Genomic DNA, 143,705 nt, shown 5'->3' with positions numbered 1-143,705 from the left:
CCAACAAAAACCCAAGCAGCAGAATCCATCTCTATGTCACTCCCTCCACTCATATTTCTTAGAGTCCCTTCATGTTTTCGTCTGCCTTGTGGAAAGCACCACAGAATATGTCATGGCAAGGTCCAGGGAATTATAAAATCAGTGATTCTCTCTAGAAGAATGCAAGGTTTTTGGCTACTTTTTGACTTTGTCAATAAACCATACTATTTCACAGTTCCAGGGGGTGCCTAAAATTTGTTAATTTTAAAAAAATAGTGGTTTTAGTTATGACAGGCTCAACAAATCTCAAGATTTACTATCTGAGGCTATTTTTAATGCCTAGAAGTCAGAAACTAGTTAACAGATTTTCTTGGGACATCTGAAAATTCAGCCTTGATTGAGAGTCTTAGTGCTGGAATTTGATGTAGATAGGCTGCCTCTCCTGCCAGACAAAGAGGCTGACCACCTGCTGCTCATGTAAAATAGACCCCCAACCTCATGATGTCAGAGTGAGTTTTGCCATGCCCTGGACTAGCATTTAATGGATCAAAATATGCAAGTCCATCACCCTCTGCAGCCAAGTCTGGGTATCTTGGGAGAGATACTGGTGGCACTGTTCAGGGAAGAAGGGGGCATAAAGAGGGAGGTAGGGAGAGAGTATGCTTCATCCTCCTCTCCCCCCATCCTATTTGTCAATGAAACATGATGAGACTCACATTACCTGAAAGATAATACTATCCTTTTTACTTTAGCACCTTTCTAGTTCCTCTTTACCTTGGAAAATTTTAAACTTACAAAGAAAGATCTGGAAACTGTTAAGCAATATGCCATTTCACAAGTAGTTTTGCACCTCAGTAGTGATTGTGGGGTAGTGCTGCTGCCCCACTGCCAAAGGGAAAACCAGCTTCCTCCCATAATCCCAGACATGACAGCCATTTACCTCCTTTCCCTTCAGAGAAATTAATACTCTGAATCTGGATAGCATGTGCTAGGAGAGGCAGAGAGGACTGAAAACCCAATATGATTATTGTGCCCATATTAAGGGTTTGAAAGGAAAGTAGCTTTCTGATGAAACTAAATGCTTAAGATTTCCATATGTGGGTTTTTTTGTTCTTTTCCTGCTATTACCCTTTACTGACATATTCTTCCTAACATAAGGCTTACAAAGATGTATGGGCACATGCAGGCACATGTGCACACGCGTGCACACACACACACTCGCACGTGAAGCAGCTAGTGGCTGTGTGGCACTAGCATTGACAGTCTATAATTAGTAAAACTCTAGTCACTGATATGGCCCACATCATAAGATCATTCATTTAGAGCAAAAGTTCCTTCTCTCTTTATTAAAGCTTTCACTGCCTAAGTTGCAAAGGAAATGAAGAAACAAACAACAGAGAAAATCTGCCATAAAAAAATTAAAAGCAGAAAAGAATGATGACACATTTCTTAGATGATATGATAGCATCCACCATGGCATTGTTATTTCCTTTAAAAAGGCTACTTCCTTGAAAAAGGATGAGGAGGGAAGAGATGAAAGCAAAAATTTGTTTGCTTGGCAATTGCATTCAGTGATTGACTCAGAAATCCTCTGGACCAGGGCCCTCTTGTATCAGATGCTATATGGAGGTGTTTCAAGTGCCATATAATATAATCATGTTATATTGTATGAATTATTATAATGAATATTCTGTTACACCGCAGAATTTAATTTAAAATATTAATAATTGCTACAGTGAGGTTCTCAACAATCTGCAACAATCTCATTCACCATACCCATGATGTACCTCCCTCTTGACAATATTTTTGTTTCTTAAAATGTGCAAAAAGATTTATAAGAAATTTCAGGATAAGGTACAAAGAAGTGATTATGTAATCTTATGTCTTATTCAAGAAACCTGTTCTTAGTTCACTGTCACGTATATACGTACACTCCTAAGTGACCTGTTGTGGAACTAAAGTGGTTATTGCAGTATACTTTCCACAATTTAAGAATACACATTTAAAAAAAAACCCAGTGCCAAATAAAAATACACTGCCTAATAGTTTGCTCTTCACTATTCTAGTGACAAGTACACATTGCTTCACCACTTCAGTCCCTGGTGGGAGAACTTGCACAAGTACCCTGGGCCTGTGAGCCTTTAGGAACTGTACTGTGCATTTATGAAGCATTTATACTGTGCTGTAAGAATATATAGTCAACGATAGCCTTCAGCGAACAGGATTTCTTACAGGAAATCAGACTCATTCTAATTCAATATCCTATTGCAAGAAGGGGCCATACATGTTGTTTCACAGAATGATGCAACCGGCCCAGAAACTGGTGATTAAGAGATAATGTGCTCTTGGGGAAAGGCTTTTCCCAAGCTGGTGGATGGGGATGATGCCCTCAAGCCAGAGAGTTCATTCCTCATGCTGACTTTTTGCTTCTAATGCTTGGTACTTTGATGCTGCATTCTCTTATTTTCCCAGATAAATATTCAGTGATTGATCAATCAAACCAGTGGTTTGAGTTGTAAGATTGGAGTAAGATTGGATGAATAAGAGCATGCTAAGTACTGGGGAGAGACACTGATGAAAAAGCACATAAAAAGGGTGAGTGGTGACTTCCTTATGGATTCATTTCCAAACATGTTAATAGACGAGTGATTCTTTTTACTGTTCTCTTTTCCTTTTTCTAATGTAAGTTCTTCTGCATAAATTCTATTTTTAACACTGGGTTATTTTCATACTTGTATATAAAATTCTCTAGTACTGCTGCAACACACAGTTAGGATTTCTTATGTTTTGTGAATATGTGAAGGAAACGAAAATCAATTTGACACCCGTCTGTACAGTACAAAGACTGAGATGGGGTGCAAGCTTGAACTTGCTCAAAGCTGAGTAATGCTAGACTGTTATCTTGTCATTAAGAATTGCTTTGAGTCCCTATCTGTTCAGCAACTCTAATTAATGATCATTTAACTGTACTGTCAGCCCTGTTTAAATCTGAGTGTTGCCAGTTGCTTCCTTCATGCAGGCAGCCAATAGGTGCTGGGGGAGTCGTTCATGCATAGCATTGCCCCAGTGGCGCTGGGCCTATAGCATCCCAGTTTAATAGGGCATTCAGGGCTCATTAGCGAGGAAACACATCAGGAGTGACCGCTCCACTGCCACACGTTGCAACTAATAGCCTCGCCGAACAGAATCGTTTCTGTTTCTGCTCACTTGTTTTTGAATCCTTTCAATGTCAACAAGTGGTCATGTCGGCAGGAGCCCACCATTCTCCCCAACAGTTTTATCCGTTGCTCTCCTGAGCCAGACTTGTGTCCTCCTCCATTGTTCCGTCTACAATGGAGCCTGAGCAATCACAAAGGCTTCACAGCCATTCATCATCAGCTCACGAATTCTGGGGTTGAGATTACCCGCCAAACTTTTGGGCCGTCATTTTGGTATAATGTGTGAATGCCCGTGAAATACAAATAGTTTCTGAAGTTTACACTTTTGTTGTAAATGCACAGAATGGGGGGGGGGGTGGTGGTGAGGGGCTGAATGGAGGGAAAGAAGAGGAAATAAAACCTGACATTGCTCTGGCTAAAACAAGAAAAGATCCTGTGAAGGGGAGATAAGAGACAATGAGAATGCCACTGGAACGAGAGGTGTAGAAAGGAGCAACTGGGGAAATGGAGGTGTGTCCAAAAAAGTGTAATCACACTTTTGGCTCATAGATCTGGAAACGGTCCCCTGGCTTTGTGAGGAGGCACAGGCAGCTCTTGTGCCTCTGGGCTCTGGGAGGCACAGGAACAGGGTGCTCCTGCATGAGCTCCCCAGACCCTGTCTCCTCCTTCCATTCATGGGAATAACCAGCATTTCTTCCTGGTTACTGGAAACATGACTGGCAAAAGGCTCACTAGAAGCGTGCACCTGCTGCTTGCTATTTGTGTCAGGTTAGCATTTAGCCCCTGTTGTGCTAAATGGAGAGTGAATGGATGTTTTACACCTGGAAACCTAGGTTCTGATGATGTAGTGACTTTACCAGGGTCACACAGTAAAGGTCAGAGATGAGAATCAAAGCTAGAGCATGTGTGTTCCAGTTTATTTTGGCGTGCTACTTTCACAACGTTATGCTCTTCCCTACATCTGAAGTGATGGCATTGAATCCTGCCTGTTTGAACGTCATGCAAAACAGACATTCATTTATTGTCTATTGGCTACTCTCTGGATATGCTTAATACACCCAAAGCATCCGCCAAATGCTCCACTTCGGGTGATGCAGAAAGAGTGCACTGTGACCGTAGTGCATAACAGTGCCATCCGATGTTTGCTCGGCACATGGCTTTCCCCTCTTCCTGACCGTGTGCTGTTTCACGGAGCTTACATTGTGTTGATTTTGCCTGAATAAGGACTAATGGCTGAATCCTACTCAAAAAGATTTGATTTTAGGATCATTTGGAAATCCCTGTGGATATCCTACAGTCTCTTCCTGTTCATTTTAGCAAGCCAGGAAGGGGGACAAGGGGACAAAATATGTTCATAAGAAAAATAAAGGTGATTTTTTTTGTCTGTCACTGGAAGATTAAGTTTGTCATAAACCACAATCATAGAAAAAGATGCTTTTCAGTACAAGCACCTGTAAATGACCTCCTATTCCACTGTCCACTGTATATTGACTAGAGAGTTCTCTTTTTGCCTGTTACAGTAATTACAATGAAAAAAAAATTGCTTTACTCTTTTTTTTCCCAACAGGACAGTACCTACTATATGGCCCAGGCTGTTATGAAAGTACCAAGAAGTATTGCATGCCTATCAAGCACATTTCATGTCAAAAGTTTTGGGTGTAGATCTACAGCAGTCTCCACCATCAAAGGTAATGGAAAACACTATGAACATTTTTAGACTGTGTTTTATGTGATCATTGCCATTAAAAAACAGTCACAAACCACTAATTTTGTAAATATTGAGTTTCCTGTTATCATATTAAGACCTGCTGAATCTGTAAGGGACTAATTCTGGAAAGCGGGCTCCGTGTAATTCCTAGTTATCTACTGTTTGTTTCTCTCTTGATTCCGGTATAGTTACACCCAGCCAGTACTGCAGCAGGGCAGGTGTTTCTTCTTGCCTCCTGTGGTGTAGGGCAGGAATACTCAAAGCAAAACAACGCCTGCAGTATACTTCAGTGCAGTTTACAGTTTGGGTATAAATTAATAAGCCTGATTGTTCTTACTTTGAAACCTGTCTGGAATAATCCCACTGATTTAATTCATGTGTTGTATATACAACTGTGAGGAGTCAAACTCTTGCATGAAAATCTTGAGTTCCAGTTGTCCTGGTAATTACCACATATAACTGTTGGGTGAGTCATCACCAGCAGTAAAATATTTATGAAGCACAGTAAAATAAATACCATGAAGTCAAAGTCCCAGCTACAGCAGGCTCCCATACAGGGATTTGTTGAGTGAAGGCCTCACAGCTATGTCCATAAACTGAACCTTGCACCTTCAAAGGCCCAGAGTTATGTGCAGAAACTGTGTAAGACAGAGGAGACAAAGGCAGGCAGGACTGGAAATGACAAAAGCTGAATGGGGAACCATATAGGCTAGAAGCACCCCCTTGCTGCATTTTGCATGTCACTGATCTGGTAGACGGGCACAGGGAACGCTGATTGTCAAGCCTTGCAGAGAAGATAAGCAGGAGAACATCATAACAAGAAATCTTTAGTTGTAATATACATGCATTTCAGCCACCAGGGCTTAAATGGGCATGCCCATGCTCAGCACAACATCTTTAAGGATCCTTGCAAATACTAGCACAGGAACCTCACCTGTCCCAGGGGTTAGTCAGCAGCTTTGTAGAACTTATGTGCAGATGTGTCTTGTGGAGCAATGGAGCAAAATCCTGACTTTGGGAAATCAGACGGGGTTTTGGCCTCAATGTTTTCAGGTACTTGCCCCAGTCACTCCTACCAGAGCCATAATGGTATGCATCTATTCAAGCTTTTCAAGGACAGAATTTTTCTTTTTTCTTTTCTTCCTTTTTTTTTTTTTTTTTTTTTCCCTCTCTAAAGCAGCTTATGAAAGAGGTAACTGCTCCTTTTCACAGTCAAAGCAGGATATTCTGAACTGAATGTTAACTAGACTTGGGGCCAGACTGAAGAAGGGTTTGAACAGTTGTTCAAATCTGGGGTTTTGGCTTCAGGATCATAAGAAATAATATATAGAAAAAATTATATCTGGAAAATGTATAGATAGCAGCCTCTGAAATTTCTTCAGTTTTTCTAAAATTGGGAAGTTTTCCCTAAGAGAAGGGGAATCATGGAATGTAAAAAAAGGCTCTTTTTTTTGTTGTTGTTGCTGAATTTTACAGCAATTTCATGAGATTGTTGATTAGCTGCATGGACTTGAAAGCCTTGGAATTGAAAATGTGCCAGGCTGGGTAGGTAAAGCATTCTGGCGCTCGTCACAAAGCTTCCCTCTGAGTTCCATGTGGCTGGATACCAGATCTCCTTACAGGTCCTGTAGAGACTTAACTGTATGAATCTGCCTAAACATAAACTGCTCATTTGCTTATAATTTTGCACATTGCAATGAGTTTTGGTTATTCTGAAAAAGAAATACAGTGAAAGTTATGTGAATGCCTAAATTTGTGGATTTGGGGCATACATGTGGACAAAGCAATAAACTGAGTGGTGTGCTTGACCCCCAAAGTGGGATTTTCTCATTGAAAAATAATTTTTCTTCACATGTTCCAAAATCACATCTGAACAGAGAATGTTTCACTATATAGAGTTGATGACTAAAAGTTGGGTTTTTTTTAATACAGTTTAGAATGAAAATACAGAAGACACCAAAAATAGCAAGTAGGAAAGTATTCTGAACTATATTGAGCAACAGGCTGGGGACAGGTTTTGTCCCTGTAGTTGATGACATCAGTACCTGATACTGATTTCTAGCATCAGATACCACGCTGGTATTTCAAAATGCCACATTTGCCCCACGCTTTTTTTCTTGTCATCGCCAGATACATTATTCAGTGGTAAGTAAACCAAGCACCTGAGATGTGACGTAGATCTGTAAGAACCTGAGTCCTGTGTTGCTCGATGTCTTACTTCACCTTTCACATTTGCCACAAGTGTTATTTTTAGGCCCAAAAGTTACATCTAGGTTGAGCCAAATAAAAATCTCACATAACTCTACCATTTTGCAAAAGTTCATTTTACTTTTTTGTTGGTATCTCTTCCATGTTTTACATCTGGAGCTCCCAGGTTTAAACAACAATATTTATGAAGACAAGGTAACCTTAGGTATAACAACAATGTAAGACAGCTAGAGAGTGGTGGTAAGAGGGAAAGCTTAGAATTCAAAACCAATCCCAGGGAACTGATAAAAGGGTCAATATGTTGATTAAGCATGAGCCAACCAGGTTTTCATTGCTGCATGCTCCTCTGAACACAGAGGATTGCCTTTGGTGCAGAGCTTTCATGGCCTCAAAAGTGCAATTCCCCTCACACTTTCTAGGGATGTGATGTGATCTTGCTTTTTCTGACTTGGGAGTTATTCTGATTATCCACTAAAAAATTAAGTGAGCAAAACCAAATCAAACCCTCTATTTCTAGTTGCATAGCTGTACGTTTCTTTTTTTTTTTTTTCTTTTTTTTTTTTTTTTTCCAGGGCAAGTAACTTAGAGAATAGCCTTTCCTTGTTGATTGCTCTACCATTCATCGGACAGCATATGGTTTTTGTCTTGGGAATCATCCAACATGTCACAAAGGAAGTGATACTGGACAGTTACTAGGCAGCTTTTGTATACTTTGGGGATAGGGGAAGATGGTATTTTAATAGATTTCCTTGGGGATCTCTTAGAAGGGTAATTTAATTGTTGAAATCAAATTTCGGACCCCTGTCACAAATCATTACCTTATCTTTCATCCATCTATTCCCTTGTTGTTCAAACTAATAAAACATGCACACTGCTCTCCATTCATGTGATTCCCTTCATACGTTTTTAACTGGCAACCCCAGCTAATAATGGGTAGGTGGCCTGTTTCTGATTGAGGATTTTTTGAAGGAATGGATAGTTTCTCTAGCTACCGTATCAACAAGGGTAGGAACACTCACTCGAAATGAAAAGCCATAGATCCACATGAGTGTTGGTGAAATTCAAAATTCTCGGAAAGAGGAGGATGAAACCTGGGTGTCTCCTCAAATATTCACATTCTGATCACTCGCAGGCAAATTCTGGACAAGTGAGCCGTCAGTGAAGTGATCTCAAGATGCTTCTCAGTGGAGCTGTTGTTGCCATGTTATGGTACTGTGTTATCAGTTCTGGCTTTCTCTCAGTAATGCTTTCAGAAGTTAGTTTGCTGAATTTTCTTGCAGCTCTTCAACTGAAGCATCTGAGATGAGGTGCACCCTCTTCTCTCCTTTCTCCTTCTCTGTCTTCTCTCAGCCCAGGGTTCTCTGCCTGCCCTGCATTGGGGAAACAGCTTGTGGTCCCACTGCCTCAGCTGCTCCTCACTAGGTCCAAGCAATTTGCCACCTGCAGAAATACGGTCGGGCAGCACTGCACCCGTTCTGTCCCAGCCTCCCCAGCCTCTACAGCCTCTCTCATTCCCTCAGGAATTTACAACTCCCTGCTGGCAGTTTGAGTGCCACAGTTCTCCTGAGGACAACATGAAGGAGCGAGGATCTTCATTCCAGCAATTTGGACAATAAGGAGATATTGGGGAGGGGATGGACGGCTCTAGCCTAGCAGAAGAAAGTTAGGGCAAGAGAAAGCAAGTAAGCAGCAGAATCAGGGCAGCACATGCTGTGAGCTTAGTGGTATGGTCTCAGAGCATCCTTAACCCTTTGCAAAAGCTCAGGTAACCTTCACATGCTTGAATTTGATCTGAAGGCTGCTTCAGCCTTCTGGTCTCCACTTTAGGAGTTGATGATGGAAACGTGTGTAGGCTGTGTATTTCTTACTGTTCAACCACACTGTTCAGACGTCTCTTATCATGTGGGCATTGAGGGATTTTGGGTTAAGCATTTGTGATTATTTATAGACAGGATTTCTGAAAAGTGCTCAGGCTTGGCCCAGCTCTACTCTTATGGAGATAACGGGAGTTTTAAAAAAAAGGCATCACTGCATCATTAAAGAACCCAAAGTCCTCTTTAAGGCACAGTGCTTCCTTTGCAGGCACTGAACAAGCAGCACCCATCCCTACTGTGAAGTATTTGTTATCTAAAAAAGCAGAAAACAGAATATTGAGGAGCGTTAGATCTAAAACCAAAAATATGTGTGTGCTCAGACCAAGGAGGTAATAGGTAGGAGCTGCACACTATTTGCTCACTCATTTATCGGCCACGATTCTTTGGTCACTTCTTATTTTCCCCTACAACATCCTTTCAAATTCTGTTTCCTTTCACCTTGCGAAATATTCTCTAAGCTGTTGTGAGCTCAGAAAAAATACATTTAGAAACACAAGGCATGGCTTAAATAATAATGCCATTTAGGGGCTGTTTCCACCAAAGTGTGGCTACAATCCCTATCATCTTAGAGTGGAAATCGTTATGCAAGTTAATAGGCAAGCTTCTAAAATAAAGGGATTTTTTCTAGTTACTTCAGGGAAAACAGGATCAAATGTAGTGCCTCATGCTCTCAGGAGCTGATGCCTGCTAAGTGCAGTTCTTGCACGTTTCTTTATTCCCAGTGCTAAGAAAACCCTGGCTTTTTTTTTATGTTTCATAAAAAATGTTTTTCTGGAACAAACCAAAACAAACAGAACCCAACCAGTCTTTTGTTGGTTGCTCCACTTCCCAAAAAGGTCCTGGGCACTTAGTGACACAACATCTGTCTCAGATGCTATTGAAGGCATTCAGCCTCTAAATGCTCTTCCACTGACATTCTTTTATACTGTGGTATTTGACAAACTCATACAACTGGTGTGGAGGAAAGGGGGAAAGCATCTTTTGAATAGAGTGGAAAATATTTAATCTTCTCACCACCTGATTATCAGTCAAAATTCTTAGGAACCCATCCACGCTGTTTCTACTTGTTTTCTACTTTGGAGGAAGCCAAGTATCTATGTGTCTTTTCATTACTATTAAAACTATTGTTCTTCTTACTATTAACAACAGCAAATGGAATAATCCTTGTAGGATTTAAAATTGAAAGCTGGCTGAGGTCTCCAAGCCTCAGTGCCTTTTTACTAAATGCATGTTCAAGATAAGACCCTGGATTTATTTTGCTTAGTTCGAATTATATTTTCACTAATGTTAAAAGAGAAAATGAATGAATACTGTTTCTTCCACAGCAAAGCCTGTGGACGGAAACTACCGTTGGTCTTTTGAGGACTGTCCCTTTAAACCATCTGAGGTTTTTATTTTGTGTATCAAGAAAGACTTTACTGCTTTGAGTAACGTAATCCTGGCTGTGTGTAGAAATGGTGTGTGTATGTGTGGAAGGAGGAAGGACAATTGTTCTTTTTGTTCTTAAAAACCAACGTTCGTTTTTGTAAAGAGATTTTTAGTGTAGCCCTCTGTATTCTTACTCACTATAGAAAAAATTCAGTGAAATAGTATCTATTTCCTCAGATTGCTGTCCTAGATACCATAACACCACACGGGTAGTAGATGTGCTAAATTAGAGGGGATTTTTTATCACCTTTGTGGAAGGGTTTGTTCTTGTATCTTTTATTTTTCTTCATAAAAAGGAAAAAAAGAAAGAAAAAGAAAAACTTCACAGAATAGTAAACCTGAGACACGGATTCGAGTGCCAGACAGTTGAATGAACAGGATAATCGGGGTATTTTTTTTGACAGGTGCGACAGCCTGCCTATGACTGGCATTATAATCATTACCATTTTAATAAGGCTCTAATAGGGGGGCCGATAATTCAATGGGGTGTGAGGATCCTAATTCAACTCCCAATCCCACATGAATGTGCTAGAATTTGTGGGCTTTGTTTTCCTCTTTTGTACCCCTGAATGCAAATAATTACTGGCTATAGATTCAAAAATTCTTAGAACTGGAAGCTAAATTAGCTCTCCTAATACTGCACAAGAATGTCAATACTCAGGGGGAAAAAAAGGAAGTAAGTGGTTTTTGGTTGTTTTTTGTATTACACTTATGGTACTGCAAAGGTTCTGTAGCTTAAGTGGTTTGGTTGGCAGTGTGAATAATACCAGCACTGTTTCTAAAGGACGTGCAGCTCGCTTCCCCCCCACCCCTCCCCGAAGGAAAAGTAAATGCATTTGTCTGAAATGAATTTCTGAAAAATCATACACCATTTTCTACCTGATATTTTTGTTGATGTTGCCTCAGTCTGTTCCAAATGTGTCTGTCCACTCTGTATTGTTTCAGTAGTGGTGTGTGGTAAGTTTAGCATCCACGCTCACACTTTCATAGGAGCCCTTTGAGCCCTATTGTAGAGAGTTTATCCCATTCAGAAGATGATAGAAGACGATTTCAAATATTGCAGCAGTGTCTCACACTGCTGTTTGAGGGTGAGTGCTGAAGGCACTCTCTTCGTGCAGGAGCTGCTCAGCACCTGAAAAGCATTTGTCTCTAAATTTAGGAGCAGACACCAATCTCTGCTAAGGACATTTGTGCTTACATTTGCGCTCACATTTGTGCTCATATTTGTGCTCAAAAGGCATTTGAATAGCTGTTTTAAAACTCAGGAGGCTAAGGGATAAGCAGCCCTTCTTCCTTGCTCCTGCTGACTCTTACCGTGTGCCTGACTCTTGGGACACAGGGCCGAGTGAGTGGGAATGGACCCCTCCTCGCCCCTCTCCCTGTTAACCAGAACAAAAAACAAAGGGCCTTATGCCTTTTTTTTTTACCCCTCAGCAGACCTATGCAATGAGTTTCTCCATTCATTTGTGATCAATAATACATATTATAATTTCTAATTAATGAACAACAGTGCTGCATGGGACAGGACTTTGAAAAATGGAGAGGGATATTTCCATATAACCCCTTGCAGCTGGAATCAGCTTCTCCCGCCCACTATTTCTGATCCCAAATTAGCTGTGGAGTCTTGCCATGATTTCAGTCCTCTTGCTCTTTTTGCACACATGTTGCCTGATGTATAAGGAGTATGAGCAGCACTTGATGTATAAGGGAGTGAAAGATAAGCAAATGCACTTTATACCGTGTAAGAGCGGGAAATAACTAAGGTGAATGAACCAATCTGGGAAAACCAGCCTGAACCTTTGCCCCATACTGAAATGTAGAGTTTTGGAGGTTTGCCAAAATCTGGTTAATCTTTCTCCCTCTCTGTCTTTTAATGGTATTTATGGTTTTGCTACACTTCCTGGTTTCAGCTGGGTCCAAAAACAGGAGACTGAAATATCACTGAAGAGGCTATTCACAGTGTTTCCAGCTGGCTAGGACCATGGAATGAAAGATCTCTCACAATAAGGTCTGTTCTAGAAGGATTTTTGCCCAATTTCAATCCTGATGAGATTCTGATGAGCAGCCAAACTGTTAGAAAATTATCCTAATTAAATTGAAACTTTGAAAATACACCCATCCACAAAATAACTGACATCCCTCACCTGAGGAAGAACACCTCAGAAGAACTGAGAACTCCTTAAGTTTCTCTTTTGTCGCTTTGGGCAGAAGATGTTGTTCTTACTTGACCTTGGAAGGCTCCTCACTGAATTGATATGAACACAGGCTATTTGTGTTCCATTGAGGATAATTTTTTTAATGCATTTCAAGATTTCATGGACATTAAGCCATAAACCTAGATAGTTTCTGTCTTCAGTCAGATGTTGAAACTCATTCTTAATCCCATGGTCAATGTGAGAGTGGGACAAATGAGTATTTTATCTATTCTGATGAGGGCCTGTCACTCCAGACTACGACCTCAACCACTGATCTTACAGGCTGTCTATCTCAGTTGACTAATGACATTTGAATTACCCCAGAGAGCTCTAGGAGAGCACCCTGGAGATTACTCAGGGCTACTGTATGATTTTTTATTTTCATCTGTTACTGAAGGGGTCCCAGGCATCCTCTTCGTCTTCTGAATTTAGTGAGTCAGAGTAGACTTTTTGCCATTTCCACAAAGTCTTTGCTCTTCTACCTTTTGAGTCCTCAGCTCATTTTGTGTACACAGGACTGATAACTGTTTTGTTCATCGGAGGGGGTGTCACCATCCAGAGGTGGAACTGCTACATCATCATTGACTGAAAGGCTCATAAGCATGCTTTAAATGTGCTGTAGCTGCCTGGAAAGAAAAAATGGGTTTGTTTTGGGTTTTATCCATACCTATCACCCTCAAACTCTTGATCAGCAGATTTCATCTGACCATTGGACATCTTGGTTAAACTAGATTAGCTAGTGCCAAACTGCTGTCGTTGTGAGGAAATAACATGTTTTCTCAGGCAGAAAATGGCAGGAATTGGAAATGATTGCTGCCTTTCTGCAAGTATTGTAAAGAATATATGGAGATCCCCTATCCATTGCATATAGTTGGATTTAGGCTAGATGCTGTTACAGAGCAACCCAAAATGCTGGGACAGGCTGTGAAGAGTGAAACCCATAGCTGGAGAGGTTAATCATTCCCTCTATTTTGTCTTACCTTTTGCCGACAACAGGTCTAATTATTGTCCCTGTATAACAGTTTTCCTATTTTGCCTAAAAAGGAGTTTGAGGAATTTGTGAAGAACCGATTGAAGATGTCCTTCTTTTCCTTAGTCCTTATTCAGTTTCTCTGGGAGACAGGGTACTGTCTAGTGGTTTGGGATATGAGTTTGAGAGTGCACAAATCTCTCCCTGCTAACTTGGATCACACAATGTGTTTGACATGCTTCTAGGCACTGACCAATAACTGTATTCTTCTGTCTCAGAGATCACAAGCGGCTCTGCTGGGCTGACTTCTGTCCTGCAATCACTGTCCTTGAGCACTCTCTGTGACTCTTCTTGTAGCTCTTTAGGTTCAGTGTGTCCATGGGGTTATTAGGTGAGATAGTCAGGGGTCAAGGAGTTCTTCTTGTTATCCTCAGTTCTCAGTCTCAGTTTCATTAGCTCCAGTCACTGCTGCTGCAAATTCCACTTTTTGTCAGCTACCAGATTTGAGGGAGGTCCAGGCATGGATGACAATCATTTGGCTGTGTTTGGGCAGAAGTAAAAACAAGCAAAAAAAAAAAATGTTCCAGCTGGGCACAGGTACCAGAAAAATTGACACATATTTTAAAGGTTCACTGAGAGTGTGTGCTAATTTGTGATTCAGTGGGGAAGGTTTTAGGGCACAAGGTAGAAATCCGGTCTGAGTTGCTCTCAGGTGCTCTTAAAGCATGGGCATGCAATGTTTTCACATAAGCTTCCCACCTAAAAACTGGAGCCCATTTCTTTTGCAGGTCAAATTTGCTACTATTGTCATCACTGTAAAATCACTGTGTCTAGCTGTGGGCCCAGAGCTAAGCATGGGTCTAGAACAGCTGTCCAGCCCCAAATAGCTCAGCAGTCTGAGAAAAATAAAACAGCAAGCCAGAGGAACATTTGTCTATCCTGTGGTGATATGAATGTGATGGAGAAAAAACGGTTGTAAACGTAGGTGATTTCTTTATGCTATTGAAAAGAGAGCACCAGGTAATTTATCTTGTTTTATAGCCCTCCATGAGCTCCCTATTGCTTACCTGTTTGAATGAGGTTTCTCCTTGGGTCAGCTTTCAGCCATTGCATTCTTCCTGTGTCATGTCTCAGCCATTGCACCCACCTAAGACATTCAGGCAAATGTTTCTGTGCGTTTAACAAGAGGGGCTGCCAGGCTGGAGTTCCTGAGGAGATACCCAAGCCACCAGGACTCTTCCCCCTTGATACCAGCTGCAATGAACCCAAACCTGCTATGAGACATTGAATGGAGCAAAGCTTGGCCTTCCCTGTTGAAGGTCAAATGGGGAGGGGAAAAGGTGTGTGAAGATGCTGACTTTCCCTAATAAGGCAACTAGGTAATAGCTAATGTTATCTTTTTGATCTTTCCACACATTTAGTGGATAGCAAAATTTCTTGCAGATGGAAGATTAGTTAGTTAGAGTTCTCAAAAAAACATTGAAAGAAAGCAAACACCACCCGAGCGGTAAAGTCTAGTAATGTTATCCAGGCCCAAAGGATTATGGTGAAGCAGTTAAAGATTTTGGTTTTGCCTTTGTCACTGGCTTGCTACCTGGCCCTAGAATTTCACTTCCCTTTGCTGTTGCTTCCCCTCGTGAAAGAAAGATCTAATACTAAGCTGTCTCTGAGCAGATCTGTTCATCAAGGTTCATAAAGTGTTTTGGAGAAGGTGCTGCTGCTAAGAGAGCTGCTGTAAAAGTTTTGACCATTAGTGTTCACTTTGATGTGTCGAAACTAACCATTTTTCCCTAAGGTGCTGGAAGTTTCATTGTGTGAAGAATTTAGATTAATGTTAAATACAGAAGGTTTTAGAAATCGTTCACCTTGAAGACTGGCAAAACTGGCATATTGACAGCAGAAGTGAAAGACATGTTTTATCTCTGTTGTCCTTTGTAATTATGCTGCTGAATAACAGAAGTATTATCACACCAGGGTTAGTGCCAGAGGATTACCCAAAGTTTTTCAAATGGGATGGTAAAGTGGTGCAAACAGGTGCACAGACAAAGAGCAAAAAGAGGGGGGAAAAGTGAGAGAAAGAAAGCTGAGGCCTTCCAGTATCAGCCACATAGCGAAATTAATGGTTTCTCTAAATGAATAGCATGGCTAGATTACTGTTGAGCCTGTAAAATTAGAGGAATGAGTCAGATTCTTCATTTCACTCCTGTTTTAATTTAAGCAAAGGAGTCCAACCTTAATTGTGCTTCACCTCAAAAAAAATAGAAATCTTTTGATTGGAATAATTTTGCAGTGGACAAAGTGACTCATAAGAAGAATATTGTCTCTGAAGTTTGCTTGCCAATAGCTCCCTTTGCAAATTGGATCCTGCTAACCAGCATTTCTCTTTGAATGTCCCGCACGTGTATTCAGAGAGGGAGGCCTTTCTAAATGAAGTTAAAAATGTCTTTACAAGTAAAACAGTCAACATAAGCACATGGCCCTTGTTATTCTTTTTTGATGTTGCCTTTTTAATCTGTCTTTGTGTGTTGATTTATTTGTGTACATTAGAGACATGTGGACATTTCCTAATCTCTTCATCTCAGGAAAATAATTATGTACTTTTGCCCAGTTCCTTGCAAGATTAAAGTAGGAGAAGGTTGTTTCTGTCACTTTTCAATATGAAACGCTGTGTATCAAGAGATGTTTCAGTATTTGCTGTAAATCACCACAAATTTAGCTGTTAAGCCTTAAGGATTTGGATGTGGACATCTAGGGGAATTTGGGGAGGGAGAGAAGGGGGCATTTGGGTCTCCCTCATGGAAGCTCTCTCTCCTCATGGTAGTTTTGGGAACATTTTGTGGTGGGAGGAAGCAGGACCTCAGGGATCTGGGTCACTGGGGAAAGTGGCCCATCTTGCAGATTTCTGCATGTCTTCCATCTGTTGGCTGTCACTGAGAACAGGGGCATATTTTTGCTTGCTGATTGCCCTGCATTTGAGGGAAGCTTCCAGGTAACTATAGACTTGTTACTACCACCTTGCTCCCCACAATGTCAGCAAAAGTTGCAGAAGCTCTGTATGACCAAGTACTGGGGGGGGTGGGACAGGCCTGGGACGACATATTGATGTTTCCCCTGACTAATGCCCTATAGTGGGACTTCTACAATTCCAAGTAAGACCTTGAAGGCAACTTCGGCTTTTCTTTGTAATTAGAGTGTGGTGGTCCCTGAAAAGAGACCTCCTGAGAATACTTGCTGTAGAGAACTGTCAGTATGAAATCTGAAATTGCTGGTCCCTGAATCACGTGGTGTGGGCAAATCATGGGCTTCACGGCTATGCAAATAAACAGCAGCCTAGCGATGCCCCAACCCCTCTGCTCTCCTGTCGGCTCCGTTCTTGTGCATCACTAAAGGCATTGAAATTGCACAAGTCAGTCCTCTCAGCGGGCTCAGTGCCCTGCTGGTTCACAAGAAAAGGGACAGCGGGGAGTTTAGGGGCAACAGAGTACACATGTATGTGCTCGCTCCACATGCACGCCCTGCCTGTCATCCCAGCAAGACCCGTCACCCTTCTGATTGTCATTTTGATCCTACTTCTTCAGCTGACATGCTCCAAGTCCTCCAGCCAGGGTTGTGAAGGATTGACACTTTTCTGTCCCAGAAAGAGTCCTGAGAATAACACATAGTAGACTTTATGGTGAATCAGATTTCATTGCTATCTGAATGTAAAGTGGTGGTGGTGACTAGACGACAGTAACTGAACATTGTTATCTTATTTTTCAGTGTTATTTTTCATTTGGAACAGCTGTACTGGAATAAAATATTTTGGTATTATCAAAACAAACTTTTTTTTTTACTATGATTAGTACAAAATTTGGTAAACTCAGCTTTGTTTGACAGGGTCCGTATTGCTTAACGAGGAAGTATTTAATTTGAAAATGCAGGGTAAGTCCAGTTACATTGTTCTCAGGAGTTTCCAGTAGGTGCACGTTTCATGTACCTGGAGTTCAAGCTCTGCATGAGATTTCGTATCTCCTGCACAATACTGCAGTAGCTGGGATCAGCTGACATGCCTAAGACGAGGCAGACTCTCATTAAATATGGCTGACAGCAAAGCTCACCACATCATTGAGGCATTTCTGCCTTGCTGCTTTGCCTGAAGTTCGATGCGTGGATATAGATATGAATATGGTAAGTTTCTTCTGTATTACTCTTTTTTTTTTTTTTTTTTTTTTTTTCCAGCCCTGTTTCCTGGGAAGCGATGGATGGATAAGCTGGCCCTAGGTCTCTGCATACTAGCTCTCTCTAATTTTTGAGCTTGGCTGCTGGGCAGAAGAGAAGCAGCCAGATGAATGTTTCTTACGGGAAGAAAGTCTGAAACCTGATCTGAGCTGTACTGCTAACAACTGAGGATCTACATGGTGGTGAAGGAGATGCAGATACAGGTCTCCAGCAAGTCTCCTGGGGCAGTGCCTCCTTCCTTCAACCTCTTGTGGGGCGTCATGTCTTATGGGGTTGTTTCACTGAGAAGGATGACAGCAAAATGGAGTTTGTTGTCAGGCTGAGAAGGTCGTTTCTACCTTTTCTGCAATATCTTAAAAAAAAAAAAAAATCATTTTATCTCATTTCGCTTAAGCCAGATTGCCAGGGGTCAAAAATCAGTGTTTTGCATGGATGACCCTAGTTTTCCATCAGCAAGGAGTCTGGCCCACAGAACATGCCTAGGTTTTGGATTAGTGTGTTCATAGGACCGATCAAACAAGCTAGGAGAGTGAAGATCCTGTAGAGAGGTTTTTCCAGAGGCAAAAAACCCCAGCTGCTCAACATTTAATTTGTAATTAAGGCTCAAACACATTGACCACATAATGACCCATTTAGAGCATTAAGAATTTCTCCTAAAAAAACATCACTTGGTCAGGTGAGCTGAGACCTGCCCCTTATGCAGCATGCAAAAAATTTCAGGTAAATTGTGCTTTATGAAAGTGCTGTATGACAGGAATAAGTATGGTGCGCAGAGGACAGTGTTTGTCACATTAGTAGGCACAACTGTGTCCAGAAGTAACGTGAGAGCCCAGGAAAACATGACCAGCGGGGAAACAGATCCTTGGAAAAGAGAAACAGTTTATTTTTGAGAAGCAAGGGAGCAAACAGAATGAGAACAGTGGTGGCTGTCACGCTGGCTTGCGTGGCACAAGAAGTAAGGCGTCCCAGCTGCGGGGAAGAGCGATGGAGGTGTCATTACGTGGTGCTGCCCGGGCAGCCTGCAGTGCATTCGCAATGGGGAACCGTGCAGCTGTGACGTACTGCCGTGCGTGTGAGCCTTGCCGACAGACTGACGGCTCTGATTATCGTTTCTGTGGTCTGCCTGGAACCGCAGCCTGCTCTTTGTTCACCATGTGTGGGGAATGCCTTGCAAACCCGTAGGGGTTTGGTTTTCAAACCTTTGAGTGAAGTAAAGTTTTCATTCTTCCATAGCAAGGGAGGAGGGTTACAAAGGAGACAGGCTGGTTTTAGCTTTGTTTTGTTTTGTGGGTTTTTTTGTTTGTTTGTTGGATTGAGTTTTTTAAATAGTTATTCCTCACTTGAAAGCTTTTTTCTACAGCCATTTGAAAGAATTCTAAGATTTCTTGCCAGTATGTTTGTTTTAAAAGGGACAAAATCTAGAAAAAGCAATGTTCTCATTGTGGTCCTCTTTACTTCTCGCAGCTGGCTGAAGCTGAGGTTTCTGCTCAAGCCTTAGAGGAAGCCAGATGAGAGCTTATCCCACCTGCACACTATCAGCTGTGAGGGTGTCAGATCATGGGCCCGAGGCACTAGCAACTTGGCTGTTGTGTTCGTGTGGGGCTGTGATACCTGGTGCTGGTTACACAGGTAATGTGCGTGCCTGGCTCTCCTGAGAGCTGTGCCAGGCTGTCCCGCAGGGTGCTCAATAGCTCTAGCTGGTGTCTTCCGACGATGGGCATTGTGGCCTGGAGTTTGCAACTGGTAGACGCCCTCCTGAAAATAATAATGTCAGAACAAATGTTCTCCTCTACACAGTGAAGGGAGCAATGAAAGCACAGTGGGGTGGCTGAGGGCCCTGAAAGCAGAAGGACAGAGGAGGCTAGGGGTCCATGGGTTCCAGTAGTGGCTTAATGGGGCAGTCTTTCTCTTAAAGTGGCTGAAACACTGTACTCTCCCAGGCTTCAAAGGCATAAATCGAACGGCAAGTGGGGGTGTTGAGGGAATGCACTCTGGGAGGTCATCCCCCAACCTAGCAAGGTATTCATATTCTCACTGGCAGGTTATATTTTCTTTCCAGAAAAAGTTTTTTGATATAGATAAAAGCACTGCAGACTACCCCTGTTTATTACATTCACACACCATCACACCCCCCCACACCCCCCTATTTATGTGTTCTTACAAATTTGCAGCAGGAGAGCCTGTACATCAGAAATAATGAGTGAAATGCAATTTTCTCTCTTTTTTCTTCTTTTTCTTTTATCCATCCCAAAGAGCACACTGCACCTGCAATGTCAGCTTCATCAACCAGCCTTGTCAGTGACCCTCAGCCTTAATTTGGAGGGACTGAACTCTGCATGGGAGAGAGGTCAGCTCAAGTATTGCCTAAGCTTGTCTCCACTAAGCTATGAGATCCCATGCTCTCTTTTTGAGCTTAATAGTCTCATCAGTTTCAGTCCCCCGCTGGCACACAAGGCTGGCGCTGGTAGGGAAGCAGGGGGATGTTCCCATGTGTACCCATGCGTTCGCTGCCCTTGCTTAGCCATCTCTCAAAGCAAGCTCAGCTTGCTTCTTTGGTTTTGTACGGGTCAATCAGCTTGGCAGCAAGGACAGACAGTGAGTGAAGAAGTATGATCCAGGGTGGTTTTTTTTCTGTTGTCAACACGGTCCTTGATTTTTTTCAGGCTGAGCACAGGATCAGAAGAACATGAAGGCAGCCACTGGGCCTTAAGTTCAGAGGTAACGTCCCCTGAAACTGTCAGCCAGAAATCTGTGCTCATAAATTAACTAGCTGCGATACAGGGCAAGTGGATTTGCTTAAACCAACAGTTTGTTCATTTGCAAAGGTAAAGACTGATGCACACACACATATACACACCCCCTGCACATTTGCAGGTGGGAATTTAGCAGCTGGACTCAAGTCCCTTTGCAACTCTGGCACCTTCGCAATTCTTTAACCTTCTGCTTGTAACTTACTGTCCAGATGCTGTCACAATTTTCAATGGTTCCTAAACACAGAGCTGCATGCTGCAGTGTAGATAAGATATGCTCAAACTAGCTCCAGCCATGGAAGTACACGGGCAGAAAAAAAAGACCTTCCTCCTTAGCTACCTTGTTCTACTGCCTTCAGGCTACCAGACCTCAAATACTGCTGTATCCTTAGCAGGTATCTTTAAAGCGCTCTCTACGTGGTGGGCAATAACAAAGTGGACTTTATCTTATATTAAAAGAGGGCTTTTAATTATTCAGTCAGAGTATGTGACTCTGTCATAAGCTGTCACATTCTGCTGTGCTGCACACTGGAGACAAGAGAAGATGTAAGACCTTATGTGTCACACAGAGACAGAAGGATGGGGAGACAGGAGGACGGGGAGCCCTCCACTGCTTTCCAGGAGTATGGTTTGTACATGAAGGGCTTGCTTATCCTTCCTAAAACCTTGCTAGTATGCCCTTGTCATCCTCCCGCGTGAACTGGTGCAGAATTTGTGGTCAAAATATCATGCTGGAAGTGCTGTAGCCTCTGTCCCTTCACCTTTCCCTCTTGTAGATAGAAGGACAGTCCATGGTTCCTGTTTATATCATTCCTTTCTCTCCTGTCATTGGTCCTTAGAAGCATCTTCCTATAACTTTTCTTTGTGTTCTGCACAATTTGATACTAACACTTTTGCAAAGTATGAAAAAATGTTGGCTTCGTCTCCCACCACACACATTCCTCTATATGTCCAGGAGCATTTTTCTGTTACTTGAAATCTGAGTGGTGAAAGTCGTGTATCCCTTCAGTGGGAGCATGATATTGAGTTTCTGTTGCAGGTGGATACAGAGCTTTTATCCCACCACATCCTGGTGTGGGCAGTTTGCATCACCAAAGAATAAATTACAATAGTCCTGTGGTTGCTTCGTCTGGTGCAGAGGCATCATCTCACCCTTGGCTGCCCTCTGCATTAAAGGGGTGAAAATGGCCATGCCACCCTCTGCCACGTTGGGCTTGAGCTGTGACTCTCACCAAGGTGGCCTCATGAAAAACTGATGTGATTAATGGAAACTGCAAGTTTACAACCAGCCAAAGCTGAGCAGAAACTGCTAAATGAGGATAGTAACCTCTTCATTTTCTAGCAATCATTTCTGTGCAACATTGGCTCCTGTTCACACAGTGCTGGAGCAGTTTTGAGGTGAGCTGAGTGCAGGGGGGAGAAGTGAAGGACACGAGGGAGCTGTGAGAAGGGTGCTACAACACATCTGGCAGCTGGGTATCCTGAATTTCCTAACCTGCCTGCCCCTTGTCCTTTGGATCCATTGCCAACCTGCTGAGGGACTTTAGGGCAATGTGACAAACTAACCCAGCGTGAGTAGAAAGGAAACCAGAACCTCTTAAGGTCTTCTGAGGTAACGTTTTCTTGCAAGAGCCACTGTGGTAGTAGCACTGAGGCTGTGAGGAACCAAAGCTAATTGGCAGCTCTCATTGGTGTGGCTTGAAGGAGCTCATCTGAGAGAGGCTGAAAACTGGGACAACACTGACTCTGTATGAACGACATTTTCAGAGAGAAATGGTGCCCCTAGGGAAAGGGTACTGTGCACTTATACTTCTGAAAATACACCCAGGAATTAAACATGTCTGTGAAGGCACCAAAAAAAAGAGAGGAGTTTTGTACATATCTACAGAGATTTCCAAAAAAGCTGGACAATCATAATTGTTCTTGGTCTGTATATTTTATTTACCTGAATTCATGGAAATATTCTAGGCTCTGGGGAAGAAAAAAAAGTATTATCTGCCACTATCATATATATTCAAACAAACAAAAAGCTATTGTACAGGAGGATGATGATGCCAGGAACTGACATCTTCCTTCTCCATTTATCTCAGCAATGCACTCTTAGTCTGGTGACTGTGATACTGAGTATTGTCAGGTTGGGTTTCCACTAATTAATGAAAAACAGGCTGAAAGCACAAAGGATTAATTTGGCCTATTCAATCTGGTCACAAACATTTTGAGAATCTGTTTAGGTTTTCTGAATGGTGTGAGGTAAACCGAGAGAAACAGCATCTTGTTTTGGCTAGTCAGCCACAAAAGAAACGTGGGTTTACCTAATGGGGTCAAAGCTAAGAGAAGCAGAGCGTTGTTCCCAGGAGCCAGACAAGACTGTTATCTTATGGGGAAGGCTGATACTGGAGCTCTACAGCCTCAGAGCTACTAAATATCCCTGTGGATTTAAGAAGGAAACTTTGCTCTGCCTTCAGTGGGAGTTTTGCACCGCCAGTATCAGGTGCATCTAACAACACCTCCTGTGCTTTCTGTGTAATACTAAGCATCTGAGCCAGGTTCTCAGCTGGTGAAATCAATGTACTTGGCCAGTGAAGAGCCTGGCAATCTATATTCAGGTCCTGCTTGAATAGTATTGAGTGTTTTTGATTAAACTATAATCAGAAACCAGCAAAGAGGTAATTGGCATATGTATTACTGCAAAGCATGCATAAAACAATTCTCCTAGGCTTAGGCTATAAATATGTACCTAGGCTAGTGTACTAGCAATGAGAGACTTCCTTGCTCCAAGTAAAGGTGTACACTGATTTAATTACATGTTATGCCAATCAATGAAAGGTCAAACAGTTGAATCAATATTTTATTGTGCTGTTGTAAACTGCAGTTATAGCATATTAGACCACAAATGGCTGACAAGTTTAAAAGCATGTAACTGAACAGTTATTCAGACTTTGATTATGTGTGCAATTTAGAAAGAGTTAATACCTTCCAATTGAGAGGATTTGTTTCTAATTAATATCAAAGCTGTTTATTTAAATCCTAGGCAGGCAGTATTTAAATACAACAACAGATCACCTGGGAATTCCATCTGAACCACTTTGTAGAAAGCTGTTATGTTGTGCTGAAATAAATCCAGCATGAAGTAACTGTACCCGCTTCATTCAGAGCATAGAGTTGTTCTCTGCATGCTGTTTTCCTTTTTTTCTTTGTCTTTCTGAATATCCTAAAATATTCTTGGCCCCATTCCTGATTAAGGAATGATGTAAGTTACAGCATGGCTGCAGTTCCCTGTACTTTTATTGCCTATGTATCCTCAATCATCAACCAGCACCTCTTGTTTTGAAGAGGTATCATGTATGTACAAAATGAAAGACAAGCCCTGGCAAAAGGAACACACAATGTCAATAAGCCACAGAGGTGCATGGAGGCACATGGTGTGCTGACCCACAACACTTTACACATGTAACAAATACTAGTTTCTAGAGCTTCTAGAAAACATGAAACACTGGCTTAATTTTCTTGATGGAGCACTTCAAATGGACTTGTTAAGATATTTTTAATATTTTTGTGAGGTTTGGAGGGGTTACTTGTAATGAGGATAGTAGCATCAAAAGGTCTTACAGCCCTGTTACCAGAACAGTCACTGATTTTTCTTTATTTTTTTATTTTTTCCCCTTGTTTGAAAGGGTGGTGTGGAATAAATGGTGCTTTCATTTTTTTTTTTTTTTTTTTTTAATTGAAGATACACTAAAAAGCAAGAATCTTTTTGCATAATCTTGAATGAAAGAGTATGAAGAAACTCCACAATTTCATGCGAGTCTGTCTTTCACCAGCAGTATACTCCTCTCATTAATTTCTGCCAGATAGCTTCACTTCCTCCCCTTCATTTTTTCTCCTCGTTTCATCTAACCTCTCCGTTCCTTATCTGTGCACTGTGGTGACAGTGAGACCTGCAGCCCATCCGAGATCATATCAGGATCCATCTGGGCCAAAGAAAATGCTAACACTGGTGAAAGGTGGTATAGGTAACTAGCTAATTGGTAACTACCAACCAATACCTGTGATTCCTAGAGCAGGTTATGAATCTTAGAAAAGTTGGGGGGGGGAAGTTGCTTTTTGTCATCTGATGGTTTGGGCTAGATTTTTTACTGAGATTTTGGCAGGGGTTTTTGAGCGGGTCTGAGTAAGCAGCAATGACCATTTCAGTTACGCTCTCATTTTTAGCATGTCCATACATGATGGACAAGTTTGCCCCTTGCAAACTTAGGGGAGCCAATGCCTTGATTTCGTTTTTGCCTGGCATAGTTGCAAAATTAACCTCAAATAACTTTCCCTGCTCCCTAATTGTGTGCTAATGAGGTGTTTACTGAGTATTTCTTCCTTCACACACCTTTCTCCAACACTCCCAGCTGAGCTTAGGCCCCAGCACGACTCACTCATTCCTACCTGCCCTTAGCCCAGGGATGGCTGCCCTGCAGGTAAGCGAGAGGGGTGTAAAGAGGGGTTTAGCTGGCAGGTCTTTCAATGGCATGTAGCATATCCTTCTGAAAGATAACAAACTGATACGTTAAGCGTGCAGCTGTGTTTCTGCAGGGCTTCCCATAGATGGTTTCCTCAGTGTGTTTTGTGGCACCTCTGTAATGTAGAGCTTTAAAAGTGTCTCAGGAGAGCAAAGCCTGGTATTTCAATCAGTGGGGAGGAGTGGCATTGTGTCAGGATTGAGGAGCAAGGAATGTTGTGGTCCTGGCTCATGAGAATTTTTGCCATGTAGACAGTTGTAATTTACAGGGAATAAATGAATTGATTTAGATAACAGAAGAACAAGGCCAAGCCTCATCTGTGTCTTTTTTTTTTTTTTTTTTTTTCTGCCCTGCATAGAAATAGTTGCACTGCCTCCTAACAAACTTGTTTCTGTACATCTCTGTGTTTTCTTGTCTGTTGTGCCTCTCAGCAGCTGCCTCACACGGTGTATTTTAGAATGGATGTGTCACTAAGCAGGGGAAGGTGATTTCACACAGAAACGATAAATCCCACTGTAAATTGAGGCCCAAGCTCTGTGTGAAAAGCTTTTGGATTTTGACCACTGACTGAAATATAAGCACGGAGTTCATCAGCCTTCAGCTTGCCTGGTCTCTAATAATAAGCTGGGTAGCTGATGGCACGAAGGTTATCGGGAAGTTACATATCATCTTCAGCAGTGCCTGGTGCATTAAATCAGTTTAGGCCATTTCAGGCCTTGGGGTGAATCCAGAAGAGAGTCCCTGTCAACTATCAAATATTGATATATTGACATACCCACCAATGTTACTGTAATTTGAGTCATTTATGAGTCTTTACTTAACAGAGACTTAGAACTATGCTAACTTAGAGCCTGAATTATCTCTGCCTGAAGAGCAGGTGGCCAGTCAATGCTCAGGTGGGGATTATTGCTGCCGACGGTGTTAGAAAGCTTGCTTTGCACCTGCCTCCTCCTCATAACAAGTACACAGATAAAAAGAGTCCGGTTCCCTGGCACTGCCAACCAGCTCCTCCAATCTTTCAAAAACAAATACTCAACCTTGACTGTAAAATAAAATAGAAAATAAGAGTTACCACTACCTTCTATTGACTGTTGGTTGACCTGAGCACTCTCCAACAGCGAACATAAAAGATTAGATATTACTTTCCATACAGGTGTTTAAGCAAATCATTTTTTGTCTTACTGAGAGATTGAGTGGTTCAAAGTTCTGGAAAATGTCTGTGTGCAGCTTTACAAGTGTACTTAGTAAAAGGAAGGCAGTTTATGCCTTCAAAGGTGGTGATTTACAAGGTACTGTCTAGTGTTTCCAAAATCAAGAGCTTTGTTTAAGCTTAGCAGAATGTACTGAAAGGCAATTTCTGACACTGTGTGTGTATTTACAAGGCAAATACAGGGACAGGCTTTTTAGAAATTAATTACTCAAAGTGATCTCACAGAGGAAATAGCCAGCACTACAAGGGATGAGGAATCAGGGTCTTCTCCTTCCCAGAGACTGACATAAGCCAAGCGAAACTCCAACGAACAGTCAGTTCCATGTTGTAAAGTCAGCATGGAGTGGGGGGGATCAGAGTGAACACACAGTTTCTGCTTTGAATCCCAAATTCACTAATGGTCCTTAGAAAAAAAAAAAAAAAGAAAAATTAAAGAAAACAAATATGGAAAAGGAGATGGCATATCTGGCAAGGAAAAATTCCTGAAGCTCAGCAACTGTGTTGAAAAAGGCTCATGAAAATTCTAAGATCAACTTTCAACAAGCACTGGTCATTTCTTTGAGTAAGGACTGTACTATATCCTTCATATCTAAGCCTAACAATGATTTCTGACTTGTTTCTTGAAGGGTTTGTTGTTCCCCAAAATATGGGGTTCCTCAATTTCTCCTTCAGTGCTACTGAAAACAATCTTTTGCAAGAATTACAGGTGGAATATTTATCCCATAGTCATGGGTCTCTATTGGACAGCTAATCACTGCAGGTGAATTGCAGTGCCAGAGGAACCTCGCTTGAACAAATAAGGCTTTCTAAACTGGCAGTGAAGAATTAAGCAAAAACAAAAAAGAAAATTGAGCTTCTGTCCCCAGCATCAAAGAGAAAGGATGTAATTTCTTAATGAGTGGTCAGCCTGCAATAAAAAGCCGACCTTTGCAGCTCTTACCTCAGCAAAGAAAGAGATTAAATCCGTCCCTCTGCTTCTCTTTGTGAGAATGAGTTATTTCAGAGGCTAACTGTCCTAATCTGAAAGCATTTATTTATATAACAGTTGAAAGACAAAGGCTACCTTGACATTTCTACCTGGGCAAAGACAGCTCTTTTCCTTTGAGACAGACAGCTTGTTGGCTGCTGCTTTTGTGATCTATATCCTTATGTCTACTTAAAATCAAGGACAACATCATCCTTTACTTCACTAGTGTGACTACATAGTGTCCTGTGATACAGGGTCTCCCACAAGAAGATGCTGTATTTTAGTTGCTGACTTGTTCCAGGGCATGGCCTTGTGATGGTCAGAATGTGGTGGGAAGCTATCAAACATGTGGTGAACACAAGGTTAGGTCCGTGCTGCTTGTTGGGGGTCCCCATGTGGATGTTCTCAAGGCCTGACAGAACACACACATGGACAGATGTGGGACGGGTCTGGGCCAGATGTGAAGAGCTCCATGCAGCCACCATGTATTCATGTGGGGACAAGGAGAGTGTGCAGCATGCACCACCATCACAGTTAGCATGGCAAACAATTTTCCGTACAATATAAACACAGCAATTTGATCTGGTCCTATTTTCAGGTTCATTTCGGATGGCTCTACCTAAAATTGCATTTCCTGTCTTTCATATAGTCACTTTCTATCTTAGCTTGGGGGACAGTATTCCTACTTCTTTACTGGATATTGATCCTAAAAGGATTCATGTTTTTTTCATGATGGTTTTGAAAATGCTTTTTCTATGATTATTCCTTTTGTGGCCAGTTTCTTGACTAATGATTCGCGCTGGGAGATGATAATCTGTCTTTTAAGGCCTTCATACTTCTTGGTCTCAATATTTTCCTTACGGTGAGCTCTACAAATCACAACTGCCTGTCCACCCTTAAGAGGAAAGGGTCAAGGCCTCTTCTGGAGTTCACTGCAGGATCTGTATTCAGGAATCACAGAACTTCTTCAAAACAGAAGTACATTTACTCAGTGATGACCAACTGTGGGCTTTAGCCCATCCTAACATGGAGCTGAGTTTTACTTTGTATACAGTACCTATACTGTAGGCCACTGTTAGCACAAGTCAGGAATATAACTTTGGTTTTGGTGCTTATGATGTTTTAGTTGCTAGTGATTTATCTAAGTAGGAGTAGAGTGGCTTGAATCACTTAAGGTTTTTTATGCTCTTCAGGCTGTGATATTCAGGATGCTCAGTCCCAGACAGGAGGTTCAAACTGTACCCGAGTGCCCAGCTCACCAGGTTGTATAGGATCTACACTCATTTGTTGGACATGTCAGACTCTCCATCGCTAACCAGCTCTTTACCAGAGCAGAGAGATGCTGACCTCCATGTCTGTTTGTGTATCCGCTCCTTTGCCTGTGGGAGGTGTGTGTTCAATTCTCCTTTCCAACAACACAGAGCAGAGATCTGCCTCTCCAGTTTCTTACATTTCTGCTGAATATCCTAACCCTGTACTAGTCCAAGGTGGCTCTGCATCAGCAAGCAGGGGCTGGAGTCCTGACTGCACCGTACCCCACTGTGCTGCAGCAGAGAGGAGGCGATAAGCTGCTTAAGGGATTGGGCTACGGCAAACTTGCTTCCTCTCTGGGCAAAGGCCAGCTTGGGCTTTGCAAGCACACACTGCATCCCTTGCTGCCTGGCTATGTACTGCCTGCATTCAGCCCCTGTGGGGATGCCATGAATTAGACTCAAATGCTCGGTACTATCCCCAAGTCTGAAAATAAAAATGCAGTAATAAAGTCAGTGCTTATCTGGTACTGTGTTTGTCATGGAGGGCTATTGCAAAGAGATCTAAAAAGTTAGACAGATGATAGGAGAAAATAAAGTATCTCCCTACTTCAAACTGTACTTCAAAAAAAACAACCAAAAAGCAAGAAGGGGGGGGCACAGTGGAGGGTCTTACACTCTGCGTGCTTGGCTGAGCCTCAGACAGGGGAAAGAGATCATGGCTGTATTGTGAAGTAGTTCAGTGAAAAGACACCCTGTTGGCTCTGAACTTGCTAGTCTGAGGCTGTGCATGTTCTGACGGAGTGCTGAGCCCAAGCAAATACTCCTGGCTGAGAGGAAAGGCCTGTGCGTGTGTGTCAGGCTGATAAAGCTGCTGATCCTGCTGCAAGTGTGCCTGCATGGCAGTGTGCTTTTCCACACAGAGGTACAGCCCCTGGGGGCACTGCACTCCCCTGGGTTCTGCCCCTATTTCAAACTGCCTCAGGGAATGAGCAGCTTGCTTGTTATAAAAGGGTGGCTGCAAAGCTTCCTTTCTCCCACCTTGTGCCTGTTTAAACTGTCAGATCTGTTATAGCTGTGAAGGGATTGTAGCTGGCAAATACACACCCTTATTTCCCATATGCATTGCTAATTCAAGAGTTTCTGGAGGTGTTTATGGATGGTAGAACATGACAGAGTGTTGTGAAGGGTCTCATGGCCATTGGACAAAATCCGTGCTCTGCACGGTACGTTCACAGAGGCACAGAACACCCTTTATCTCAGATGTGTTTTAAAAATCCCAGAGGAATGACCAGACACAATATTTGAGAATGAGAATTTAACTGTTTATTTAGTGCCACAGCCATTGTCCTACAAGGCTCGAGGATTGGCTGGGTGAATACTGCTGCATAGCATCCAAAATCTGTTGCTTCTGGTACTAAGAAAGGTGCTGCTGACATAGGAAAGGATGTCTGTGTAGTTGATCGATAGACGTGTTGAGTGAGTCCTTGATGCTGAAGATGTTAGACTAAACATTGCGCCTGAAATCTGTGAATTTACACTACTATCAGTCACTCTCAGTCTGCTGATGCGTCTCTCAGACCTGCCTGCCAGTCATGGACCTAATTCCTACATGTAGGCTCCATGTCATCCTTCTAACACATAGGAATCTGCTTTTCTAACCATCACCAGAAAGCTCAGCTCACTTAATCCTGCTGCTGAAACAGCCTCTTTCATGGACATGTAGCGAGCATTAAGACTTGGTGAACTTCAGCCGTTGTGTCCGGATAACGCCAAGTGTTTTTCCACCGTTACATGTTCAGCAAGAACCACAACCGTATTCACCTGAAATCTAGGAGGATCATCTCAACCAGGCCATCACTTTTGAAGCCTTCACTGCCTATGGAAGAAGCTATTTTGTGCGTTTGTGCTGGGGCATGAGGGGATGCACTATTTTCATGGCTTGTATCACCGTGCTGGACATGAGTTGTTAAAAATATGCACGAGAAAGCGTTACCGTTACAGGGAAAACGCCTATGCCTTTGTTGTCCAGTGGTGCAGTGTGGACATAAAGCTATTCTTGATGGGCTTCGTTGTAAGAATGGTTTCCAGGCAGGCCTATATCCTCCGTGCTTCAGCCAGGTAACACTAAAATTATTCTCTTTGAAACAAAAGGGACTCGGCAGGGAATTTGGCTGGCGCGTGTTACTGGGAAACGGAAGTATTTCCAGCGTGACTTTGCCGCTCGCTCCCAGAAGTGTTTCCGCGCTTTCCAAGCACGGCTGCGCGCACAGCGATGAGCGGGCACTCCGGCGGCGGCGGACCGGACCGGACCGGGCCGGGCCGGGCGGGGGGAGCGGGGCGCTGGTGGCGCTGCGGGCGCTGTCCGTGGTGCTGCCCCGGCGGCGGCGCGGGGGGTGCGGGGGGCGTGCGCGTGTGCGTATGCGGTGCGTGGCGTATTTGCGTGTGCGCCTGTAGCTGTGCTTGCGCGTGGAGGTGTGCGCGCGCGTGGGGGGGGGCGCAAGTCCGTGCGGTGTGCGTTTGTCTGCGCGCGCCTACGTGCGTAGGTGCGTGTGGGGGTGGGCTTGGTGGTGAGCGAGCGTGAGTGGGCGCTTACGTGGGGGTGTGCACACGCATAGGGGCGCACCTGTGCGCGGATGTGTCGTGGTTTAACGCCAGCCGGCAACGGAGCACCGCGCAGCCGCTCGCTCGCTCCTTGCCCCCACTCGCGGCGGGGTGGGGAGGAGAATCAAGAAAAAGTAAAACTTGTCGGTTGAGATAAGAACAGTTTAATAATGGAAATAAAATAAATATATAATAATAATAGTATTAATAGTAATTGTAAGTAAAAGGATTTTTTTTTTAAAAAAAAAAAAAGAGAGAAACAAAACCCAAGGAAAAGTAAGTGACGCACAATGAGATTACTTACCACCCACTGACTGATGCCCAGCCAGTCCTCCAGCAATCAGCCCCTCCCAGCGAACTCCCCCCAGTTTATATACTGAGAATGACGTTCTATGGTATGGAATATCCCCTTAGCTAGTACAGGTCAGCTGCCCTGGCCATGCTCCCTCCCGCCTTCTTGTGCACCTCCTCGCTGGCAGAACATTGGAAACTGAAAAATCCTTAAGACGAGCACTACTTAGCAACAACAGAAACATCAGTGTGTTATCTGCATTATCCTCATACTGAATCAAAAATACAGCACTGTACCAGCTACTAGGAAGAAAATTAATTCTGTCCCAGCCAAAACCAGGACAATGAGCATGCAAGCGTGCACGTGTGCATGCGAGTGCATGAGCACCCACAGAGGTGTGCATGGGTGGGTGCATGTTTGGAGGTGTATTTCTTTATGTGTGTGCAGGGATGCATGTATATGCGTGCAAGTGTGTGGGTGTGCAGGCGTGTATGTGTAGGCTTGTGTACAACTGTGCTTGTGGGCTTGTGGGTGAGTGGTTGTCTGCATGTTTACATGTGTCTGTATGTCTGAAAATATGTGCATTCGTATATATTTGGGTGGGCTTGACTGCATGCACTTGTAGGCAGAGATATGTGCAGGTGTGCATGCTTGTGAGTATATGGTCTCCCATATACATATGAGCACATTTGTATGTACCTGATTACACAGAAGGTTGGTTAAGTAATAGAAGATTTTTCCAGTGAGTAGGCATTTCAATAGCACTTAAAATGCATAATTCATTAGCAGTGGGTTAACATCTTTGTCACACTCAAAAGCATATACTGAAATGACAAAACCGTCTATTGTTAAAATTGCAAACAGCACCAAAAGGACTCATCATCTTTGTTTATCATCATGGCAGCTCTCTGTAGAAGCCAAAACATTCAGCTCTACTATTAATGTTTAAAAGTTTTATCATTACACATAGAGTCTGACTCCCAGTGCAACTCAGAAGTTCCTTACAGGCTTGCAGTTTTCAAACCCTGCACAAGATAGAGAAGTCAGTATGGACCAGAGGAAACTATTGCCTTCATATTCCTCTACTTCCCGTGTTAGAAATACCATACAGAGACTGTTTCAAAATAGATTGAAATATTTCAGAAACCTTTGAGTGATTTTGGTGATCATTTTTTCTCTGCTTGATGCTGGTAGAGAGCAGAACTTGTCCTGTTAGTTGTTGTAGTATTTCAGTCATATAATAGGCAATGCTGGTGTTTATTTTAAAACTTGCTGGAAAAAAACACCCTTTTTGCTATAACCTGCCAAGCTTGATTCATCCCTGTGAAGACAGGCACAGACACCTGTGTCTGTGCAGCCCAGGTGTGGGACTGAATATTTAAACTGTTTCTGGAGTACCAGAGAAACTGGCCAGCAAAGGAAGCCTGGCAAAGGGGTTCAGCAAAAGCCATCTCGCAGCTGGTGTGATGCGTTCCATTTCTTCACCTTTGGGCAGCATTTCTTCTGCTATCCATCAGCTAGAAATCCATTCCTGGATCTATTTGACTAGAGTCGTGGCCTCCTCACTCTGTTGTATGCTGCTGGTGGCAGGCACCTCTTGATGCCCATGATCCCTCATAATTAGGTAACCTGTTACGAGTAACCTTCAGCTTAACAAGTATTTCCCTGGCAGAAGAATATGCCCCAATGGTAAGAATATACTAATTTAGGTCTGAAATTCCATCCCGCCTTAGTGGGAGGGTTCTCCTTGGAGAACTCATAGTTCACGATATTTATTTACAACTTGTCCCAGGTAACAGAGTTACCCAAATGCAATCACAGCTAAGTTGCAGTGGAGAAGCCATACACCTTTTTCTGTGTGTCCCTCCGTGTGTTTTGATAGTATCCTGTGGGGTACCAAGTCCTTTCCCAGGATCTTAGCATAGGGAACGTGACAGAGCCACCAGGGAGCTATTCCGGTCCACAGGATGCCCACAGCAGCTGTTCCAGCTCTGGCCAGATCTGGAGCACCACAGAGGCAGCTGCTGTGGGCTTTGCACTCACTGAGGGTCTGGGGATGTTGTTCCCATTGCCTCGTGCTCTTGGTTTGAACCTTTCAGTGTCTGTATGCTGACCTTTGCGTACTTACCAACCTCTTACTGGGGTGAGAGGGACGAGTAGTTCTTGCCCCTTTGTTTCAGAGAGCAGTTCATTGTCCACTCTGTTTTCTAACACAAAATAAATAAGGAAATCATTTCATCATTATTTGTTAGTTTGGCTGGTTTTTAATAGGGATGTAGGACAGCTGCACAGAGCTCTCAGAGTTCCCTTAGAAAACGTCAGGCCTTAAATACTGAAGTAAAGTCTTGGAGAGGGCAGAGAATGACAACGCACTTTGCTGTGATTGGCAAGACTGGCAAGTGGATATATAATGCGTTGCCTAATTACAAGGAAATCTACCATATGATCAATTATTCTTTAGTTTCACCACTTCACTAATATGTAATTTTGGATTTGTGACACTGTCCAACAGCACATATGACCAAGGCTGGGGATTTGATCTGTCCCAGTGAATAGGAGCTGCTGGGCCCCGTACCTGCACCCCGTATCTCAGAGGGAAGGTGGGGGTTTAACTTTGCTCCCTTCCTCAGCAGATTCATGTTGCTGCGGCTCAAAATAAGTATAGGATGTAAGGGGAATTATACATTACTAAAAAATCCATTCTGATTTACAATTTAATTCAGAACTTTTTTTTTTTTTTGTTAGAAACCAGGAAAAACAAAACAACAACAAAAAAGCCCAGCCCTTCTAGGACCCCTGAATGCAGGAAAGGTATTAATTTTAGCTGCTTATTTGGCCCACTGCCTGGAAGCTTCACACACTAATATTTTCTTCTCCACCACCCCCAGAATGTAAAATGGGTGATTATCCTCACTTTACAGATGGAATCTGAAATACAAGGAGGCAAACCATAGGGCCAAATTGTAGGACAAAGCCCCCATCTACTTGGCTTTTCCAGCTTGCCTTTCACTGTAACACACTGTGGTTCATGCAGGCAGGACTCTCAGCTTCCCCTTTTCCCCTTCCAGCTGCAACTTCTGTCAAAGGTTAGTAATTCAGGATATGAAAGGTAAATAACACTTTCCACCAAAGTATCTCTGTTGAGATAAATACCTCTCCATGAATCAGATTGACATTGGGAAAACAGCTGAAGACACAATCTGAAGCCTTGGCCCCACAGGATCGTTAGGAATATTACTGTCCCGACCTAATGAGCTACCACTGATCCTAAACAATGTCTAGGACAAAAGACTAGAGGGGGATTGGCTGCCCTCACCCTGCTGCCAGCAGACTTCTGACAACCCATTAAGGTTATAGTTATTCAGCGCTGTTCAGACAGCCCTTTTTTTATTCTTTTTTTCCCCCTAACAACTCCCAGCTAATGAGCAGACAGCGTTATTTATATTTTGCACAGGGAATGTATGGCTAAATAGGCGTCTGTGCATGGCTCTGGAAATGGAATGAGGTGCAGGGAAGGAGAGGAAGAAACACCAGAGGTCTTTCAGAAATGTCCCCCTCGCCTTCATCCGTTGGGCAGAGACGCTTGGCTGAGGAGCCCTTCTTGCAGGGATGGGTGAGGGTTTGAGGTTGAGACTGTGGCGCGTTGAGCTATCTGAGAGACAGCAGTCTGGCCTGGCTTCTTCCCCAGTTTTGCAGAAACGAGCAGGGGACATGAAGCCAAAACCCAATTTTGGCATGTGTCTTTGGCTCCGGGCGCTCCTCGGACACTGCCCTCGCCGTGTGCCTCCGTCCACTTTTACTATAAAAATTCCCGAAGGCGCCAGTCTCTCCCTCCCTGTGCCTGCCCCCGCCTTTCCCTCGTACTTTACTAAGTGATTGGACTTGCCCTCTTCCTTTTGCGCCTTCCCACCTCCTTCAAGCTCCCTCTTCAGCGACAAGCAGCATCACTAATTGCTTTTTAGGGTCTCTTTTCTGCTCTCTGTTCAAAATTCACGGGACATTCCCTGGCCCCATTATGCTCCTTTCTGAACCTTTTCAGCTTCTTTTACAAACTTAGCACTTTCTGTGCTTCTTTTAGCCTTTGCAAAAAAAGAAAAAAAGTTTGGATTTTTTTTTTTTTTTTTTTGGCAAGAAGGCCCCCTCCCTCTGCAATCCCCCTCCCTGCCAGAAAAGCACACGCACAGGCCCGCCTCCCATTGAATGAGGGGCTTTGTGCGGGGAATTTCCGGAACACAGCCCAGGGCTGGAGGCGCAGTGTGAGTGGAGGGGCTTTGGGCAAGGAGCCTCCCTTAAGCCCACCCCATTACCACGGTCACTGTTTGCCCTGGGCTCTCTAAAAGGACTATTGTTTCCTGTTGCCAGGTATTCCCTAGCAACACTTAAGCCAAGCTGCCTCCTCTATTTATGGCAGAAACTTTTCAATGGTCTCCAAAACACGTGCTTGTCAACTTGGGAGAATACCTTCAAACAGGCACAGAGGGGGAAAAAATAATCCCAAGAGCTTGCTTTAGTTGAAATATGTGTGTTGGGGGTGGTTTTCGATTTCTTGTCATTTACCTTGGACCAGCAACCCAAACAATTGCAATTTGAAAATAAAAAAATCCCTCCCCATCATCCTCTCCCTGTTCCCCGTTCCCTGCGCTACCAAGCCCTTCTACTGGCAGGTGGGTTGGGGGGGATGTTTATTAGATGGATGAGCCTTTGCTACACTTGAAAACTTTTTGCACAAAAGATTGCTTCATTATTTTAAGACAGATTTTGATTTCTTTGTGTGTGCCAGAGCCCTTATAAAAACTACCATACCTCTTGGGCTGTCTGCCAGCAAATAGCCTATTACCAAGAGGGATGTAGGGTTGGAGAGGGGGACAGACAGTTAAATACATGTACAGTGTAGACATAACACCACTTGAAGGTGGTAGGTTGGTTGAAGTAATCACCTGTGGTGGATGGTGGGTTTGAATACAAAAGTGCACAGGTGTGCATTTATTCCAGGAAGGACATATTTTCCTGCTTGCATTTCTGCAGTCAGTCAGCTATAGACAGCCAGTGGTCCAGTCAAGTTCAAAGAGGGAATTAAGCTGCTGCTTCTCCAAAAGGATGCATGCACGTTGTGGTGACCGAATGTAACGATGTGACAGAAAAGATCTTTACAAGTCTCCCTTGACAGAAATAGTCTTTGCTCTTTGTGTGGCATGTCATACAAAGGGTTCTAGCATAAACTGGTGTCTTTACCTACTTTCATCGTATTACTTGCAGATTGTCGCTGCTACTAAGCAGTAGAGTCATTGTCACTGTCACATTCCCACTGTTGGGAAAATCTTATCAGATAACAGGAAAATGTAAGGTAAGGTCAGGGTTTACAAAGACAGCTGAAGCAGTGTGGTACCCAACTCGTAGTGAGTTTCAGTGGTCCGTGAACATCTCTGAGCTGCCCACCCATATACTGATGCTATTAGTGGGTGCATTTCCACTGCCGTGGAGGACAACACAGTGATACAACATCAGCCCCATGTCTGAAGTTTTCCCATCTGCAAACTCATACTGGGTTTCCTGACGTGGCTTTTAAATCTTCAGTACATCAACATGACATCCCGACCTGGGGACTCATTTCATAGTTGTAACCTCCAAGCTGCTGCAGTGGCCCCAAGAGCTGAGCTGCACAAAGCTGTGCAGGAGGTCAACCTGAGGCAGCCACCCATGGTGCGAGCGCCACAGAGGCCTTCAGAGCTGAAGCAGAGCCCCAGGAGTGAAATGGGACTGGTGCTTTCAGATAGCCTCAGGTTTGACTGACAGGGAAACACTGTGCTGCCATTTGCTGCTCTCTTTCCACAGTAGATGGCAAAGATCAGATTTGCTTCTCTTGTTCTGACTGAAAAACTGAAAATATTGCATAGACACTATCCATTCTGCATGTGGTTTTGGGCTGCAACCCTCTTATAAGCTGTGTCAGGCTTGTAGGAAGATTGGGAGCACGTAACAACATAGTAATTCTCTTTTACGACCTAAAATTATGGAAGTTAATCAATGAGAGTGTTGGTATTCCAGAATGAGAGGCATGTTTTGTGATAATACACATTTTCCCAGGCATGTGTGCTAGTGTCTCCACAGAGAAGTAAAATACAGTATACTCATCTGTCTGCAACTGGCCCTGGTACATCTGCATTCTTGTCTGTCATGGAATAGTCCCTGCTTTCAGCTCAGCCTTCAAAACTCAGTTTTGTTTCTGTTTTATAGAAGTACTGTAATTAGAAGATGTTACATTTCCTGTGTTAACATATTCCCCTGCAGAGCTTGACATTAGAGTGAATGTAAATGGTTTCATGAAGTGCAAGATTAGGGCTGTTTAAATAATTGTTGTAATTGAAAATATGTGTATTATTATCTCTCAAGATGTTTTAGATTAAATTAATGAAGTTCACATCTGGAGGAGCAGATATTAACCCTTTATGTGATTCTGATCCCTTAACTAGGTAATCTGAAGCTTAGATTTTTGGTCCAGCCCTCATAACACAACTGTTCTTAGCTTTGAAAAATACTTTGCCTTAACTTTAGCTATTTATTCTATTAATCTCTGGATTACAGTGCTCATTTTAAAGCAAATATGACAAAAACTGGCAGCTTGATCTGTGGAACATCAACCCCATAGTTCCTATTAAAACCAATACAGTAATATCTGATAGAGGTGCCTATCTTGCCCTGCATTTAGTTAGCAAAGAGAATAAAATATGTTAGAAGGCCAAGATTTTAATTTCTGGAACATACACTGCTGTGCTTCTGCATGACCACAGACGGTGTAGAAAAAGGGCATTTGTAAAGTCTCTCCCAGTTTCTTAGCTATTTTAGCCCTATGACACCATCTTACCTATCTTTGGTGTATGAAGGTGCTCAAATAACTGGAAAAGAGGCATGGAAAAAAGGATTCCCTACAGAGGGACTGATCACTCAATACTTTCTATTTATTTACAAGGGTTAACTTCTAGCTCCTGTCTTTGCAGCTGGCTGACGTGCATCCTAAGGTGATTCTGTAGGCTGGGCAAAAATTATGACCCCCAAGTGAATAGAGAGATATCACACTGGGCAAGCTCTTCTGTGGGCAAGCTCTTCTGTGGACAAGCTTCCTTAGAAACAGCTGTGATCATCCCTGTTTGCCTGTCTCAAATTGTATGCTCGTGGCTTCCAAAATAACCCATGAAAACAGTGTTTGCAACTGTCTGGCACTGTTTGCCAAGAGTCAGCATGATTGTTTGTTACACACATTTCAAAGAAATGATCTACTAGCTCAGATATTCACTGTGTGTTAGTTTGGCAAATAGTCATCAATATATATGACAGTGCTTGAAGTAATTCTGGGTGATTCTGGGGCAGATTTTTGAGCTTCTGATGAAATTCATAGTTTTCTCAATGCCTTGTGGGAAATTACACACTCGTCCACATTCTTGAAGCTGCAATACTTTTACCTAAACTCATCAATGTTTAGGAGGTCTGGCTAAGTAATCAAATCTGGCTAAGTAAACTCATCAAAGGAGAGGTCTGTCTTAAGTAATCCTCAGATTCCAAAACATGTTACTATGTGCCTTTCAGCCACTTGTAAAAGTCTCTAATTTCCTTAAAACCTGAATCCCAGCACTTGAACTCTGGCCCTCCAGGAGGGCTGAGCCATCACTCAAGACCAGAGTCTTTCCTCCTGGAGCACCTGGACTACAAAAAGTTGCCAAGAGCGAAGTAGGAGTGATTTTTATTCCTCCAGTATTAATATGCAAGTCATCTTTTGAAAATAAACTGTGTCTACCAGTTAAATTTAATATGTATGCAAACTGATGGTGACCTCAGTGTGACATATCCATATAAACATTGCTTCTGTCTCTTTCATACTGCCAAGTCACCCAGTTTCAATGAGAATGACTAATTTTCTCTATATTTTCTTTATTGTCCATCCTTATGGTGGTTACACACTAAGCAGTACACACAAATGTAAGTACACAAGCATCACCTGGGAACTTACTGAAATGCCTCCTGATGAGAAATCAGAGGAAACAAAGCCTGCCCTGTCCCTGTCAATAATCAATGGTAATATTTGAGCCACACCTCAGCTGAACATTTTCTGAAGGCTGAAACACTAATTGACTTCCCCTTCTCTGCCACGTGATCCTATTTGTGCTCCTTTTTCCGAGCCAGAAAGTGAAATGCCAAAATACTTCAAAAGACCTGGTTCTAGCAGGCTTCCAGTCTGACAGGACCCACGGCAGTGTGCTAAGAAACCTGACGGACAACTCATCTTCTCATTCATATTCCAGTGAAATTTGTAGTCACACATGGTTCGTGTCAAGTATGAAGCTGACTCATTCAGATAACTGGGAATGTAACAAAATTTGCAAAAGAGCTTTTCAAAAACTGACTAGTAGTTCTGAGTGTTCAGGGAGAGATACCTTGAAAGAGCCTGTTTTGCAGAAAGCATTGAAAACATCCTTCAAGAAAATGAAAGTCCTGAAATGTTCCATCTTGCATACCCAGACACCGTGGTCTTCAGACTCACTCATGACCTCTGAAAATCTTGGTCCAGCTCACCTTTAAGCACCAGTTCAAACTAAACACAAGGAACTGAGAGGTGATGACCAGTGTGAAATAAGGTTGACTTCATCACACTGCCTAGCAGGTGGTTGGCTGTCTCACAGAAAACATGTCTGACATTTGAAACAGGTGGCTCCACTAGAAAAGACAAGGACAGAGCTCTCGCGGAGCCTCTATGTCCCTCTCTGTGCTAAATTTTCCGCAGAGGGTGGTGGAGGTCTGTGTCAGTGGGGATCCTTGTCTTGTGCCCATCCAAGTTACTATCCATGTGGACACGGACGTGCAGAGCAGGCTCCACGCACACAGAAAGCAACTAAAGGTGTTTTTAAATTAGCATTCATTGCTTATTGACTTTCTTATCCTTTTCAGAATCACCTGTGGGCTCCCAGACAAAATGTTTCCTCTGAATAGATCTGCTCTTGTCCTTTTTTTGTTGTGTGGAAAGTGCACACTTCTGCTGCTTCCTGACTTTCATGAAGTCAAAGAAGAGGACTCCCAAACAGATTTGGAGATACCATCCACCTGAGAGGACAGGTACTGATTTTCAGAGGCATAGGCAAGGCCGGGAGCTAGAGGTCATGACATCCTGAGAGTGAAATCTGAGAGGTTTAAAGGATCCCTGCTATTGCCTTTGCTTCACTTCCTGAGTCAGAAGGAGTGTTTTTTTCACACAGGCAAATGATCCCACTGCAGCAGCAGGTTTTTGCCTCGCTGAGAGGCAGTACCTTCCAGCTATTGATGACCTCTGGCTGTCCTGTGTAACCTCTGCTTTGGGGCTGATAACCACAGGCTAGCAGAGCACCACTGAAAGGTTGTTGACCCCGATCTAGTCCATCCCTTTGCCCTGAAGGCAGTGTCAGCTGCACAATCATTCCTAGATTAATAGACTCAAATGCACAGCTGCACTATCGTGGCTGTCCAGCAGTGTGCTCACAGCTGATTTTATTTATTTATGTATGCATTTGAGGCAAAGATTAGTTAAAAACCTACAAAATAGTAGGACCTCCACAGCGCATCGCCCTATGTTGGTTCTTAGCATAAGGGTGAAAGCCCCTATACAGAGGGCGTATGCTGCTTTGCTTCTGTGTGTTCATACCCAGCGGTTTCTTACTCCTTTCTCCCCATCAGCAGGAAACTGTGACAGCTCTGAGCCTTCGAGTTACATATTGAATATTTCCTACCTGTATTTAGTATTAAAAGGATTTCTTTAAACAGGTGCTCTCTAACATGTTGGACTCTGAAGCCAGAGCCAGGGGAGGTTGCTGTTGCCTACAGTGGGATCAGGGAAAGGTCTTCTTCCCAAACAGCTTGGAGGCATCTCAGTCTTCACTCTGGACATAGACTGAAGTGTGCTATATTTGCTAAAGCCTGGATGCAGAGAAACATACTTGTGCTTAAATCTGGAACCATAAAGTTTTTCCAAAATCAGGGTCTCAGGGCGTTATGTGTAGGACTAAGAGGTACCTTTCATTATGAGGGTACAGTGTTATGATGAGGATTCATCTTTCATATGGGAGCTCCATCTTTGTTTAAAGATTCCAGGCAGTTTTTTCTTCTTCACCATCATCATCATCATCTGATGTACATGATGGATCTGCTGTATGCCCTTCTAGTTCCTGTCCTCTCAAGCCAGACAAAAAGGAAACTAAAACTGAGTGAATCACTGAAGTCAATGTGACTGCAATGAATTAATACCGGAACACTTTTGGATGTGACTGAATTATTTTGGCTGCATATAGAAAATAATAATAGAAACAGGAACATATATAGATTATTCTGTAATTATTTTTCATAAGATAACTGATGGCCTTCTGAAAGACAGACTCAATCTGTAGCTCTGTCCTCCTTTTTCCTGTTTGTATTCACCTTTTTTGAAAACAACCTCACAAGGAGGAACTACAGATTTTCCAAGATGACTGTCATCAGGACCCATGTTTTGAACAAAAAAAGTTTATAAAGTGGTTATACTACAGACAGTTTTTAACTGGATACAGAGCCCGTTGAAATCTGTAAATAAATCCTCGTAGCCTGTTCCTGTATAGAAACTGAAATGAAGACAAAGCTTTTGCTTCAAAATCTGCTTAGATTTTCAGATTTCATTTGTGGCATGGGTCTCCAAAGATTAACTTTTCTCTTTCAAACTGCATTAATAGCATTAGGCCTCAATTAATCAGATTCAAAATTTGGAAACAAAGAAAGTATTTTGTCTGTATAATCACTAAGAGGCCATATACTAGGATCTTTTCTTACCAGCCTTTTTAATGATTATTTCAGCCCAGAATTTTTTTTTAAAGGAACCGCTGAAATCTAGGCTTTGAATTTTGTAAATGAGCCTGCTGCCCAACGCACTTCTCAGCAAGATAAGGGCAGAATGGCATTTGCAGAAATGCTTAGCTATCTCTCTAACAATCCTGCTTGGTTGTGGGCCCCTTGGTAACAGCTTGGCAAATCTGCAAAAGGAATGCGACTATATAGTTTGTGTGTGGATTGTTGAGTCATTATAGCCTCCAAATTGCACAGCAGATCATTAATCATAGGCCAAGATAGGCAATCACTGCAGAAACCTGATGAAAAGGCTCCAGAATAATGCCTGCTAAATCATGTTTAACATGCAGACCTTGCCTGTGCAGATATGGAAAGGGGGAGGTAAGGAAAAAAATTATTCCCCTTTTAGGAAAGAAAACTTCTACTTATCTTTGATTTGCATTCAGCCCTCCCTCAATAGTCCTTAAGCCTGTTATTTAATTCATTTTGGTGCCAGGTCCCATCACAAAGCGAAAACCCTAACCAGGACCTATGCAGTCTATGACCTCCAAACCCCCTGTCTTTTCTTGTCAGTTCTATGTCATTTGTGCAGTTGAACTCCACCAATTTGAAATGCTGACCTCTTCCATAGACAACCTTATTCTCCTTGAGTGAAAGAAAGGGCCAAGGCCTACAAACCACTCAAGCGAGAGATGGCAAGAAAAGAGAAAAGTGGTTGACTCGTAAATCAATTTCCACAGCCCACCCAAAACCCACACAGACAATAACGACGGTATTTTTTAAAAGTTGTGTTGTTGTGGTTTTCTTAATTGAGCTCATTCTCTTTAGAGAAAGTTTCATGCAAAGTAAAATTGTTTGTTCAGGGTGGAAAATTAGACTAGGTCCCGCTCACAACCCACTTCAAATCAGGGTATATTTATATCAGACCTCCGTTCCCACCTGTCATCCCCGCAGAAAAGGAGCGCAGCCTCACAAACGGGTCTTTGTCCCTGCTGGAAGAGGTGGCAATATCTAAAGAAAGAGAAACATTTGGGGCATAAATGTGTGCTCAGTCCATGCAGTACCAGTATGTGGGAAAAGCATCGGTACCTGGCTTTGTGCCGCACAGCCTGACCACATGGATGTAGGTATGCAGATCTGTCTTTGGGCCTCCACAACCCCCACGTGTGTCCATGGCCTGTACCAAGCCCCTGTTGTGCTGTAAGTGGGGAAGGAACACGCGCACGTGTGGGCTGCGCCGCGCCAAGCACATGCATTGTGCTGTAGAGACATGCGAGCAAGCATCCAGGCACACAAACCAGCTAGAAACCTGTCACCACGCAGTGAAGTGAATTTTTAAAGACCCATATTTCACTCCCTGGGGGTCTGATTCTGCCTATGTTACTCTCTTGGGAAGGTTTCCTACGCCTCAGGTGGTCTCACTGGATAAAGTGACTGTGCCTTTGAAGAGCAGCTGCAGAAATTGCCTGGAGCACATCATGCCCCAGGCCCCCATCCCCACTAGCAGCTTTCTGTTTTTCAGAGTCCTGGATCTGGCTGTGCTGTTTCTTACTGGACAGTCACATCTCTGGGTTTAAGGCTGGGACATCCTTAAGCAGGATTACCCATCTTCCTAATGGGAAAGAGCACCCCTCTCCTGCCAGGCTGGTGTGTCTTAGTCCTGCTCTCCCAGGATCATAATCTTCTGGAGCACAGGGTGACTAATTACTCTCTGTCAGCAGAGGCAGGTCCAATCCTTAGGTTGAACATAACAAATGAATCTTTTAAGATCTCCCATTGATTTGGCTTAGTTTTAAATTCACCCAAAGCTTAGTGCCACTTACAACATATTTCTACATGTCCATGGTACAAAAAATCTCTGGGAGGAATTAAATACAACATCACTTCCTTTGGCTCTGGGCATCCTTTAGCCATGCATTACTGCAGGTTGTATCATCACATGCTCCCCTTTTCTTATTTTTTCCTTCAGCCTCTGGCATTGGCCCTTTCTGGACTACTCAGTGCCTCCCTCCAGATTCCCTTCCTTGAAACTGAATGATGGTACTTTGTGATCTAAAAATCCTTGATACCTCACAAGCAAAATACAGTGTGGTGTGTTGTTATGGAGGTAGGAAAGTTACTTCACCAGAAGAGAAGTAACTACAACAGCAGACTGACTCCAAGGAACCTGGCCCGTTGCATTGGATTTTCTCTAAATTGCTGTGAAAATGCTGATGGGATACAGTCAATGGGAGGGGTTCCTCGTCTGGGAGAGCAGATGCTATGAAGGAATCTGCCTGTGGAGCCTGCTCAGCCGATGTGCCCCCATCATGTCTGTGCCTGCTTGCTGCAGGGCTTACCGGCTCTGAGCCCTTGGGCAGAAAGGGAGATTTGGAGCTGTTTATACCACTTGACCCTCCATCCAGATGACCTTCCATCATCTGGGGCCAGCTGATGCTAAGCAGTAAATTAAATTCAGTGGCATGCTGTCTCACTTCTCAATGGCGTTTCAGTGTGAGAGCTGGAGTCCATAGAGCAGGGCTCATTACATGCTGCTGCAGCAGCTGGAGCTAAGGGGAGTGTCAAGCTCATTACGTTTTATAATATGCCCACCGATGGAGCTAGGTGTGCTGTAGATGGATTTGTTGGAGGCCAGCACTTTTGTCTGAGGGTGAAGCACTGCGTTAATCTGACAGGCAAGACTCCACATTATGCAAAAGGAAGAATTCAACAGGAAACAGATGCATGTGGATAAAAAAAATCAACGTTTTCGCAGCCTGCATCTCTGAGTGCAGCAGCACCTGTAGCAGTAGAAGGGACATATTCTCTCCTTCCTCATCTCTTTTCCTCAGCAAACCAAGGCTTATGGCAAGCAGTTTGCAAAGTTTCACTCCAGTTCATTGAAATCCTTATGTGTTACGAAAGTTTTCAGCAGTAATTCTGTTGGCTTTCTTAGTCAGCTCTGCGTATGTCATTGTCTAGCCCAATAAATCAGGGATTATTTTGCTCCTGTATGTGTAAAGTAATGCACCAAAACCTATATTTGACTATGCTTATTAGTATTCTAGCACACACTTCCATGCAAAGCTAACCTTGCAACACCATTTTGTCTGAAGTGCAGTGCAAAACATTTCAATAATCAATGCGCATTCACCTAATTCGCCATACACCAGAAATAAAATGTCACATGCCTGTGACAGAAAATGGCAAAACTAGGGAAGAAAACTGGCCATGCCCAGGCTCCCTGGATAGATAATGCATATTTTTAATCTGTCCACTAATATCTAGATCTTCTGCAAAAAAGAACCTCAGGTGTATAATTATAATGGAGTCAGAGAAACAGGGTCTGCAGAGAGTCCCTTGCTGGCTACTGTCCATACAGTACAGCAGTGGACAGCCGAACTGGCAAATTCAAGAATCACCCATTTGTCATTGCAGACTGCCTTCCTGGGAGCTTCGTTGCTTAAGGTCTTGAAGGATAATAGGCTGTTTCCGAACTTCTGACCTCATTAGTACTTATTGGTTGTGGCCACTGGGTTACAGATGGTGTACAATGTCTCTGCTAGAGAATAAAGAATAGTTTACAGAGTTAGGAGGAGGTGAACTTAAGGTAATGCACTGATGATGCAAACCTTGTCCTTTCGGTGCCCCTTGATCCACATTTCACACACCCCTGTTAGAAGGAGTAAGCTGTTGTATGGTAGGTGGGAACCTTACACAGGCCCATCACTGAGGTAGCAGATTTTAATTTCCTGTTTTCTTAGATAGGGAGATGGCAAGGATATGTGTGCGTTGTCCCAATTACAGCAGTAACAGCTAGCAGGCATGCATTTAACAGCAGTGTTAATAAGGCACATGCTCCTGGTCGTGTCTCACAGAAGTAGTTGTGCAGCCCTTGCTTCTTTTCATGCTGTGGTGGCATCTGGCACAGCTAGATCCTTGTTTGGGTTATTTAATTGCTTCTTTGCCTGCCTTATGCAAACTACATTTGTAGCTGGGTCTGACGTGGGCTTTTGGGCACTCGGACCCACGACTGCACTGCATTTAGTAAGCACTCTGTCCTGTAGGCAGTATTTCACATAGTCACCCAGTGACTTTATTCAATCCACTGGTCCCCAATGTTATTGTCACTCTGCATCATTTACCAATACAATTTTCACAAACAAAATTAGTCATTGCAGTGTAGGTGTATGGAAGCCGTCCCACTCTGGAAGGATTCATTAAAATTCCCATAATAGTCTCCTTGTCAGCACTCTTGCCTGCTGTCTGGGAAGTATTTCAACAAGTCTGTCCTACTGTTGTGTTAATTAAACATTGTTCTATTTATAAATGCTCCATTGGTCAGTAGCGGTTCCCCACACAGAGAGTGAGAAGGAGTAGTGGTAACTGAAAGTGATGTGCCAAAAAGACGGGATTTGGCCATGCAGAGGAGCCAAGGGGACAACCCAGACTGAGCAGAGTGCCCCTCGTGGACCTGTCATTGTCCTCATCACCTGCTCCTGCAGCCGTGGTGGTCTTCTGACAAGAGACTTTGGAGCAGGGGAGGAAAGAAGGAGGTTTGCTCACTGCTTCTGCCAGCAGCTATTTTATTTCTGTTTGTCTGGACGTCGTAATCCCTTCATGGTGATTGCCATAGGGTGTTGTAAAAGACGAAAATATATCTGGATTCAGAAAGAGACCAGGTAGATGAATGGAGGACAAAGCCATCATCCTCCTATGCTTGTCTCACACTCTCTCCAACCTCCTCTACAAGCCACTCACAGACATACTTCTGTCTTCTGATATATGTGTGAACATGAGGTGAGGAAGTCGTAGGAGCACCAGGCTTCTGCTTGCTGCTATGGGATCATATCCTGGTGCTGGCACTGCCTGGGTCTCGGGGTCATCTGCCCGGTGTTGCTCTTTCTATGTGTTCCCATTTTGCTCATCAGCAGCCCTGCTCTGTGCTCACGTCCTACCCAGCAGCACATGGCATGGCAGTTCGGTAGGGACCCTCTCTCCCCTTCACGATTACTATGACTTTCTGCCATAGCATCTTGTACTGCACCCTGTGATACTGCAGGTCCATGCCATCCCCCTTTCTGCACAGGTAGGGGCAATCGCCAGCATTTTTACCTGTCTGCTACAGGCTTGCTGACCCCAGAGGCAGGAGAAGTTGGCCAACATTCTCACCAGCAGGTCCCTAAGAGGCAGAACCCAAACCTTTTGTGAAGCCCAGGGGAATTTGGGATTCAGGTGGCTAGTATTTGCAATGAGATGCTTCTGAAAGTTCTATTTGTGCTTTCTCCTTGATTTGCTGGTCTCCTTCAACCCCACGCTTGTTCTTGATATACCATGCTGGTGAGGGATGTGAGAGTGCCCGCATGAAGATGCATGCAAATGGGTACTTACTCTGGAAACTGGTGCAAGGCATAACTCTCGAGCTGCTGCAGCCCCAGATATGAGAAGCAGTCCAAAGAAGTGGAGAAGAAGGAAGAAAAAATTTGAGAACAGAAAATGTAAAGTGCTGCCAGGCACATCCGTGGGCATACATCTGTCTAGAACCTTACCTGGGTGCTTGATTCCAACTTCAAATCATTGAGCATGCAAAATTTGTGGGGATGACACATAACATTGGAGTTCATCTGAGCAGCAACACAGCCAGTGAGAGATGGAAGAGATGTAGCTGTGCTTTTTTTTTTTTTTTTTTTGGCAATACCTCAAGTTTGACAGCATATGACACCGTAAGTGTCCCTGCTAGGTCAGGGCCCATAGCTGGGCAGACCAACACTGTGTGCATTACAGTAACCTAAAATTTGCTATGAAATTTAAAACAGGATGAAGCAAGGTTGTTCCATTGCCTGTTCTTCAGCCTTTTAGGTCAGCAGATCCAAATGCAGTCGGTATGACATGGAGGAATACACACAGACATTGCTTAGAAACTTCAGGTAGAAGTCTCAGGTCTTCGAAGAACATCCTTCATCTGAAAGGCTCAAAGGGTTGTTTATTAACTACCAGTGACCCTTTGCTTGTAGACCAACAGTCTGATATTATCCCATTCATTATTTAAAGCTATTGTCATCTCACAGTGACACAGCAGTGGATGTAGGAAGGACTGTAGGTTTTGTGCCAACTGGTTACACCGTTGTTTGCTGGTGTACCCTCAGGGGTGCAAAAGAAAAGGTCTCCAGTACAGTAACATTACATGCTTAAATGTGGCGGACACTTAAGCAGGCAGGCTGGCCTCCTGCCTTGCTCAGGGAAACCTCCATCACCCCCTCGCAGGCCCTTGGCAAAGCAGGGTGGGGAACCTCTCCACGCTGTCGTCTGGGCGCTGTTTGTCCTGAATGTGACGCAGGACTTTGCTCTCCCACAGTGTCAGTCAGGCGCCTTTCAGGAGCACCATGTTCACTTCTCTGAGTGCACATGTGAATTATTATTCACTCAATAAAAATCAAACAGATTCTCTCTCCTATTCAAAGCAAACTGCAATGAGGGATGATTTCCAGTATTATTAGTGCCGATTAATGTCTTCCCTTCACTTGACTGTCTTTATTTCACATACAGGCGGCTTTTTTTCTTTTTCTTTTTTTTTTTTTTTTCATTTAGAAATGTCATCGCCACTCAATTAGCGATGTGTTGTTACCTGAAAGTAAAAGCAAGCCTATCTTAGGCCATATGGCAGGGTTTTAATCTGCACTGTCACGGTATAATCCCAGAGAAATGGTTTCCCTTTTCAGTGAAAACTGCATTTCACACTTTACTAATATGGGGCTTTTCCTTTCCTGTTCCAGAGTAATATAGCCCTGCCGGTGCAGCAAATTAAAATAGCTCACAGCTCTGACCAGCAGCAGGAGAGGAGAGTGAGAAAGAGCAAAGTGGCTGGAGGGGGAGGGAGGAGGACACCATCCCAAAAGGGGAACACGTGCTCTTTCTGTGATCTGCTTCTGTGAAATTGGACCAAATGAATTTGGGCTCCATTTCAGAAGGCAATCCCCACCCCTGTCACAAAGGCTTGGACTGTGCTCCTGGGGCTGGTTATAGGGGTCTTTGTGATTTTTATCTTCCCTTCCCCAGTGTTACTATGAGTTTATAAAAGCAGAAAGCAAGAAAGCAACGTGTTGCTGCAAAGTAGGAGTGACCAGCAGAAAACTTGGGCAACTTGATTGCTGAAGTTGTTTACAGGGTGTAAGAGAGCGTCAAAACACATCGCCTGGTGGATGACATTTTCAAAGCAATTTTGCTCGCAAGAAGCTTCCAGGTAACGTATAGGACAACATACAGATGTTTGCTCCGATGTTTCATTGAAAGTGAAGCTCTTCTGGGAAAAATACGTAACTGTCCTTTTCTGGGGTAGTAGGTGAAGAGTACAAACAGCATTGAATCCTGTTCACAGTGGGATGAAAGGAAACATGGATAGTTTGTCCCCCGAGAAAAATAAGGCAGACTATTAACATGCACTGGCTCTTCCCACAGCACTTTGCACAAGTCTGGATCAGTGACTCCTCTCCGTCTCACCAGCTTTCTTCCATTCTCCGAATGCTGCATAGCCCTAGGCACCCATGAGGAACTACCCATGGTCTCTGTTTAGCGTTTGTGGATCTCAGGCTAAAATAGATTGAGACAGGACCAAATCATGGCCAGCAGTGAGTCCAGATAGCTTCAGTCCAAAAAAAAAAAAAAAAAAAAAAAAAAAAGCAGCTTTCCCTTAGTTGCCCTTCCCTGCATTTTTACCTGACCTCTCCCTCTGCAATTAGTATAGTAAGCACCAGATAGCAAGACAGAGGTAGAAAAGGGGCTTCATGAAACTTCTTCCCTCTCCTACTGGTTGCTTATGTTTGCCCAGGACAAAAGTGTCAGAGCCAGTGAAAGTACCAGTGCTGTGGGGCTCTTCCTTTGCTTACATCTTTCTGGGGACACATCTGACTCCAAAGCCACAGGAGACACCTGCCCTCTCTGAAGGGGGGCAGCAAGCACCATATTGCCTGGATGCACTGTGGTGAGCATGGGATGGAGGGCTGGGGCTCCCATCTCCAAGGTCAGAGCTCCTTTTGCGTATTATAGGTATAAATCCCACAGCAAAGTCTGACTTGTCTTTCTTTCAGATGTCATCTGAGCTGTGTCTCTCTGTCCCTTTACTGATATAAACCCCTAGGACACCTCAGACGAGGTTTGGGGACACCTGTTTTCTTCAGTCGCTTCATATTTTTAAGAAATTTTGTTTTTTTCAACCCACATGTAAATATTACAATACACAGCAGTACTCTCCCCTGCTCTTCCCACCTCCCACCCAGGCAAAAGTCTGGCTATAGAAGCCGCACAGTACTGATCTGGTCCTTATCAGATGTTAAAATATATGTGTATTTGCAATGGGACAACAAGGCAACAATAGGAAAGAAAAAAGGTTTAAGTGATGGTCTGAGGTTTCGCTTACAGCAAGAGAAGGAGCAGAGCTCTCTTGTAATTTAAATGCTTGGGAAAAATTCATGCTTTGGTCAGGAAAGTCAAAGCCTAGATGTTCACTTACAGGCAGTGCAAGGGAGGATTTAAGTAGCTTGGTGTCCTTGTCAATAGGTATTTCACTAGGGGAAAGGATTCAAGCTTGTGGGTAGTGGGTCTGGGCGGTTAAAGCTGTACATTTGAAATAAGTTTTCCTAAAAAAAGTGTAAAGAGCAAGATAGCTCTGGTGCTATACATGAGCACAGCTCCTCTGACATGAGGTGCTTCAGCCCAGCTGAATCTGGGTCAGCCACACTGGATGTCTGCATGGCCACAGAAACGGAAACGTAGAAGTGGGATTTTGGAGGGAGCAGAAAGTGAAAGGTGGTAACGGCTCTGCCATGCCACTCTTTCACCAGGCACCTCGTGCATGCTTTGCAGGACCGAAGCAGGGAAGGGTTGAAGGTGCAGAGAGACAGTGTGAGTGCATGTGATGGTCCTGGGAGAAAATACAATTCTGGAGCATGAAACAGATGAACATCAAGAGAGAACATCCAGCTGCAGGTCCTTTCCCCTTCTTTTTCCAGTTTTTGGATAAACTGCAAAGCCGAGGGGGATTGTTAACTGCCTGGGCCTGTGCGTCTGTCTCCCTCTCTCTACTTCTCTGTCCCTACCTCCCCCCCTCCCTCTCCACTCCCGCAGCTCCGGAGGGTGGAGGTGCGATTCGCTATGCCAGTTTTTTATTTCCAGCACGCTTGACAGGCTGGGCGAGGAAGGCGTTAATGTTTTCTGACAGGCCCCCTCTAATTGTTGGAGCTTTTCTTCTCTGCCTTTTCTGTGAAATTCTGACTTAGGCGAGCAGCATAACAAAATGCTCTGGCATTGAAATGTGCGCTTGCACTACACTGGGCTGGGGGAAACAGCATTATTCATGAAGATTTTCAGCTGTTTTTGTCTTTTAACTAACCTTTGAGTTTGATCAGAGGCTAGCCGGGCTCCCTTTCTCAAAAGGCGGTCTTGGCAACCCGACAATGGAGCCAAACTGTTTTCCCTGTTAAAGAGATAACTATGCCGTTGAGTTGGTACATGGGGGAAATTAATCTTCAGGCGCATACAAATGATAGCTTTACCTCGGTGTGCAATTGCCTGCATGGGATTATTAATAGGACGGGGGTAAGGAGCAGGAGAAATTCAGTCTGGGGCAGGGAACTTTAAAAAAAAAAAAAAAAAATCCCAACCCCAAACCCATCATCCCTTTTGATCGCATAAAGCCTGCGATTGATTCCTCACCACTTGCCTTTTGCAGCAGGAATTAGCCCTGCATTGTGCGGGCTGACACGCTAAAAGCGAGCTCGCTTGGGAGCAAGAAGTTGTTGCGCGCTGGGACGGACCGGGGGTGGCGGCCGGGGGGGAGCGCTTCTCCCCGCTCCCCTTTCCAAAGGCGGGGAAGGGGGTGAGACTCAGAATGCCCCCCCCCCCCCCCCCCCCCCGCCCTCTACACTTCAAGGCGAGCTAATCCCTGAATGCACTGAGTAATACGCGCTGCATTATGGAGCTGCGCGCAGCGGCCAGCCAGGGCGTCCCCCGGCCGGGGCCGCGCCCGCCTCGCCTTGGGCAGGTGCCCGCTCTCCTCGCGTGCTGCCTGTCCCCCTGTGTGTGTGTCCCCCGCCCGCCGTGTGTGTCCCCCCTCTTCCGCCCCGCGGCCGCAGCACGGCCAGGGAAGCGCGGGCGCGGAGCGGGGCGGGCGGCAGCTGCGGCGGGCGCACGCCGCCCCCCAGCCCGGCGGGACCCCGCCGCGCCGCCGCCGCCGGAATAAAGGCCGAGGCGTGACACGCGCGGGGGCAGCGCTGCCCGCTGCCTGCCCGGCCCCCGCCGCCCCCCCGTTGTGCCCCTGCGAGCCCGCACACAAAAGGCAGGACCTGCGCCGCGGGGAGGGGGGGGGGAGAGGGGAAAAAATAAAAAAAAAAAAAAAGGGAAAAGGGCGGGGGGGGGGAACAAACAAACAAGCAAAATTAAAAAAAAAAATAAAAGGGGGAAAAGAGAGGAAAAAAGTTTTTAAAAAGGAGGGGAAAGTGCCCCAGGCTCCCCAGCCCATCCGTGCTTGCGGGGCTAGGTGCGGGCCGGCGCCTTTCTCCGCAAGCAGGGTGGGAGAGGAGGGCTGGGGTCAAGGGGAAGCTCTCCGGGGTGCCTGCGCCCCTTTTCGGGAGCAGGGCCGGGGGCTTTTCCCCTCCGCTCTTACCTGGGGGAGGGGGGCGGTGGGGAGGTTGCGCGGAGCCGGCGCTGGTCCCTCGCGCGGAAAAAAGTTTGGGCAGTGGAGGGGCCTGTGGGGAGGGGGCGGCAGCGGGAGCACCGACGAGGAGCGAGGGGACACCCCGTGCCGCGGGGATGCTCCCCCCCTCTCCCCCCTCTTCAGTTCCCCTCCGCCCCGGCTCCGCGGGCGCGGACCTCGCGGGTCGCCGCGCAGGGCAGGGGCGGGGGCAGCGCTACCCACCTCCGCGGCCCAACGCGGCTGCGGTGGGGGTCTCGCCGTGCTTCCCCGTTACTGCCCGAGGGTCTTGACTTGGGGGAGTGGGGGGCGACATTTATTAACGGGACACTTTTCCAGCATTACGATAAATAAACACACAGGTAAAGAAATTAATAAATCCGTGGCCCAGCAACCTCCATCTGCACATACACCCCTTCTCTTCCCGTTCCCCCCCCCCCCCCCCCAGCCCCGAGTAGCTCTAAAACTTACACTGCGCCCAAAGAAGTCCCTGATTTATGGAGTTTACTAATGCTGACTGAATACTGGCTGTCAGGCAGCGCTGAAAGGCTCTCCGCGCTAATACAAGAAAAGGCTTTGTGTTGCTAAGCGATTAGAGCAGATGTAATGAGATTTACCCCAATCCTGCTTTGCCCTTTCCCTATCTTCAGTAAAATTGTGTGTGTGTGTGTGTGTGTGTGTGTGTTTTCTTTCTTTCTTTCTTTCTTTCGGGAGGGGGCTGAGGGGAAAACGGAGGGAGGAGGTGGTGAATTTCTGAGCCTGCCTTATACATTGTAGCGAACAACAGCGTAACTTTGCCTTTAGTTTAATGAGTCTGGATATTTACTATTCAGAAGTGAGCAAAAAAGAACACCTGTCTACACAAGGAAGAGAAATTTCGCCTTTGTAACAGAATGAAACATTATCCTAATGTTATATTCATAGCTATAAATTACTCGCTACACTTTCTTTGCATACCTTATCTTTACACTTGCAAAAGTGGGTAAATAAAAAAGGAGATGCTGTAAAGGGAGAGCGGATGGAGGCATATAACGGTTATTATTTTCATAACTAAACATTAGTTCCACAAGGGGTTGAAACAATGAGTGTTTGTGCTTAAGTAATGAGGGATTTCGTGACCCCAGCGTGTCTCGTCCCCGTCCGTCCCCCCCCCCCGCGATTAAATAACATATTGATCATTTCAGGGCGTGGGGGGAGGAGGAGAAGGGGCAAATGTGCGTGCACTCTTAAAGCAGTGCAGAAAGGACCATACATTGGTACACACACGCATATATGTCCATGTACGCATAGGTGTGTGTGCGTATGTGTATAGTCCCACATACAGACAGAGAAAAATTTCCGGGGTGCTCCACCAAAGTTTTTCCCTCCTCTTTTTTTAAAAACAGCGCATCTCTCGCAACTCGACCACACATTTGTAGCGGAGCGGGGTAGATTTTTTTTTAGCTCCGTACAACGTACTGGCTCTGCCCGGTCTTTGTTGTTGGTTTTTTGGTTGTTGGTTTGTTTTTGGGTTTTTTTGGTTTTTTTGTTTTTTTTTTTTTTTTTTGTGGTGGTTTTGGGTTTTGGGGTGGTGTGGTTTTGGGTTTTTTGTTGGTTGGTTTTGTTTTTTTTTTTTGTAAGATGCATTTTGCGCTTTGCTTTCCGCTTGGCTTGGTGCACGCAAACTGAATTTGCAAGTGATGCAGGAGCCAGGCGAAAAGGAGAAGGCAAATTCTGGTCACGTCCTTGCTAACTGACAACAAGCAGGCTAGCCAAAAAAAAAAAAAAAAAAAAAAAAAAAAAAGCGGGGGTTGGGGGGGGTAAGTCCAATTTCTTTTTGAGTCTTGGTAATTGGGTACTTTTACAGGCAGATCACGCTATTTGGGTAGAATAACAAGCTTAGAAAGACCACTGTCTCTAAGCCGCCACCCATTTCTACTACTTTATTTATTTATTTAATTGTATCTCTCCTCGCCTCTCGCTCCCCGTCTTCCCCCGACGGTTTGATTTATCCAGCCACTGTCTCCGCAGAGGCAACACAGCAGCCCGTGTTTTCGGTGGCGGCTGCTGTGCCTTCCCCCGTGTTTTTCTGCCCCGTTGGGTCAGAGCCGCGGAGGACAGGGTCACGCCGCCGAAATGCGGGATGGAGCGCCCTCTTTTTCAGGACTTGAGCTTTTGGGGGAATTCTTTAATGTGCAGTGATTTCAGGAAGGACAATGCAATCATTAATCATCCCCTCGCCTTTTGATTTGGATACACATTTGCAACACAGAAGGGCAAGAAAACAATGGCGATACCGCTAGATCTTTGCATATTTATATAGAGATAGATAAAGATATATATGTTACATCCATCAGATACAAACACTTCATATGCTCCGGCATAACATCATTTAACATTTTGTCCTTACATTCATGGTTGTCAATGGCAGAAAGAAAAAATTGCATGCAGCAGGCAGCCGATCATTTTAATTTAAAAAAGTTTTATTACGAAACTAGTTTGTATAAAACAGGGTTATACAGGACCTTTGTAAGTTTGTAATAAAACAGTAAGAAAAGGCAGTGGCATAGGGTTTTTTGTTTGCTTGTTTGTGTATTTTTTTTTTCCCAAAAGGCAGCATATAAAAACAAATGGCTACCATTTTGCGTTTGGACAATAGCTGCATAAACTTTGTTCACTTTGAACATTGTTTAATAACATTATTAATACATTAACAAAGTTTCTATAAAGTAAGACACGTTGGTGCTAAAGTACATCTGGAGGAGATCCAAGTCCTTTACAAAACCACATACAAAAATGGCAGTTGTAAGGTAACGTCGACTACAAGTCTAAACATGAAGAGGTAATAAGCATTACATATTAAAAAAAGTATCAAGATATACACATTTTAAACCATTTGTACAAAACCTCTATAAATCTCTCTCTCTCTTATGTACAAAAATAGCTTAATATATCCCCAAACGGGTTAGGATAGATACAAATAGATTTTCTTATAATAAAAAATTCACAAAAAAGATTGGAAGCATTCTATGTAGGAAACGAGAGGAAAAGCTCGGAGGGAGGGACAGGCGCGGGGAAAAGGGCATACGGGGCTCCAGGGGCTTCTTTGCGTACAGCATATCTTAATTTCAACATCTCCACAAAACCCGGGGATCTAACTTTGTCCACAGAGTGATGAACGCCAGTCTCTGAAGGGGTGCGGAGGGGGGGGGGGGGGGGGGTGTGCCTTTCTGCTGGAGACGGAGCGGGGGGGGGTGGGGGGGGAGAGCTCCTCCGCAGGCCGAGGAGCGCAGCCCCCTTCCCCGCGGCCCGGCCAGGGCCACCGCGGCTCCCCCGCGGGTCACCCACTCCGCTGGGGCGCAGTCCGTGGCGGCGCGACGGAGTGCAAAGGCCGACCGGCCTCCGGGGCTGGGGGCGGCCGCCCCGACCGCCCCCGCGGCGCGCAGCGCTGTGCCCGCCCGCCGGGAGACGTGCCCGCACCGCCCTCCGACGGCGGGGGAGAGGGAAATGCAACAGGTTCTTTATCTGAGTGGATTTTTGTCTGTCTTTCTGTGTGTGATATGTTTGTTTTGTTTTGTTTTTTTTCCCTTTTGGAACTGTCCTGTAACAATAAAAGAGAGAGGAGATCAGAGCCGCGCCGGGACCAGCGCAGCGCCGGGCTGCCGGAGCCGTTCGTAAGTACCGCGGGACGCACCCCGGCTGCTCCCCCTCCCCCAGTGCCTGCATCCCCCCCGCCGCCCCGCGTCTCCCGGCCCCGTCCGCGGCGCCCCGGCCCTCCGCGGGCGCGTACCCACCTTCCGCGGGGGGCGGCGCTGCTCAGAACCAGCTGGTGAAGTCGAGCAGCTCCTGCTCCTCGGGGCTGAGCGGGTCGTAGGAGCCCTCGTCGGAGGAGTAGGAGGAGACGGGGGAGCCCGCCATGGAGTTCATATCGTGGGAGTAGCTGGGCGAGATGGTGGGCGAGAGGACGCCGGCCTGGAAGGCGGCGCTGACGGCGTCGTGCTCGTCGAGGAGCTGCTGGAGGGCGCGGATATACTCGACGGCGGAGCGGAGAGTCTCCACTTTGCTCATCTTCTTGTTGGCGGCGCCGTTGGGGACGTGCTCCCGCAGGGTGGCGAAGCCCAGGTTCACCAGCTTCACCCGGTTGCGCTCCCGCTCGTTGCGCCGCGCCACGGCCGCCGGCTGCTGCTGCGGCAGGCTGTACCCGAAGCCGCTGAAGTTGAGCCGCCGTTTGCAGCGCATCAGCTCCGGCGAGGCTGAGCGCTGCCGCTTGGCGGCCCGCGGCGCCGAGGGCTTACCGCCCGGAGAGGGCTGCCCGCCCGCCGGGCTCAGCTGCGGCGGAGGTGCCCCCGGCGGCGGCCCCGGCGGGGCGGCGGCGGCAGCGGCGGCTACCGCCGCGGCGAAGAAGCACGCCGGCTGCAGGAAGGGCGGCTGCCCGGCGCCGCTGGCCATCCTGGCGGGGCTGCCGCTGGCCATGGGCGTCCTGCGAGGCGGGGGGCGCCCGAGCGGCGGCCGGTCCCCGTCCCCCCACCGCCAAGAAAAAAAAAAAAAAAATCGAAAAAGGGGAAAAAAGAATTAAAAAATTTGCAGCGTTCGCTTAAAAATAAAAATAATTAAAGAAAAAAAAAAGGATAGGAGACGGCGGGCAGGGGGGAAAGGGGCAGCGGCGACCACGGGGAGCGGGCGGCGGAGCCGGGCTGGCGGCGGCTCTGCCCGCCCCCCTCCCTCTCGCCCTCCGTGCGGCGGCCGCGGGGAGGCTCGTGGCGCTCGCGTGTGCGCGGGCTGCTTTGCAAAGCCCCTTTTGCAAAAAAGTGGCTGGGGATTGTGTCTCTTATAAGGGGCGGACGGGGCTCCCCCCCCCCCTACACACACACACACGCGCGCACATACACACACACGCACACACACACACACTCTCCCCCCGCCGCCCCCCCTCCCCCCCCCCCCCCCCCCCGCGCACACGCACGCACACTCTGCACCTTGCGCCTTACACGCTCCCCGGCTTTGCGGGCCGCGGTGCCGCCGCCTTTTCAGCTCGGGGGGGGGGGGGGGGGGGGGGGGGGCGAGGGCGCGCGCGCACACCCCCACCCCCCACCACACCACATACACATGCAGACACCCCCCCCCCCCCGCCGCCGCCGCCGCCGCCCCCGGCGCACACGCGCTGGCCGCCGAGCGGCCCCGCCTCCCCCCCGCCCCCCGGGTGCCCGCTCCCCCGCCCCCCCCCCCTCACCCCCCCACCCCTCGCGGGTTTGTTGTTGCAAGTGCGTGCGCCCGGCGCGTGCCGCGCTCCCGGCCCTGAGCAAACACCCGCGCCGGGGCGCCGCGCGGGGCGGCGGCGGAGGGCGGGCGCGGCTCGACGGGGCGGGAGGCGGCGCGCGTGGGCCGCCGCGGGGGGGGGGGGGGGGGGGGGGGAGTTGGGGTTGGGGGTGTGTGGGGGTGTCACGGCTCCGGGGCTGGGGTGGGGGGTGGGTGTTGCAGGCGACAGGGAAAGGGGGCAGCCCTGCCCGGGGAAGCGGGTGCCCGAGCGCCGTTTGCTGCCGCGCCCTCCCGATCCCCGGGGAGGTGGGGTGCGCGCCAGGGTGCTGCTGCGGCGGCGGGAGGAGGTCGAGGGAGGGGATGGCTCCCGGGGGGGAACCGGGGTGCGGGCAGCTCCGGGAGGTGCGGGGCAGCCTGTGCTCTGGCTGCTGCCGGTGCGCTCGGGGGCTGGGGGAGACCTTAGAGGCACCTGCCCGCGTTTGGACGGGAGAGCCGCGGTGCGGAAAGTATCGGCACGGAGGCGTCCCGCGGCGTGGGCAGGGAGAAGCGCCCTTGCCCGCGCCGGGACGCGGAGTGTGCGTGGGACAGGCAGCCGTGAAACCTCTGCGTGTGCGGGACCGCGAAAGGGCGGGTTTGTCCTTGTCCCTGGGAAGCACCGGGATGCCCGGTGCCGCTTCCTTCGCTCGCCGAGCGCTGCGAGCCTGAGTTTGGCGAGCGCCCGCGACCCGCCCCCCGGGACCGCTCCTCTCGCAGCGGCCGGAGCCGCCTGTGCGCGGCACCGCACAGGCCCGGCGGGCGGCGGGACGGCCCTGGCAGCCTGCGGCAGCGGCGGGCGAAGCGGTGCGGGTGTCGGGGGGAGCGCTGCTCGGAGCAGCAGCGTACACCGCCTGGGGGCAAGTCACCGGGCTTACCCCTTTGAACTGCCGAGGGGCGAGGCTGTCTGGAGGGAAAGAATAACACCCCCCGCTCCTCCTTGGGTGCGTCCAAAGTCACTGTCACCAAAGCACTGTCACTGTCACGGTCGGGGGGGGGAAGGGAAAGTAAAGTCTGGATGTGCTAAGCAAAGCAACCTGATTCAGAGTCAGCTCTCCCCTCGCTGCCAGAGCCCATTTCCCAGGTCATGCAGGCCACTTGCTGTTCGCCGGGGAATACTCCGAGCCTCCGCTGTCTCCCATGGCACCCTGCAAAGTGGGAGCAGGTCACCACCTTTCCAAGTAGGCGATGGCATTTGTCTGTAACTTGGGGGTCAGGATGGGCCTGGCCTATGGAGGGCAAATTCTTCCCTCTGCCAGGTGGAGTCTCGCTTGTGGCCCAGGACCAAAGGTGGAAAAGTGGTGCTGAGCCGCTGAGAGCTTGAGGCTGGCACGCCTTGGTGGGCACACCGGCTCTTGGGGCTGTGGGCAGCCCGGGAGACATGGCCAGGCTTAGTAGCAGGGTGTGCTGGTGGCCCCGCTCCTGGCACAAGCAGCAGTGAGGAACCCCTGCACGGCCTCTCCCTGCCCTCCTGCCTTTTGCATATTGATGTATCTGTGCAAGCTTTAACACATTTTCTGCCTTCAGCTCTGTCTCATCTCCACCTCTCCACCCTGAAAAATCAGGTGTGGATGCTCTCTAATCCCCTTAAAAAAAGCAGAGCCATGCTATGACAGTTGCCATGTGTGAGATTACGGCTCTAGGAAGTCCCTGCCAAGTGGCTTTTCATCCCTGGTGTTCACACCAGACCTAAAGGATGGAAGAAGGGGATCCGCATGGTCCCTGTTCAGGTTTCAGCGGAAAGGAGTGCAAAAATAATCCCTGCTCTGCTGCTAGCCTCAACTACAGCAGCCCAGAGTTGTCGAGATCACATCTCCTCATCTGCCGCTGGATCCCTGACCCTGGCTGGGCAGGGGTGTTTAAACAGTGGTGAGAAGCAGTGTCGCATGGCAGAACCTTAGCGTATGTGTGTCCGCTAATTCGTCTTTCTGTGATTTTTAATGGGGCAGCGTTTAATGCACCTGTGTGATAGAAAAGGTGAAGTAGTTGTGTCTGGTCTAACATGTATCATGTTTATTACAGGGCCCTCTTTGCTGGTCCCTGAGTTTCTTTCTGATTTTTAGCTTACTGTCTCATTGCATGTGACGTGTATTAAATGATTTTGTTCTTTCTTGGGCAGGGCAGCCAGCCCTAAGGAGGATAAAACATTAGTTTTCTGCCTAGGGAGCTCTCCCTCTTCAGTTCCAAGTCTTCTGGATGGTTTGTTCAACATTCCTTGTCTAACATCAGAATTCTCGGCGCTGGAGGTAGTTGTTGCATCATCAGCTCCGCGTTGTGACAGCGCTGGAGTGAGAGAACAGTAACGAAACAGCCCTGTGATTTGCATCCCAGCGCTTTGGGAAGCAGCGGCAGAAATATCAAAAGAATTTCAGCCCTGTAAGCTATATACATATGCAAACCGAATAAGTGTCTCGGAGCAGCCCACGGCCAGAACTGGCGTGGAAACACCATGTAAGGAGACTCGTGCCCTTTTCCCCCGGCATGACAGGATGAGACCGGAGTTTCTGGGTCTCTCCTTCTCGAGTCTCAGAGGGCTCTTAAAAAGGCAAAAGACATGAGTCCCGGAGGTCACCGAGTGTCATTTTGCCTCCGTGGCTGTGTCCCTGCTCGGCTCCGGAGTCCGGGGGGGGGGGGGGGGAGTGTGTGTGGGGGTGAGGAGGGAGGGTAGAGCTTTTTCCTCCCTTCGTCCTGCACATCCCTCGCCATGCGCTGCCGCCAGGAACAAACTCACCCCTCGCGTTGTCCGAGGTAATGCCTATCTCGCCAGCTACCCTGGCTGCACCCTACGCGGGGTAAGTGGGCTGGGGCAGCCAGATTTAGCCATAATAAATACTGTTTCAAGGTCCCCTGCCTCCACCCACTCGCATGCACAGTCCTGCACCTGCACTTTGAAATTCTTAATTCTAACATAATGATAAATAGCCCTTGCCCTTTTCATCGGACTTTTCCCCTCTCTCTTTTTTTTTTTTTTAAATCTTGAACTGTCATTATTTTATAGTGGCTTTTTTGTGTGCCTAAATTGTAGCCAAACTCATGAGGTCTTTTGAAGTCCTTCCTTTTTTTTTTTTTTTTTTTTTTAAAAAAAAACCTTCGGTGTGCCCTCCCCCCCCCCCCCCCCCCCCCCCCTTTCTTTTTTAAAGGCCATTTACGTTATGATTAAATGCTGTCTTGGAAAAGCAGAACGAAAGTCGTTAATCTATATAGATCTTCAAAGAATCGATACATTCGGGACTTCTGTAGGATTTGTTACACTCCATTTTGTTACAGTAGGCAGCTCGTCTGGATTTGGGCACATGTGTTTCTCTCCCTCCCCTCGCCCTCCCCCTCCCTTTTCCAGCTTCCCCCCCAAGAGTGAAAATAAAGTAAAAGGTCTTTCATGGTAAACAAAACCAGCTTATTCTCCACATAGAACACATGAATAGCTGGAAAAAAAACTTACAATAAATGGTGCATTTTTTTCTCTGCTGGGTATAGCATTCAAGATCAGTCCAGTATTCAAGAAGCAGTCCATTTTTTGCTCAGCAAGAGAGTTTAGAAAAGAAGCGTGGGGTCTATTCAAGGATCTTTTCCCCCTTCACAATTGCTGGGCTTTATGAAACCTATCTTCCATGCCTTGTCAGAGTATTTCTGGGGACCAATTAGTGCTTTGTTGCAAGGCTTCTTTGCTGAATCTTTGAGCAGCAAGAAAAAGCTCTCTTGAGTCTCCCCTTATTTTGACTATTTCAGTCATTACTCAGTGTAATAATTAATATGACAACTGGACGCTTAAGTTTGTATAGAAACACCTCGGCTGCAGGAGAGAGCGTGCAGTGGGTGGTAACAAGCTACAGATCAGACCGAGAAGCCACACACACAAGGAAGGGGGGAAAAAAAAGAAAGGGAGAGAGAATAATGAATGAAAAGAAAGAGAGTAAGAATAAAGATAAATAAATAGTTGGCGCAACCCGAAGAAACAGAATACAGACTTGGAAGGAAAAAAAAAAAAAAAAAAAGGCAATTAGGAGGGAGCGACCCCAGAGAAGTAAACTTATTGTGCAACAGTTTCTATGTGAATATAATTTTCAAAACTTTGCTGCTTTCAGAAGGCAGGAAAGCGGTTTTTCTCTGATGGCTGTTACTTCGGGTAAGTAATTTTCAAGGAGCATCTGCCTACACTTTTGCATACTTGATGAACTTTAACATCTCTTTCTAAGCGTCCCTTTACAGAAAGAAGGACTTTGAGCATTAAGCCGTGTTTGTGAGTAATTGTTGCCCATCCTGCCCAGGGTGGAGGGAGGCTTGTTCTCGGGATAGCAAGTTTTACGAGGTTTCTTAGCGTTGTGTCGCCTACACGAGGAATGAAGTCTGTGCCCCACAAAGAATTAAAATGACGTTTGACCAGGGACACTGCTGAATTCTTCTCGAAAGGCGTCTTGGGATGAACACTCATCACTTTGCAGAGATTTCTTGGGCTGCCAATTAGGGCATAATAAATAATTAGAGGTTTTAAGCATATTAGATACAGCTCATGCTAATGAGCTACATCAGGTCTTGTGCTAACCTAAAGTGACAGTTTGCATATAGGGCTGCAAAAAAAAAAAAAAAAAAAAAAGAAAAAAAAAGAGAAGGAAAAAAAAAAAAAAAGAGAGAGAAAAAAAGCAGCAGCCGGGGCAGTCGCTCCCCCCCGCCCCAGCCCCGGCCCGCTCGCCCCTCCGCCGCTCCCGCGGGTCCCGCCGGGCGCTGCCGCCCTCCGGCCCGGGCTGCGCGGCTCCCCCGGCCCTCCGCGCCCGCGGAGCGGGACTCTTCGCCCGCCGGCCCCGTCGGGTGGCCCCATTGTGCGGCCACGCGTCCCGCGTCCATCACAGCCCCGGGGGATAAATCACACCGGGCCTCTCCCCCCTGTCCGTCGTCGTCCGTCGTCCCCCCCCCCCCCCCCCCGCCGCTTTTTGGAGAGCTAAATTTTGGAGGCTGGGGGCGGGAGGGGTGTTTTTCCCTGCGCCTCCGAGGCGGCAGTCCCCCGGCAGGAGGGGCGGGAGGGGGTGTTAGCGTGATGCCTGCCGCAGCCTGGGAGGTGGACCCCCCCCGCCGGCGGCAGGAGGCGGGGACAGCCGGGTGCCCCGTACCCCCCCGCACCCCCCGGTCCCGGCTCCGGGCCTCGCGGCCGCTGCCGTGAGGACACAGTGCCACCTCCTGGCCACCCCGCGCTCCGGAGGGAAGGAAATGGGGAAATCCTCTGGGGAGGGGATGGGGTGCAGCCAAAAAGCGTTTAGCGGCGGGCTGCAGGAGGTTTTGGGGAGCTCGGCTCTGCGAGGAGGGGGGGGGGAATGTGGCTGGGCGGTTTTGCAGTCACGGTGTAGACCGGGGTGCGAGGAGAAGCAGCCTGGCTGGCACCTGACGGAGAGCTGCAGCACCGGAGACCGCTGGTAAATGCACACACAATATCGATAAGGGGGACTGCCCCACCTCCCTGCCTTATAGAGACAAACAAACCCTCTGAGATACACTGAATCCTCATTTTAGGAATTTTTCAAGAGCTTCTGTTTATACTAGAAAAGCCCCCCTCCCGTTGCTCCCTGCTTCTTCAAATCAACTGGGACACCCTGAAGCAGCAGGGCAGGCCTGGAGCTGCAGGCCAAGGATGTTCCCAGTGTCCGTGCATGGGAAGGGACATCCCTGCCCAAATCAGAAAACACACAGCTCCAGGGAAGCCGCCGCTCTCCAAATACTGGCTAAAGGCAGAGGCGGGAAAGAGCAGTCTGAAAAGCAGCCAAAGTCCGCGGCCCTTTGAACTTGCACCACGCCGGCCAGGGCAGGCTGCCAACTTTCAGTGCAAAGAGCCCTCTTAGTTGTGGCTGAGCAGCACAACCAGGAATGGATCTGTGTGGTGGGGGTGGGGGTGTGTGCCCCGAGAAAGTGGGGGTTTCTGAGGGCAAAAAGGTGTTTTTAGATGGAGGCAATGTGGCACATCAGTGCATATCTGCGTATGGTTGAAAGAGGCGGAGTTGCACGATGCTGTAGCAAGAGCCCAGAGCAGGACTAGTCGACCCAAAGCTCAGGTGCTCACCCAGGGGCTCGGGAACCAGACACATGGGGCAAGCTGAAACCCAAGTCAGGGAAATCTGGGTCAGTAATGTCAGTGCAGGGGGACAAACCCATGCGTGGTATGCTGAACTAGTACTTCAAAGAGGACAGGGAAGCTCAGGCAATTTGGACTCTGAAACGGTCCGAGGTAACCAGTACTGATGCAATTGTGTGTTCATATCGTAATGGACACATGCACACACACCCCCCCCCCCCCCCCCCCTTTGTTCCAGAACAAGAGAATTTAGGAACTCCTCTTGGCAAGAAGGAGCTTTGCTTCCCCCAGCCAGTGCCTATTGCTACTAGGCAACCTCTAACAGTCCAGGCTGATTAAGCAGTGAACTGGTGGCAATACACTAGCGATATTATTATGATTATGTAGCAATAAGAGTAAGAGATAAGCCTGCAACATAAATAGAAAAAGCAGGGGGTAGGAGGAGGCCAAATAGGTAATTACAAGGATTTGGCATGAACAGCATTTTGCATACCTAATATTTCACTTTGCCTTGCCATTACTGTCAGGTAGAGTGAACAGAGGATGTAATACATAAGAAAATGAATGGAAGAAAGGAAAAAAAGACTAAACACATGTAAAAGCCACAAAGAAGGAAAAAAGATTGATCAAAAGCTAGTGAAAAGAGAAGGAAAAAAGAAAGAAAAAGGAAGGCACGAACAAATGACAGAAAAAAATACTTTATGACTTTGGATGCCACAGTTATTTTGGCCAGCCTTAGGACATGCATTTAAGCTTTCAAATATCTAGCTGAAAACCATACCAAGTAGTGAAGCATGGTGTGTGGGGAAAGCAAACAAGACCAGTTGCTGGAGGCTGCCCTGCCCTGCACAGGGACTATGCTGTCATGTTCCTCATCTCACTGCTTTTTTTTTTTTTTTTTCCAAAGTGACCTTCCATGTCCCTATCATGGATACATGGATAGGACTGTGTTGGTTGCCGCAAAAACACAGGACACAAAATGCTGCCTCCTGTAGTGAACTGAGCAGTTAAAAAAATGGTAGTTTTCATACTGCTGGCAGTTACCAGGGTTAACGTCCCTTTCTTCTACTGCCCCATTTCTCTTTGCCCCACCCTGCTGCCATGGTGTCAGCAGGGCCCAGCGTGTTATGTGTGTATTGTGTCTGGCTGCCTACCTTGACCTGCCAGCCCATACCACAGGCTTGCTGATCGCTTCAGAAAGTAACTTTTTACCCCTGCGTGCAGCTGCAGGGTGCACAAACAGCTCCTCTGAAAAAGGTATGTATTCACACCCAAAGCACTGTTACTTTCAACATTGTACAGTTGATAATTTTGGTGGGCTGGATTCTTACTCCACATTCACAGGGTTCAACATGGGTTTGAACTGAGATCCCTGAAAGTGACTCCACTCAGTTTTCCTACTATAAGGCTGATTGAATTTAGCAGCTATTGGGTTTTGTAAGTACCAATAATTCATGGTAAGTCTTTGTTAATATTCACCAATCTGAGTTTGCACTGGTGCATACATTAGAGCTTCCCTCAAGGCTAAAATAACTGTAAAGAGATGATTCCCCTGTTCCACAGAATTTATCTTCTTCACAAAAATATAGGAAGATTACCTGCCTTGAGAAAGCTTGTCTTGGTACAGACTTCATCTTTCCCAATAGCAAGATAGATACTTGATCAGTTTGGTTTCTTTTTCACTTGCTTTCTGGTAGACATCTGCATTTCTTCTGCATCCTCCTGCCCTCTAGCTCTGATCTACTCTTCCCTGCTCCTTTTCTTCCTTTACTTTCTCCATATCCAGGCTTATATCCCAGTGTGAGGTTCATGCAGCTAACTCCTGTCTCGTGCTTCCTTTACACTGCATCTCTCTCTCTCCAACGTCGGTGTGTGGAGTGATGCCTCCTGCTCTCTGACCTCTTGGATGCAGCCCAAAATGCCCTACTAAAGGACAAATCCCCCAGCTGCTGCACTGTGCCACAGCCCTCCCTGGCCCCGTGTCTGGCATTCAAAAAGCAGATCCTGGAGAATGTCTGATCTCTGGTCACTTGGAGCGAGCCCTGATGGGAAACCCACCTGAGGCTGAACATGCATGCAGCGGTGGGAATGGATCGGGGGGAGGCTGAAAACGACGCGTTGACATGCAAAAATGAAAACAGTGCCTGATGTTGATCAGGAGGAGGAAGGCTGCTAATTCAAAGCATACCCGCTTGTCCACGTTGGGCACAGATAGAAACAATATGTTGGAGAGCCGCTACGTGCCGGGGTGGGACCCACAGGGGCTGGCCAGTGTGGAGTGGCTTGTCCATGTGCCAAGGGAGGGTGGGTGGGGGCGTGTAGGGAGGACGCCCCCTTGGCACGGTGTCCGGGGGAGGGAGCTGGGGAAGGGGGGGAAGGGGATGGCTTTGCCTCACTTACTCCACTTTAAATACCTTTGCACAGGGCTCTGGCCACTGTTGTAAGGTCAGAAGGCTTCACTTGCAGCAGCAAAGGGGCCTCCCTGTGTGGGCATCGCTGCCTCTGCAATATGGACGCACAGCACTGCAAAATGAATGGTGACCCTTTCCAGGTAAGCGATGGGGTCTGCGTGCCTGCTTTTTGCTGAGGGCCCTGTGGCTACCGCTCTCCTGCCCCCCCCATGCTTGCAAATCTTGTCCCCCTGCTCTCTGCGAGGCAGTGTGACCCAAGACGGGAGGAAGCTACACGCCTGTCTTGATGCTCTGAGGTGTCTGGTTGCCACCGTTCCCCCTTTTGGCAGCTGGCATACTTGTCTGTTGTTATTTGTGCTCACCAAAGTGCAGTGAGAATAAAAATGAACATTGCAGCAATACCCTTGCATGTACTGGGACGAGAAGAAGGAGCAGAAAAGACCAGCAGTTATTTAGGCAAATATTTGGGAACTGACACTCTTTATACTCTGATTTATATGTTAAATTAAGCAATAGCTATAATGAGGTCAGGCTCTGACTGAAAATGTAGATCTTCACCAAGAAGATCTTAAACCTCTGTGATGAAAGCAAGCTGCCTTCTTTTTTTAAAGAAAAGCAGCTGAAGTTACGCGCTCTTCTGGTGGAGATATTTTTTAAATTTTGTGACTCTGATGTCCCCTTTTGTAATGTTTACTGACTTTGAACCCTTTGCTTTGGGAAATACAGGAAAGTCCCAAAGCCTGCGCCTTTTGATTACATGCAATATAGTTACTGTAGAGGCAAGTGAAGTAACCTGAGACCAGCATGGTTAATCATTAGGATGAAATTCTTCATGTATATGTCCCATGCAATGCTGCTGAAGCCAGAGACAACTGCAGAAGATGTACAAAAAACGGCTTCAGTTTCTATGAGCCCTTTTAAGAGCTGAGCAGCCAGGGAAGCCTCATGTCCTACTGCTCTGTGTGCTGAGGCTGAACTCCCACAACAATTCTCTAGGGTCTTACCTTGCTACTTTTCCAGGTTGTAAAATTGTTTGGTCCCAATAACATCTATGGGAGCTGAGCATATAAATGCCTTAAGAAATCTGACTTGGAAACTAGTTCCAGTTTCACAAGTAACTTAGGAATCCTATTTCCTTTGAAATATTTCCCCCTTTTTTCTTTTCCCCACTATTTTGTATATCTAGTAAGTCAGGAATTTATGACACAGAGGTGAAATTGTTTTCTCACTTGAAACTGCAAGAAAATCTTCCTCTGGTTTTAAAAGTGTTGGAATTCATTCTGAAGGGCTTTACCTAATCAGCTCAGAAATGGATTAGAAGGCTGACAGGTCTGTATTACTGACCTCCAATACTGCCACATGTGTCAGAAAGGCAATACCAATCTATGTGCGAAGTGGTTAGTTAAAAATACAGACTTGCATTGTGCTTCGGTAGGCCCATCCTTGCATCTACACATCATCTATCTTTGAGATTGTACTGGGTCCAGGAATGGATGTTCATGTTCATGTTCATCAATTGGTTCTTATTTTACTTTCCAAAAAAAAAAGGAGTTGAAAGAAAATTAGAGCTTAATTTATTCCACACTACATTTATAAATCACATATACGTGTCATATAGGCAATATTTCAAAGACAATGAAACAATTTGTTCAACCCTTAATCATAATGACCATTGTAACAGAACGGTAGAACCACCCAAACTGGCAATTCCCCTCCTCTTGTTGAAAAACAAGAAATTGGAATTAGAATTGAGAATGAATAAACTGTGATCAGCAGTTAAAACTATGCATAGGTGCTATAAAAAGCTCAGCAATAAATGTGAGTGCCTGTGTGTATGTTGATGTATATCACCTCCACTGTATATGTTGATGTATAGTGTCTCCAGTGTGTATTGATGTATATTGCCTCCATATATATTGATAAGAACTGGGTACCAAGAAAACAATAATTTTACTCTTTCCCATTGCAATGAAAGCTGTCATCTCCGCAGACAGACTCAGGCATGAACTAGTGTTTGTACAAAGATCTTCCAGTGAACTGAGTGTGTATGCAAATGTGCAAGAAGCTAAGCAAGTGTCACTCTGTTTGCAGGATTAGTGTGTGCTCCCTACTGCAACGTGTCTTACTTTTAAGCCTCAACATAAATCAATTTACAAGAGTGAGAAAAGTGAGGACAGATTGAAAGTGGCTGATAACAACACGTCAAGGCTAGTGACCAATAAGAATCTATCTGGGTTGAAAAGAAGGTTTTGAAGGCATTTTTGGGTAATCTCATGGTATAAAGAGATCAATTAACATCAGAATTACCTTGCAGGACTTGAATCTTGCTTTATAACCCCTGCAGGTGTCCAAAGAACAAATTCTTCCTTTGTCATGGAGATTCAAGTCAACCTGCCATAGAAGCTGGTCCTCATGGCATGTCTTGGCAAGAGTATTTTAAATACATAACTGCATAGCTTTTAAAACAGTTCCAGTGCAGATGATGAAAACCAAATTCTTGGTCCAGACACTGGTGGGCAGACATGGGTGTAGCACAGTTCTTTTCCTTAAGATCAGTTTCAGTTGTTATGGGGGGAAAACAGAAAGGCAAAGCAATGCACAGACAGTATTTCAGATGACAGTTTTGGTTACACTGTAGTAAAATTTCTGGGCTACTGACGTTTGGTTTGCCTTTTGACAGGCTCCTGTCATCGTTTTCCCTTGTGGTTTCTTGAGGCGTAAATGGGTTTCATTAGCCAGCTGCTGCATCACTCCTGACTGCTTTTCCTCTTGGTCCCCACTATGTAAGAGCTGGGCCAGCTCCCTGGCTGCGTGAGAACCCAGAGACACAGAGATACTGTGGGAAGTGTCACAGTTGGACAGGTGACAATCTTCCCTCTGGTACATACAACCGCTTTTTCTACTACAGTTCCCACTAGAAGTTCCCCATAAAGGTGGAAAACATTTGGATAACCTTTGCAACCTCTGGAAAAAAAGCCAGATAGAAAAATCTGTTGCCTGTCTCTGGCAATGTATTCGCAGGTTAGCAGCAGCCTCAGAGACAGCCTGAATAACTGATCAGCAATAATTTTCTTTACGAAGTAGTTCCTTATAATACTGCCTCAGAAAATGTAGTCCCACCAAGAACTTCATGGCTTCAGAGCAGCTGGAGTTGATTATTGATTTGTCTGCTACAAAGACTGCCATGTCTAAGGCAAATATTTGGGAACTGACACTCTTTATACTCTGATTTATATGTTAAATTACGCAATAGCTATAATGAGGTCAGGCTCTGACTGAAAATGTAGATCTTCACCAAGAAAAATTGAATGGAAACCTTGAGCCAAGTTTTGGCCCAGGACTTGTTACACCGGTACCCATCCGTATTGCAGATGGCTGGTGTGATCTTTGAAATACCAGCAGGGGCAATTTGCCCAAGGCCAGTAGATATTAAAAAGAACCCCAAGAAATAAGGCATTAATGTGTCTTCTGACAGTTTGTAATGGTTGTTTATCAAATGTACTCTGACATCAGAAAAATTAAGTGATTCTGCAAATCTCAGTGGGCACCTACCTGCCATGTCAGGTACCCAGATAATTTTGAAAATCTGACCCCACCTAGGACTCAGTTTCCTGTTTCTGCAGTGGTGAAACAGCTCTTCCCTGCTTAACAGGGATTTTGTGAAAAGAAACACATGTACTGAGACATACTGAGGCATTCTGGTAATGAGAACCATGAAAATAATTAAAATAAACATTCTCCTTGCTTGGGAATACTGGAAATTGCCTTTTGGAATCTGCAGAGCAGAAAATCAATAAGAGAAAGGGAACAAACATAAATGAAAACACATCTTGCCCTAACTGAGTCTTTACTCACTGTGGAATTTAGAGAAGATCTAAAAGTTTGCTACAACAATTTTGCTTTTTTTTTTTTTTTTGGTTGTTGTTATTTTTTAATTTTTAAACCACCTTCCATATCCATCTTATGAAAGCTACCTCTCCTGGGGCTACCTGGAAGGTACAAGCAGAACTGAAGGGAAACATCATGGCCTGCGTCTCTGCACAGAGCTCACCTACATTGCTCTTCTGAATCTTGAGGGTTAATGAAAAGCAAGCCTGAGGGAAGGTCTTTGCACTGTAGCTGAAACCCAAAGCACAATAACACTTCCAGTCATCCCTGAGCTTGATACACTTGAGAGGTGAAGCAAGGCAGAGATTATATTAGACTATTTTCATGGCCTTTTTGACTAACTTGCTCCCACATGGGCTCTAGTTTGAGAGAAGGGATTTGTGTCTCCACCATCACAAACCAGGGCAGCCCCAGAGCTGCTCTACTTCTTTCGGCAGCAACAGTTGCCTTGATTCCTAATTAAAGCAAATTTATACCCTCTTTACACCCTCTTTACATTACTGATGTCATGCAAAAGGGAAACTGAGCAAAGCAAAACTGACTTCTAGGGTGAATATAAAACCTTTTTTTTTTTTTTTTTTTCCCAGGAATCTATGTACATTGAAGAGTCCTCAAATAAAAATGGCGTGATATCTTTGATTTTCTCTCTGAAAGAAGAAGTTGGGGCATTGGCTAAAGTTCTGCGCACATTTGAGGTAAACTTTTTCCTTCAGGAGACCCAAACAGGTCTTTAAATTTTTGCATTGCAGCAACATTTGCTCAGGGTATTTCTGGTTATGTTTGTGATTTCATTTAATTGCCATAATGGGAGAAAGCAGCATGCACTTATTTTCTGGGGTTAAAATCCCTTAAAGTCTTGGAGCAGAAGCAGCCTTTTTAAGCTAAATTTTTATTTCAAACTTCTAAATGAAAACCTCTACTTTTAACTAATATGAGGGTGTAAAAAATGCATTTTCTCAATTTAAGATGGAAATATTCCACTGTAACTGCTTGAGTAAGGGGTAGAAGTGAATTGGGCCATAACCTGAGACTGATATCTGAGTATATATATGTATATGTGCATGGATATGTGTATATATATGTATAGAAAGGCAAATATAACCTGCACATGAGCTGTGTGACTTATATAACCTGTGTGTGAGCTGTGTGACTTGTAGTGCACGTGTTGCATGAATTATTTTTACTGAGGAGAACTACTATCCTCTTAGCGCTTGTCCAGATCAGTAAATCTGATTAAAACAAGCCCATCATCTCCCAGCAGCAGTGCTTCTACAGAGTGTGTAGAGGGTACCTACAAAGCAGCATCAAAATGACAGAGCTTTGTTTATACCAAAGGGACTCAGCAACTCGTACTGAGTGATTTGGAAAGCTTTTGGGAAAATAAGGAGCCGTTTACCTTTCAGGACATTGCGTGCCTATTTATTCTTGCAGAAATATTTCCCAGATGTCACGGATGCTGTTCAACAAGCACAAAGCACTTGCAATTCAGGGTAGTTGTGTTGCAACACACACAGCTGTGTACTCTGTGCTCCCAAGTGAATACAATGTTATACTGGGTTTGCAACTTCTTTCTTTTCAGAACATCATCATGTAATAGTTGTGCCTGAAAGCAGCTTTTCTACAGAACGCTGCAAAAAGTTGTGGCCTGCATATTTTCCATTCGTAAACTGAATTGACTAGGAAATGAAAGGTTTGTGTGATATTAGTGCAAATGAAAAATAATTATGAGTTATAGGACATATTTGTTTCATTAAGATGAAGGGGAATTCATAGCAACAACAGCAGAGCTAGTCTAAATCTGTGAATTGACCACTGTAATACAGTCCTGCAACATGGCGTGCATACCTCTAAGTGAATTAAGGAGGCTGTTGATATTCTCTGGTTAATGCATTGCTGTCTACTAACCAAATTGTTGTCAGCTCTAAAGGAAAATCTGCAGGGGAGGTAGTATAGGAGAGAGAGAAGTAGCCGCTTCTTGGATGTGACCCTTTTTGCCACAAAGCAGGTACCTAAACTAGACGGGCTGAGTCATGGTTTTCCCCAGTGGCCCTGGTGGCAACCAAGGGGATGCAGCTCAGCTAAAGATCTCTGCACTGGTGGCTGGGTCATTTCCCATCCCAACGAAGCCAACTCTTTCTGTGTAAACTTGCAGTGTCCCCAGAACCAAGGCTTGACAAGGGACCTGGCATAGGTGCTCTTATATCAGTTTTGCATGTTGTTGGCAATGTAATAGGGAAATGGACGAGTGGCTGGAGGAAAGTGATTTAGTGGTACAAGCCTGACCTGCAGCTTCAGCTCCTCAGGGCTGTCATTAGTGAATTCATGAGCATTGGGGTGTGTAAACCAGAGCAGCCCTTGAGCTGCTCTAACTCAGTGCAAAGGACCTCATCCTGTACACAGTGGTGTAAGACTCGTGCATGCACGGTGAGATAACCTCTACTCTTTCCCACCTGGGCCATAATGATGGTGCCTCAGAGACACGGACTTTATGCTCAATGACATTTGCAGCAGAGACAGTCAAGGTGGTGATACGCAGGCGAAGGGTGGTGACAAGGAGAAAGGCCTTGAGAGGATATTTTCTTCTTGTACTCCTTCCCTGCTTAATAAAATCAACCATGAGATTCAGGTTAGCTACAGAAATTAGTTCAGACTCTTTGTTGTTGGGCTCCGCTGGGCAGGGAGAGCCCTTGCTTTGTCCCCAGGGTTTCTGTTGCCAGCTCAACGCTGGCCCTGGGAAACACAATGGGTTTGTCTCAGAGGGGCAGCACAGGGAGGAGATGTGAGGGTGGGTGCTCTGGCTGTCATTGCCTCATGCAACCACATGAAGTAGGAAAAAGGAAAACACAAAAGCTGCAAAATATGATCAGACTGTTCCCTGGAGCACATGTGGCACTGCAGCCATTGACACCCACAGAGGGTCAGACCTTGTGCAGCTGCTGGTGCTGATGGTCATATGTGGTGCGTTTGGGGTCCCTCTGATCCTTGTTGAGGCTGGGGCTGCCCAAGCTGCTGGGGTCTCTCTGCGCACTCGCGCGTGGGAATGCAGGCAGAGAGCACAGCTCAACCCTCTCCTCCCAGCTCTCACTTGGGAGTCATTAAGGGCCAGTGCCTCCAGCACTGGCTTTGAGGACTTTGCCTCTTCTCTAGCCAATCTATAAAACTACACTGGAACATGAAGCAGGGAGGAGGAGGGTTAAGTGAGCTGTAAATATGAAAGTCTTAAAAATAAATCCTCTCTCAAGACAGGGAGGAAAGCATGGAAGCAAGATCCAGACTGAGACAACAGGGTATTGAAAGGATATCTAAAGAAAGGAGAGATCTCACAGTGCTATTGGCAGCCAGGCTGTCTTTCTGTAAAGGAGGTGTCTGTGTGGTCCTGGGGAGATTCACCTTCTCTCTAGTTTAAGAGCTGGAGTAAAAATTTCTGTTAACTCTGGGAGGGCTGTTCAGTCACTCTTGTGTTGCTGCCCAGGATGCAGGAACAGCTCCTCACTCCCAGGTTCACATCCTGCCCAAGTCCTTCCTCTTTGGTGGGGTGAAATTTGGCCAGGAATTAGCCCCCACCACAGCTTGATCTCCATGGGGAGCAAGAGCCCAAAGGGAGCTGAGCTATGCTCCAGTCTGGCCCTACACCTGGATAGCAGGAGGTCCAGGACTGCTGGCTCATCAAGAACCATGGCTGGTCCCCAGCCCAGACGTAATCTGTGCTCACCCAGGAGGCAAACCTCCCAGGGAAGGAAGCAATGTCCAACCACCGCCCAGATGAACTGGCTAAACCCCATCGTGGCCCAGGATGGTCTGAAGGTAGTGGAGCCTCTTATCCAGGTTGGTGAATGCACAAGGCCAGTGGCTACAGAGAGAGTGCTCATGGCACAGTATTACATCCTGTAACGGAGACGCCAAGTTTAAGAGAATTTCAATGTGCTTTGGGGAAACATTAATGTTTGTCCTACTTAAACATCCCTCAGGGTTGCTCATGTAGTTGACAGAGTGCTGCATACTCTTGTGTTTGTTTTTTTGCACAACGACCCCAAGCTCTTGTTTTCTGTACAGGTCCCAGTTGCACACAAATATGTGGCTACAGTGACAACTGATGCTTTTCCTATGTAGCTTGAAGGCTTTTTTTTTATGAGGAATCTCCTCTATGTACTCAGCTCCTTATGTCTGCTGGTTTTATGTCTAAAATGTACTTGATTATGTCCTCTTTTTTCTTATGTTTATTCTTGATTCATATTCTCTCTAATGTGTTTCATCGTTGGGCCAGTGCACAATGTCCAAAAAGAGCAAACAGTCTGTGTGGAAGAAGGGCTAGACTCTCAGAAGGGCAGACACATATTTAAGGAAAGACTGTATATCTTTTTAAGCTGAAAGCATAAAAGCAAACCCAGAACATGTCTATGGAAGGATTCAACATTCACTTTGCGTGGGAGGAGAGTCCTTTCTCAGTCTCACACACAAAAATAAGCAGCACTCAGGAATAATCCCCCAAGCACCAGACCTCAGCAGGCTCCTAAGTTCTTCTGACCCCTGGCTCTTGACCCCCCTCTGTTTTGCAAATCCTTGCCTGGCTGTGTGAATCTGCTCCTCCTGGACTGCTCCGTACACAGGGTGTCCTATGCCACTGTTGACAGTACAGGCCCTGCAGTCCTTTCTCCACCTTCCTTGTGGAGAGGCAGCATCCACGGGGATAGACTCACACTCTGACATGTTCTGTAATGTAATAGCAGCTCAGTCACGCCCAGCAATAAGCAAATTATTAAAACTGAATCTACTTTGCTTCCACGCTGCTCTGTTATTTATTAATTAAATTATTTTGTACCTGAAAAGCCTATTTGTCCATAATCTTTATCTGTTCTAGCATACATACAGCTTCCTTCTGGGTTTTGCTTGGACAACACCTCTCTCTTTATTGCGAGCTTGAGGGTGGCCATAAACCCGCCAGCAGAGTCTTTACACCAACTTAATTTTAATAGGAACTGCTTACACTAGGGCACTACTTGCTGCAGCCATACGCCCTTTGTCTGGTTCCTGCTACTGCAGAAAATGGTAGCTAGGAAGCCAAAACTTGAATAAATACCTGTCTCAAAGAGAACATCATACATAAGTAAAACATCATGCTTAAAATCAGGAAGACAGAATAGTCATTGTGGAATTATGTTTCTTTTTTAATTCACTGGGCACATGAAGAAATTACAGAGTATAAGTCCAGGTAAGAAAAAGACAGAAATCTTCTGAGTTTCTTATCAAAACTGAAAAAGCAAAGTAGAACATTTTGGATTAACCCAAGTGGTGCACTTGATGGGAATGTTTATTTTTCTCTGTAGTGATAAAAGCCTATTGAAATTGAGGTCACTTTTTTAAACAACAACAAAGTCCATTCTGAAAGAAAAAAAGTGAAAAAAAAAATTGTTCGCCCTCGAAGAGTGGCATTTCCAAAGTTAAATTAATCATTAAAAATTATCAGAACTAAACATTTAAGTATGTAAAAAGGATTGCCCTGAGTTTTGATTGAAATTTTTGCACATGAATTTGTGAATACATTAATCCCCTCCAAAGTTCTTTTCTTGATGGATTTACAAGTAATAGAGGACATGTCAGTTGTAGTATGTGGCAAACATTGTGTTGGAATATATTACGAGTTTGCTCAACTCATTCTTATAGAGGAGGCTTCTGTCTCCCCTTCACTGACATGACCTTCCCAAACAGAGAGCAGGACTTCAGTACAAGGTCCAGCTGTCGGTGGTGCCACTGACAGCGGGTAGGGCTCTGTCTCAAAAGCAACCCCATTGATTTGTACTGAGTAGTAATCCTGCTCCTGGAGTAAGTTACTGCTCCGTGACAGCACTAGATGAGAGTAACGGGCTACACTAAATGAGACCCTGTGATTTCAGAGCCAGCAAAGATGACTGTGCTCTTTTTCTGTTTAGGAGCTTACTTTGTTCAACAGAGAGTCCAAAGTGACTGTTATCTCTCTGTCCCTCTGGAAGGTATTGGCTCTGCAGTGTTTTGGGTTGTTTCCAAACCAGGAGAAGCAAGCAGTCACTTTGGCCAAGGGGTGTGTTGGAGGTGTCTGCAGTGATAGGTGAATAGGACAGGCTTACCTCTATCAAGGAACTTGTTTTTTCATTATAGTATGCATACACATGGCTACAATCATTTTATTACACCTGAACTCACTGCTCCAAATCCATGTCCTCAGTCTGAGCTCTCCCCTTTCCAGGTCCAGGAGAGCAGTACTCCTTCATCTAGTAAACCAACATGAGTTTAAAAAGAGGAGTGCCCTCTTGCTAGGTGCTTGTGCAGTGCCACATGCTGTCACATATGCTTTTTGGTTTGCCCCGCTCCATGTTGAACTCCTCATACCAAACTTTAGGGTTGGAGCAGAAATGCCTAGTAATGGACACCAGGGGCCGCTCCAGGGCCGGGTGCCCTTTGGAGCTGTTTGCTGGCATGTGCCAGCTCTGGGGCCCTTTGCCTCCATGAGCTTGTCGTGCGACGAAGACCCTAGCACATATGAAGCAGAAGGTGGGGAAGCACTGTCTTCAGCTGAGAAGGAGGCCCTTGGACAGTAAAGCTGAACCACATGGCTGCCCTTGCTTTCACTTTGGGAAACCACGACTGAAGACATCACTATAACTTCCTAACTCCCCTGATCTCCCGTGAAAATTAGGCATTGAGTTTCTAATTGTGCTTCTGAAAGTGTGCTCCTTCAGAAAGGCCTGAACTAGCCTGTGACAAGGGTTAAAAGAACATGTCCTTTTTTTTTTTTTTTTCTTTTTTTTTTTTTTTTTTTTGTAATAGGAAAGTGCAAGTAAATCCTTGTTTTGGAGATTTCACCCAAGTTCTTGCTGAATGTTGATTAGTGGCACCATAGCACTGTTGACAGTTCTTCATCTGGGAACAATGTGGGGTCTCCTGATGAAGCCAAACTTATTTAATGACAACAGTCATGAAACAAGTTGCAGATGGATTTCACAGCTGTACTTAGTTTTACCAATCATATGCAGGAGCATTCAGTAATGTGTGAACAGAAGGGCATATGAACGCCATGGGAAGCAGTAGCCCATAACATTCCCAGAAAGTGTCCATCCCCACTGAAAACTTCCTCATGTAGCTACAAAAACACAGCTTTTCTTTTCCAGTGATCAGGCCATTAAACTCTCTGAGGATGGGACTAAATTCCCTTGGCAGTGACCTCTGCAAGTCTGCTGAAATAGTGTAACATGATGGTTTGATCCTGCCAGCACGGGGCAGCTGCAGCATGGGAGATACTCGGTTGGGATGGCCTAACTGGAATAACCTGGGGAAGGGGCTGGAGCTGCTTCACGGCCTCTGAGGGGCAGCCAAGGCTGAGATCCAGCGTGGTGGGGTAAGCGAGGCAGGGAGATGGGCAGTCTCCTCCTGTGTGCACAACTGCCTCTGTTGTTAACTGACACCTGTATTTCTAACCCCTGTCATTCAAATATCATGACTTACACAAAATGGACTTAGTTCTAACTTGATTTTTGAGCTCTCAGAACATCTTGAGACTTCTTTCTCTAGTGAGGACTGATAGACACAGTTAACTTGAATATTCAAATAAAGAAAGCTGAGACATTTCACTCCCAGGAGTGGAGCTTTTAAGAAAAAAAAAGCAAGAAATTTGGAGTGACTTCTGCCGACTTCAAGAGATCTGGCAATACCATAGCCCTGTGACCTCCATTAGGTGTTACACCTAATGCTACCTTCAGTCTCAAGGCAAAAGCTGTTCTAAATTGATAATACTTGCTAAAAAGTATATTAGAAATGGCCTAGTACACTGCTTTGAAACTCGAGATGAACAGCTACCTCTCCTCCACCAACACAGAAGTAGTCCATCGGGTATGTGGTTGTATGGTATGATGTGTCCATGTAGGAGAGACTCAACCTCTATGTTGGTCATAAAACTGAGGAAAAGCAGGGAAGCACCAACCTGCTGCAAGTTCTTTGCAGCTGCAACAAATGATGGGGCAAATTCAGGAAAGGCTCATCTAGTCTCAGGCCATGGGCTCATCAGATTCCTATCAGCTCTAAAATAGAAAAAGGAGAAGAGACCAATATTAATAGTTCAGGTGTGAATCCAGCCTCAAACATGTGACAGCCCAGATCTTCCAAAACCAGTTAGGTCAGGAGTTAGGTACCATAAGTAGAAAACCAGATCAGAAATCATGAAGTCCCATAAAATACATGCAGAGTTCTTATTAGCTGTCTTTTGAGGGCATATATCGTCAAGACTTCAAGCTCTACTAAAAACACAGAGAGACTGATAACAAAACAAATATCAAAACAAAAACTAAACCAAAATTGTCCCCATTCTCCTTTTTCAGGTAACCGCTTGTCTCCAGAAGTTGAAGCTTTAAATAAAGCATCAACTACTGTGAGAAACCTGATGCAATTGCAATATCTGGTAATACTGAGGATGCAAAAAATTTTTGAACAATGTGAAACTATGAAGATTAAACACTAGATGGAGTAGTTGGACAAGAATGAAATTGAGATTTGTAAAGCAGCTCTAGTAACAGAGCCATTGTAAATATTTTGAAATCAGGGGCTTAGTAGCAAGGCACAGCATATGAGAACATGTTTCTCCAGGAGTGCAGGTTCAGGGATTTGGATGTATACTGCTGAGTTCTTGCTTTGAAAACAGTCACCAGAAGGGTTCTCCCTTCAGCTTCTCTGCTGTGAGGTCGTGAAGCCTCAGCACAAAGAGGTTACGGGTTGGCTCTGCACATTGCTGAGCTGCAGGCACCCCTCAAAGAAACAGCAAATCAGCTTCATACTCTGCAGGAAGCTGCTCTGCTTACCTCAGGTATAAGAAAGGAGGTGAGTCTTTCCATGAGCTCCTTCCTCTCAGGTTTGTTTTTTTTTTTTTTTTTTTTTTTTTTCCCCTTTTTCCTGCTCTCTTAGGTTGTGGCAATACTTTGGGAGGCATTGATGCTCCTGCTGCCTTAACCATGCTTTATGCCCACCCTGCAGCTTGACTTTTCATTCCCAACCTCTGCATCATTCCCTCCATTTTGTGGGCACTGTTTTGAGCAGCTGCTTGCTGAGCCAGGTTGGAGAGTTGGTGCAGAGGAAAAGTCACCTGGCAAAAAAAAAAAAAAAGATACAGTTGAGATCCCTGTGTGACCTCTCAAACAGCTCTTCTATCTCCAGGGGAGGGATGCTGAGGCAGGGGTGAACACTCATGGGCGAGGGAGGGAAGCAGGGGGTAACAGCCAAAGAAGAGAGGTCCATGTTATCACAGCCTCTGCAAGCTGCAGAAAGCCCAGTTAGGGCCCAGGACACCATTCCCCTGTGAATTTGCAGGAGGCAGAATACAACACCCTGACGCATCAGTGCAAGGTAAAAGTAAAGCAGCACTTCAGTGTGCCTGAATCGAGTCTTTGACAGGGGGAAGTTTTACACCCACTCTCCACCTTTGTGAGTGGGCAGAGCAGCTGAACGGCCCCAGGATCTGGGTGCCAGCCCCACATTGCCTCACTGCTCTCCATGGCACAGCCACGGCAAAGGGGCCGGCAGCCTCCTGTGCCTGCTCTCTGTCAAAAGCTCTCCAGCCTCGCGTCATCTGAACGTCCAGCTCCGGCTGTCCCACCTCCCAGCGCCTCACCAAGCGGAGGGTACAATGCTCGGTCTGTTTGTGAAACAGGGCCTTGGAGGCCTAAAACAAATTGTCCTTGGGGCCCAGGGCAGTGGTGGCCATTCTCTCCCCGAGACGGCCCCACGAGGCTCAAGAGCAGCATTTGGCGAATGCGCTTTTGCCTTTTTCAACTTATTGTATTGGTATCTAGCCAAACAATTTAAGTTCATCTGTAGCGTGCAACACTCAGGAAACAGAGGAATGACATGCATGCTGTTTCCTACCAAGTAATAAACTGCCTTTTGTGGTGGAGTGAATGAGGGCTTTGCCGTTGATGGCCAGATGCCCCCCTGTGCTGTGCAAGCGCTGAGAGGAGCAAAGAAAACCTTAAAGGGCTTGAGAAGCTCAAATTAGAGGGAGGTAGTGAAAAAAAGCTTCCCTCTTTCTTCCCTGTAGGTCACAAATAGATCCTCGCAGCGTTTCTTCATGGATGAGATCCTGACCCCACTGCATCAGGGGGTTTGACACTGACACCAGCGGGGCCGTCATTTCACCCCTTGTAGTTTGGGATCTTCTTAAGCCTGAAAGCAGCAAAACAAAAGCTTCTCCAGGGCTGCTGAGCACTATGTGTCAGCTCCTCTGACTCTTCTGCGGGTCATCTTCAGGCCCAAATATCCTGCAGGAATTTTTCTATTCCTCTCAGGGAACAGAAGCCCAAACCTGGCCTCAGTGTGCCGTGGCCATGACTCCAGTGTGAGCCAGGCAGGAAGATCAGGTGGTAAAATCAACACCAACTGAAATACGTTTAAAATGTTTTTCTTGGAAAAAAAAAAAAAAAAGTAATATTTTCATATTCAAACTACAGTGCTGAGGAAAACATTTGAGTTCTGCTAAACTGAGGTAGATTTTCCTGGACTTGTGTTTAAGTGACTGGAAAAATAGGATTTTTAGCTACATGTTGCTTTACACACTGACACAGTGGCATGTCTGAGGTTAGGTACCCACTGGCCATTGGCATCAAGACTGTAGTTGCCAGCGATCCATTTCTTCAGAGCTACGAGGCAGTGCTGTTGGTCAGTGAAGGTATTTGGTGAGACGGATTTTGAGTTCCCGTGCTAATGAAAAAATTTCTTTGCTGTGGGAGTGATCAGACTCTGGAGTAGTTGCCAGGAGCGGTTATGGAGTCTCCATCTGTGCACATACTCATAACTTGACTGGACACAGTACTGAGCAACCTGCTCTAGCAGACTCTGCCTTGAGCAGACCGTTGAACTAGATGATCTCCAGAGGCCCCATCCAAAATCATCAACTCTGCAATTCTGTGATTTTGTGATTCTGTGATTTAAAACATCCGTGGTTTTTTTTGCACAAACCTGGGCGGCCTTTTTAGTGCAGATCCACATTTCCCATTGGATCTCTGCCCAGCACCTGCTCACAGCCCTGGAAACTGTGCAGGTGGCTTTGCAGGTGACTGTGCAGTGGCTTGTCAGGAGCTTATCTTACAGGTTACCCAGCTGCTTGCTTTTCCAGCCTCCTTTCAAGATGCTCAGAAATACAGCATTCACTTTCTCATGAGAGGGTTCTTTACAGGTGGAACGCCTATGTCCTCTGTGATCCTGGGGAAAAGTTCTTGTCCACACAGACAACCTCTCATTATGTACTTGCAGTACTGGAGTCACTATTTACAATGCAAAGCCTCTTTACAACTTGTATCCTGCTTCCACCTTTTTCAACGGTTTATGTAGTGCACAGTCTTTAGGTTGGTGCTCTGCTCAAGGGTGAAACCTGCATCCCTCTCATTCTTCCTTCCTTTCTCTGTTGTGAAAATCCTCAGTCTGGTGGCCACCAGAGGCAAGTCTCTACTTTTGAGTTATTTGGATTGTATAGTGTGCGTTGCTAACTGACACATGAATTTTAGCTAGTCTTTATGTCATATTTCTTCCCCAAAACCTTGTGGGACCAAAATCTTTCTTTTTCATAGGAAAAAGGTATAAACCTGACCCACATTGAGTCCCGACCTTCCCGTCTCAACAAAGATGAGTATGAATTCTTCATTAACTTGGAAGGCAAGAATGTCCCAGCGTTGGACAAGATCATCAAGTCCTTGAGAAATGATATCGGAGCAACAGTCCATGAGCTTTCACGAACAAAGAAGAAGGACACTGGTAAGGATACACTGGCAAGGATAATATTGAAAAGGAATATTGATGTCACATACTCAAGTGGCTTTATCCTGTAGCAAAGTAGTTCCTCTTGAAGCTGTATGGCTACATTTCCCTCCAGCTCTGGAGTCCTCAGTACAAGAAAGTCGTGGACCTGTTGGAGCAAGTCCAGATGAGGGCCACAGAAATGATCAGAGGGCTGGAGTGCTGGAGTACCTCCCCTATGAGGACTGGCTGAGAGAGTTGGGGTTGTTCAACCTGGAGAAGAGAAGGCTCCAGGGAGACCTTATAGTGGCCTTCCAGTGCTTAAAGGGGGCCTGTAGGGAAGGTGGGGACAGTCCTTTAAGCAGGGACTGTTGCGATAGGACAAGGAGTAACGGCTTTAAACTAAGAGGGCAGATTTAGACTAGATAGAAGGAAGAAATTTTTTAGAGTGAGGGTGGTGGAACACTGGAACAGGCTGCCCAGAAATGTGTTAGAAGTCCCATCCCTGGAAACATTCAAGATCAGGTTGGATGGGGGTCTGAGCAGCCTGATCTAGCTAATGATGTCCCTGCCCGTGGCAGGGGGAGTTGGACTAAATGACCTTTAAAAGTCCCTTCCAATCCAAACTATTTTATGATTCTGTGGGTCTATGATTCTGATTCTGCCTTTGAAGAGAAGTAAGGAAAGTTTTTGTGAGTTGTCCATGCTCCTAACTCTCAGAGATTTGCTGGAGTTGAGGCTGCTCAGTACAGTGGTGGCTACCCAGCATCCAGTCTGAGACATACTTAAATGCCTCCTTAGATAACAGATGTGATTTTAATAGGATTTCAGACTTTAAATACTTTAGGTCTGGGTCTTCCTCTTCCTTCCTAGGAACAACATGAAAGGACATTAATACCTTCTTGAGATCAGTGCTGGTAATCCTTTTACCATTTCCTTTGTGTTTTACCCATGACATTACATTTGAAGATGAAAAAGAAGAAGGCAGATACTCTTTGGAGTCAGTTCTCTCCATTCATGAGACGAAGGGACAAAAGCTTGATTAGGTGATTCATGATCATGTCAAATCAAAGAGGTTCTCTTTTGGGGGCTTTTTTATTTCCAGAAGAAAGCTACAGGGCCTAACAGGGCTTGCTATTACTTTTGTTTTTCTCATTATTATTAAGAAGTTTATTATTAACTTTATTAAAAAATAAAGTAATGTAGAAGCATAGGCCAGAGTCGGATAGAGATACAGCTCTAAATATCAGCCAAGAAAGACTTCTGAGTGAAACTCTGACCTCACAGAAGTCAAAACTCCTGTGGTCAGCTGTAGGATTAGGATTTCACTGCATGTTACTGTGTTGATCAAAGGTTTTTTGAGCTAGATTATCCTGTCAGTCCTGCAGAAAGGGACTTGATCCCCTTCTGTCTGAGAGGATAACTTGTGTTTGTTTGTTAGTTTCAGTAATTCAGAAATAGTATGAAGTGGGAGCAATTTATTGCCAAGGAAAGAGAGGAGAATTGGTATTTCTTTTAGCTCATTCTCTTTTTCTTTTCTTTTGATTTTTTTTTTTTTTTCAATTTCAACTTCTCTCATGAGTACTAAGAGTCCAGTCAAGCTGAAATCCCCAAAGAGCCATATTTTGAAAGGTCAAACATGCCCTGCTTAGGGGATGAACTGTGGGTGGCAAATTCTGGGCTGAAGCAGCTACAAGGGCAGAGGAGATGGGAGCAGCCTGAGCTGTAGGAAGTATGGTAAGATGCTACCCTTTATCAGTGATGGCATTAACAAATAACAGGCCTTGTGGTGCCTTGTAGGTCAGCTCGCCTTTCAAACGTATCCTCCTGGCAAATCCAGTCACAGGCCACAGACATGCTTATGTGAAATTTTATTCCTAAAACACAGAACGAGAGCAATATGCTTCCGGGGAGCAAAATCTCGGAAATATGGCTTATGGGGATATTGTCACACTCTTCTCAGTGGGCAGGTAAAGGCTAGGAAGGTTTTCTCCTGGAGGCAGTCCAGGCTCCCATGGGACTGATTCTTTCCCTGCTGCCTAGATATGCTCTCAGCCCTTCCTCGCTAAGGATTCATTTTGCTCGTGTTCATGATCTGAGAGAGAAAAAAACATGTTATTTTGCTCAATTTCCTGTAGGAAGCATACAGTGCCATTCTTGGGGCACTGCTTCATGAAGTCAGAGGAAATTTTCTGTATTCTGTCTGTTCTATATAGTTCAGTGTTAAACACATGTGTACGTGCTTTATTGGGCAAGGGATAAATTAATGGCCTTTTTTTTTTTTTTTTTTTTTTTTTAGTCTTGTTGCTTTAACTGCTTTTAGGGTCCTTTCTCAACTAAACACAAAATGTAGTGTTTTGGTTTCCATTTGACACACTCAAATAGTTACAAATACCAGATTTGGATCAACAGTGTAATCTTAGCTGAGAGCAGCCCAGCAAAATGCTCTAAATCCAAAGGTAGTTTAGAGCTTCAGATGAGATGGACCAAAAGCCCTTTGTAGAGATGGAAAGATTCATTGTGAAAATACAGTGCATTTCTTCATGGCTCTTTTTGGAAACAAGCTGAGTATCTGCAGTCCACTTGGAGCCTATGAATAAAAAGAATTAAATATTATTCTCTTGCAGCATTAGGGAAATCCAGACAATTTATTGCATTTCTGAGACAGGCTGGGAGCTGTGGTTCTGTAGGGGCCTTGTTTGCTAAACCCTGAGGCTGGCCAAAGCATTTGGGACTGTTCAGAAAAGGGCTAAACCTGGGCCTTGAACTGCTATAAATTGCATAGACCTGTCTTTGACCCTCCTCATAATGGTCCGAATGGAGGAGTTCTGCAGAAGTCCTCTCTGCCCCTGCTTTGCTGCCTCTCATATAAATGGCTTATTAGCATTCTGCTAAGGATTTGACCCCATGGTAATTTGGTCACCACTTGGGTGTCCAGCACAATCCCATAAATGCTGCTGTTTCACTTACAGACAAATCAATATTTATTACTGATCAGCCCACGTTTGCTCCTCAGACCTTCACAGAGGCCCAGTGTTGCGACAGCTTGCCCTGGCAATTCATTAATGGCTGTGCAGACAGACAGCGAGTCTGGCAAACGGGCTGGAGGAGGATGTCGCAAACAAAATATGGGATAGATTCAGCCAGGGGGTAATTTGATTTGGTCTTTTAAATAGTTGCTGGGAGGGCTGGGGGCAACGTCCTGGCACACCACAGCTAGGCAGAAAACCCAGTAGCACTTTTGCACCCTGGTCCCTGATGCGAGGGCTGTCAGGACTTGGTGCAGTGTCTATCCTGTGGCTGTGCTCAGGACTTTTGATTCTTGTTTCCATGAGAGCTGAGAAGGCTCAGGACTTTCCAGGACCCAACTTAACATCAGCTATGCTAGTGCAAATAGCACTAAGCATCCTCAGAATTTCCCTTGCACAGCCTGTGAGCTCAGAGCTGCTCTCTCTTAGCTACAGCTGTCTGAAGGCACCTGGGAGGAGGGCAGAGATCTGCTGAAAATAAGGCAGATACCTATAGGGCCTGCATGCCTAGAAGATAAGGTGCTGTTCCTGTGTAGGAGAAAAACAAACCACCTATCTCCATGCCCAGGTCTGTCACCTTATCAGCCCAGGAGTCAGTCTGTCCCAGAGTTTATCATGACCTCTGCACCAGGTACTTTGGGGATCTTGAGAATAAAATGTATGTTATGAAAGTCACTATTACATATCCCTTTTATCCTTTCTTGAAGTTGCAATAGTTTGAAACCTGCCCACCTAGACCATTCTGATTCAGGACAGCAAAACCCTACAGATATCACTGCTGAAATCCACCGCAGACTTCAGCTCCCAGCAATTTTCCTGCACAGCCTGGGCCCTTCAGGCCATGGCACATCCCTGAGAATAGTGGTTATTCACTCTTAACCCTGACAAATCCTTTGCTGTGGGGCTGCCGGACAGCTTTTTTCCCAGTGTCTAATTCAAAAATATCTATCAGTGTGCTCCATGACAAGCTGATAGTGGGCAGTCTGAAGTACAAAAGATTGAAGCGGTTCCCCCACCATCACACAAAGCTCAGTGGCAAAGCCAGGAGATAAGCCTGGTGCCCTGCTGCCTGTATAGAAAACAGGGGCAGGCTGGCTGGATGTGATCACTCTTCACATGGTGTGAGTGGTGACTCCTCTCTAGGACTCAAACACACCTTTTTCTACTCATCGCCTCTGACTAGTTTAACTGAAGGGGTTGGAGGTGCAGGAAGGTTGCTAACAGTAAGGTGAGAGAGTGTTTCTGGAGAAACTAGAGAGCTAGCGCTACGCCCAGCAAATAAAAGAAATTTTGGGAAGATCTTCCTGGGGCTGCTGCTGCCATCTAGTGACTTGTTCAGGTCTGGGTTTTAGGGCCAAGCAGAAGGGTGTGCAGCTCGGAAAGGCAGGGGGCAAAACCCACTTCTGTTGGGCGGGAGAACGGGAGACACAGGCGGGAGCTGTCACCGGGCCGGGTCTCTGCAGCTCGGGGAGCCCGGGGAAGCCCGCGACGTCCCCCGGCTGGCAGCCACCAGCTACCTGCTGTCCCCGGCCTGCCTGAAACAAATCTGAGGGCTCCCAGTGGGAGCGTTGGATGGAGCCAGGCTGGTGGTGGGACAGTAGGTCAGGGGGAGCGAGCACTCTGTGTGGGGCTGAGCTGCGGCCGCCCAAATTGTGCCCTGTAAATCTGCTGTTGTTGCTCTGGCCCCTCTGTGCAGGTGCTTCTCAGAAACCCAGCGCCACAAGTGCCCTCTGTGTTGTTAGGCTCAGCAGAAAGCAAGGCTGAATAGTCCTGGAGACAGAGTGATCCTCTTATCCGGTAGGTGGTCCATCAGGTTTGGGATGAGCCCCATCAGCAAGGCACTGCAGGCAGCTCACGCAGCAGCTGTCAGCTGGGGATCAGGTTCACTTGACACAAACCCCACATCAGATGGGGAGGTATGGCTGAGCGGCAGAGCTCCCAGCTGAGCAGAGAGCCACACAGGGGAATGAGCTGTTTTCCAAGCACTGACTGAGCAAATGACACCCATTCACGCAAGAAAGTCAGTAAATGAGCTGCAGACATTTTATTGATAGAGAGACTGCTGAGAGCCCCTGGGCTTGGACCAGCAGACCTGTGGGTGATATTAGCCTTGAATTTCATCTTGCTGACTTGTACTCAGCGTGGGGAGCATATGGGACATGATTGCATGGTCTGAGCATGGGGTACATCCTCAGATGGAGGTGTCCTTTCCTCAGAAAAAGGATGGTAGAACTGAAAATGGTGCAGAGAGAAGTGATGAGAGTGCTCAAAGATAGCCTATGGTTTCTGTTCTTGAAATACATAGGCAAAGTCTCAGCCAGGAAGATGGATGGTAAATGGAGGATCTGACAGGGAGCTATAAAATCCTAGGTGGCCTGGAGAAGGTGAATAACAACAAATGATAGCTGTATACGGGAACTAATTAACATCAAATGAAATAATCAAGTTTAAAACAAAAGGGACTAATTTTTCATATCACGTGTAAAGAAATTATAGAGCTCGGTGCTGCAGAGTTTCTTGGAGACAGATGTGTACCTGGGCTTGAAGAGCAATTAGTTGTGTTTGTGGGAAGTTCATCATGGGCTATTAAATTCAGGCATGGCTAGAGCCTCTGACTCAGGCAGAAGGGAAGGGAAGGGAAAAAGGCAGCTAGGGTCAAAGGGCCAAAAATGTAAGAATGGTGCAGCAGAAGGGAAAACGAGCAAGCTGAACGCAACAGCACTGACAGCTCCCAAGATGTGCCCAGCTTCCTGTGGTACCTAGTGGAGGTACCTACTAATGCACTTCCCAAAGCGATGATTGGGCAAGGGAGGGGAAACGGCTCATGGTCCATGCGCTCCCTCCATTGAGTTTCCCTGTCTCAGTGTTGCAGAGGGCTGGGGTGGCCAGGTCCAGTGGTGGCTGACAAGGGGTTCTCTGGCTTAGTATGCAACTGGATCCTCCTGAAGGAGATAGAAGAGGGGGCTGCAGCCTGGTACAGCCATTGCACATGTATGCTAGTCCTCTTGCTGTTAAGGGGACATGTGACAGGGTACTTCCTGGACCACTGAGTGAATACACTTGTGGCTCCAGGAAGGAGGTCTGACCTAGGATGACTTCTCCATGTACCTCACGAGCTGCGAAGAGTCTCTCCTTGTAGTGCAATTGCCATGAAGATACTTGCCTTCTGCTTTCCTCTATCTGAACACATAGCATCTAGAAAGCCCTGTGATTCTTCCTTGTCGTTCACCTCATGTCCCTCTGAAAAGGGAGGGCCACACGAGTATTACATGCTGCATAGTCAAGGTGGTTCATTTCATACCCTGGCTGTGCCGTAGGCACTTTATATAGTATGTAAGTTACAAGCCAATAGAGAATTAGGCCCAGAATGTTAATTAAATGAATGCATTATTGCATAATGGCTGCAGTAAAAAAATGTTAGTCTGAGGTATTAGGGTGCCATTTATCATTTTATTTCAGCATCCTAGCTTAAGAGGAGGCCACCAAGTAGGTCCTAGAAAGAGATTTTCAGAAGGTCAAATAATCCTGTATCTTTCTTGTTGTGGGGTTTCTTTGTGTTCCTTTGAAATGGCTGATACTAGCTACCATGAAAGGAAGGATGCTCTGGAAAAAATCCTACGTTTTGGTAAGCCAAGAGACCAGAATAATAAACAGAAAATTATAAACATTACAAGCTAGCTGTGTACCAAGCTCTAGCCATTCCTGATGTTCTGTATTCTTCCAACAGTGCAAAACAGCCACAAATTCAAGACAACTTGTGGGGTTTGTTCTTGCCTCCGACTACAGGGAAAGGCCATTGTTCCTCAAAGAATTTAGCCACTTGCTAAATTTCTTTATATTTATGATGAAAAAATGGAAAGACAAGAAGAAGGCCCCAAACCAAGTAGCGAAGAAGCATATCAGTCTCTATTTCTTTTCTATTTTGCAGTGCCATGGTTCCCAAGAAGTATCCAGGAGCTGGACAGGTTTGCCAATCAGATCCTAAGCTATGGAGCAGAATTGGATGCCGATCATCCTGTAAGAAACAGAGCTTTATTTTTTAACATGTTTCTAGTTTTTGGGACAGATGTTTCTCTCATTTACATTTGCTCTGCTTTAGGACAAACCTAGTAGACTAAATCTGACATGGTATAGGAAGGTATACCCAAGAAGGGTACTGTATTTCTAGGGTTAGAATCAGCCCGATCCCTGGTTATGAAGTAAATCAGACCAAACGTTGCTTCAATTTGAGCAAATACCAGGAGACTTTTAAAAGTCATAGCAGTCATCAGAGCACAAAGTAACCACAAGGACACATCTAGTTTTCCCAGGTGGCTCAGATGCGGTGACTTCAGATTAGTTTTGTGAATCACTAGCAACAAAAACTTCAGAAGCAGCATATCATAGCCCAGAGACAGGAAAACTGTTTTTTTCATCCTTTTATACACACATATGATTGAGCTTAGTACCTTGTTATGTGGTTGTTAAATCTGACATGACTCTTGTATGCTGAGACACAACAAAAGAAAAGGTCCCTGTTTCAAAAAGTTTGTGGTTTAAATTATTGGGTCAGAAAGTTTTGTTCATTGGCTTAGCTGATAAAACAATTTATTCAGTGGTTTTTCAGCTCTTCCAGATACAAGAATACTTTCCGCCTCTATTCCTCTCCAAGCAAACAACAACTTATTTTCATTTGTCAAAACACACTGAGTTCCATGCAGTGCAACAGAAATTGCTGCTATTAGTTTAATTGAGATAGGGTGATTATAAATAAATTACATGCAGTGCAAGAAAAATTGCTGTTATTAGTTTAATTGAGATAGGGTGATTAGTCATTTACTATCTATTGCTTAATTCAAGATGTGTTATGTATCATGTACAATGATTCATGATGTTCAGTGTAGGTCATATGAAAGGCAGAATGAAAGGACATATACTGAGCCAATGGCCCCCTTGTGTGTCATGCAGGAATAGACCAAGATTGTATTTGAAAAAAGAATCAAACAAACAAAAAAAAGATATTAAAAGGAATGAAGCATCTCTGCTCCAGTTCCTAGAATTAGTTAGTGAGCAGTTTATGGCTTAAAAAGGAAACCCAGCTGCTAGGGTAAATAGGTGTGACAGTACACAGAGTGCAGAAAAAGAGAAATTAAAGGAGATTGTGTTTTTAGTAGTTAAGTGATATGAGATTTAATCACAAACACCTTTATGCTAGGTTAATCTTGGACAGTGTGTTTTTTAGGCCATAGGCTGCTGCTTTTTGACTCACAGTCTTAGGTCTCCACTCTACTTCAGCTGCCTCTTGTACTTGGTTGTGTTTTGTGACCCCTCAGTCCAGTCGTGCTGTGCACCACTAAAAGATGCATTCATGAACTGCCGCAGTGCCCAGTGAGTTGTTGTTATTTGCCCTGCAGAAGTGTGTCCTAGCTTGGAAGGACATTTCTCTACTTTAGGTGGTGTAGACACTCCTAAGCCTGAGGAACTTTTAATCTAAATAGCAGGCACATTGGGAGAGGAGAATGTTTATCTTAGATGAAGATTTAGAGATTATATTTCTTATCCCTGATTTTACTGGCAATTAGCTGCAAAGGTCAAGCTCCCAACACAAGGTCAATTAGACATTCTCTGTATTAATTAAATCCCTTCAAATGGTTGAATTTGTAGTGCAAATAGGGCTTTTTGGCCTGCTAAGTGCCTACTGTTCTTCTAAAGTCTTGAAAAGGGACACCTTTAAGTGTAGTTCATGCTGAAAATCCGCCTAAAAAGTCTGACTGAGTTGATGAGTATGTTTCTAATGTGGTTTAGCTCTGCTCCTCTAGATCAGCCCAGATGTGCCAGGAACTGCAACAAGCTTCGTGAGAAACCAGAAGGACATGGTTATCTGAGTGCCGTTAATTCAGTGTATTGGTCTTGCAGGAGAACCTTGTTGGCACTATAAAGAAGCATGTTTCCCTTTTTTGTAGCAAGTGGAAATGAGAAAATGGAAGGACTTGAGGGGTGAGACGTGCTGTGAGGCTGTGGCTTAATGGCTGCTCTGGTGGCCCCGCGGACCGGAAAGGCACAGTGCCCTGAGTGAGTGGAGCAGGGCAGGATGGAGGCAGCTTCCCCACTCACCCTCCTGTATTTCTTCGACTGCACCAGCCATGCCCAAGGGTGCTCAGGAGAGGAAGGCTGTTCACCATCTGCATTTACACAGGGACTGACCATCACTGCTTCTCTTTAGGGGTTCAAAGATCCTGTGTACCGGGCCCGGAGGAAGGAGTTTGCAGATATTGCCTACAACTACAGACAGTGAGTACTCTGCGCGTGGGCAGAAAGGAAGCCCACATGTCCTGCCTTCTCCTAGAGCTCTCACCCTATTTGCAATCCCTGTTTTTCCACAAGCATCCTGCTGCTGTTGGCTTTTCTCTGCCGTGTGTTTAAATCTTCCTGTTCATGCATTTATCCCCAAATCACAGTAAAACAAAAGTAAATTGTTCCAGGCACACGTTCAGAAGAGAATGTCGCCTCGCTTCTTTCCCCACAACACCCCTCTTCCCTGGCTTTGTTGTCTAATTGAGCAGCAGACTGTGTTGCTACTACAAAGACCTGAGCATTGAATAAAGCCACTTCTGGTATTCTCCCCATTAAACCAGGACTGGGGGAGGAGTGCCTATCATTTACATTAAAGCAGGAGCTGCATACACTATTAAAATAATGAATAACTTATGGTTCTGATGCTAATCCAGCACCTGATACTCTACTTTTTATCATTATTATTTTACTGCAATCAGCAATTTGAGCTCTAATTTCCCAAGAAAAATAAATGAATAGAAATGATAAATTCAGTTAGAACAGGCTTGCTTGCTTGCTTTCAGTGATCAGATCTAGAGGAGATAAAATTCTGTTCCCAGAGCTACTCACACGTTTATATCAGTACTGCTCGGCCTGATTCTTGCTGAGACTGGTAAAAATTGTGATTGCAAAGTAGAAAGTAACATATGTTGTACATTTAGGGCTCCACTTTGCACAGGACTGTGATGAAAAGATAGTCCCTGAGCCAAAGAGCTAATAAACTAATCACAAAATGAGAGACAGAATTGGACTGATTGATTGAAAGTGTAAAAAGTAAGGTGAAAAAAGTCAGGAGCCCATTTTATAGCTAGAAAATTTGGATAAGGCTTTGCAGGCAGATGTGGATGGGTCTAATACCCATTTATAGGCATTCCATAGAAGGTTTACCTTTCCTGAATAACGGATAGAAAATTCTGGTCTCTAGTTTGCAGGCTTTCACCAAAACCGACATAGAAATAAAAGAAAAACCATGTTAACTACCCCCTCGTTCCAAGATTCAAACTGAAACCATCTTAGGAAGGTGAAACCGTTATATTCCAAGATGTAAGTAATTAGTATTTAGTCTGTTATCCAGATCCTCAGACACATTGGAAACAGAGCCTATACAGACCTGGACCTGTGTCCCAAAAGCACCTTTTACGTGAAGTCCTTGGACTTTCCAATAAAGTCTTTCAGTAATAGAGCAGTAAGCAGGATGTGACAGCCCATGTCTGGGCTTCTGGGGCTTGTAGAAAGAAGGTATGTGTTTTTTGTAACTCTGAGTGTTGATTCAGGAAGGCCCACATGGATCTGTGCTGTCTTTGCCCTGGGTGCTACACCTGATGGACTTGCCTTTCAGGGTCTATAGTGGGGAGGAGAGGTCAAGGGGGGTCTCCAGCATGGAGGGGCGGGGAGGGGTTGGGGTAGAGATGAAGAGAACGGGTCAGGAGGAGAGAGACAACCAAAGTTATCATGCTTCATGGGAAGTATCTGAAAAGGCAATGTGCATAACTTGTGAAGGTGCTACCCACCTACAAAGGTAAGGTGGGTCTGTGGTTGCTTGTCTTGTACTCTTTTTCCCACCATCAGTTTCATCCTCTTCTATGTCTCTTTTGCACCTATTTTGTCCTCTTTCCTGCTGCTCTTTTGCCTTTTTTCCAGGTACATTTATGCATTGTTTCTGTTGAATGCTTAATTTTCTGATTTCTCTTTTCTTTGCTTTTAGCCTGCCTCTTCCATCTGCCATCCTTTGCTTCTGGCCCTGTTGGCCCCTGAACTTTTTTAATTGAAATCTGCAAGGTTTTAAAGCTATAGATTCCCCTTATAGCCCTGGAAGGTGGTTGAGGATTACTTAGGAATGCTATAGGAACAACAATCCCCCAGCAATCCTCATAATTCAACGTGATGTTTAAAGCTCCACAGATCAAGGAGGGTTGATACAGACAGACAGAAAATGATGGTGCTCCAGAGGAGCTGCCCTGAGGCTCAAGGAAAAAAATGGAGTAGAAGATGGTGGGGTGTCATCAAGAATTTAACAATAGGTCTCTGGGGCTTGGAAAGCTCCAGCATTATTCCAGCAGTGATGATAACCCTATTAAGTTACTTAAAAGCCTTTGATTTTTCAAAGCTGCTGGATTCACCTATGGCCCTATCATTATTGCTAAGGAATTGACTATTCACAGGAGGCCAAACTACATTGCTTGTGATTGTTTAGTTCCTGCTAGCTTCAACATGAACTAAGCACATGGAGGCCTGAGGGTAGGATTTGACTCAAAACTGCTTATTTCAATTATAAAAAGTCAAACTGGCTGGAGACTGCATCTGTTACAGCATAAAGCACAGATCAGAATTTCTCTACACCTCCAAGAAACAGAGTTTTCTGGAGCTGATGGTTTCCCTGTTGTAACAAAAAAATAAATCTAATGTGTATTAGAACAAGAAGTACAACTGCTGCTCCATATCTAGAAATGCAACTAAATTGAAACCAACAGCCAACAAATATTTTTAGAAGAACATCTTGGTAAGACTAGTAAGCACTAATTTATTTTTACCACAATAATAGAAGGAATTGTCTAAAGCCAGTAGAATCCTTCCTAACCTGTGCCTAGGGATAAGTGAGGCTCCTTTTGCACCTGCGTGTCAGACCAAAGGCATCTCCACTCCTGCACTAGCAGCTCCTGGCCAGCCCAAGTAAAGCTCCTGAGTATGATGCTGGTGGCATGGGACATTTTCTCTGTTGCTCCGATGGAGAGTATCCATTTTCTTTCCAGTGGCCAACCTATTCCTCGAGTCACCTACACAGAAGAAGAAAAGAAAACATGGGGCACCGTCTTCAGGGAGCTGAAGAGTCTCTATCCAACTCATGCTTGTTATGAACACAACCATGTGTTCCCACTACTGGAGAAATACTGTGGCTACCGGGAAGACAACATTCCCCAGCTTGAAGATATTTCAAAATTCTTGCAGAGTAAGTTTGAAGCATATAAAAGAACCAAATCAAATGAAAGGCCTCAGCTGTCAATGGGGGTGGTGCTTCCAGAGATGGAAAAGCAGTCCCTGCTTTATCACAGGACCCCTATGGTGCTTGGGTGCATTAGTTAACCTGTGTCCCAGGTCCCTCTGAAACTTCCAAGGATACAATGGTATAGATGCTCAGATACTGTGATGGTGGTATACATGGGTAGAAAATTCCCTGCTCTTTCACAATTAAACTCTGTTTAACATAAGGCAAGCAAAGAAAACATTTAACAAACTTTTTCCACTGTGAGGAGTCCAGATAAAGATAAATCAAACACACCCACTGTTTTTAAGATATCATTTTTTTGTCTCTTCAGCCTGCACTGGGTTTCGCCTGCGTCCTGTTGCAGGCTTGCTCTCCTCTCGGGATTTCTTGGCTGGACTGGCGTTCCGAGTATTCCACTCTACACAGTATATTCGCCATGCGTCCAAACCCATGTACACACCAGAGCCGTAAGTACTTTGGCACAGAAACTGTGTAAAGTTGCAGCGGACTAACAGCAGGGTCAGCCCAACTGATAATAACCATATGGGACTCTGCAGCACTCCTGGGAACAGAGCTAATGGAGAGCAGCCAAGTGACTGCTCTCTTCTGAAAACATTTTGAGAAGATTTCTAGTCTTTTTAACAAGCTTCATCCTCTTCTGCAAGTTCTTATGGGATGGATGAGACAGTTTTGCTACTGAAGGCATGCTTGCGTGGTGGCTGGGACATGAGAGAGCAGTGTACAAAGGCATTTAGCTTAGCTATTAGCACCCAAACACTGGTGTGAAATCTACTGCAGGAATGACTCAACATGTTGCACAGAAGCTTCTGGCAGCAAGATACAGGAAGCTCGGATTGCTGATCCCTTCTCTTTTTCAGTTTTATGCTGTGATGTTTCTCTCTGTCCCTGTCCATTGTCCTTTTCCACTTGCTGTTTTCAAAACAGTTTTCTTCCTCTGCTTCAAATTGTTGCAATTTTTCCTCCCCTTCCTTACCATTTCTTTGCTTCCTACTTCTTCCCACAACCTCCTTTTCCCCTCCATTTTCTATCCCTCATTGTTCTGATTTTCCTCTGTGCTTCTGCTCACCCTATTCTCATCCTGCAGAAAGCCAGGCTGAAATGTCTTCCACAGACCTGGCCCTCCTGGGAGCATCTTAACTCTATCCCATTTCCATCTCACCAAATCACTTCTCCGTCTTTGAAAAATCTAGCAGTCCCTGGGTGATTTCTTCCCCAAACATGCCTGTCCAGCTGCCAACTTCAACTTCTGACGAAAATAGTCCTATCTGAGGAAGAACAGGCTTCCACATTTCAGTGGGAGGTGTTGGGCCTGAACAGGGACTAGAGTTGAGCTCTTGAGGTACATGTTGACACCACGGTGAATTGTCTTAGTAGCATAAGCTTCATCTAAAGATGTTTCTTGTCCTTGAGATTGAAATGTCCATGTTCTCTTTGGGGGGTGCTTTCTTTCTGGGCTTCCCTGAGCTGGGTGGGCAGTTGAATGGATGGTTTTCTTCCATAAGGAAAAACAAATAATATATCTTCCTTCCTCTGAGGGATGTATGATAATAAAAGCACTGAAAACCCTGGAATGTGCAAATATTTCCATCACCAAGAATAATTTTAGAGCAAAATGTTTTCCTGAGAGTCTTGAACATTATTTGCTGGTAGGAGCTAATGCACTGCACTCTTGACTATGTGTTGACTCTAGGGCATTCATCCAGCATTGCTGGACTTTTCCTAAATTAAATTTATTCAGATGTCATGTTTTCCTGCAGTGATATTTGTCATGAGCTGCTAGGACATGTGCCTCTTTTTGCTGATCCGAGTTTTGCTCAGTTTTCCCAGGTAAGTTACTCAGTGGTTATACTATTTGTATAATTGAAGACAACAGAGACTAGGTAACTTAGAGGACAAACCAAGGGCTATGAGGGGTGGGGTGAATTCACCTTTAAGCATACTGTTTAAGAATGGCTGAGGCTGATTTATTTATTGCTTGAAATCTTGACACAAATCACTTAGGTGAACTCATACGCTCAAACTCCAAACGTCTGCTTTGTGTGAGTTGTTTATTTACAGGCAAAACATTTACAAAGCCATCATCTAAAAACCTTTTTTGTAGATATTTATCCTTCTGAGCACAGTTAAATGGATCATGAGTCAGATGAATTATTGCCCCACCATGCAGTCCAAATGGTAGGGAAAGTGGAGATTTTTTTTGTTTTCTGTTGAAGCCACAGAGGAGGCTGAGTAAAGTGAGGGACTGTCTCAGATGCAAGCATGGGAGAAGGCTGGAGAGGAGCTTTCTTATTGATAGTGATAATGTCTCTGGAAGAGAAGCCAAACCTTGGTGAAAGAGTAAACTTTTGTCTGCATATTACCAGAAAGAGAAAGTCAGAAAGAAAGAAAGAAAGAAAGACAGAAGGAAAGAAAAATAAAGACAAGAAGAGAAAGAAAAAGAGAAAGACAAAGAAAGAAAGAAGGACGGAGGAAGGAAGGATGGAAGGAAGGAAGGAAGGGAGGGAGGGAGAGAGGCAGGCAGGCAGGCAGGAAGGAAGGAAGGAAGGAAGGAAGGAAAAGGAAGGAAGGGAGGGAGGAAGGAAGGAAAGGAAGGAAGGGAGGGAGGAAGGGAGGAAGGAAGGCAGGAAGGGAGGGAGGGAGGGAGGAAGGGAGGGAGGGAGGGAAGGAAGGAAATTGGACTTGATGTAACATCCTGCCCAAAAGACAAATGTTGACTTGGTGTAGTCAGTGCTCAGCATTGCCCTCAGGCTCTGCCATTTCCCAGAACAGGGTTTTCCTTCAAGATAAGCCCTACTGCACCTTGGCTTATTAGGATTTGACATGGTAGTGGCTGCTCCCATGCTTTTGGGGGGGGTGTGTGTGATGCCCATATTTTTGCACTGTGTATTCCTCACTGGAGCAAACCAAGAAAGGTACCTGGTTATATATAGTTTTGTGTGGCTGTCTTCTGAATCCAGCTATTGCTTGCCTCCCAGGAAAGTCTCCATTAGCTCCCAAGGTATGAATAAACTCTTTCAAATCATGCCCTGTTATTCAGAAAAAAGAACTCATTCAAGGCCTTGGGAAAACTCCTGCAATCAGGGCCAATTAAAACAAGAGAAATATTTAAGGTGTATGGATGTGGTTGATTTACCTCCTTTTGACCATATAATTCTCTCAGATGTGTGTTGTAGACTTGATCAAATGCCTGTCAAAGGAAGAGGAAAATTTTATTTGACCTCAATGGGCTTTGTACCAGGCACAAAGGATCATGCTTTGTAAATTACATTTGGACAAGACCCTTTGTTAATTTCTGGAGAGATTTCTGGTTTAAAATTGATGTTGCATGATAGGAACATGTCCTGTAAACATTTGTGTGTGGTAGTAAGCGATGGTAACATTTAAAATGTGAGAAATTACGTAAGACGAGACAGGAAGAATGTTTGTAATAAACAGCTTGAAGAATAATGGTTTATTGTTACAGGAAATTGGACTGGCATCTCTGGGAGCTCCGGATGATTTCATCGAGAAACTCGCTACGGTAATTTAATAAGTAGGGGCTCAGTTTTCCAAAGCACCCTGTGTTGTCTTAATTCTGCTGCCACTGAAGTCACTGGTAGAACTCCCATAGAGTTGAATGGGAACAGAGTGAAGTCCATGACTGGAAAACCCCACCCTGAAACAGTTGCATTAAAGGAAAATAGCTTTGGCACCCCTTATTCAAAGTGACAGTTGTGATTAAACACAGAAGCCCAGACAAGATTTCTTCCAGCACAAATATATTGGGCAAGCAGAGATTACATGTTACTACATCCCTACAGGAAATTTCAGGAGGCAGCTTCGGTAGCTCTTCTACCTGCAAGTGTCTCTTCCCTTCCACCCTGCCTGGCAGATAATGTCCTCTGCAGTCAGTGTGGCTCACCTGAATCCTACTGAGACCCAGAGTTGCAAACTTCAAGTAAAAACAAGGGTGTGCCTATGAGATTAGTGTCCCCAGCACCAACTCACCTGGGCAAAGCACTGCACCATCTTTGCTCCTTCTGATAGATGAGGTAGTTCTTCTGAGCCAGAGCAGATATCCCTTCAAAATGACAGACCAAGAATTCAAACTAGGCCACACATCATCTTCCTTCAATATTGCACTGACAGTCCATTCCTGTGTGAAACAGGACACAAACTTCTATCAACTAAGAAACTTTGGGGTTTGCCAGCCAGAATGAAATTTTATTGCTATAGTTTGATTGTCTCTGCTCTGCTGACAAATATAAGCACAGTAAAACACAACTGTGCTTGTCAGGGAACTGAACAGATTTACAGGCATACTAACACTGTGCCCCTTCCAGGAGAAGAATTTCAGTCTGTGGGGACATTTATTGTATTTATACAGTTGATATTTGACACATGGCAACATTTTAAATAGAAATGTAAAGTCTAAATTTATTCAAATCAATGATGTGCACCTACTCTTTTTGATCAAGGAATCATGTTTCTGTCTAATTTTCTTGCTAGGTTTATTGGTTTACGGTGGAGTTTGGACTATGTAAGGAAGGCGATTCACTCAAGGCATACGGTGCAGGGCTGCTTTCTTCATTTGGGGAGCTGCAGGTGTGTTTTATAGAATAAGATTTCAAAGATCATAGAATCATAGAACGATTTGAGTTGGAAGGGACATCAAAGATCATCTAGTTCCAACCCCCCTGCCATGGCAGTGGCACCTCTCACTAGACCAGGTTGCTCAAGTTTCTATCCAACCCGACCTTGAACACTGCCAGGGAGGGGGCAGACACAGCTTCTCTGGGCAACCTGTTCCAGTGTCTCACCACACTCAGGGTGAAGAACTTCTTTCTTATATCTCGTCTAAACCTGCCCTCTTCCAGCTTCCAACCATTACCCCTCATCCTATCACCACATGCCCTTGTAAAAAGTCCCTCCCCAGCCTTCTTGCAGGCCCCCTTTAAGCACTGGAAGGCCGCTATCAGGTCTCCCCGGAGCCTTCTTTTTTCCAGGCTGAACAATGCCAACTGTCTCAGCCTGTCCTCGTAGGAAAGGTGTTCCAACCCTCTTACCATCTTAGTAGCCCTCCTCGGGACTCGCTCCCACAGTTCCCTGTCTTTCTTGCGTTGGGGTCTCCAGAGTTGGACACAGCACTCCAGATGGGGTCTCACTAGAGCAGAGTACAGGGGTAGAATCACCTCCCTTGACCTGCTGGCCACACTTCTTTTGATGCAGCCCAGGATACGGTTGGCTTTTTGGGCTGCAAGTGAACACCGTTGGCTCATGTTCATCCTATATAAGATGTTTATAATCACTCAAATTTCCCTTCTGAATGTCTTCAGACCCTTATTTTGCTTCATACTTTGTGCATAGAAGTAACATGAAATGTCATACTTCACTGAAGAGCTCTGACAAATGTGTCAGTGTATACATATACAGGGAAATCATACTTGCTTCTTTGCTAGTAAGTGATGTCGTTGTATTCCACAGGAGCAATTCTTTCATGTCTGAAATGGGGTGGCATTCAGTATCTCTATATTACTTTCACAGCAAATTCAAGCACTTTTTAACTGAAATAAGTTTCTTACCCTTTTGCTCATAGTATTGTTTATCAAGTAAGCCTGAGATTCAGCCTCTTGTCCTGGAGAAGACTTCTGTGCAGAAGTACCCTGTTACTGAGTTCCAGCCTGTCTACTATGTTGCAGAAAGTTTTAAAGATGCAAAAGAAAAGCTAAGGTAATCCAGTCATTCCACAGAAGACCCAATTTCTTGTCCATTGCCAATACAGTGGACGCCATTGCCACAAAAGAACTTGTGTTGACAGTAATGTTTTGAGAGGCATTAGAAAAAGTTGTGCAGTGCTTAAAGAGACTAAGCAGTTGTTACACTCAAATTCTTGTTATGAGCAATAAAGAGAACATACCTTATGCATGAAGCCAAGAATTTGTGGTTAGTCTAATTAAGAGTTTCATCTGTATAACCAAAATGCAACAAAAATTATTATTAGTCCAATTGCAATGATACTAACACTTAGGGTCATAGCTAGCTGATAAATGCAAAACAAGTCTGTTTAAAAATACTATAGTTAGAAGTTCTTGTACAAAAAATCTGCTAGGATCTACCCCTATTCCTCTGAAGTTATACTCACCCTTACACTTTCATTTGTGTCTTAAGTCAACAGTTTCAGTATGGTGTTGTGGTGGTGGGTGGAGTTGTCAAGTAATCAGCATCTTGAGGTCTTCAGAGAAGGGCTGTGATGTTAACGAATGGAGTTTCTTCTTTTTTTTGTGAGGAGGTGGATGGTAATGCTTTGTTCCTTCCTCCTCAGCTGAAGGTTTACTTAAGGCCATTTTTATGTTTTCTAACATGCTTTACATCTTGCTTTTTCTACATTGGTCTGCAAATCTGTGTTACTTCTCACTTTAATATTTAGGCTATATATTTTTTTCTTTGTCCGTTTTGTTTCCTTTAAAATTGTTTTTTTTTTTTTTTTTTTCCCTAGCTCCTAAATTTGCTTTACTGTGAATGACTGACCAGTGGGGAGTTGTTCATGGGGACCACCAGCATCTTCCTGTGTTCGTGCCTTTAAGGCCTTTGTTTGCAGTCCATGCTGGTACTTCTTCACGCTGCATTACTTTAGGGTCAGACTTAGTTCACTGTGTACAACATAACTACTTGCTATTCCTGTCTATATAAAAATTATTAACGATAGGCATTTTTGCACACACTTATTCAGAATTAAGCAAAAATAAAACAAATTAGGTAATAGCTCATGGTCATTAGACAATTGTTATTACAGCTAAACAAAACTGCAAGCAAGCCTAATAATCCCAATCCTGAGGCCTGTGTGGTTAGCGTAATACAGAGCCTCCAGCTTGTTACCAGCAGTGTGTTTACAAGACTACAGAGCTACACAGTAAATCTTTCAGTCATCTGTGACTCAAGTACAGATTCAGTTCCAGTTCAACCAGACTTTGAAATAACGGTCCAGGCTCAGTTCTGGTTCTTGAAATAGGAATGGCTCAGACCGTTTTTAGGGTTCGGCTTGGGTTCCACCTCATGAAATTTCTATTTCTGTTTAAAAACCCCACCACTGTATTTCTGAATGTTAGCCAAGCCACTGGGGGTTAGCCTTGGTTCGCACTCAACAAATATTTCACTTGGAGATGCCACACAGGGACTTGTCCCAGACCTGCAGTCTCTCCTCTCTGTTATTCACAGATAAACACATACTGAGATCCAAGATACTCTGCTGTCCCAGGTTCCCCAGCTCCAAGGTCTTCCTAGTTACTTCCCCTGCTGCTTCCTCAGTTGTCATAAACCTGCAGCATCTCCTTCTGTCCTTTTCTCTGGGGTAATACCTGAAAAAGATGGCCTTCTCTTCTGGTTTGTGCTATTAATATCCTGCACACAGTTTCTATCTTCTCTGTATACTTCTCTAACTGAGTAGCAAGTTCCTTGAGAAAGTGAAAGATGCTGCTTTATTCTATACAAACTATCTTGAAACTTTTATTTGTTTCAGTGACTAAACTGGAAAAGTTGTTAAATTGAAATAGGGGTCTGGGGGTTGGTCCAGTGCCTGTGTTCATGGCTTGCACATGGACATGTGTGTTTGCGTGTAATAGAAAACCATCCTGAAAAATTATTCTGAGGCTGACCTGAAGTATTTCAGCTTAAGGTATTATTTTTTTATTTAGGATCTTACCTTCAGCTGAGATTTAGGAAGACTGTCTTCTGATGTGTATCTCTCCCCTAAGAAAAAAACTGGATTGATGCCACTAAACACTTTCACCATAGCCAACATATTTTTTTTTCCACTGTCACACCTTGTGGGCTGCTCACCCTGAACTCTATTTGAAACAATGGCCTTAGCTGATAATAATTAGGACTAAACTGAAGGAGAAATGTGGAAGTGGCATCCAGCATATTCCACTGTTCTGGGCATATGGGATTTACCATGCTGAGTCACAGCCTGTATAGTAGGGTTCCATAATCAAACCCTGCGTGCTTTCCTTCCTCTTTCAGCAATAACTTCAGTAATCTGAAGCAGACATGTAAGCCAGTATCCTGCTGGTGTCTACAAGGAGCCTGGAACAATAGCTCTGACTATCTTGTCCCATTCAGAGTCCTCCTTTCCATGGTTCTGTGGTTATGCAAATTAATGTTTTCCCAAGACACCAAAATCTTAATGTTTCTGCCATGGAATTGACTATTTTGCAGCAGGGAAGGCTGCAAATAAGGGGTGGCAAGAATGTTGCTTCAGTCCATTGACTATCTCCTATCTTTGCAACAATGACTTGGAAGCCACTACCAGCCATGCCAGAAGTTAGCAGTCTGCTTGCTCCTTGATATGTCAGGATGACATAGATACTTGACCTTGTTCTCCCAGAAATTGCAGACTTGGATCGGAATTTCTATATTTTGCATTAATGAAAGGTAAGTGAGGTTTTCAAGTTTGGCAAATTCCAATAGCTACATTGTTGGCCTATACCAGGAGCAGTGTTGCCGTGCCAATAGCATAACTAGTTCTGTTTGGAAAAAAACAAAGGTGGTAAGGACAAATTCAGATTCAAGTGTGTTACAGAATGCTGTAGGTCTTAGATCACTCAGCAGGAATTTCAGTTATTTCCTCATGCAGATTTTCTTATTCCCCTCATCAACGAATGCACACACCAAGAAAAGAGCGAGATACTGAGAAAAGGACCTTTTAAAGTTGATTGCTTTTGTATTTTTCCTCAGGAAATTTGCTCAAACAATCCCTCGTCCTTTCTCTGTTCGGTACAATCCCTACACCCAGAGGATTGAAGTCTTGGACAATGCAAAGCAGCTGAAGAACTTAGCTGACACTATCAATAGTAAGGAACTACAGATTCGTTACCTTTAATTCCTCAAAACTCGGATCAGAAATAACAACCACAAAGAAAATTTCATCTGGTTGCATTTAATGCTCTAAGCCTGACAAGATAAAGTAGCACATCTCCTTTCTTGTGCAAAAATTCTTTCCTAATTCTAGCCAAGCTTCAAAATAGCATTTCCACTTGACTGTACTTTGTTGCACCTGAAGTATCCAGTTTTAGTTGAGGTGCTAGGAAAGGCCAGAAGGCCTTGTGATGCATTCATAGGCTTTAGCTGTTCTCAGTAAGGGAGAAAAGGAAAAGCTTGGCTTTAATCACATTTCCTTTTGCCACTCTAGACTTTTTCCTGATACATTTTCCCCCTAACAGTAGCTACCCTGCTGAAAGCCAGCACCCTCGATCTTGTGAGCCATCCTTGTATGGCTGATGAAGTCAAAGGGCTGACTTTGCAGAACTTACTCCAGTAAGACCCTAATAAATGTGTACAATCCAGCACTTCTTTCCTCACTTTATTCTTTCAGGGAATGGATATGGAGGGTAAATATATACAGGAGTGTTAGAAATGGGCTAGCTGTAGAATTAACTGTTCTGATTATTTCCTTTGCAGGTGAGATGGGGATCCTTTGTAATGCCCTCCAAAAGTTAAAGTGAAGATTCTCTGTAACTTGCTCATCACTGGCTACTGACTAGAAGCTGCCTTGTGCAAATGCCAGTCTTCATCTAGCCTCAGTCTATTATCTTCCTGTGTACCACATGAATGCTTATGTTATGTATCTTAATTACTATAGATTAGTAGAGAAATAGACATCTGCAAGTGACGGTTGACTATTTTGGCCTTCAGACACTAATCCATTTTTTCTCACTAATGCATAAAAATGACCTTAGCTCTGGGAATCCGGGGAAAGCCTCCATATCTCTTGTGTCAAAGGTTAGCAGAAGGAGATCTCCACCATGCAGAACTATAGTCTGCTGCAGCTGTGAGGTTGCATTACCACCCTGGGCCCAGGGACAGGATGGCAATGACTAACAGACTAATCCGCCTTGCTTTCTCTCAAAGTCATTTTCCCCTCAGTCCCCCACATTTGTGCAAGGTTCCCATGGAGTCCAAACTCTACACCTTTCAGGGGGTATACATACGCTACTTGACCCTCTGTACTGCTACTTTTACACCCAAGCACTTCTATCCTGAACTACTTTTTTTCCCTAAAAATGTGATGTTGCCCTTGATCCAAAGCACAGAGGCTGGCGGAAAAGACAGCAAGTATGCTACAGCCTCGTTAACAAAGATTTATCGCTGTGTGTACATATACTGTATTTGAACAGGCACCAATCCAAAAAAAGGTTTGTGCAAGTCAAGAACATTGTATGTTGAAGTGTACCATTGATCTGCAGAGCAGAGGCCCTAAGCAAGGCACTGAGGTTGCTTATTCAGAGCATGGAGTCTGTGCCTCAATACAATACTCACAAATAAGCCCCTTCAGAGGAGAGTTACCAAAAGGCAAGTCTATGTGGCTTTTTGCAGTTGGATGTGAGGTCAGTTTGTGCAAGCAAGAAACCATGCAAATATTATAGCAGGGCATCAAGGCCTTGTTAGTCCAGTCTCAGAGCTGTGCTGGCTGTAATGTTGTGTAACATCATGGATCCAGAGCTGATTCAGCTTACGGAAAAGGGAGACTTCTCTTAATAGACATGCTGAACTACTCACTGTGGAAGGCTGATGTGTGAAGGCTACCTTGTGTTGTGTGTATCCTTCTCGGGGAGTGCTTTATTCAGCACTGCTAGGAGGTGTCTCCTAACTTTCTGGACTCACAATCCAGAAGTTGGATACCAACACCCTGGAAATGGAGGAAAAGTGGCTCTTACAATTCAGCTGAAGACAATCAGAGCTGTCCAACTCCTAACTTACTCTATGTGTGGCTAGAGCCCCCAATAAAGCTATGGGAGACTTGGATTAGCTGTGTCTCAGTCTGAGTACATTAAAACCCAAACATGATATCTTTCAAGACAGCTCCTAAGTCATGATACTTTTTGGAGTCTCCTTCCCTCTCCCACTTGAAATTTAATCTCCCTTTTTTTTTGATGAAAACAGTTTTATTCTTCCTGGAGTATAGCTTGACTGAGGTAGCAATTGAAAGCAAGGGTAATTTCACCTTAACCCAATGGCTGACCCATGGAGAGAGAAGAGCTTTCCTGTTCAGGAAGATATTTGTGTATTTTATCCAATAATTTTCACTGAAAGCAGCTAAATGCCCTTTTGGACTGGTCCCCATTATATAATGCTTCCCTGTGGATCCCTAGTTGAAGGAGTAAGGAGATCAGCACTTGTACATTGGAACAGAATGGAGCAAAGCAAAGCAGAACAGTATTTCCAGCTTGAAACAATTCTGAATCATGGTACTGACATGATTCAGGGGTCGCACTTCTGTTAAGAGATCCAAAGATGGAGAGGTATTTGAAAGTCCATGAGTCTCATGCCTACTATTGTACTATTTTTGTATTTATAGTTTGAAAATCAATGGAGCTTTAATGTAAGCGTCATCCTTTAGGAAGATAGAAAGTACAGCTGTTTCCATTATATTTATGGCGAGTAATAACATTAATCTAAGGATACCAGCTGGAACCCTTTTCAATAGACATATACTTATGCAAAATGGTATCATTTTGGTGCTTTGAAGTATGCTTTTTTATCTCTGTATCTTTTTTCTTCTTTTTTTTTTTTTTCTCATGACAATGTCTGTGTAGATCTTTCAGTCCTGCTTGGCATGTATTTCCAGTGTGAAAGTAGCTCGTATTTTTCTCTCTTAATATAATAGGACACATAAAGTAACTGTGTACCACAAAGAGACAATTTCATCCCAAGGGTAAAGTCTTTCAAACTAATCCTCAGACAGCTTTCCAAGCTCTTCTGCTTCTGGCTGTTGTTATGAGTGACAGCAACAGTAAATCAACAGTGATATTGAGAACCCAGGATTCATGGTTGTCTTTTATGGGCAAGTGGAACAGTTAAAGAATATTGATGCCACATGTCTGATTCTGTGTCCCTTAATGCAGGTTTAAATGAGCAGTAACTCCAGACAAAGCAGCATAACATAGCTGTTCAGCAAGACTGAGAGATGAGAAAAAGTTAAATGCTCAGTATTTTAAAAGCAGAGGAAATATACTGAAAGTAGATTTTCTTGCAGAACAAATTAGTTTGTGCATATGTACTTTAAATAGTACAAACAAGCTGCATTTTAAATAGTTCTTCTTAATGGATAACTTCTTATTTGCATCCCTAAAGAAAATTAAAGTTATGTAGCAAAATGTTCTTTGCATTACCTAGACAGTGTAGCTCCTCTTTATAAGGTAACCACACGGGTCAATCAGAATTAAACACACAGGTAGGGGGAATGCCTATTTGAGTTGTGTCCCAACTCAAAAAAGGCTCTCTTGCACTTGTTGACTGTCACTTACCCAGACAAGATCAGAAACTGATACAGAGAAAAGAAAATCTCTTGATGTGTGTAATTACCTAGGAATGCACAGCACAGCCTTGCTTGCTCTACCTTTGCTTACTCTGTACATCTTTGTATGTTACTCTGACTAACCTATCCCAAGTTAATCTTTAAAGTAACCTATCCCACTACGATCAGATTTCTTGATCTCCCTGTCTCCAGCTCTGTTTTAGGTGATCAAGGAAGCCCTTTCATGAAGCCCTTTTCCTTTTCAGTGACCTTGGCCAAGGTCAGTGATGGTAATGGAGGGAGGGCTTCTCGGTACAGGTTACACTGGGTGTCTTAAGATGCCTAGATCTGACAGCAGCCTTGGAGAAGGGACACTTTATTACCCAAAGGATGCAGAAATTATTGAAAGAGCAATTAAGCGCAGGAGGACTCCACAGGAATGCATTCTTTTAAAGCCTTTCTCTTTGCTACTTAAAATCATGCCGGCAGTTGGCAGAGATGACTTTTTTGATGCTCAAATGTAACCATTTAAATTAACCTAAATAAACAGAAATATAAATGCCGTATCCGTCTCAAACGAATTGTACTGTGCACATACAGGGCAGAAACATCCTCAAGGGTAACAGATCAAAACTGGGTAGGTTGTTTGTGGTGATCAGCCATGGCCTTTTAAAGCACCCACTCCAGGGGCTGCATGAGAGGGGGTGAGCCTACTCTTGGGGCAGGACAGCCTGACTTTCTGCAGGAAGAAGCTACCATCCCCCATGGGAAAGGATGACACACTGTGCTCCAGTCTTTGCACAGCCCTTTAAACTGCAGCACGCAGCCTGAGCCCTCTCCTCCTGCACTCCTAGAAGTCCCCAAAAAGGCTGAAAGCAGGACTCTGGGATGTCTCAGCAAAGCTGACTTACATCATGGGTGAGGCCTTCCTGGGTCTGTCCCAAGCATGGATCCAAGGTAGTATTGGAGTGTCCACTGGCTGGACAAGGACATTTCACCACCTGGAAAGCCAGGGCTCTCTGTGCTGGTTCTGCAGTGGGCTGCAAAGCTGTGCTGTAAGCTCTGCCTATGCTGCTTCAACTATCACACTGGCTGATAAGCCCAGCCTGGCTCTGTAGAGAAACCTCAATTCATACACAGAACCATGAGTAGTGCTGTACAGACGTACCGAGATGGGACCCTGACACTAGAGCATAAAGACAGCCATAGGAGCCTGACGTCCCTACTTTACCAGTATTTGTGGCTAGTGCCTTAACCTTGCATCTTGAACCCTAGAGCTTTCACCTACATGTCCACATGTACCTGGAGTAGGAGACCTTGTGCCCTTTGTGGCTTGTGCCATGTCTGTGGCCTGGATGTGGGGACACAGGCACCCGCCCTTCACAAGAAAGGCCCAGCTGTGACTCAGATAGTCAGACTCAGCTCAACTTATTCTGGGCTCAGCCTGGCCACCACTGCTAGGGGAACGTGGGAGTGGGAAGAGCCTTTTTCCCCCTTAAATCCCACTTCATCTCCATCACCCCATTCAGTTTGCAGCTGCAATTCAACCACCTCTGAAGTGCCCCCTTGCTCCCCACCCAGCCCTACCTTGCCCCACCCTACCCTGCCCTGCCCAGCCCTGCCTGCGGGCAGCACAGGGCCCTGCAAAGCCCACAGCACCAGAGGTCTGGATGGGCCGATGTTCCTCAGGATGCTGAGACCTGCCTCCTGGGCACAGTGCTCCAACATTCGCCTTGGGTTTGTCTGTATCAGCCAGGAAACAGAAGGGGAAATGAAGACCTTTCCAGTGCTCTGTCTTTGGCCAAGTGGAAACATGGTACTGTCATGGTCTCAGGTGAAAAAAGTTTGGTTGTACTGTCTTTATCTTCTCCTGGCCAGAGAGGAGGCAAGAGCAGTATAACACCGTTGTTCTCTGTCGGCCTGCAAGATGACTCTCACAGGTGTTCCAGCACACTGTAACTTGGAGTATGAAGATATGAGTGCTTATACCTAGGAACATGTTTGTAGATGTCAAGGGATGCCATGTCTCAGCTCCCCCCTGAGCTTGTCCTGCTGCCTGTGAGAAAGATGTGATTCTGAGCTTTTTGAGAGTCTACTTCACTGGAGATAAAATTGTGAGAGAAATGAGGAACTTAGCCTGGAGGCAGCACTCAGCTCTTGTAGGGCTACGTTAGAACAGGTCTGATACTGCAAGCACAAAAAAGCTCAGGAGTAGGACATGAACTTTGACTCTGGCTCAGGTCTCTCTGAGATTCCCACAATTGTGTCTGTGCAGAGGGAACACCACTCAGATTGGGCTAGGGTTTGGGAGAAGAGCCCTTTTGGTTCTCTGAGGGTATGGTCAATGCAGAGAGGACCCCAGTGAGTTAAGAGAGGGTAGGGAGAAAAGGCAACCTCAGACATTGTGCAGGGCAGTCCAGACTGGGAAATGTAAATGGGGATAAGGCTAATTGCCTCTCCACAAAGGACCCCATCTTCAGGGTTGAACAGCTTGCAAACACCTTCAAATAGAGGAGGGCCATGCTTTGAAGTTACTCGGAGGAGGAGGGTCATCTTGGGCTCTTGCGCAAATCCTACGTAGGCAATTTCCCTTGATGTGCCTGGCATGGCCAACATAAATGTCTCTACATTCAATACAGCAGCAACCAGCTTGCTTCACTACTGTCTGGCAGCTCTGATCTCACCACCTACCTAGATGCACTGCATCTCCAGTCCCACCACATTCCCTGGCCATTGCTCTGGGAGAAGCACTCACATCCTCAGGCAGTTTCCACTCAACACCTGGCAACTGCAATCCACTCCTCTGTCTCCCAATGAAGACTGACTTGGTGGGAATCACAGGCCAAAAGGAAGAGGCCAGCAAGAAGGAGATGCATGGCATGGAGTCATTAAACAGGCAAGGCAGCCTAGACTCCAACAGGGAGGATGGCAGAGCCTCTCTCATCCTGACCCTCACCCTCTGCAACGTGAGGAAGATTGAGCTCTCTAAGGCAGCCAAAGTCTTTGAGGTACAGACCTCACCATTCCCTTCCTCCACTGAGCCATCTCTCCCATACCTATTGCCTTCATCTCTCCCAGTCTGCATCTCCCCCGCTCTCCCCCTTCTCCTGCTCCTTGCCTGACTTATGCCTCCACTTGCCTTCCCCCTTTCTCATTGTCCTTCTTTTGCCACAGCTGCTCAGAGAAGTTGGCTGGCCACTCCAGATGAAGAAGGAGAGTGCTTTAGAGGGAGGGAGCAGCAGGACACAATCGTTTAGAAGAATCATCATTTTATGTAAAAGGGCTGTTTAAAGCAGATACCAATCTGTTACTCCTTTTCTAGCTGTTGTGGTGGTCAGCCATGACTAAACAACAGGCCAGCATCTCAAGCACTCAGATTATGGAGTCGTTAGAAGCCAATGAATTTTTTCTGCATATTTGGCAGGAGATACAGGGAGTATAAGAGCTGTAAACCATACAGGCATTATGTATTCCGGGCACTTAAAGTATCCCTACCAGGTGCTCACACTTATCTGTGAAATTCAAAAGAAAAGTATTATATCTGTTTTTAATCATTTGCAGTCTTTTAATAATTATAGTGTTATTATACATCAATAGATTTGCTTTCATTCTGCCAGGGTTTTAAGAGTTATCCAGCCACTCATTTGTTATTTCTGCACAGGTGAAATGTTACAGTCAAGAGCATCTCATCTTTCATCTCCGCCTATCTCTAATTCTATAGTGTTTACTCTTTACCTCTGTCTATATTTTAGCTCCTTCTAAACTGGGCATTATTAGGCTTCATTGCTTAACGTGCACTTCTTGTTAATACATGTTAGTCACTTTGTAAAGACATTGTAGAAGTGTATCAAGACTTACCTGGATTTTCAGTCTTTGAAGAAGATTCTTCATATGAACATCTGTTTCTTGCAGATGTTTGAAGCTCAGATCCATCACTTTGAAACCAGACGAGCCAAAAAGCCGAAGAACTCTCCTGCTGATCTTGACATTTTTGTTGAATGTGAAGTTTACAGTGCTGACGTTAGTATCCTTATCACCTGCTTAAAGAGAGTAGCAGAGGATGTGAAAACCAGCAGAGAAGACAAAGGTAAGAAACATATGCAATGATTAGTGCTGTTCTGTTTCTTTTTGGAGCAATTTTTTAAGCTTTAGCTTCATAATAGTAATTTAATTTGTCTGGAAAGCAAGTGAGCATGCATGTATTTTTGTTCACCACATGACTGTTTTCGCTGAACCGGGACCATTCCTATCAGTGTGGAAAGAGAGGCATTTCATCATAGCCGGTGGAACTGAGGTCAGAAAAGCATTCCAGCAAAACAGGAAATGAGAAGGATAGAACAGCAAAACAAGAAGCTGACGAGAAACTGGAAACTCCTCAATGACAGGAAGACTGTGTGCTGAGAGCTGAGCTGTGCAGAGAACTGACTGCTTTGAAGCGAACACATACATTTGATGGGAATGCAATGATGTAGCAGAGGGTCTGAATGTTTCATTTGCTTGTAGTGTATTGTATTGATTTTGTTAAAAGAAGCAGTAGCTGTCTGTTCATGGTACCCTGGCTACTGCCATCTGGGTCCACTAGGACTGTCTGGACGCTGATTGCTTCTTCACTGAAAAGAGCTAAATTGAACAAATTGTAAGAAGCTTCCAGAGTGCAAAAGGGAGAGAGGGTCAGCAGCAAATCTGCAGGTACTGGGCAGGTGGGTAGAACCTGACGAGCAAGATGAGCTTCTTGTAGAGAACAGACCCACTGCCAAATCTGGAGTAAGAGAGCATCAGGCATTTTCCCAGGCACACGCAAATCTTGTTTGGAGGTTGTGTAGCTTCAAAGGTTGCACCTTAGGAACAGCATTTCACCTGGAAAAGTGCTGCAAGTGGCTACTCCACTGCCTGTCCTGTATTTGAGTCACCACCCTGACCAGTCACCAGGATGAAAAGTGAGTTTGCCAGAGGTAGAATGGTATTTTTCCTATTTACAGGCAGGTGGGTGATGGGTGAGTACAATAAGCTGTTAGAGACCCTGAAAACTATCCTCAGGATGCCAGAGGTGCCCCTGGCAGATGAGAAGGCTGAGGGTCCAGCTCATATGTTGAGTTCTCTGAATACGGGATTACTGTGAGGTTCCCCACCCTTGACAAAGCCAGGCAGAAATCCCCAGGGCCCTTTTAGCTAATATGGTCCTGTTTGGACACCTTTGGATGTTGCTTGAAATTCACCCTCAGGCTAGTGATGAGAGACAGTCCATGCCAAGCTGTTCTCAGGGACTGTGTCACTGTTATCAGGGAAACTGGAGAGCTGAAGAAGGTTTTGGAGCTGAAGAAGCATTTCTTTAGGATTTCCTTGGGAGTTGAGAGTTTTGTGCTCAGAAGTAACATGTAGTTTCAGGTATGCTGGGACTGGGATCTACAATAAAAGAGGGTGTGTTTATGGTTAAAGTAGAGGAGTATTAGGGACATAATTCTCTTCACATTTTCCTTTTTCTTATGGTTTTGAACAGCAATCGTAAAAGTAATCAGACTTATTTTGGATGTAATGTTACTGGAATTAATATACTTGTCATGCAAACAGCCAGAGTCTTTCTGTCTCTAAGTTAGCTCAAACTTACACACAGCACTCCTTAGTTTGTGAAGAGCCTTTTCTGGGTGTTTCAGACCCCAGAATTCAGTAGTGCTCTAAGCAGTTCATTTGATTTCAAGATGAAAGTGTCAGAGAGTTGGTATTTGTGGCCCACAGAGACACCTTAGGTGTGGGCACCAGCAAGAACTGGGAATTTGGAGATTTTGGCCTTAAAGCTCTTTGTGTTTTTAGTTCTTTTGAGGTGAATTTGGGGGTGCTAAAGTGTCAGAGGACTTTCATCTCAGCTAGACCCTAGGTCGATTTTACGGGTATATCTTACTGAAAGTAGTGGTGCATCTTATTGAAAGAGGCTAGCTGCAGCTTCACTTTCTAATGGGGTTTGCAGATGCCTGTGAGAGCGTATTGGTAACTAGGGGATACCTGAGTCGTATAAACATGCTTACTGCTCAGTAATTATTTTACTGGGAAGGTGCAAATATGTACATTCTGGCTACCCCCACCACCTGAGGCTCCAGCTCCTGGATTAATCTATTTTTTTCCCATATGGAGTTTTTATACTTTTCTTCAGAGTTTTATGTGACCCAGACAGGCCTTCCCAGGCGCTGTGCTGAAGGACAGTAATGAGACTATGCCCTGCCCATAGTAGCTTTAACCCAAATTAATTTGGTACTTGGTTGGGAAAAGAAGCGGTTATCTCTGCCTCTATGAAGCAGAGACAGATGCAGCCAAACTGGCATCTGTCAACACTATCCTTGTTTTATTGGCTGCATCCATTTCTGTGACCAGGCCAAGGGTTCTGCCATGGTCCTTCCTCACCTCTCCTTTAGCCTGTCTGCCCTCTCCCAGGACTCAGCAAGGGATAGGCAAGATGTGTATAGGGCAGTACACGGGAGAACTTGTGGTCAGGTACAGGTTTTGAGGACATATGGCCATAGATGGCAGGACAGGCATCTTACATCCAGAACCATTGGCACAGCCAAAGACAAAGGCTCAGCAAAAAAATCCTGGGGTGATGTAAGACATCTGTCAGACTAGTATCTCTTCCTTCTTGTCACAGAATTGGCCATAACTGCATGAAAGAACTGGAATTTCCCAACATTAGTGTGTATTTCTAGCTTTGTATCTCTGTGAACAGGCTGTGCCTGATTATAATATAATAGGGCTAAAGCTAAATTTGCTATTCAGTACAGAGATACCTGGTCTCTTGTTAAGTACAAGATTAAGGTGACCCCAGACATTTTCTGAGCTGTAACACACAAGTCTGATCACAGCATCAGTCTGACCCCAGAAAGGAGCATCATCTTTGTCTTTTAGTATTTTTTTAATCCGTTAATTATAAATGCTGGCACTTAAAATGAGCCTAATTTATTTTTATTTTAGTCACCAGAAAAAGTCCCCACTTCAGGGGAAAGAAACTGTTTGGAAATTCAGCTAATGCTAGGATAATCTTGCTGGGAAAAAAAAAAAAAAAGAGCCAGAAGGAAAAAACCTGAAGTCAAGATACTTCTTGGCCTGTTCTGTTTCTAGAAATTTCATGTGTTTCTTTTAAAATATTGTTTTCACTTTTAAAGAGATGAACATCTAAGTCTACTTTTTAGACATGATCGAAACATTTTCTTGAATCCAAAATGTAGAAGTGAATTTGTTGTACTGTGTCAAACAGAACATTTCGTTTGGCATGAAAGGAAACAATTTTACCTTTAAAAATTGTTTCTCCTAATTAAAACTAAGAGGTTGTCATTGCAAGTTAGTTTCAGGTAATTTTGCATCCCGTCTGCCAGTTTGATCAGCAAATGAATTCAACTACTGACATACGGGGCAAGTATATAGGAATATTCTTAGATATTGAAGAAAAGAAAGCATGTAATCTTCAGCACAAATTTTATTTTCTCTGACTTCTAAAAATTATTTGATACTATCTCATTTAAATTGCTGCTTTCTTTCCAGTGCCCTGGTTCCCCAGAAAAATCCAAGATCTGGACAAGTGTCACCATCTGATCACTAAGTATGATCCCAGTTTGGACCATGGTCACCCTGTAAGTTTAATGCTATTTAATTTATTTAAAAAGAAACTCTCTGTAGGGAAATTTTTGTTGTAAGGAAAATTTCAAGAGTTAGGAAATACTCATGAAAGGACAGAAAAAATAAAGGGCATGATAAAGGCTGATCTTCCGTGGAATTAGAGACTGCAGAATGAATAACTTAATATTGAGAAAAGCTTACGGTCCCTGATTCACCAAAGTACTTATGATTAACATCAGACTGATGCTGAAGTAGTTTGTATTCAACATATTCTTCCGCATGAGTTTACATTCCATTGTTTAGTTTTAAAAAAATCTCTCGTTTATTATTTCACCCCTGATACATTTGAAGTATGCCCACTTTGTACTAGCTGGTCCACATAAGAGTCAGGTTACCCAGCCTTCTGCTTTTTGTGCTTTCTATGTTTTGACCTTTCGGATATTCCAGATCTGTATTTTTAATTTCACATATGCCAGGAATCTCATTTGAGTGCTGATGTACAAGAGGATGGTAATAAGGACAAGTGGCGAACAGCCACAAAGATCCTCGGATCCCACAGAGGGGAGTATTACGCTTAAACTTGCAAAAATGGTTGAAATAGAAAATAAGATAAACACACAGCAGCACTGGTTAATGGATATGATATCTGAACTGAGATTTAAATGGGACAGGAAAAGTTCAAAAGCTCTAGTGATTTCAGTTGAGGTAAGCATCTAAAGCTCAAATAGTAAGCAAGTTGGAAAGATTGTAATACTCATTTACATCTGACTTTCCGCAAGGTGTTTGGAGCCAGGATTTTGGCAGTATTTATTGATACTACTCTGCAAAACATTGTTAGAATGTTTGTGACAGGCTTTCCATTGGATTCAGGCAGTAGGTCTTGGTTATGAGTGGGCTGCAAAAAGGGCTTTAGTCATAACAGTTTTGTGTGTGTACTCTGAGCCTTGCCATAGGCAGAAACTCTAAGAGAAGAAAGAGGAAAAAGGCACTGTAGAGTCCTGCTCTAGTGATGATAATAGTAAGGCAAAGTACTGGGAACAAACAAACTCTCATTTCTCACCAAAGTTTTCCAACTTTAGTGCAGATGAGATATGAATTAGATACAGACAAAAAAGGACTCCAAAGGGCCATTTGCTGATTGACAAGGTAGGTCATGGAATTGTTGTGAAGTGTTCTGCTAAACATCACATAGAAGTGATGCTTGAAAAGGAAAAGAAGCACAGACTTCACACTGAAAAATGGAAGGAAGATTTAGATGGATGTCAACAGAAAGTACAAGATCTTGTCATTCCCTTTTCTAAATGTCTGAATTCTATTTAGACCCTTTTATTAACCTACACAATGTTGTTATCTATGTGCAATTCTGTGTGATTCAAAAAAACCTGTCCAAGTCTATCTTCTATTTTTGAGAATCACTTAGTAAATTATAATGCTCTAGGAGAACTTCATATCCTCCTTAACCATGACATCTTTCATTCTTTCTCACACCTTTCTGATAGAAACAATCCAAGTATTTCTCATTTTCATGAGCTAGCTCTGAGGCTGTGTCTCATGAGATAAATGAATGCACATCTGAAATTCTTTGAGTTGGACCAGGTTCTCCTCCTACTTTGCGAAACAGGAGGTGTGAGCATTGAAGGGGATGGGAACAAACAGCAATGATGAAGACTTCTACACTGCAGAATGTGGTGTAATGTAGAAATATCTAAACTAGCTTGAAACAAGTTAGCTCAGGCACTGAAAATCATATGTTTGTGGCAGGAGGGAGCACGATGTGGGCTCATTTACTGTGCTGCTAAGCATGGCTCAAAAATCAACAGGTTGGAGGAAAGTACCAAATACACTGATAGTAGCTCAGCAGAGATTTTGCATATATATTTACTATCAAATAGGCAATTTGGGCTGTCCATCTCAACAGCTTCACTTTGTTTTTTACTGCCTCTTTAATGACTAGAAAAGCAATCCAATGACACTGTGACACCAGTCTCTGTGGCACCCTCACACCAGCTGTAGAAGTCCCCCAGGTGGGCTCCTGCTGCTCAGAGGGTGGGTATGGAGCCCTAGGAACAGGAGGGACAAAGCTGAGAGGTCACAGCATCAATGTTAGTCTGGCCCCACGGCTTTTCCATATGTTTTGCATGGACTTGTTACAGCTACTGACAAGCAAGAGTGGCATCTGAATGAACATATTACCCATAACACATGACAAAAATAAACATGCTCTTGGGATCCAGTTCTTTCCTCAGATTCATGCACATAATGCTCATTAACTGGAGTATTTCTGATATTATTGCTACACCGAAAATTATGTGAATAAACCTAAGGGAGAAATTTGGCTTGTAGCATGCAAAGTGATTCCAGCAATTTCTGAATATTTTAGAATAATAAATATTTGTACAGTGATTCTGATCAACGCTGGTTTATGAGTTATATTAGTAACACAGCGCCAGATTTCAGATTTTATTCCTATTATGAATGATGTAAAATTCAAAGGAATTTGATTCCACATCACTATTCATATTTAATAGCTGGAGCAGCCTGCTTGAAGATCAACATATAGTAAACACTGAGGGGTCAAAAAGAAAACTCTGGTATTTAATAGGTACACTGCCCCTTTAAACAGATACCACTGAATCTGTCTTTATCATAACAAGGTAATAAATGGGCAAGGGGGATTGAGCTGAAAGTCTGTACTTTCTACAGATTCAGCGGCAGCTCTAATGACTTCTAACCTGTGAGGACCCCTTCTTCATCCAAAGTGCAGGAGCAGTGTACTTTCTCTGGCAAGGTGGCATGGCACCATCATGTCCATCGCAGCCCTGTATTGCAACCTTCGTCTTACCACAGGAAAGAAATGATCCAGACATTCAGCTCTTCCCCAGTGGACGTGACACCCCTATTTCAATTCCATTTTTAGTGTGATTTGCATTTAAATTTGACTCTAAGTGTAATGGTCTGTGATGTAGTGTTTATGAACAACTTCAAAACCTTCCTACCAAGCCATGTTACTTTCCTTTCTGGTCACAGGCCCCAAATTTTAATCAAAATGTCAGGGATGTAACTGATTGCAGACTGGCTTACCCTGTTCACAAGGCTCAAGATTCATTATCTCAGAGAAAGCAACTTATTTGAGGCCTAGGTTTTCTGAATGCTTCTGGTAGCAAGTTTATTTATGCCCACAAATCTCTCTTAATGTAAAACTTTTTCTAATTATTTTCTAACTCAGGGGTATGCTGACCCGGACTATAAGAAACGGAGGGCATTCTTTGCTGACCTTGCCTTTAATTACAGAGCGTAAGTACAAGGCTGCTGAAGAGAGACTTCAGTGGTTCGCATGCACTTTTAGACACCTTGTGCGCAAGAAATACCAGAGACTAAATCTTTTGTCAGTGTATCAATGGGTATATCTTTCAGAAAACAGAATCCAGTCACAGAAGCTTTTAGTCCACATGAAATAGACTTTTCCCACAACACAGCAAATATACCTTACAATAAAAATCCTAGGATTGCATTCACATCTCCTTCAGTGCTGTATTTTGTCTCAGCAGAGGTGATTTCTCACTATGACTCTCTCATCTGAATTTTGCAGTTCCTTTTAGGACTAGCTCCTGAGCTGAGGCAAATCTTTTTCAAGGAAGTGTAAAGAACAGTGTTTAGGAATATACTTTTGACACAGAAAAACAATTTATTATTTTTGGTTTTTGTTTGACAAAATGTCTCCAGCCATGTACGTTAGCTACCTAAAAACCTCTCAGGTCTCCTGTGGGTGATTGAAAATGTTTCTACCTCTATGTGTAAAACTTCACCAGAATCACATTGCTGTCTGACAGAGTCAATCAGATATATAGGTAGAACTGGTTGTACATTATCAGCCTTATGGTGTCCAAGAACTTGTGAAATCTCCCAAGTCTTGAGAGGCTTCTGTTTGAGTACAGTTTTCTCACTGCCACCATATATCACAGCTAGCACGTGACAAAGCAGGACAAAAGCACATACTGAATTGACTCAGAGCTACTGAAGAAGCAACAAAGAGGAAGGCTGCCCATTTGAGAAGTTAATGATAACAACACAGTGTATGCACAGCTGTCTGCTGATGAGCTTATGAACGCTTCTCTGTGACAATACTCTGCTGATCACATCCTCCAGGGATGGACCCTCCAGGCACACACTGCGTTTTGGTTGTTAGATTGCCTTCAGCAGAGATAAGAGTAAGCCTGAAGGCCTCTTTTTACTCCTGTAAAGCAGACCATGCCTCTCTTTCTTACCATATCCCACTGTTTCCTCTGCGCACTGGAACAGAGGAGAAAATTACAGCCTACTGAGAAAAGAAGTTGTTAAATATGTACTATTTTGCTGTTTCTATCTTCATTACAGCAAATATTCATGGTGCAGGCAAAGAAAATAATACTTGGAAACTGAGCTTGAAACCTGCTTTAGACATGTGCATTAATTCCTCTCTTCATTACAGGGGAGACCCTTTGCCTCGCATAGAGTACACAGCACAGGAGACTGCAACTTGGTGAGTTTGTTACTTATACTCCTACTCCTGGGCCATTCCACTGCAGCCACAGGAAAGACTGGAAATGTGAAACAGTTATAACTTTTTAAATTTTAAAACCATTTTTATCCATCTCAAATTTTATTCCTTGGTTAAGTGTCACCTTTTGGTCTTCTGGTTTGCAGACAGCCATTCTCAGGGCTGATCTTAACTATTCACTTTCTAGAGCAAAATGCATTTTTCTGACCACCTCCCTGCCTGCCAGTGCCATCAAGATATCAGAAGCCAGAGAACATCTGGACCCGATAGTGTAATTTCTTCTAACTGACCTCTGATTAACCATAGCTATAGTGATGACAGAAACATCACCTTTCCAAATCTGTTACCAGGAGAAAACGCCCACTCACAGGATGGAAGTTCACTTAAAGGATGTGGCTAATCCAATATTCATAGGACAGATCAGCCTTGCTTGTTCTCCTGCAAGTATTCATTGCTGTTAACATAAATAGGTATCATCTTGTCAGACTGAAAGTAAAGGAAATTTTGGAGTGTCCTTCCAGGATACATTATTTACACTGTAAAAAAGGCTTTGATGTCATATGAAACGATGGCAAGTTACTTTTACATGGACGCAGCATTTCTTCACTGGGACTTTGTTTCTTCTGAAGATTTGTCACTCAAAAAAACAACCCAACAAAACCCCCCCAAACAAACAAACAAACTTAATTCAATTCGATGTGTGTTTGCAGACTTTATGTGAAGTATGTGGCAGATTTGAAAGAAAACAGAGCTCTTATTTGATATACCTGTGTTTCAACTTTCTCCCTCTAACTTTAACAAATCGCAGTAAGTAGCAATAATTCCACATTTTTACGATAATACAAACATAAATGTGTCCAAATGTCCCAACTAAGTGTGGAGTCCCAGGATTGTGCAAGGTACCACATGTGCACATAATAAGAGAGAGTCTTTATTCAGAAAAGTTTACAATTTAAATGGAAAGGCAGCCTAAAGGTGGGAAAAAGGAAGAATGATGACCACATTTTCTAACTGTGAAACTGAAAATGCTAGAGCTTAAGTGATTTGCCCAAAATTATAGACAAAGTTTATGTCAATGCCAGGAATTAAATCCATACACTAGATGTCTCATGCCAGAACCTCAACCACAGGGCCATCCCATCTTTTTCAGTGATTATTCTGTTTTAAATAAAGTCTACTGTGCCATAGAAATCTTGAGGGGTGTTGCCCACAATCACATAGAAACCTTGTATCCAACTCATCCAGGCAGTCACATTTTTATTAAGCTCAAATAGATTTTTATAGTATCTTTCAATTGTCAAAGATTGACGGTCAGTGTCATGCTCATGATTGCTACCACCAGCCAACAATCTTGGCATGGGATGGTGTGTGGGAATGTCATATTTAAGAAAATTTAATTTTGTGTTCTTTCCTGTTTTTCTCTTTTGTTGCCAACCTCCGTCATTCCAGCCCTTCTCCACCTAGAATTAGTCCCACTGTGGTAACAGAATAGACCTTTAAAGGAGTATCTGCCCATTTCTCCAAACAGCTACTCCCAGTAACACAGGTTGTCTTGTTATGCAAAGCTGTTTCCAAAATTAGACCTCCCAATGGTTATCGCAGCCCCCTGGGGCTGTGCGCTGAGGTCAGCTGCGTTACAGCACAACTTAATTGAGCACTGTGCAATTGAACGGGAAAATTATAGCATAGACTAAATTCCCTTGGTGTTCATTCTGAAGAGTTGTTGGATGCCTTCAGTTTGTAGCAACACGGTTATAAAAATGAAAACTAATCAAGTGAAGAAATATGACTTTCAAAAAACAGAGGGTACAGATGATCTGCGTTTCTGTTTTCAAGCAGGCTTCTTGGAAGGCCCTGAAACTAAGTAGTGATAAAAGATGTGTTATGGGTAAAAGCTGTATGAGAAAAAGGGAGAATCTAGGACAAAATTGTGGGGATGCACCTGTCACATATTCATAATAAAGCTGAATAGTGACACTTTTTTTCTAAAAGAATAAGGAAATGTACGTAAAATAAGGTTATTGCCTTTAAAGTCTTTCAAGTGCCTGGCTCCATCCTTCGTTACGAGGCTCCTTTCTAGAACATTTCATAGACCATGCATTCAGCAGTTTCTCTTTCCATCTCTGGACTGAAGTACCATCAAGTATCAGCTTAATGGTCCTTTGAGTGATAACATCTCTGTATGGTGAGGCACTACACCTATTTGAGACACTACATTAGGGCAAGCTAAATTGTCATCTGGAAATATCTGCTACTCTACTGACTTTGGAGTGAACTTAGATGATTGTCTTAGAGATGCTTAGAGAGGAGGGGCACAGCTTTGGATAATTCATCATTAGTCTCTGAGTCTGCCTGTGTTTCTGTAGTAGTCAATCTTTAGACACACAGATAAAAGAGACCATATGTGCAGAAGTGCAAACAAGCCTGCACTCTCTCTAGACTCTGGTCTGGAGATGTACTGGTGTACTGGTTCAGATCCTATGCAACCCCACTGAAGTCAGTAGTAGTCTACAGGGAAACAAGCCAGGACAACACTTGAACTCTAGTCCTCTTCATTTTTTCCTAATTCTTATATGGAAATGGCCCAGTCTCCTGCGGCTTTTGCAATAGTGACAGCAGCTGCTGTTTCCCTCTGTTCTTTTAATTTTTTTTCCTTCTAAGGTTTTCCTCCTCCCTTCATTCTGGTTCATTACTCCCACACTGTGTAAGACATTCATATAAATGAAGAGAGCCATTACCAGGGACTGGCTATCACCTCCATAGCAACAATAGCATCACAAAAAAAAATACGATACAAAAACAACAAAAGGTCATTTTCCGTACCCAGCATTTCCAAGAATGATCTCAATTTTCATAAAACAATGTTTATAAAATTGTTAACACCCTAGGGCCACGTCTGAACAAAAATAACCTTTTCTATAAGGTTCTTTGCCATCCTATTACTACTTGTTTACTTTGCAACAGCTAAATATATTCCAAACCACAGCTCTAGATCCAAGCACCATCAAGTTTGGGAGAAGCTTGAAGCCTGTGCCCAAATCTGCTTATACGTATTTTTCTTCATCTGGTCTCTTTTTGTATAATGGGCTAAACACTTCAAGAAGTTGGCATGTCTTTTGAATACATAGCTCATGCCAGGCATTTTGAACTGCAAAAGTATGAACCTCTTTGCCTGTCCAGATGTTACTCTTCAGTATCAGAAAACATGCTTTTTTAGGAGAAGGTTTGTAAGAGTCGAATACAGGCTAGACTTCATCATGGAGAAGGAGTCACTGGCATTTCAAGTTGTACCCCAATGCAGAGAGGGAGGGAATACTTGACTTATTCCATCCCTAAGCTGCGCAATATAGATAGGACCACAGCCTCAGCTTTTCTCCCTGGGATTTTGCTGGTACCTCCAACACCCTTATACCTAAGCAAGAAACACTTCTGAATCGGGATTAAAGTCCTGGTTAGAGTTACATTAAAGGAGGGTGTAAGAAGGGATACAATGGTTTTGCTGAGAAAAACCTGCCTTCTGAAGGAAAAGCAAAACAACAACCCCTTATGCTTTGCTACATCCACCCAGGTATCAGCTTCCAAGCACCAGGTGTCCCAAGTTCAGATTTTTAGACCATTGCCTATGCGGGGGGTTCGTGCCTCTCTGTGGATCTGTAGATAGGGCAAAGAAGTACCTCTTTATTGAAGTGGGTCATACTATATGGCTTTTACTTCTCAGGAGAGAAGTCTACAGGAAGCTGAGCAGCCTTTACCCTACTCATGCCTGTACACAGTACCTGGATGCTTTCCAGCAGCTGGAGAAATACTGTGGCTACCAAGAGAATAACATACCTCAACTTCAGGATGTCTCCAGATTTTTAAAAGGTCAGTCATTATGAACCACAGTTTATTCCAGGGTTTCCTGAATGTGTTTGTACACCACATACACAAACAAATCATCTTGTAGGACCCAAGTTGATTAACTGTAGAGTTCCCTTGTGCAAGATGAGCTGTAGCACAGGGCATTAATATCAGGCCTATCTAGGGACCAAGCTGTAGCTAAGTTTGTGTTTGCTTTGAGAGTGGCTGCAGTTGGCATAGCACTAACCAGCTAATTCTGCTACTAGCAGCAGCACAGCCACAGCAGCACTCTGCTCAGCATATCATCCACACACAGGTTTTCTATGGGTTTGGCTGTATTTTATGCTTCTGTAGCCATGCTGCTAGTAAGACCCAAACACAAGTATCTTCATACCTCTCAAATCCACTTTTTTCTCATGCCTGAGCCAGGATGGCAGCATGTGCTAGAGGAAATAATGTTCAGGCAGTCCTGCTAGTCAGTCAGCAGCTGCCTTGAAAAAACACTGCTTCTTTCTGTCTCCATGGCCCCACTTGCCACCCTAAACTCTGGTACATACTGTGTGGCTAACAGGAGAACAGAAAGGCTGTGGTACTAGTCTATAAATGCATGAAGATGTGGCCTCAGATGAAAGGACACAAGATTGCTAGGCTGACCTACCTGCTGTTATCTGAGGGCTGACTAGCAAGAGGCAGGAGAGGAAGGGAGTTTGTAGTATTTTTATGAGGCACAGGCTGCATGGATTCCCAAGGCCAGGTGCTTTGTGTCAACCAGCTGATTTGCTATTGTTATTAAGAATGACTAAAGAAAGGTGGTCCTTAAAGCCTCCTTGCTCCTACACAGTGACAAGGAGATTTGCTAGAGAGAGGAGGACAGCTGATCACTATGATGAAATAAATAATAAAAATTATGGCTTAACGTTAAATAATTTAACTTTAAATACAATCTTTGGGAAATCAGGTGACCTGCTGCCTGTGACAGTAGGTAACGCTAGTAGGCTTGAATAAGCTTTCCGTTGCTGAAGAGTTTTCTAAGATGTTGCCATTTTCAGGGAAGATTATGCTGTTTGATGACAAAGTTTTTATTGCACCTTTTGTGTAAGGGAATAGAGGGTTGACGTATGAAAAGCATCTCTCACAAACACCATTACATCCACCCTTAGGAATATTTTTGTGTGTGCATCATGTATTTTCTCATGTATTTCCCCCCTCTAGTCAACTATCCATCTTACTTCCCTCCTATAGTAACTGGGCTGATAAATATTTTTTTTCATGAAGTAGTTGATCGCATTTTATCTCATTTACACAGTAGCTGACAGCAGGGAGTTCCAGAAATCATGTGATGGTGATTTGATTAGCTCAGATATTCATATTCTTTAAGTGAATCAGGTGATTTCAAAGTGGGAGAATTTAGGACAATGTAAGAATATCCTGTCATAATACTATTTGTATTTCTTATGTTGGTTGACAGGATTTGATTGTCTGGAGTCTGGACCAGCTCACTTCTTTTGCAGGCTCTGATTCTAAATTTTCTCTATACCATACAAATTGTCCTAAGCAAAAAAAAAAAGCAAAAAAAAAAAAGCAGTAGAAATAGTAATTCTGAAAATTCTGCTAATAACAGTAGAGAAGATGTTCACAGAGAGTTTCAACTCATCTACTATAAACATGGGGTGTCTAGTGTAAGCTAGTTGTCTGAATTATTCTGACTGGGAAAGAGAATCAGGTGCTTCAGAGGCATTTTATTTCATCCAGGAATGGGTGTCCAAGGACAATGTAAAGAATGCTCTTGGGAATGCTGGTCCTACCCTCCTTAACGGTAGATAAAACATGGATTAGTTTAGGCTACAGGCTTTGTAAAAAATTACGCACAGTTGGAATGAAGTTTGTTTGAAAGAACTGTTTGCAGCTAGACAAAATTTTACTCCCATTATATGGGGCTTTGAACTGATATCTTACTTATATTTAATGATTCCTTCTAATAAAGTCATTTCACTATGCAGAATATTTTATAGAATAGCATGAAAACACTATTGTACGGTCCTTTTGCAACAAACTCAGACTGAGTCAGAAGTATCTGCAAGGTGTATAGAATCTGTGTTAAAGGCAGCCTCATGCCAAGCAGGCACTGGGTGAGAGGTGTGATTTATAAGAGTTCTTCTGATTTATTACTAATTTGGGTGGCTTTTACCACAAGCATCAGCAAGGCCAGAATTTTTGCTTCTTACAACTCATCAGTCAACTGCATGCTTAGGCTCTTTCCTGTGTTACAAGTGTCAGTGTTCAACCCACCAAACCTTAACCAAACTATAGACTGTGATATATCTTCCAAAATTCCTTGGCATACAATGGATATATTTCAACTACAGCCGATGTGGAGATGCATAGTGCAGTTCCTCCTGTCACTGGTTAGCTCTGGGTGAGCCCCAAACTATCCCATTCTTCCATTTAGAACATAAATCCCAACATGTATCTTTGGTAAATACTGCCTCTAAGGACTGGTCCAGTCATTAGCATACGTGATGGTAAGACTTTGTATAGAACAGGACAGGACAGGATAGGATAGCATAGCACAGACTAGACTAAACTAGACTATTCCAATGGGAAGGGACCTACAACGATCATCTAGTCCAACTGCCTGGCCAATTCAGGGCTGACCAAGTTAAAGCATGTTGTTAAGGCCATTGTCCAAATGCTTCTTAAACACTGACAGGCTTGGGGCATCGCCCACCTCTCTAGGAAGCCTGTTCCAGCATTTGAGCACCTTCTCAGTAAAGAAATGCTTCCTAATGTCCAGCCTAAACCTCCCCTGGTGCAACTTTGAATATAATAACTTATAGGGATGCAGAGAGAGAGGGATCTCCTGGAGAGAAAGCGATCATGTAATAACCAGCCCACACAGCCAGATAAACTTCCATCTTCCAACAATACAAGTTGAACTACAAGGTTTGTCTAGCCCTGCTGGTGAGGCTGGTTTGAACTTAAAGGGAATTTAAATGTTTAGCTATGTGGCTGGTTAACATGGCAAGTGTTTTTCTAAAGGGTTAACTAGACGAACCTAGGCACATCTTTCTTTCTAGGAAAGATGTTTGAATTTAGGCATTCATTGTCCTCCACAGCTGGAAGAAATTACAGCCAGTGAACTCAAGCAAACTCACACTACAGTGCACAGGCCTGTATACGTGAGTTTTTTAGGCCAAGAATTGAGGCTTACAGATCACTTTAGATCGACTACTCAAGACCTTCTCTTCAACTCATTTTGATTTCAGAGATCTTTGGGCAGCAGGTCCAATCAGCCACACCCCCAATTATCTACTGATTGCTGATTTTATTATGCAGTAATGAAATAGAAATTCAGGTTTTCCAGATATTACTTTCAGCAGGTAACTTTTTCCTATGGCTTTTCAAGGCAACTGGCCAAGTTTGTTCCATCAGCAGACTGTCTGTTTGACTGGCCTATATTTAAAAGGGCATCTCAGGGAGCATAAGCTATAATTTTCATTTTCCCTCTGGCTCCTCCAACAGGGATGCTAAAGCAATATAAATTTCCCTGGAGTCTTTCATAGTCCTTCCAAAACTGAGTTACTTAGGGCTTGGTTCTTGTCTGATATATTTTTCAGGTGGTGCAGTTTTCGCTTCACTCAGACTCAGAATTTAGTCCAAAGATGACCAGATTCTGAGATTTTCACATTCCTCTGGATTGGCTTAGTATGGCATCAGAAGCAAGGGAGTACCTTTCTTGTGCCTGCTCCAGGACAGTGCCTATGGAGACATAGCTGATGGTCTGTCTATTCCCTCAGACACCCTGCTTTCTTAATTTGGGACAGGGAGTGTAGAATAGCAAGCTGCTGATTCCGTGGTTGACTCTGGTGCCTTTACTCAGCATATAGACAAAGATAAAGACATAATCTCCGTATTTTTTTTCTGCTGTTATTCAGCTCCGAGGCAGTTCTGTACACATCACCTTTGAATTCAGTGGAGCAGTAGAAGATAACCATGGCAAATGTTAACCACCTAGTCCCTCACATTGTCAGGCAGAAACATTCCTTGCTGGCCATTCTTTTTTTTTGTTCTGTATAGCTTCAGATGTTTTGTCACTTCTAATTCTTCCAGTGAAGTGTTTTTCTTCCCATTTTCTTCTCTCTTTCTCTCTCTTTTTTTTTTTTAAATAAGAAAAGTGCTAATACCCAGACAGAGCAAGACAAGAAATGCTGGAAGAAACATTAAAAACCAAATCAAAACAAATCTTGTAAATGGCTTGGTTTCTGGGTGGGATTTTTTTTGTTTGTTTACATAAAATGAATTAGGTTCCAGGCTTCATGACACAATAGAATATGGATAGAGAAGGGAGAATAAAGCAATTTCTGAATTTTTTTTAAATGTAGTTTTATGCTTTAAAGTAGATGAAATGTCATTTATGGGAGCTGAGAATGCAACACAGATTTTGAATATAGGACTTCAAAAAGATTGTCATTGGCTCTCTTTTAAAGCAGTGATTTTCAATTTTCTTAGCTTTGCAGACCACCAACATATTTCCCGTGGAAACGCAGATTCTGTATTCTGCTGACCATAGGACTGTTAGTAGTCTCTCACAGATCTTTTGTAGTAATGCAGGGTGTCCTGAGGTAACACAGATAGCACAAACTGAAATCATGGTGCAAATGTATTGAAATCTTCTGTCTTATTCTATGGACACATACAAAGCAAAACACCCGTGATCACATCACGGAGGCGCTGTGTAGTTAGTTCTAGACAAACATAACGGCAAAAAAAACCAAACCAACCAGGGGGGAAAAATAGGTGAAAGCATTAATGGAAACTCTTGGTTCAGGGACAAATTCCACCATCCTTATCTCTGACGAGGACCTGTTTGCTCTTTCTCCTGCATGTTCCTATTCTAATGAAGTCCAGGCAGAAAGATAAAATTGAAAGCAAGTTTTGCGAGTGCTGAGCTAGTTTATACATGTGGAGCATGCACTGACAAGGGGAAACGAAGTTGAATAGTATGCTCCTATACTACCTCTGGGGTATGTCGAATTAGGCCCGTTGAGGAACAGAATTCCTCAGACTGGAGCAGACCCATGATCCACCCACTTCTGTCTTCAATAGTGTGGGGTACCAGGTGTTTCAGTGCAGGGAATATGAAAGACTGCAGGAGAGGGCTAAACAGTAACCTAGCATCAGGGAAGAGCCAGGTGCTCTCGGACAAGTGTAGGGGTGGGGTGTGTCCCTTATCTAACTCATGTTTTTCTTTTGCATATACTATATAGGAAACGAGAGAGATAGTCCAAGAATTAATAGACTAGCCAGAACTGAAAATGCAGGTTCTGCCCCCTGCTTGATCATAAGGATCATATGCAACCGCAGACACATCACTGATATGTGGGACTTCGTAGATAATTGTGTGTAAATGTGCTAAAAATGTAAACTGGGGTAGGAAGTACTGCCATACCTCATATTGTTGCTGGGTGAATACGTGTAGGATGGATGGCTAGGTGATTTGCTGCTGCAGTAATTGGACCCATAACAGTACAGGGGCATGTTAATAATGGTAAGCCAGGATGTTCCTATTATGTTTAGGTGGAGGGACCTAATGCAACAGAGCATGAAAGTCCTCCGAGACTGCTTATCTGAAGTAAGTGTGCCATGTAGCTAACCCTAGAAACGCCTAAATTAGGTCTCACTTCCCTTGGCAGAGAGAACAGGTTTCCAGCTGAGACCAGCTGCAGGACTGCTGTCTGCTCGTGACTTCCTTGCTAGCCTGGCATTTCGTGTCTTCCAGAGCACACAGTATATAAGGCATTTCTCTTCTCCTATGCATTCCCCAGAACCGTAAGTTTGATGCTCTGGTACAATCCTGTCCTTCTGAATGTGTTTGGGATGGTTCTCATGGGAACAGCTCTGGACTGTTATCCAGTAGTCCACAGAATGAAACAATTGGAGAAACTGGTAGCTGGAGAGTTAGAAGGGGAAGTCATGCATGAGAGGGTGTGGGTCTCTGTCACTCTTGCAAAGTTGTCTGGGGAAGGAAAAGACTGGAGAATATCTGGTTTAATCTTTTCATCCTGCCTTCAGTTACCATCTGCTGGGGTTTGATTCCCTACTGTGAAGCTCTCCCAGTAAGTGCTGGCTAGACAACAGCAATTACATTTCATGAGAAATTACAAGTTTGCACAGATGCTTTTGTTGTACGCTGGGACAAAACAGGGGCCTCTCAAAGATGTTGTGACATAGGAGACTAGTGCCCATGCCATCCCAAATGAGACAACAGCCAAGGTAGCGGGGGGCAGCCGGCTCCCCATGGCAGAAGGCAATGCTCTGTCACACTACCTGCGGAGCCAGGCCAGGTATGAAGGCAGCTACTGTGGAGCAGCCCTCACACTATCTCGCTTTGGAGGGTCTATAGGCTAAAGTCCTTCACGGGAAGTTCAGGTAGGGCAGGAAAAGAAACATTTATTAAACATGAAGATCACTTGTTTTCCAGAGACTGCTGCCATGAGTTGTTGGGTCATGTTCCCATGCTAGCTGACAAGGAGTTTGCCCAGTTCTCACAGGTAAGAAGCTTGTTTTGCTGACTGTTTAGCCAACTGCTCTGGATAACAGGTCAGACGTGCCTCAAAGGCATGCAGCTGACCGTGCTTGAAACACTATTTTAAGACTTGATTGTGTCTGAGTCAAAACCTCCAAGGGTGGTGGGCTAGCAGTGCCCTGGGAGACATTTAGTCTAAGGGAGTGGTAGGACTGCTCCCTATGGACATCATGTAAAAGGAAGGGCAGGCAGTGCTTGTGGGACTTGTCTGTGGGAGGGCCGTATCAGTCTGCAGAAGGATGCCAGTGGAGCCTTTGTGGTGCTGTGTGTTTGAGTTGTACTGACCACGCTGTTCCCCTGACTTCCTGTCCTACACCACATGAACCTAACCAGCAACAGCCATCAAGCCCCAAGGCTGGTTCTGTCCCTGGATGTACACTTTTATTTCACATGATACTTTAATTGCGTCCATTACCATGTCACTCATTAGAGTTATTTTTCCTTTTACAACTCACCAGATTCTCACAGCATTGCTCACACTGGTGAGGAGGCTTCAAAAAGCAAACAGGGCTTCTTTGTACAATAAGAGGCTACTTAGTACGACCAGTCGGTGTCAGACTCGAGCGAACTCAATGACCTCGTATAATTAAAGACTTCAGGACTACGAATGTGCCTCAAAACCATAGCAGAGGGAAGAAGATAACTTATATTCTGGGCCTATCAATCAGTGGTCAGTGTGGAAACTGGAAATAAGAGTAGAGGGGTTACATGATGTAGGTCCCCATCAGAATATCTTAAAAAGAAAGCCAGTTCGTCTCATATAATAGGGTTTCCAGTTGTATCGACTTGGATATATGCCAGTTTCCATTTTGGTCATAAATAGATGAGTAGTACTTAAAATATCCTAGCGGTCTATAATTCATTCTGGAAGAAACCTCTTCAGTTCAGTTCAATACTAGAACCGAAGACACATTAGAAATAAAAGATTACAGCAATTTCAAAACTTTCAGCTTTCCTCTTTTCCCATCTATAACACAGACTATACAACGTGGGGTCACATGAAATGAATGTTCACTTTTTTTTTTTTTCCCACAAAGTATTTTCACAGTTGAAAGTCACCCCATGAAAATTCTTTTTGGTTTTATTCAATATGAGAGGACAAATGGTGAAAATGCCCTAATTTTGCTTGTTTGCTGCATGACATGGCTCCCGGGATAGCTAAGAAGAGACATCTACAGATTCCTATTGTGAGAATAACAATTAACAGGGAGCACAGATGAAAGTAAACAGACTCCTCCCTGCATGGATCTGACCCACTCATAAGGGTTGTCAGAAAGAGAGTGAGAGACAAAAAGGTAATGGCAAAGATAAAACCCACCTTACTGTCCTTCCTTCTCATACCGCCCTATAAATTTCTGTGAGGGATAGCCCAGCATTAAGCCAAGAGATGGTTAACTTTACACAGAGAACACTGAGGATTAAACGCTCATCTAATGTGGCTCCCAGTGGTATGTAGCTGGGGGCCAGGGAGAGGTAGGCATCCTGGAAACCATGGAAGGTCATTTTGGGTGACACAAACAATGAATAGTTCATGCTATTCATGCTAGAAATGATGTGGTCCTCCCCCTTCCCCTCTTTCTCTCCCTTGGGCTGAATAATCACACTAGTGTAACACTGCCTGCTTGCTTACTTGCTTTAGGATATTGGACTGGCTTCTCTTGGATCATCTGAAGCTGAGATTGAGAAACTGGCCACAGTAAGTACAGATGGCAGTTTAATATTGGAGGGAAAACCCAAACGATTCACTGCATGTCCCTTACTGTGCAAAGAAGGCTCTTCTCCAGTGTCTCAGATTAAATAGGAGCATCAGCAGGGTTGTCTCTTCTCCTCATCCACAGGTTAGGGAGGTGCTGGAGCAGTGACAGGAGTCCCTTTGGGAGAGCCCAGAAGCATGTGATTCCACCTGAGGAAAAGCTTGTACTTTTTGCTTTGATAAGAATATATTGCTGAAGCTGAGTTTCTACAATTTCAGCCACAGAAGGGTCCCAACTCGCTTTCCAGATTCTCCTAATAGACTGGGTATCCAATGTGCTTTCTGCATTTCTCCCACATAAGGTGCAGGGAGCTATCAGAATTTGATTAATCTTGTATGCATTAATCTCAAAAAATAGGTGAGCACCTAAAAGCAGTTTGAGAGCAGGTACTGTCATTTGGTTCTGAGTCACTAGGTTGTACATATCTGCCAAAACAACTCATGCAGCCCCTCGTTGCTGTCTTAACCTGCTCTGAAAGTGGGCCGGAGGCCAGATGATTTTTTTTTTTTTAATAACGACAGCCATTTCCCAGTCTTGGTGATTTTTTCAGGGGGGGAGAGGAGCCTTGTGAGGATGATTCAGGAAAGGGGGTGGATGGGAGGAGACTGTCACTCCTGAAATTCCTCACCCAGCCCACAGCCCCACTTATGGTGAAGTGGAACAAGGCACTGTATGAAAGAGATTATGGCTCACCTGAAATCTATCTGCATATATCTTTCCTTGGGTCAGGACTAGGTAAGATTAGAGTTTGGAGAGCAAAAGCTGAATTTTTCATAGCATCATCCAGGTCCTGGGCTGGTGATGTGAGTGGATTATGTGGAAAGAGGCAGTGACACATCCACATTTCCTCTGCAATTTCCCCTCTCTGAGTCTAAAGAGGCCTTTGCTAGGGTTAAAAGAATTATCAGTCCTGGAGAGCCATTTTGCATCGTTATCCAGGTCTAGGTTAGATTGGGTGAGGGCCAGTGGCTCACATAGCATTACTGTGCAAGCACCCTTTTCTAACCCTGGACTGGCTAGGACTAGATTAGAGATAGGGTTAAGGTTAGAAGGATGATGGGTCTCATATCTGAAATTGTTATAGTATCATCTAGGGTTTGGAGAGGTAGAATAAAAGCACATTTTTTGAAAGGGCTACCTGCAGTTCAGGATCTGTGAGAATACGATACTGTAGGAGCCATTCAAGCGTTCTGAACAGTAAACATATTCTGGATTAACATGTCAGTCTTCAATTGTTTAAAAGTTATACATCTAATCTAGATTTATAGTTTAGCTTCCTTCACTAGAAGGTGAAGATAGAGAAAAACCTGTAATGTATTTGCTATCCTGACATAGACCTCTAACATAAATTCTTTTTTCTCTCTGGAAGCCCCTGTTGTTTTCTGTTCATTATAAAGAGAATGTAGGTAACTAGCTTAGATAATACCACAACATTTAAGAAAACTGAAAGTTTATTTAAAGCATCTCAACTTTGCTTGTTGCCGTGGCTTATGTTTGTAAGACAACCTTTGAAATGCCATTGTTTCATTCAATCCCTGGACTTCTCTAAGCAGGTGGATCCATGTAACAATATATGGGAAATTACCAGTGTCTGTGTCGTCCACAGAGTGCCACTGGTACCATGAGACAGTGAGAGCTGAAAGAACCTCACTAACTGAAAGCCAAATACAGGATATCTAAGGAAACACTAAAAAGAATTCCTCCTCTTCCCATGTCTCATTTTCCAGTCAAAAAGACCTTCTGCAAAGTGAGGAGATACTTGAAAGACTTTTCACAGTGAAATAATAAAAGTAAAGATTATTAACATAATAAGAATGCAGAATTATTAGCTGAACTGTAGAGAAAGCAGCTCAGGATTCTGCAGAAAGAAAGATCCTGGCATGCAGTTTCTTTAGCGATAAATTTGCAGGCTAAAAAGAAGTTGCCAAAATTATAAGACATGTGAAAGAAAGTGGAAGAAAGAAAGAGCACGAAAATAAGAGGCAGAATAGCCAGAATAACAGCATTTCACATTATTTTACAAACTGCCTGCAATTCTTTTGAGAAGGGTCTGAGAATGCAATACTTATGGCTAGGCCGAATCCAAGGTTCAGCCCTGTGTATGAGGCAGCGAAGAGTTACATGTCCCTAAAGGAACCCTGAAGAGTTGTGACACAAAGCCATATTCTTGAAGTGCCTCATGTTTTCCATGTTTTTCTTCTGCACAACACCTGTTCAGCTGCTCAGGGGCCAGGCTCTGTCCAGAATTGGTCTTCCACTATCCATCTCCTTAGATGCTATAATAAGGGAAGCACTAACAGGTTGGCAGAGCCAAGAGTTGCTTTTATTCTGCTTCTGCCCAGCAGGTAAAGGAAGTATGATTCTAAGCATGCTTCATTGCAAGAAAAGCCCAGAGGATGTATCTTTATTTTCTAGTGGAGCATGATAAAGATGTAATTAGCATAATCTTAAAGGGTAGATTGCTGCTAGGTCATTCTTCAATTATTCTGAATGCTATCACACGGACAAAGGAGGAAGGAAACTGTCCTTCAAATACCTTTCCTAGGCTCTTGTACCCTCTCTGGGGGTCTACCTGTCCTACTGGGGACTATGGGTTGAAAACTGTCAGCTTCCACTGACTAACGAACCTCAGGGCTGAGAGGCTGCAGGCTGATTTGTATCATCTTCCAAAGAAAGAAGGGAATAGGACTTTATATGGCTTTTTTTACCCATGTAATTATCATTAGCATTTTTTTTAGCTTTTTTTTTTTTTTTTTTCTCTGGGGGTGAGAGTGGGAAGGATGGTAAGTTTTGAAAAAATATGTTACAATCTGGGTGTGTTTATAAGTTGAGAGAGAAAATACTTTTTTTTTTGAAAATACACAACTATAAGATTTGAAAGTACAAAGGCATTAAGGAAGAAGGATAAAATAATATTAAAGGGAAAATTAGAAGCTTAAAGATTAGCTGTCAGATGAGACTTTTTCATATGTTGTTCTTACTACCAGCTTTATTGGTTCACTGTGGAGTTTGGTCTCTGCAAGCAAAACGGATCGATCAAAGCTTATGGGGCAGGACTGCTTTCATCTTATGGGGAGCTGACGGTATGTGTCAAACCTATTGTATTGAAAGATTTCCGTAATCCAGTTTTCTGAGCTCTATGGTAAAAGCAAAATATTGTTTCCTCACATAAAACAGTATGATTTAAACCATTGATTTTTCTTTTGCAAAGAAATTCATTCTCCCTTCCCAGAAGCTACTGAGTAGGAGGAAAGCTACTGTAGGATTATACCTGTCTTCCACCTAAAGAGATGAAATGCAATGAAAGCAACCTTCCTGTAAAGTATTAGATTTGCTTCTTACTGCTCCTGGCCAGTAGTAATAGGGTTGACTTGAACATAAAACTCATGTACCTTGCTAAGTTACTCACTAGAGGGCAATATTATGCCTATTATGAACTCTGCTGCTTTGTCCATGCCATTAACATTCCCATATGAATCAGAAAGACACTGAGTGATTGAACGAAATAAAGTGCAAAGAAACTGTAACTAGCATCGACAGTGACAAAAAGAAAATGTTTTAGTATTTTACACTCCTAAATACATTTCAAAACTAGTCCCAGCTCAAGTTTTATATAGACGAAAATCTGCATACGTATGTTTGATACTGCCCTGCCTGGACAGATTAACTGTGGAAGCAGGTACTGTACACTTACAGAAATCTTACAGGTTTCCCCTCCTTTGGACAAACAGCTGATAAGGGAGATAATAATTTTCTCCTCAGTTTTGCAGAGCACAGAAGCAGATGATCAGTTTCTAAGTGCAAAAGCCCTAAACTGTTATCAGTAGGTCTCAATTTTTTCAGGTTGTGTGGATACTGGATGATTTTTTAGACTTACTAAGAGCCAAAGGAAAATAAAAAGCACTCTTTTCAAACATTTTTATGAAGAGAAATACATTTTTTCACAGGAGATATATTTTAAGCTTAACAAATAGACACGGCAGCCTAACAGCCAGCTACATGATACATTCACATGGAACCAAGGCTGGATTAGCACGCCTTGGACTCCCATAACTGGATTGTTATGACAATAAACATATTACAAAACTCTCCTAATGGTATACAGGTCAGCCCACTTTCCAGCCGTTTGACAGAAGGAAGAAACAACATGTTACCATACCTCAAGACATTTCTAATAGGAGTCCCAACAGGGCAGTTGAGAGTTAACATATAGAAAGGGGAACCCTCCCAAACATCAACCTTCATCTTACCACCTGCCGAGCTTAGCACTGGTTTTCTCCCAACACTTGCAATTTGGAGACTTTTGTGAGCAAACTCTGTGGTATCTGATTTGCTTTCTCTCTTGGTAAACTGCGAGATTTGCATGTTCGTTAGCCCTCTAGAGAAATAAATGTGTCTTCCTCTCTACATAGCACCTGATCTTGCACCTAATTGCTCATGAACATGAGCAGAAGTGGGCTAGCAGTATTGCAGCACTCATCTGTAGAACAATGAAACTTTCAGATCAGCAGATCTGAAACAGCAGATCAGTGAGCTCCCCTACAAATTAGGCTCCAGTGCAATGCATTTGGTTTACATGTCTATCTGGTTTAGGATAAGGCTACCGTTTTTCTGAGAATACTTCGGCACTTGGTATATCCACAGCCAACAAACAGCAAACCTAGGCTTGCTTTTATTTACATGGTAAAACCAGAAAGGTCCAATATCAAAGCACAGTTCAAGGCAACATTTATTCTTCTCTGCCCGTCTGAATACTTTATAGTTTTAAATCAAATGCATTTACCTTTTAAACAGGGTACTGAAGGCCAGAGGTAACCATGGTTCCTATATTTAATGCAGCTTTCATAGTAATAGGCACCACAGAATCTAGCTGCATGATGTTACCTCCTTTTTCTGTTTAATTTTGACACAGATTAAGGTAAAAGTTGCATCAGAAATGTTCGCTTTTTGTGGCTGGAGCTGAGTGTACCAAACTTGTGCTCTTTCTCCTCTCTTTCTACTCTTTTTTTTCATCAGACACCCATGAGCTTTTCTGCTTTTGATTAAAGTAGTAGGCAAGAACTGCTTGTTCACAAAACTGTGCTATATAATGCGAAAGTATAACTGCATCTCAAATTCCCTGCCTCTAAAACTGACAATGGAAGTAGTAACCGTCCTTGAGTTGATAAATGGCAGATTCTTGTAATTATTTTTATCATCAGTAGTTGTTGGGTAATGCTGTTGGATAAGCTTTTAATACAGCTGGGTCCACCTAGGTCTTCATCCATCATAATACTGAAATTACATGCAGATGTGATAGTATTTATATTCAACAGGTAATGAAGAAGGATTACGTCCCTTTCAAAAGTGTGTCCATCTTGCATGTAACACCTAAGACAGTCTGAATATGGCCAAACTGTTCACCAGCGATGTTGCTATGCGCCCTGGACAATCCATATGCGAGGTCAGCCAGTTCTTCACTGTAGCTTTTGGGACAGCAGCTTAGTGGGTTCTGTGCACTTCGCCTTGAGCATCTGTAACTTCTTGTACACAAATTAATTCTATCCATGGACTTAAGCACTAAAGTTTCCATTTATGGCTGACTGATTAATCTCATATTTTTATTTGGAACAAAACTGAAATACAGAAATGTTTCCATTTAATCATTCTAGTTTGCAAAAATAATCTGATTCTAACTTCAGTATAGACAGAGGCAGTATAAGTAAAGTGCTGAGGTCCTATGTCTAAGCACCTGCTAGCAACTTGAAAATGTATACCAACTGTTTCTTTTAAGCTGAAGAGAGGAAATATGTGTAGTGCAGTGTCTATTTCTTAGAAGGGATATTTACAAATTCAGCAGCGGTTATGCAGTTTTGTTCGAGAAGATGAAGATTGGAAGATAGAGAGGCTCATGATAGCCTTCAGCTTCTTGCAAAGATCAATTTGCAGTCGTAGACTTGCTCTTGAGAAAGCTCTAGATAAGTTTTGCTACTGCTTGAAAGAAAGCCTGTTCCTCCTGATAATTAGCTGCAAGTCTTCTCAGTATGGGCCCAGATGTGGGCTTGGCATGGAGGCCTCAAACTCGATTCCATATCATTTATCTGATTGGCATACCCTCAGTACAAGAAAGACATGGACCTGTTGGAGTGAGCCCAGAGGAGGGACAAAAAAATGATCAGGAGGCTGGAGCACATCTGTGAGAAAAGGCTGAGACAGTTGGAGCTGTTCAGCCAGAAGAAGAGAAGGCTCTGGGGAGACCTTATTGCTGCCTTTCAGTACTTAAAAGGGGCTTGTAAGAAAGATTTGGGCAATTTTTTTAGCAGGGCCAATTGTGTCAGGACAAGGAGTAGTGGTTTTAAACTAAAAGAGGGTAGAGTTAGGCTACATATAAGGAAGAAATTTTTTTACAGTGAGGGTTGGTGAAGCACTGGAACAGGCTGCCCAGAGAAGTGGTAGAAGCCCAGTCCCTGGAAAAGTTCAAGGTCGGGTTGGATGGGGGTCAGAGGAACCTGATCTAGCTAAAGATGTCCTTGCTGTAGATGACTTTTAAAGGTCCCTTCCACCTCAAAATATTCTATGATTCTATGATATTTGGCACAGGCAGGCTCACTGCAGCTCATGTGATGGAGGAAACATGCTGCAGCAACCTGTACAAAGCAGGGATTTCCTCATCACTGAAGGCTTCTGAACCAGGAACAGCAGGATGATTTGGTCACTGAGGAAGCAATAAAGGCACATGTTACTAAGGCTAGTTGGTTGGCTCCAAGAAGATAGCATCTAACCAGCTGGAGAGGGTGAGCAGCAGTACATCCAGCTGTTATGTGAGAACTTAGCATCAGCAAGGAGCCTGGGAACATCCCCGAACTGCAGCCTGGACCGACTCTGTGGGTGTGTGACTGTAACCCAGGGAACCACATCCTGATTATGAAATCTTCAAAATGTTTTCCTCTTCTCCACAGCACCCACTCTGACCAGTTTGAACTCAGCTTCAGGTAGTTATTTCTGTGGATGAGCTGATCCTGCCCAAACTCAGGACATAACCTGGGAGAAAGGCAGAGGATGAGAGGTAGAGCTAGGCACCCTCTGCATGAGACTTGCACTTGAATCCATGTTATCTAACAAATCATTTAGTGACAACAGCTAAGTATTGGAAGGGACAGGATAACCATACCCAAGTCTAAACTGAGCAGTTGTAATAGGTCTGACTGCTGGCCAACCTTGCCTCTTCTGAACTGCAAGAATTCCTCCTCAACAGCTCTCAGTATTGCACTGTTTATTTCACTATATTCTGTCAGCTGTTCTACATTATCCAAAATGCTTCTCCTGTTAACACTCAGCTGGACTCTATCCTACATACTGTAAAATCTTATGGCTCATACTACACTTCTGGCAGCACTCATAGCTACATATGCTTTCCTTGCAGCACAACAAGTACTTAACTTGTAGAGGCCTTTAAGGCCATGCGGTTTCAAGATGAACTTCCACTGAAATCAACAGGATTTCAGCTCTGCTTCAACACTGACAGCATAGCGGGACCCCTGTCAGGTTTTGAGTTTCTGAAATCTTTTCCCATTAGTCCCCAGAGCTTCTAAGATTATAAGAGCAGCCTCACGTTTGTGTATACCATCCATCTTAAATTGTATGAGTGCTCTCCAAGGTTTACTCTTCAATTACACACTGCAAATGAAGAACAGGAAAAACACCATCTTTTAGCATTTTATATTCTTGCTCTCTTTTTTTTTTATTTATTTAAAATAGCCCTGTATTAATTTCTGCACCAGTTCTGCAGCAAATTGGCCTACTGGTTAAGGCAGGTCTCCAGTGATAGAGAGTTCAGGCTCAGTTCAGTGAAATATCTGAAAATGTGATTAAAGGTACTGTCTGAATTTTTCCAGTTAACAGATTGAGCTGAAAGTCTTGTGCAGTCACCTACTCTCACTAATTCTTTACAAGTACCATGGGAGCTGGCATTTGAATCCTAAAATAGTGAAGGCACCCTTCTGAAAACTGGGGAAGAAGAGAGAAAGATAAATGGGCAGATCTCAAAGAATGGGTGGGTACTAAAAGACTGTCCCTAGGTGGGTGGTGCCCACTGTCCAGGCTGAATGTAGAAAGAAAAGTCTTGATGTTGACTAGGACTAGCCTTTTTCCTTTTCGGTTGTACCCCGGACACTTCACCGAAGCGGCCATGGCTCTCACCAACCTGGCTGATTGGAGGCCAAACCAGCTTTTAGGCACATCTATGGTGCAGTTCAAATGTCACTGGAGCTGAGCTAGCTTTAAACTATTTCATTTGGGTTTCAGGGGCAGACAAACTGTGCAGAAACTCACTTTAAGCCTGAGCTGCACTGTCTTCCCAGGGCCCTGTGCAAGACCTAAACAGCAAACACCAATACCTATGGAATCACACTGTCACCAGCTCTGCTGCTGGATGGTTTAAAGGTATCTCCAGTATGTGTAAACAAGTGATATAAGCGCCCATGAACCGCAGTGTAGACATAAGTGTCTTCCATAATCCTCCTGTCTGCCTGAAGGGACAATGTAGAAAAACCTGAGAAGAACACATAGAATAACATCTGCGGGCCCAAAAAACAGTGCAGCAGGAAATGTGAGATTTGTGACATGGGCTGAGGATTTTGCAATAGTGCTGCAGAGGATTGTGAATCTTCTATGATACTAGTTGAAAAAAGCAGCATGTTATTACTTTTTCTTCTAGATATTCAGATGTTGGGTGGTGGTATAGATTTTCTCCTCCCTGTCTGAGAATGTGGCTATGGTACCCATTCATACGTGACTAATACAGGAAATACCGCCTTTTTTTTTTTTCTTTTTACTTCTTTTTATAAATTATTTACTATTTTATTAACTGCTAATTATGAAAAGCAGTTTTCACCTGTGAAAGAACAGGACTTGATATTACCTTTATTCCACAAAGAGCATTTGACAGCCCAGCAGGCACTCTTGCCTTGTTCATTTACCTGCTCTAACCTGTGTTCTTCCTGTTACAAAGTACGCTTTATCAAACAAGCCAGAGTACAAGCCTTTTGATCCAGAAGTGACTGCAGTTCACCCCTATCAGGATCAAGCCTTCCAGCCTGTATATTTCATAGCAGAAAATTTGGAAGATGCCAAGGCCAAGCTTCAGTAAGTAAAGTGGTTTTGGGTATTTTCATTGAGGGGACACACCGGCTTGAATCCTAATCTCAAATATATCTACCACTACTGTAATAACCATGCCAGGCTATCTCATTATGCACTTCATCTGCACAGTGGCTTTTCTACAACAAAGTTAAATACGACATTGTTTATTTCAGAAAAGCTTAACAGAAAATTGTAGCTATATATTATTATGCCCTGTCCCATGCTTCATCTTAGCAATGCTTCATTTTAGCAACTTCTGAAATAAATTCTGTAGCTGAATAGTGAGAGTAGAGTGCAGTCCCACAGTTGAGGTACCTATGTGCTAGTCCACACAAATAGGAGGTCATGAAGAACTGATTTACCCGAGGTCACACAGAAATTTCATATCAGACTCGGGAATTAGCATGGATCAGCAGGGGCTTAAAAATAAGATTGCCTTTCTCCTCTGATTATATCTGCACAAGAATGCAGAATCAGCACTCACAGGCAATCTAATTTCTACAAAGTAGCTGACTGCAACCTAAATAACATTATTTCAAATTAGCTTGAGGTGTTTCTAAATGCATTTCTTTGACTGTGTTATGTTATGCAGTAAGAATTTTTTTTTAAACTTTTTTTTCTTTAAAGTAAGCAGGGTTTAAATTCTGACCTTCATCTCCATCAGTTAGAACAACATGACCAATTCTAGCTGGAGGCAGGAGGCTGGTTGTGGAGCTACTGGGAAACATGTAGGAGCTGAAATGAGGAATTTATTAGAGGAAGAGAACCTGGGCCAGACATCTTCCCTGCTCCCTCCACCTTTTCCCCAGAAACACTGTTTGCTGGGGTTATAGCAATGGAAAATTAGGCCCCTCATCTTAAATCTGAAAGTTCACATTAAATTATTAATGTGCGTAAAAACGTGGCTGAGAATTCACTGGCAGAAGAGAGAGCATTTGACTCAGGCAAACCTGAAAAGAGCTTACAGGGACAAGGAATACACTATTCTCAGGCTTGAAGCTTTTTCATACATTTTTTTCAGGATAGTTGCACAGCCAAAGCTGCTCAAAATAACCAAAGGCACAAGAATCTGTCAGAATGGAAAACATAAGGCAACATCAGTACAGGGGGTTCCTACCAGCATGTACTTAATGGAAACATTGTTGAAAACGTTTTTTTTCTTTTAAAAGAGACAGCAAAATAGCCCAGGATGCCTAGTATCAAGAGGTTTTTAGAATTTTATGCAGAAAGAGCTACTCCAGGTTACTTCTTGGAAGTGAAGGCGGCAGACATGCTGTGTTCCTGCATTCCTCAGCTTGTGGTTGTAATAAGTCTGAATTGTGTTAACACAGAGCTGTAAGAGCACAGATGGGTCTGAGCCAGCCATGCTGAAAAGCAGGCACTGTGGATATTTTGGGATGCAAGTAGTTCAGCTGTGGGGAGTATGTACTGCACCAGGCAACATTAAGGAGTAACAGTGAGGAGGTGTCACAGCAGCCTCTGCTCCCCGATACGTCCATGTACTGAGAAATTAGGTCTTGCAGGTTTTACGCTTAGGGAAATGGCTTCCAAACTAGCAGCTCTGTCTTCTTCCCCCACAGAAACTACGCGATGAAGATCAAGAAGCCTTTTTCTCTGCACTACGACCCATTCACCAACAGCATAGAGGTTATGAACACATTTCAGAAAGTCAAAAAGGCACTCAGTCAAATGAATGAGGAACTGAAAAACCTCCACTTGGCCCTTGAAAACCTCTCTTAGAACTACAGCAGCACATCTCACCTGACACTGAGACACTTGTAGACATTTCCAGCTCTTGAAGATCTAGTCATGAAGTTGTAGTTGCATGTGAAAATCTTTAACCCACAAAATGGCTCTGTCAAGCTAATCTTTTCAGTGTAATTTAGGCTACTGACTTACCCACATTAACGAGTTCCTATTGAGTATGTTTCAATGACAAACAAGACCAAATGACTCCAATTTTTGGTAGGTGATATCAGCTACAGCTGTTTGGAATGTATTTATCTGTTATCATTGGACTCAGGGTTTTTTTTCTTTTTTATTTGCCTACCAACTTTTCAAGTTATCTGTCAGAAAATAGCACAGTAGCTTTTCAGCCACACAATCTTTTACTTGCTGCTTAAATGATACGATCATATTCTTTTAGGCTGGCTAGCTGCCTACAGGTAGCAGTCCTTGCAGCTAGCTCACTTCTGCTAGCAATTACTATCAGCTATTGTGCTTACAAACTATGAATAGTTCCCTTACAACACGCAAATTCAGGAGTTTGTAAGAGGAACCCTGTGCTCACTATTTGTATTTTAGACACTCATCTCATTCAGTAGCCTCCAAATATGGCAAAGTAATCTCCTGTCATATTTGAGATCACACAAAATTTGTCCCTTGGCTAAAAAAACCCAGAAAATATCAGGCTCATGATGCTCTGTTTCTGTCACATACAAGGATGTTTAATTTGAAAGGGAAATTTAGATTCTGGGAGGGAAATTTGGATATAAAGCAGGATTTTCAAAGAAGACTTTAAGAAATAGAGTCTCATTGGTTTTTCACGGGATTCAGATACTCCTGGAGACCTTTAAAAATCTTTGTTTCTTATTGATGCCATGATGATTTTAGTAATAACCAAAAGACCGAATTTATAGAACATCTAGTGTAAAACCTAAGATCAACCACTAGCAGCCTTGCTATGGAAATAATACCAGATATGTGCTCCAACTGATCTGCCTCCTCCTCCAGTCCCTCTCTGAGTCTGAAATTTATCTACACTCTGCACGTCACTTTTCCCAAAATCAATCCCATAATTGCCTTTTCCAGACTTTCCTGTTCTTTGTGTCCACTTCCTTCCTATACCATTCTCAACCAGAGACTAGTCCAGGAAAAGAAGACAAGGCTCATGCCTAGTCATCTTAGCAGCGGTGCAAATAGCCAGGGTCGATGTAGGTTAAAGGTATAGCATAAGCAGGGGCAATGTGGAGCTTATGGCTCAAGCTGGGTGGATCTTATGGCTCAAACTGGGCGACAGCAATCCACAAATGTCAAGGTAGACTTACCCTGCACAAGCTTAGAAGCTCTACTTATTTTTTCAAAGGTATATTTATCATGTGGCAGACAGCAAGCTTCTCCACTGCTATCCACTAACTGCCAGTGTACACAGTCTGAACTCTGAGGTAAATGTGAGGTAGTTTGGCTCTTGATAGAAAAGGAGTCATTATCTCTGCCTTAACTGGTCACTGTGGGATAGCAGCATGTACACAGAAAGTCACAACAGAGCAATTCGCGTGCTGTTACTTCATACAGAGCTTATCTCACTGTAATTTGTCCACATGCCAGGCTCTAAAGAAACTGTCTTATTGAAAGTTAACAGGATTTTGCTTCTTAAATTTTCATGTCTATAAGCACTTTGGAAAATTTTCCCATGGGTAGTAATAAAGCATTCGAGATCTGGGGACCTGCCGCAACGGCTCTGTTTTGCTA

The 143,705-nt window shown here is 44.1% G+C and overlaps 3 protein-coding genes across 3 annotated transcripts; 2 read left to right on the top strand and 1 right to left on the bottom strand.

Moving 5' to 3' along the window:
• Positions 1-56,610: 56,610 nt before the first annotated feature.
• Positions 56,611-57,267, bottom strand: ASCL1 (achaete-scute family bHLH transcription factor 1). The gene has a single exon (XM_086468229.1). The coding sequence runs from the start codon at positions 57,265-57,267 to the stop codon at positions 56,611-56,613; it is 657 nt and encodes a 218-aa protein (XP_086324355.1).
• Positions 57,268-66,335: 9,068 nt separating this feature from the next.
• On the top strand, positions 66,336-104,006 carry PAH (phenylalanine hydroxylase). The gene is made up of 14 exons (XM_086468219.1): positions 66,336-66,409; positions 66,563-66,689; positions 71,025-71,132; positions 82,017-82,200; positions 89,140-89,228; positions 91,414-91,481; positions 94,274-94,470; positions 94,838-94,973; positions 96,285-96,354; positions 97,991-98,047; positions 99,016-99,111; positions 100,103-100,236; positions 103,240-103,355; positions 103,963-104,006. Exons 2-14 carry the CDS (start codon positions 66,648-66,650, stop codon positions 104,004-104,006), a joined length of 1,341 nt encoding a protein of 446 aa, XP_086324345.1. The 5' UTR covers positions 66,336-66,409; positions 66,563-66,647.
• Positions 104,007-109,611: 5,605 nt separating this feature from the next.
• Positions 109,612-141,974, top strand: LOC104352213 (tyrosine 3-monooxygenase). The gene is made up of 12 exons (XM_009958492.2): positions 109,612-109,806; positions 110,711-110,885; positions 114,323-114,411; positions 117,624-117,691; positions 118,866-118,916; positions 122,653-122,798; positions 128,468-128,603; positions 129,256-129,325; positions 131,000-131,056; positions 134,102-134,197; positions 140,104-140,237; positions 141,815-141,974. The coding sequence occupies exons 1-12, from the start codon at positions 109,612-109,614 to the stop codon at positions 141,972-141,974; spliced, it is 1,377 nt and encodes a 458-aa protein (XP_009956794.2).
• The last annotated feature ends 1,731 nt before the right edge of the window (positions 141,975-143,705 follow it).

This window comes from Leptosomus discolor, chromosome 1 (genome assembly GCF_034619465.1).
Source record: "Leptosomus discolor isolate bLepDis1 chromosome 1, bLepDis1.hap2, whole genome shotgun sequence".
NCBI classification, from domain to species: domain Eukaryota; kingdom Metazoa; phylum Chordata; class Aves; order Leptosomiformes; family Leptosomidae; genus Leptosomus; species Leptosomus discolor.
Note: the sequence above shows the minus strand (reverse complement) of the source record. Positions and strands in the feature narration are given on the sequence as shown.

Excerpts from the sequence above, each read along its gene's own strand:
- ASCL1 (XM_086468229.1), bottom strand. The coding sequence starts at position 57,267 with ATGGCCAGCGGCAGCCCCGCCAGGATGGCCAGCGGCGCCGGGCAGCCG.
- PAH (XM_086468219.1), top strand. The coding sequence starts at position 66,648 with ATGGACGCACAGCACTGCAAAATGAATGGTGACCCTTTCCAG. Across the intron at positions 91,482-94,273 it reads ATTGCCTACAACTACAGACA|TGGCCAACCTATTCCTCGAG; the intron begins GTGAGTACTCTG and ends TTTTCTTTCCAG. Across the intron at positions 100,237-103,239 it reads GATGCAAAAGAAAAGCTAAG|GAAATTTGCTCAAACAATCC; the intron begins GTAATCCAGTCA and ends ATTTTTCCTCAG.
- LOC104352213 (XM_009958492.2), top strand. The coding sequence starts at position 109,612 with ATGAAGACTGACTTGGTGGGAATCACAGGCCAAAAGGAAGAGGCCAGC. Across the intron at positions 110,886-114,322 it reads AACCAGCAGAGAAGACAAAG|TGCCCTGGTTCCCCAGAAAA; the intron begins GTAAGAAACATA and ends CTTTCTTTCCAG. Across the intron at positions 128,604-129,255 it reads CCTATGCATTCCCCAGAACC|AGACTGCTGCCATGAGTTGT; the intron begins GTAAGTTTGATG and ends CTTGTTTTCCAG.